The 141,492-nt window shown below is 49.8% G+C and overlaps 4 protein-coding genes and 1 non-coding gene across 5 annotated transcripts; 2 read left to right on the plus strand and 3 right to left on the minus strand.

Annotated features, from left to right (window-relative positions):
• Positions 1-650: 650 nt before the first annotated feature.
• On the plus strand, positions 651-26,869 carry PLBD2 (phospholipase B domain containing 2). Its single transcript, XM_063086289.1, has 12 exons — positions 651-943; positions 9,352-9,445; positions 13,001-13,159; positions 15,817-15,917; positions 16,136-16,350; positions 18,570-18,664; positions 21,817-21,977; positions 22,425-22,520; positions 22,775-22,846; positions 23,541-23,693; positions 24,568-24,730; positions 25,023-26,869. Exons 1-12 carry the CDS (start codon positions 681-683, stop codon positions 25,188-25,190), a joined length of 1,740 nt encoding a protein of 579 aa, XP_062942359.1. The 5' UTR covers positions 651-680; the 3' UTR covers positions 25,191-26,869.
• A 2,262-nt stretch (positions 26,870-29,131) lies between these two features.
• On the minus strand, positions 29,132-34,429 carry SDS (serine dehydratase). The gene is made up of 7 exons (XM_063088040.1): positions 34,277-34,429; positions 33,867-33,906; positions 33,478-33,617; positions 33,286-33,377; positions 32,280-32,507; positions 30,348-30,472; positions 29,132-29,340 (listed from the first exon to the last, which is right to left on the minus strand). Exons 1-7 carry the CDS (start codon positions 34,427-34,429, stop codon positions 29,132-29,134), a joined length of 987 nt encoding a protein of 328 aa, XP_062944110.1.
• A 4,249-nt stretch (positions 34,430-38,678) lies between these two features.
• On the minus strand, positions 38,679-38,783 carry LOC134371321 (U6 spliceosomal RNA). Its single transcript, XR_010022759.1, has one exon. It is a non-coding gene; the product is annotated as a U6 spliceosomal RNA (small nuclear RNA).
• A 14,653-nt stretch (positions 38,784-53,436) lies between these two features.
• SDSL (serine dehydratase like) lies at positions 53,437-69,010 on the plus strand. The gene is made up of 8 exons (XM_063087352.1): positions 53,437-53,481; positions 57,372-57,566; positions 57,755-57,794; positions 58,523-58,662; positions 61,875-61,963; positions 62,733-62,960; positions 66,770-66,894; positions 67,936-69,010. The coding sequence occupies exons 2-8, from the start codon at positions 57,393-57,395 to the stop codon at positions 68,127-68,129; spliced, it is 990 nt and encodes a 329-aa protein (XP_062943422.1). The 5' UTR covers positions 53,437-53,481; positions 57,372-57,392; the 3' UTR covers positions 68,130-69,010.
• Positions 69,011-87,542: 18,532 nt separating this feature from the next.
• Positions 87,543-95,921, minus strand: LHX5 (LIM homeobox 5). The gene is made up of 5 exons (XM_063088229.1): positions 95,749-95,921; positions 93,506-93,729; positions 92,524-92,801; positions 91,655-91,820; positions 87,543-87,910 (listed from the first exon to the last, which is right to left on the minus strand). Exons 1-5 carry the CDS (start codon positions 95,919-95,921, stop codon positions 87,543-87,545), a joined length of 1,209 nt encoding a protein of 402 aa, XP_062944299.1.
• Between the last annotated feature and the right edge of the window lie 45,571 nt (positions 95,922-141,492).

Below are 141,492 nucleotides of genomic sequence, written 5' to 3' on the forward strand. Positions count from 1 at the left end.
GGATTAAAAAAAAGAAAAAAAAGAAAAAAAGGGCATTTTGGAGACAATTGGAAAAATTGAGATAAAGACCTTGCATTAGATAATAATATTGAATAAATGGTAAATTCCCTGAGTGTTATAATGGTATTGTCATTACGTAGGATAATGTCTTTTCTCTTAGAAAATACATGCAGCAATATTTAGAGTTCACATGTCATATGTCTTCAATTAACTCTCAGCAAAATTATACCTGTATATATAGAGATAAATGTGACAAAATATTAGCAATTGATGGCGGTTATATGGGTATTTACTATTCTTGCAACTTTTCTCGAGGTTTGAAAATTTGCAAAGGGCTGGCCGGTTAGCTCAGCTGGTTAGAGAGTGGTGCTGATAACGTCAAGGTCCAGGGTTCCATCCATGTACCGGCCAAGCTGCCAAAAAAAAAAAAAAGAAAGAAAGAAAGAATGAAGAGAAGAATATTTGTAAACTAAAAATGTTGGAGGGAATGAGCTAAGCTGGGTTTGCGTGGGTGGAAAGGGGCACCTGGCCCAATTAGAGTGGGCCCCGCCCCTTACGTCGCACTCCGGGCCCCTCCCACCACGGAAAGACTCGACCCGAGCCCCGCCCCTGGCCCCGCCCCGCGGCTCGGCTCAGTGCTGTCACGTGATCCAGGCTGCGGGGAGCAGCTCCGCGCGGTCATGGTGGCCCCGATGTACCGCTCCCTCGGCGGCCGCCTCGTCCCCGCGCTGGTGCTGGCCCTGCTGATCGAGCTGTTCCTGAGCGGCATGGTGGGTGCGACACCGGCCCCGGGAAACCGCTGGGGGCAGGACGGGCCGGTCCCACCCGCCTCCCGCACCTCCTCGGTGCTCCTGGACGCCGCTGGCCAGCTGCGCTTGGTGGACGGCCGCCACCCTGATGCCGTGGCCTGGGCCAACTTCACCAACGCCATCCGCGAGACCGGGTAAGGGTTGGCCCGACCCCTCGCGGGGCCTGCCGGGAGAGGGGGCTGCGTGGGCGCCGGGCCTCGCCTGCCCCTGGAGTAGGTCTCTCCCCTGGTGACAGCTCCTGTCTCCATGGGGGGCCGTTTACCACCTCCGAGGCTGTAGTACAGCTGTCGGGACCAAGTCCCTGCTTGGGCAGGGACTAATGCAGCATCCTTCACCTCCTGGGGGCCAGTCCCTTGCCTTCAGCCAGTGATGACAGTGCTTCTGTCCCCGAGAGACCAGTTCTCCGCCACCGAGGCCGCAGTGCCTGCGTCTGGATCAGGTCCATGGCTGGTGGGTAGTACAGTAACTCTTGTCCCTACGGGGACCATCCCCTTCCCCAGACTTCAGTTCCCCACCCCGTGGAGGCCAGCCCCCTCTCCCTGGGCCTGAGGCATGGCAATAGCTCTCTGGGAGGCTCACTCTCACTTGCTTGGCGGTGGCTTACCCCATGGGTGCCAGTCCCCTGCCTCCTTCCAGAACCAGGACAGCAGGACTGGGCCTGGGTTCCAGGCCAGTCTGGAAGCAGAGAGGGTCCCTAAATTCACACAGACCCAGACAGTACTCTTGCTAGGGTTCTGCTTCTCCCTTCCCTTCTCTGTCCTCGTCCAGGGGGAAGTCCTCCGCCAGATGTTTAGTACAGAGCCAAGTGCTCCGTGCTTGGCAGTCATGATCACTGTCCTTATCGCCTGGTCCAGGCTGTCATTCTGATGTGTGACTCTCATCTAACTCCTCTCTGCCCATTTGGGCTCCAATTTCCCAATCTGTGGTGCAGATTTTGAAAATGTGCTCTAGGTGGGGGGTTGTGTGTGTGCCCATCATTCATTATCCTGGTGCTTGGCCTTAGGAGCATAGACCTGAGCAAGGTGGGGGGGTCTCTACTCAGTGGGAGAGACAGTGCCAGATGGGAATCCTGAGTCACTGAGCAGGGGGAGGATCCTCCTCAAAGCCTTGTCAGGAGGGCCCAGGCCCTGGATCCAGGCTGTGCTGGGTATCTTGGGGAACACTGTGTGCCCCCTACCCTATCCTGGGCATATCCCAGTGCTTAGACTACATGCCCCCCCCCCTTTCCCCAGCTGGCATGGCCTCTTCCCACTGCTGCTCCCATCCATTTTGCTGGCATGCATTGATTCCTGCAGGTGTTGGGGAGACACAGGACACCAGGGACACCCCCATTCTGGTGGAACTTGGGGGATATCAGATAGATAGGAAATTTGGGGAAGTGATTTGCTGCAGACACAGGAGCTGAGTGGGGCTCATCAGGAAAGGCTCCCAGGGAGAGGGGGCCACAGAGTCTGTGGAGGGAACCAGAGCTCTGTGGCTGGCCAGTGGTGGCTGTGACTCTGGGATCTGGTGACCCATTCTCTACTGACTCACACGTTTTTGGCTCTGCTTAGCAGAACCAATAGGACATGACAGATCTCTGCCTGGATGCCAGGCAGGGAAGGGGGCACAGAGGTGAGGCCCAGCATGGGGGGAAGGGGCTTAAGCTTCAGGAGGTCCCCACCGGGCTGTGTTGCTCTTGGTTTTGGTAAACATGGAAGCAAAGAAAGGGCTTCCTTGATTGTGCTGGATGGAAAGTTCTTCCAGGCTCAGCCCACTGCTCTGTGACCTTGGGCAAAGCCTTCACTTCTCAAGTGTTTTTTCACCTTAAGGTGGGGCCAAAAGGGTAATAGAAATTCAGAGGGATCATGGAAAGCACCTCTGTTTATCTACTAAAGGAAGAAACAAGTGAAAGAGAAAGGACCAGGTGTCCTTTACCTCCATTTTACAGTTGGGGAAACTGAGGGCTAAGCAGTGAATCCAGGTCTCTTTCACACTACTCACTATCCTCTCACCATTCCAACATCTTTTCTGTCCAGTCTCTCATTTCCTCCTCTTAGGCTTACATGCCTCTTTCCCTCTGAGTGTGCCAGCACTTGAGGCTAGGATGCAGGGAAAACCATATTCGGAGCCCCCATTTTAGGGGCAGGGAAACAGACCCTCAGAGACAACCTCTTGAGGGCACAGGGGTAAGATGAAAGAAAGACATCTGAGATGCCCTTGTCCCCAATCAGCAGCATCTCTAATCTGTGGGTGACTCTGTCTCATTTTTTTTGGAAAACGGAGGCCAGGAATTTAACTTTTGTTCACCTAGAGTTGGGATCCCTCATCCCAACTGGGGATTTAGCCACTGAGGATCCTAGGATTGTTGGGATAAATTCCCTCTTCCCCCATAATCCCTCCTCTTTCACTTGTCCTGTGTCAACAGCCCTGAGGACACAGCCTGCAAGCATTTTGGTGCTTGGAGATCAGAGGTGCCCCTCAGAGGTGGAGTCTGCTCCCTGGCTCTGCTTTTGGCCCTGGGGAGGCTGCGTCCCCCAACCTTCTTCTTCCTTCCCTAATCTGATCTCACCAACTGGCACTGTATCCATGAAGCTGCTTGAAGTCAGTCACCATCGGGTTGAGAGTGGAAGTGAATACAAGTGAGAGGAAGTAACAAATTGATACACCAGGAAGCATCCCACACCCACCAGCCAACAAGCGAAAACCCAGCCCAATAATATGGATAAATAAAGCCCAGTTGTTTCTTTGAAAAGTCATCACAAGGGATAAGTCTATACAAAGGAGAGAGGAGTGATAACCACAGAGAAGGGAGGCACCCCACACAATGGAGGGCATCCAGGACCACTGTACCACTGAAGTGTGGTGGTGACGAGGAGAGACTCGTGACCCCCCTGCCCAGCTCATGTCGATGGTTTGGGTTTTCCAAATGTGATCTCTCTCAAGAGGCCCCTTGATTAGACCTTTAGGTTGTCTTAGACGCATTAGCCTCTGACATAAAATCAGTGTGGCCCATAGATTTTCCAGAAAAAAAAAAGTGGGAAAGAAATCTGGTGCTGCCAACTTTTTATTTTTGCCAAGCAAGTGCATTAAAACAAAACAACAATATTTATCGACCTCTGTCCCTATTTATCTCATAAAAGATCAGCAATTTTAGACTCAAACAAGCAGAAAGGACATCATCTCTGAATAAAGAACAGTCTTTCATTAGTACATCTAGTTATGGAAACACTCTAAAATGTTTTTCTTTTGGCCAGCAACTGGGATAGTTTCTCAAAGCTGTCAGTCAGCACAGCAGCAAGGGTTGCAAGAGGCCATTTGCTGAAGTCCAAGCCTTCCCATTTTACAGATGGGGAAGCTGAGGCTGAAAGGGCAAGGCAGGGTAGAAGAAGGCAGAGTTTCAGGTTTATAATATCAGAGAGGTCTAGATTCAAGTCCCTGTCCGGGTAGTTACCACAGGTGACCTCAGCAGCTGCCTCATCTTAGCAATGGGGATGGTGCTGGCCTTGCAGGGTCGTGGGAGGAATCAGTTGAGTAGGGCTTAGGGCCGGAGGCAACAGATGGGATTCTCGGAGATTAATTAGGCTCGTGCGCTCCAGCACTGAAATCCAGCAGCTTAGAGCTGAACCTCGTGAATGGGAACCTCCCCCGAATGAGGTGTCCTGGAAAGGTGAATGTTGCTGGGCAAATGCCTCTGGGTTTTCTGAGGACTCAGACAACGTGAATAAAACCCATCTAAACGGAATCACCCCCATTGCCCTTTGGAATAAGGTGGCACACAAGGAAACACAAGTGACTCTCTCTTGAGCAAAGGTGGTGACTAACTCCTCATCTGCGGTACTGTGGCCTGGCCTGGGAGGTGGGGGCAGGGTTATCCTTCTGCCCAGCTTGAAAGAAGCCACACTGTACTTCTTTTTAACATTTTTGTAATTGTTATTAAAGTTTTAAATTTTTCATGGTAAAAATTGTAGCAGTTTAGAAGGGTGGGATGGTGTGGGTATTTTAATAATCTTTTTCTCTCTAGAGTAAAAGCCTTCACTCCTCCCTCCGTTCTTTCTTTCCAGACATAACCTCATTAGCTGTTTATTCCAGAATTTTCTGTGCATAAACAGGCCTAAACATACATGTATACATATGTATATGCATAACTATATATGTGTGTGTCATGCTTTAATAGGATTATCCTGCGTCCACCATTTGGCCTTCTCTATGCTTTCTCTCTTTTTAAGAAAAATTTTTTTGGAGGTGGCTGGCTGGTACAGGAATCCAAACCCTTGACCTTGGTATTGTCAATACTGCACTCTAACCAAATAAGGTAACCTGCCAACCTGCCAGCTCTCTCTCTCTTTTTTTTAATCTCTGACATCTTTTCTCATCAGTACATGGCAGTCCACCGAATGGTTCTAGAAACCCACTGCGTGTATGGATAGATTATTGTGTTGGGCCCCTAATGATGAATGTTTTGGGAGGCATCCACCTTTCCTCGGCTTTGGTAAAAAGTGCTGCTGTGAAGAAGCGCCTTTGTGTCCGTCTCTGCAGGGCTGTGAGCACCCTGTCACAGGCTGCCTGTCTCCAGGGCCTCTGCACCATGGCCTTGACCGAGCCTGCTCCCGCCTACATGGGGCAGATTTTTATTGGGTTGGTCTGGAGGAAGTTCCACTGGCCTCTTGGATATAACTGGGGCTTACATCTGGATAGCTCTTTTGGTTATTATGGTATGTGAGCGGTCTCCCTTGACCTCCTGCTGTCTTTTATCATGAGGCGTTCTGCACGTTAGGCCCTGTTATAATCTTCCTCCCACTACTAGACCTACTGGGTCTCCCCAAACTTTCCTCTCAGAATCGCAATGAGACAAATATTCAGTGGGAGTATAACATGTGTTATCTCCTGGCACGTGCCATAGCAACCCTCTGAAGTGGGAGTCACTGTGCCCATTTTACAGATGAGGAAACTGAGGCCCAGAGAAGGTAAACAATTTGCCCAAATATAAACAGCCAACGAGGGGTAGCCCCGGAGATTCAAACCAAATCCGAGGGACCCACAAGCCTGGACTCTTTGTCCTCCACTCCCCTTGAAATTTAAAATCTTTATTGCTCTCTCTTGTGTTTTTCTGTTCTTATTCATTTGATAAGAACTACACGCCCCTTCACCTCTAAAAACACCCCACAAAACTAAGTAAAATTAGAGGCTTAGAGCACATACTCTGGCATTGTTACCAGACCCACTCAGTTCCTGGCTGAAGCTCCCAGAATTTGATACCAGGCATATGGGTCTGGCTGCTTGCCCCTAGACAAAATTAAGCAAACCAAAAGTCAAAATGTTGGTGAAAATGGAAGTCAGCTTTTATTCAGGAATACTGGTGACCTGAGGAGAGATGTTGGGCCAACACATCTCTCTCTGGTAAACCTGAAGGAGAATGGCCAGGCTGAAGCCATCTCAAAGACTCAGGTTTACTGAGGGGTTTTTGACGAGGGGCCTGAGAGAATGGAATGTGGGAAATGAAAAGCAGGAGGGAGGGGCACAGAAGGTCTGTGTGAGCAGCAAGGGCTCCACGCAAGGTCTCAGGTGCAAAGTTGTGCCAAGACTGTCTGGTTTCTGCTCCCATCTTTGCTGTTATCTCAGGTTCCTGCTGGAGGGTGGAATCAGCATCGCTTTATTGATGTCTTCCTTGGTTTCCCAGGGTCTGGATAGTGCATTGAGCCTGCAGCTCCAGACTGGCTGGGAAACAACTTTACATTTGTGTGAATAATGTCATCTTGTCCCATAACCAAGTTTCACAATATCAAATAACCATGAGAAAAGAGAGAACTCAGAGAAATGCATGCCAAGAAAAGAACAGTATCTTTTTAAAATTTGCCTACAGCCCACATGGTTTTAGGTCCCAACGTGGCTTCAGTCCTGCTTACTCCAACAGAATCTTAGTTTCAGCTCTGCTGCTCACTAGCTGTGTGGCCTCAGGCAAGTGACCTCACCTCTCTGAGTCTCAGTTTACACATCTGTAAAGTGGGGAGAATAAAGCCCGTGTCATAGGGTCTTTGGAAGAATTTAGAGAGATGTGATGCACTTTGCGCAGTGCCTGGGGTTGCTGTTATCCGCCTTAGTGGGGCTTTGCTGCCAGTCCCTGCAACTCCATCCTCCTGGCTCCAGTGTTCTTTGCTTTAGAACATTCAGAACACAGGCTTCGTTCTTTTACTTTTCCATCTGGCAAAATCCTACTTAAACTTCAAAACCCAGAGTATCTGTCACCTCTTCTGAGAAGTCTTCCCAGATTTTACTCAGGTTGCAGAAGCAGTGAACCTCCTCAGGTCACCTCCTAGGCCTTTATTCCTTTTCTCATCATAGTAGTTACCTTGTTTTGTCACCTGTTTACATGCTAGTCCCCCTTCCCTTCCATGAGCTTTGTGAAGGCCAGGACTGAATGTCCGTTCATGTATATACTCAGTATCTGGCACCTAGTAGGTGCTCAAAAAGCTTTGCTTGCCAAAGGTATTGGGTGGTGGTATTTTTTTTTTTTTTTTTTTTTTTTTTGGCTGCTAGCTGGTATGGGAATCCGAACCCATGACCTTGGTGTTACAAGGCTGCACTCTAATGAACTGAGCTAACTGGCCAGCCTGGTGTGGGTATTTTAATAATCTTTTTCTCTCTAGAGTCTTCTCTAGGGCAGAGCTATGCCTGTCCTGGAGCTGTTCAGTGGCTTTTTAGCCACCTTCCCATGAGACAGTTCTGGCTGAGCCTGGTTCTCCCCCCTCATGTAGCCTCTCCAAGGTCTCTCTTGTGTCTTCCTATTGCCCTCATTTTCTTAATAGAAATTGCCTTAAAAAATGTTTTCCCCTAGTTATAGAAGTGACATGGGTGAATATTTTTATGCCCTTGGAGCAAGGATATAATCCAGAACCATAAAGGAAAATATTGATAGATTTGGCTGCACAAAAATGAAAACTTCTGTATGGCAAGAACAAATGCAAAAATCACTTAAAATACAAACATATATATATATATTTTTTTAAAGATGACCGGTAAGGGGATCTTAACTCTTGACTTGGTGTTGTTAGCACCACGCTCAGCCAGTGAGCGAACCAGCCATCCGTATATGGGATCCGAACCCGGGGCCTTGGTGTTATCAGCACCGCACTCTCCCGAGTGAGCCACGGGCCGGCCCCACAAACATATTTTTAATATTAGTGACAAGCAAAGGGCTAATATGTATATAGAGAATTTCACAAACCAATGTGAAAATATTAAAAAAAAAAAAAAATCCCAGTGGAGAGAAATGGGTAAAGGATGTGAACCAGAGAACTACAAACGACTAATAAAAGTAAGAAAATATGTGTAAATAAAGAATTAAAATTAATTAAAGCAGTATGATGGAACTTTTCAATTATCACCTTAGAGGAAATGAAAAAGATTGACAGGAATCATTTTGAGTGAGAGAGTGGGCAAACAGGAGTTAGTGCATGTTGACAGGCAGTATATACCCAGTTATAGTTCCAGGTCTGGCAGCATTGGCATTACCTGGCAGCTAGGTAGAAATGCAGCATCTTAGAACCCTGTCCCAGTCTTCCTGACCAGAACTTGCCTTCTAACAAGGTCTTCAGGTGGCCTGAGTATACATCGGAGTTTGAGAAGTCCTGCTTCTGAGGAGTGGGAGCCTGCCTGGGATTGGACCCTGCCTCTGCCCTTTGCTAACTCCATGACCTTCCAAGTGTATCAGCTAGTATTGGGCACCAGTGCTGTGTAACAAACCAGCCCAAACCCAGGGGCTTAAATCTCATGGATCCATGAGGTGCTGGGGCAGCTGTGCTTCATGCTGCAGATCTGCAGAACTGGTCTGCTCCATGTGTCTCTCATATTCTTGGGACCAATGGACTGAATGGGGCATGGCGACAGCAGAGGCACAAAAGGGCAAGTGGAAGCCTGGGAAGCCTCTTGAAGGCTAATCTTATAACTGGCACATGGGCACTTCCGCCCATGTTCCATTGGCCAAAGCAAGTCACGTGACCCAAACAAGCCCAGATCAAGGGCTAGGGAAGGACAGTTGGCCATTGGTGGAGGAATTGCAAAGTCACATAGCAAAAGGCTTGGGCAGGGAGTGGGGGTGGCAGTTACGTGATTCTGTGCTTTAACTTCCTCCTCTTCTATATGATGGGGACAGTAATGGGGCCTCCTTTGCAGGACTGCAGGATTGTCTTGAGGATTCAATGAGTCAATAGATATGAAAATGACTACGACATTGCCTGGCACAGAGGAAGCCCTCAATCAGTGTATTATTAGCTGGGAATATTGTGGGGTGATGGGATGTGGATTGGTACAGCTTTTTGGGGAAGGCTGTTTGTCAGTATCTATTAAAATTAAAAATATGTGTGACCTTTGACCAGAGCAGATCTTCTTTTAGGGATTTAGCCCGACAGTGCACAGAAACAGACCAGCAGACGTACATGTGAGCAGCTGTTAACCACTATGTTGTTTTCATGATTTAGAACTGGAGACAGCTGTGTGTCTAGCTGAGGGCCAGCTTTGCAAGTGCCCCTGCCGCTGACCAAGTGTACTCTCCTTCCTCCTCCAGGTGGGCCTTTCTGGAGCTGGGCACAGATGGCCGCTACAACGACAGCCTGCAGGCCTATGCAGCCGGCATGGTGGAGGCTGCCGTGTCCGAAGAGGTAGGGCCAAATGGGGGAACTGGAGCTCCCAGCCTGTCCCATCCCAAACATGATCCCCAGTGTGCTTTGGAGAGTTTTGGGGTATGTGCAGAGTGGACCCCACCCCCAACCCCTGTCCCCAGCCCTCTGTCTAGTTAGGGGAGAAAAGTTCACATGCATTCTTTTAAAAATTATACGAGATGCTATTTGATACATAGAAAAAAATACATAACATATTCTGAGTTATAGTGTGTAGTAATAAAATGAATATCTGAACTAAAACTTAGATTGTTACCAATACCATTGAAGTCCCCCATCCCCCTGTCTCTTCTACCCCCAGAGGCACCCATCCTCCTAAATGTGGTAGCTGTCATTTCCTTTCCGTTGTTGATCTATGTTGAGAAATAGTTCACACGCTATACAATTCACCATTTTAAAACATACAATTTAGTGGTTTTTAATATATTCATAAGATTGTGCAACCACTGTCACTATCTAATTCCAGAGCAATTTTATGACCCCAGAAAGAAACTCCATATCTGTTAGCGGTCACTCCCCAGTGCCCCTCCCCCCAGCACCCACTAATCTTTCTGTATCCATGGATTTGCTTATTCTGAAGTTTCATATAAATGGAATCACACAATGTGCACCCTTTTGTGACTGGCTTCTTTCCCTTGGCGTGATGTTTTCAATATTTATCCGTGTTCTAGTATGTATGAGCACTTTATTACTTTTATAGCTGAATAGTACTGCATTGTATGGATAGACCGCATTTTATTTATTCATTCAGCAGTGGTGGGCATTTGAGTTGTGTCCACTCCCTTACTTTTGTTAAACTAGTTTTACTACATGTGATGAATTCCTAAACAGCATATGATTTTGCTTTACTTGATTTTGAGCTTTATAAAAATGATCCTCAGACATTTAAGAAATCAGACAGTGTCAGTAGCGGGAGAGGCTGTGTCGTGAGGACTATCTCCCAGGATGTGGGTGGAGGTGTGAATTGGTGCACCCACTCTGGAAAATAATTTGGTATTAACTTGTAGAGTTGAAAACCCCACATGCACTTGGATCCAGCAGCCTTTTGGGCGTGTACCCTAGAGGTGACCCAGGGATGGTCATGAGGTGTTCAAAGCAGCTTCGAAGTGGGAGCACTCAAAATGCCCTCAGTAGGTGAATGGGTACCGAGATTGAGGTCCGGTCACACTGTGGAGTACACCAGAGCTGGGAAAATGAGCAAGTGGCCCTAATGAATCTGAGATGCATGATGATAAAGGAGAGAGCCCTATGCAGAGTGACACCCTTTGTAAACCTCACACTGCTTGTCTGGGCACCCAGTTGCAGTTTTAGATGGTCTCCCAGTGTTGCTTTTTGTTGCTTTGCCCCCCATGGATTTGTCACTTCACTTCCCCTGGGTAATGGAGATGCAAAGGATTACTCAAAGCCCATCTCTTCTGAGTAGTGAGAGACCCCGAAGTGGTTAATCTCCTGCTGGAACCCTCAAGCAAAAGGCATTCCTTCCTTGGGAAATTAACCCCAAATTGGGTTCTCTTCCTGCATTTATTTTCCAGACCAGGAAGTTACAGGAAGAAAACATAGGTGGGGTTATAGTTTAACAATATAGGCTGGTAACTTTCAGTGAGACAAGCCAGATGACATTCCAGTAAGGCAATTAAGTGTTCCTAGCAACAAAAGCTTGATCTTAGCAAACATTCCTTCTCGCTCCATCAATTTTCCAGTATCTACACATATCAATCAGTAACCTGTCCGTCCTTGAGCCAGCAACCTTGCTGTGTCACAAATCTTTATCTTACACTAGAGACTTTATAGCCTGAGGAAAACTTCCAGTCCTCTGCAAGGTCAGTATTTGAAACTGCAAGGATTTGGAAAGCCAGGCCCTGTGAAGTACATTTGCTTCATAGTATATTCCACATCCCAGGACCCTTAATGTCCAGGGAAGTGGTCAGACACTGGGCCTGGCCAGGGCTCTTTTGGGTTCTTGATGGTGAATGGGGCATGATTCCATCTCTCAAGGGGCTCACGGCCTGCTGGGGACACTGAGGTGGGGCCATGTGGCTTACACATGAGGAATCCCAGGCCCATGTGCTGGACACTTTGCCTACATTATCTTGCTGAGTCGCACACCAGCCCCCTGAGGGGGGCAGGGCCACCTGAACAGATGAGGATGCTCAGGCCCAGTAGGGGGAAGTTACCCAGGATCAAACAGCCAGTCAGCAGGGGAGTCAGCATTCGAACCCAGCTCTGCCCAACCCAAGTCTTGCTCCTAACTGGTTTGCTCTGCTGCCTCCCCCTCTGGCCTGAGGGCTTCTGTGAATGGTGATTGTGTCTTGTCCCTGGCTGTGTCCCCTGAGCCCAGCCAAGAGCCTGGTATAGGACAGGCACTGGGGAAATGCCATGGAAGACATGGAAGGCTGCGTGGAGGAGGTGGTATCTTAGTGGGTCCTTGAGAGAGGAACTGATCTGGATGTGTTTCAGTGAGATGGCTTTGGAGCAGCAGGGATCCCTAAACCATCAATCCCGGGGTAGTGGGTGCTGCCATAATTTCCTCACTGACTCGTGTGGCTTGGGAATATTTGCAGTGGGGTGGGAGGTATGGCCGAAGTTCACCTTTGCCAGGTGAGGTCAGCACTTTGGGAAATTACAAATCCACATCTTTATTTGGGTTCAAATAAATCTTGGCTCTTTGATTCACTACCGGGTGGCCTTGGGAAAGATATTCACCTACCTGTGTCTTGGTTTCCTCAGCTGTAAAGTGGGGCTGGTGGTAATAGCACCTTCCTTAGAGAGGGGTGGTGAGGTTTGAACATGTCAGTTCACATGAAGAGTGCTCAGGAATATTAGCTATGGGCAACTGACCACTCCTCTGTAGAGCAGCAAGATGTCTCCTCCTGCTGGAATGTCAGTTGGGTGTTTTTGTTATTCTGGGCCAGGTCAGGCTGATCTTGGCTGGGCTCGATGGTGCTTCTGCAGTTAGCTGGTAGGTCAGCCAGGGTGTTCATGTATCTGGGGGCCACCTCTCTGTCAGCTAGGGAGACAGGGATACCTGGGCTACATGGTCTTTTATTCTCCAGCAGGCACACCCGGGCTCATTCCCGCGGTATCTGGGCAGGAAGTGCTGAAGCCTGTTGAGGCTTGGTTGACACTGGCACAGGGTTCTCTTGCCCAGGTGAGTCAGCTGGGATATTTGCTGTTTTGTTCACTGCTATGTCCTTAGTGCTTAGAACAGACATAATAGCTGCTCCAAAAAACATCAGCTGACTGACTGGCAATACATGTGCAGAGGAGTCACAGAGGAGATGCGGGCTAGTCTAGACTTTGCATACGGAAGGCTTTCAGAGGAGGGGCTTCCAGAGGCATCAGGACCTGATGGGGGAAAGGAGCTGCAGAGGTGGCAAGGGCCTTCCAGGGAGAGGACCCAGCATGGGCAAAGGCCCAGAGGTGGCCTCACCAGGTACCCGTGCTCTTTGGAGACCTGGATGGGGAGCCAGTGGGGTCCTCGGGGACGAGAGCAGGCCAGTACCTGCCTCTGCCTCACCCAACTTGCCCACCCTGCAGCTCATCTACATGCACTGGATGAACACGGTGGTGAACTACTGCGGCCCCTTCGAGTATGAAGTCGGTTACTGTGAGAGGCTCAAGCACTTCCTGGAGGCCAACCTGGAGTGGATGCAGCAGGAGATGGAGTTGAACGAGGACTCCACATACTGGCACCAGGTAGGCCTGGCTGCTGTGCTCAGCGGGAGGGGCTAGGGTGGGGTGTGCTACAGAATATGCTCCTGCTGTGGCTGCCAGGCCTCCAGTGGGCTGACCACTCAGTCTCCTGCTGTTCTTGGCCAGCCCTTAGGGGTGGCCAGCTGCCACCCTGCCACCCTTCGTGTCCATCATTCTCTCCATCCCTCCTAGCTCGTCTGCCATTCACCTGTCTGTCCAGTCTCCACCTGTCTGTCCTTCCATCTGCCCACTTGATGGAGCTCCAGCCAGTTGTCCTAGCCTACCTGTCCAGCCCATTCTGCCTTCCTACTGTCAAAGAATAACTAAAAATACATAGTTAATTACTAGCACACTATTTTACTTGCATACAAGGGTGGGTGCTTGATAGATTGATTACCTGGCATGCAGGTGACAGCAGTATGAGAAGGAGGGAAAGGGGAAACTGAAAAACCTAGGAAGTTTGGGCACAGTGAATTTTGTTTTCCTTTCCTCGGGTGAGCTGCTGATTAGCCTGCAGCTAACAGAGAGGCCCAGGCAGGGTGCTCTGCCTTTGGGCTGCAGGCTAGCTCATCAATGAAAAAGTTGGTTTATTTACAGGTTCCCTGAAGAAACCTCATGCGTTTAACTGAGAAGTACACATGAAAGGCCATCTCTGTCAGTGCCTGTTAGCACACCTACCTAGCTCAGGCCAGGTTTGCACCATTTCCCTCAGTATGATTTGTCACTGTCCACCTGCCTGTTCTAACCCTCACTAGATAGAACAGACTCTTCTACTCACTTACCCACCTATCCATCCATCAGTCCATCCATCTGTCCATCCGTCCATCCACTCACCCATGCATGCATCCATGTACACATGTGTTCATCCCTCTATCCATGCACCCATCCATCCATCCATTCATCCGTCCATCCATCCATCCATGCACCCACCCACCACACCCACCCACTCCTCCATGCATCCATCCATCCAAGCATCCATCCATCCACCCACCCATCCATCCACCCACCCATCCACTAATCCACCCATCCATTCATTTACCCATGTATCCATTCATCCACCCACCTACCTATGCATGCATCTATTCATTCAGCCATCCATCCACTCACCTATCCATGCACCTGTCCCTCCGTCCATCCATCCATCCTCCATGCATCCAGCTTCTCTGCTCACCCATCTACTCACCCTCAAGTCTGTCCATCTTTCACTGTCTTCCTCTGTTGTACGCATCTATCACCTACTTTCCCATCTTAGCCCAGTTGTCAGTTCTTTCATCCACTGACTGTGTTGATACACCCAATATAGTTTCCTCTCCTTTGCCTACCTGTCTGTCCATTTACCCTTACAAACTTCCTCCCATCCACCTGCCCAGCCATGTGTCTGACCACCCCTTCTGCTCCATTTTGCCTGTCTTCCTCCTGGCCATCTAGACACTTATTGTATGTTCATTGGTTGTTCCATCACATCTGCTGTATCTTCTCATCTTAAATCTTGGTGGGGCTGCCCAGTGCTCTCGGGATGAAGCCCATGCTCCCCAGTGTGGCCTCAGCACCACCTCCACTCTCTCCCTCCCAGCTACATCCCCTCCTGACCTCCTTGCTCTCTCTGCTCCAGACTCCCTGGTCTCCTTCCAGTTTCTTGCACAAGATGAGTTACTTCCCGGGGCAGGGCTGTTGAACATGCTGGAAACTATGAGTGGAAACTATAGTGAGGTATTCAGAGTCTGTCCTTTGAACTGAACTCTGAGCTCCATGAAGACAAGGCAAGGACCACATCTGCTTTGTTCACTGATATATCCCCAGTGCTTAGCACAGTGTCTGGTACGTAGTAGCTGTTTTATAAATAAAGGTTTCTCGAATATTTATAGATAAAAGTATGAATCCATCTTGTCCTGTCCATCCACTCCAAGCACCTGACTGGACACCTGTTTCTCCCCGCCATCCATCTAGCCAATCGCTTCTCTCTCTGTCTTTCCTTCCACTTATCTTTGCAGCTACCCATTCATCTATCCGTCCTGCCTATCTGTCCACCCATCCATCCACCCATCCTTCTATTCGTCATCCATCCATCCATTCGTCCTTCCGTTTATCCATCCATCCATCCATCCACCCATCCATCCATCCATTCATCCATTTACCCATCATCCACCCATCCATCCATCCATCTTGCAGATAAGTGCCCAGTGTGTGTCTAGCACAGGCCGAAGCCCTGTGAGGGACATGGTAATGGTACTCCATGGTTGCAGGATGTTGAGGCAAAACAATGACAATGAGAAGTAAGATGTATGAGACAGGTGCCCGAGGCAGCAACACAGCCCGTGACTAAACTCAGAATAGGGAACAGTCAGCAATGGGCCAGGCCAAGCTGGGAGGCTTCCAGGAGGAGGTCGCTTTTCAGCTGGGCTCTTAAGTGGGGGTGATTTGGGGTCCACATAAGACGAGGACATAGAGGTAATTCACTGAAAGCAGGAAGGTGCTTGGCACAGAGGGGTGGGTGGTGGTAAGAGGGAGTTAGGACTGGCTGGAGCCTAGAGGGTGCACTTGGGCCTTTCCTGCTGTGTCTGGACCCCCAGGCCAGAGCCCCTCCCCTTGAAGAAGAGGTATGAACCTAGGGGAGAGGCCTCACCCTCCCTCTGCCCCTTGCCCTCTGCCCCCTCACCTAGGTGCGGCTGACCCTCCTGCAGCTGAAAGGCCTGGAGGACAGCTACGAAGGCCGTGTGTCCTTCCCAACTGGGAAGTTCACCATCAAGCCCTTGGGGTTCCTGTAAGTGCCACCCACAGAGTGGACAGGGTGGGGAAAAGGGCCATGCAACTCTTAGTCAGATAGACATGGGTTCCAGTACCAGCTCTGCCACTTGCTGGTCATATGGCCTTGGACCAGTCAGCTCACCTCTCAGAGCCACAGCTTTCTCCTCTGTGAAATGGGTATGTAACAGTACCCATGGCAGGTGTGGTAAGCCTCTGGGTCCTGGCCCTCCTCAGCCTGTTGCAGATCTCTGGGGACCTGGAAGACCTAGAGCCAGCCCTGAATAAGACCAAGACCAAGCCTTCCCTGGGCTCAGGCTCCTGTTCCGCCCTCATCAAGCTGCTGCCTAACCAGCATGACATCTTAGTTGCCCACAACACCTGGAACAACTACCAGAACATGCTACGTATCATCAAGAAGTACAGTTTCCACTTCCAGGAAGGCCCCCATGGTAGGTGGATGGAGGTGGGTATACAGGAGGGGGGTGGTACTAGGAGGTGTGGGTCTTGGTGACCCTGCCCCCTCAACCCCATACATATCATGGTCACCATAGGACCATTCCAAGAGTTCATCTTGTTTTTAACATGTTTATTTCCTTTCAGCTTTTATTTTTACAAGGTGTAACAGTTAGCTATTGCTACATAACAAGTCACCCCCAAATTTAAAACACCAAAAGCTTTAAACACCACCATGTATATTTTGTTCCCGCATTTATGGGTTGGCCGGGTGGTTTTTTGTTCTGGGCCAGGCATGGCTGATCTTGGCTAGTCTCACTGACGCATCTGCAGTCTGCCAGAGTGAGCTGGTTGACCTAGAATGGCCTCATTCACATGTCTGGGGTCAGCTGTCAGCCAGATGACAGGGATGCCTGAGCCACATTGTCGTTTATCCCCAAGAGGTGAGCCCAAGCCTGTTCATGTGCAGTCCAGATTCAAGAGGTGGGGGGAAGATATCCCACCATTTCATGGCAGGAATTGTAAAATCACATTGCAGATGTCACATTGGAGAAGGGCCTTAAAAAAGAAAAAAACAGGGCTGGCCCATGGCTCACTTGGGAGAGCATGGTTCTGATAACACCAAGACCACAGGTTCGGATCCCTTTATAGGGATGGCTGGTTGGCTCTCTTCAGAGAGCGTGGTGCTGACAACGTCAAGTCAAGGGTTAAGATCCCCTTACTGGTCATCTTTTTTAAGAAAAAAACAAGTCACGTTGCAAATGGTGCAAATAAAGGCATGGGAAGGATTACAGCCATTTTTGCAAACAACCAGCTACACAAGGAATGCATGATACATTCTTCCTGTCCAGTGTGAGAACTTCATGGCTAAGGCCCACGTCCCCCATAGTGCTCCTGCTCCATCCCAGGCTGTGTCAATCCTGGAAATACCCTGCCAAATGTTTGCAGTCCCTCCTTCTTGGCCAAACTTAAAAGCTCAATGATGCCAGGAGGTGGTAAGAAGGTGGGGAAGTGTGCATAACATCCTTGTTCACTGCTGATGGGAGGACAATTTGGCATGGGCCACCTTGAAGAGGAACCCAGGTGGCATCGAATGAAATTCAAAATCTGTCACTCCAGTGATCCAGCAATTCTCGGACTCAGATCTGTCCCTAGAGAAACATTTTAATTTCTGCACAGGGAGTGTGTACAGGGACATCCACTGCAACAGAGGTTTGGAAACAATGTAATGTAAATTAATTTAAATTTAAGTAAATAATATTCCCTAAGGATACACACATTTTATCTATCCATTCCTCAGCTGATGGACACTTGGGTTGTTTCTCCCTTTTGGCTTCTACACTAATCTCTATAATTTAAAGGAATTACTTAAGTAATAAATATTCAATGTAGAAAGTTAGAAAATATAGTAGATCACCAAGAAGGAATAAAATCACTTATAATCCACCCTGCCCTGTTACCCCCTCCGCGAAGAACACTGTTGATGTTGATTGTTTTCTCTTCCAGTTTCAGCTGTTAGTTCCGATTTTGCCATTTTATTCTTATTTATCTGTGGGTTATGGCTTCTTTGGCCTACCCCTGTGCAGATGCCCTCACCCCAACCCCAGCACCCCATGTCGCTGAAGCCCATCCCTTACAGGTGCAGGCCTGGCTGCATGTACTGCTCACCCACTCTTGTGCTAGAAGCTCCTTACCCTTGAGATCTCGTAAATGAAATCCTTACAGCCACCCTGTGTGGGGGTGAGAGAGTGTTATTCCCATTTTGCAGATGAGGAAACTCAGGCTCAGACAGGCTAAGTAACTTGGCACAAGCCACACAGTGAATGAAGAGCTGAGCCGGGATTCTACCCAGATCTCTTCCCTCCAGAGCTGGTGCTCTCTGACTTCTGGGTGTCACCTCTGGATTATTATCTTTTTTACAGTAAGTCTTTGCAATTAAAAAAAAAAAGTACCAGTAAACAAAATGTATATAAATAGATTTATAAAAATGTATATATTTACTATATATACATATGTTTTGCTACCAGTTTTTTACACACAGACCCTTATACATGTTAAATGACCTCATTTCTAAGTGACAGAAAGGGCAGTGTGGGGACTTCCTCTGAGGCTTGCTTGCTCTCCACCTTGAGACCCAAGTCTGGTTGGGGAGGAGTGCAGGGGCCCCCATATGGGCACATTTGACCAGCTCTCCCGGCTCGCTCTTCCCCCACAGGGGACCCCCCCATTCCTGGCAACAAGGTGGTCTTCTCATCCTACCCTGGCACCATCTTCTCCGGTGATGACTTCTATATCCTGGGCAGTGGGCTGGTGAGTTGCCTTCTCGTATCACCTTCCTCCTGGGGAATTTCCTCACTCAGCTCCTCGGGGCCCACAGGATATATTGGTTCAGCCAGCTGTGACCAGGCTGCACCTGCTACCCTGGGGCCCAGACTCGTCATTCCTGTGCTGTGGGACCCCATGAGGGCTTGGTAAAATGCAGCTCTAAACCCTGCAGCTGGCCCCGGCCTCTGCATCATCAGCCACGTCCTCTGACATGGTTGTGGGGACTTTTGGAAACATCCTAGACCTCAGGGACGTCATTTTGTTTTTTTGTATTCAGGATAAACCATCCTCCCCCCATGACCCTGTTCTCTCTCCTCCTGCCTTCCCTCTTGCTTTCCATATAATCTCTCTAACCCAGCCAGGTTGTCTGAATAGATGTTGTTTACAGTGTGTTGTTTTTATGGTTTAGAAATGTGTTCTTGGCACCCCTAGCCAAGGCAGCGAGCCCCTCGATTGCCAGGGCAACGCTGCAGAGCAGAAAAAACATCTCTTTAAAAAACACCCTCAATGCAGAGGACGCCAGTTCCCTGCAGGATGGGAGGGGACAGACTCTTCTGCTTATCTTTTCTATTACTTTTTCTGAGTGTGGAAAGAGGCAGGAGAGGGCCAGGTGATGGGGGAGGGGAGGGACAGCTGAACTGGTTTCATCTAGTACACGGAAAGGGTCAGGGCAGGAATCTTCCCTTCCATGGGGGTCCTTCATTGTTTTTGTGCCACAGACCCCTTCGTCAGTCTGGGAGGCTGGTGACCCCCTTTTCAGAATGTTTCTAAATGCATACACCAAACTAAATAGGGTTATAAAGGAAAGCAGTTATATTGAAATATGATTGTTAAAATATTATATAAGTAAACTTTTAATATATATGTGCTGCTTTATTAACACATTAAATAAGAAGATCTAGCAGTGGGTGTGATAACTACCATAATTTAAAAGCAGCAAAGAGCATAAAAGGTATTTTGAGACATGTGCAGCCCTGTGATATGGTGGAAAACATCTGTGATTTCTGTCAGTGACAGTCTCAGGTACTGCTGCTGCACCACAGCCTCATGCCTGTGTTAACAGTGGAAGGAAATGCTAAATTTCAGTTTGATGTTAGTGAAAGTAAGTATGTATCCAAGTACATAGACATAAGTTTATAGACTCCTGGAGTCCTCTTCGTGGTTAAGGACCCCTGTGCCTTAGCGGGAGAAAGCTGCCCTGAAGGCTTTTTGAGGCCGTGCTGGTCTGATCCTGGCAATGGCTTCTGACACTAAGAGAAACTTTGAAGTACAACAAAGGTACAAAGTCCCAGGAGTGGAAGGAGCTGTTCCTACATGGACATCATTATTGAAAGGCTTCCTTTATAGATGTCCTCTTTTAAAAAAAAAACACAAAGGCTGGCTGGTTAGCTCACTTGGTTAGAGCTCAGCCTTATGACCCCAAGGTCATGGCTTCAGATCCCATGCCGGCCAGTGGCAAAAAAAAAAAAAAAAATCACATTTATGGATACTGCTATCTTTAAGCTGTTTTGGGCTTCCTTGCATAAAAAAGGAAGAATCATGCAAACATCCTGCTGCCATGCATGGGAACAAGCACTGGTTTAAGAGTCAAAAGTTTGGGATAGAATTGTGGCCCTTCCATTTACCAGCCATGACCTTTGGCAATTCTCTTAGCTGCTTCTCGCCTCAGTTTACCTGTCAGTAAGAAGGGGACATCAGTACTTGTGCTGTGTTGTTCCCAGGAGGGCTACAAGAGCTAATTGAGATCATGGTTATGCAAACTCTTCCTAAAGTAGGAAACCCTAACTGGCTATGAGGGTGGTTGACATTGTTATTTTAAGCTAATGGTGCCTAGAACACATCTTTTTAAAATTAGAACAGTAATTCTCAGTCAGGTGTAGGGGGGTAGTCTGCATCCCTAAACGAATGTCTTGGTATTTCTGAGGCAAAGAGACTCACAGTATAGGGTATTTTATATTTAGAACCCCCCATATTCCTAATATGCACTGTCAAAAATCAAGTTTGACAAAATTGCCTTGGCTGTTGACATGAGTTTTGTTTTGTTTTTAACTAACAAGAACAGGACTTTATGAAATATGCAGAAGACAGGTGGGGGTTGCAGGAGGAAATGGAGAAGGGGGAGGGGTGGCTGTGGGCAGCAGTGGGCCTCCTGCCTACTCCAAGACTGGAAGGAGACAGGCTGAGGGCCTCCCTCTCCTGCTTCAAGGCCCCCCGGGCCTCAGACTGCTGGGTCTGCCGGGCCACTCAGCTGTCCCTGCAAAACTGCAGGCAAGGGGTTGGGAATGCGATGCTGTCTCTGTGGGCAAAGAGTGACCGACCTGGTGAGGGAGTCAGTCCATAGCAGCAGCACTTCGGGCTCCCTCAGGGGCTGTTCCCCCTAGCAAAGCTGGATGCATGACCCGCATCCCCCTCCCCACAACGTACCTCCAAGGAACTGGTGAGGAACGTGTACCTACTGTGAGAAACACCCTCACCTGTCCAAGGCCAAAGGATGGACACGGAGACTTTAATTACGGCCTTGCAAGGTTCGGGTATCTGACAGGCAGGTACATGGAAAAGGGCTGTAACAAGCAATTTATTTCCTAGTTTGCAAGTCCCTGCCCCCGCCTTGTCATTGGCTGAGAGTACTATGGGGTTCACAGTCTTCATGGATGAGGTCTAAAAGTACCCCAATTTACTACCCCCTTGTAGGAAATTTCTTTGTCTGAGGGCTCAGGACAAGCCCGCTTAAAAGGTCCACTGAAACCTTGTGAAAGGTGAAAGACTAGGGAATGAAGAGGGCAATAAAGGGCTCAATAAAGGGCTAGTAACTCATTACCATCTTAAGGACAACTTTACCCATTTGAAGTAAATAACAAAGGGCTGGTATCTCATTACCATCTGAAGGACAACTTTATCTATTCAGTGACACCCACCCCCCAGGAATGGGCTGGACCAGTCAGACAACTTTTGGGCTGGGCCTGAATTATTTCTGAAAATGAATCACTTAGATTATTTTCTTACACCTACCCCAGGATGTGAGTTTTAAAAAAAACCATTAAAGTACTCAAGTTCTGGGCTGTGATGGGCATCAAGTACCACCACTTGGTGGCAGCATACCTGGTTGGTAAGTCAGTGCCCTGTTGGCTGTCACACAGGTGACGCTGGAGACCACCATTGGCAACAATAATCCGGCCCTGTGGAAGTACGTGCAACCCAGGGGCTGCGTGCTGGAGTGGGTGCGCAACCTTGTGGCCAACCGCTTGGCCTTGGATGGGGCCAGCTGGGCGGATATCTTCAAGAGGTTCAACAGTGGCACGTGAGTGGGCTCCTGGTCCTGTGCCCCTCCTCCCCAGAGATGGACCAACGTCCCCCTTAACACTCAGATCTGGGGGACCTGATGGGGTGTCAGGGCCACACATCCCACATCCTCTGCAGAGCCCTCATGGATTCTCACTGGAGTTGGAGGCAGTCCTGTATGGGGAAACTGAGGTTCAGGGAAGGAAAGGATTTAACCCTCCCTCATAGGCTCTTCAGCCCACAGAGGGGCCCTTGGAGATAGGGTGGGAAGAGAACTTGGAATTCGAGGGCTCTGGAGACAGTGGAGAGGGCTGGTCAAGCTGCGGTATCAGGGTGACAGTTGAATGGTTGGACACTCGGGTCACCCAGTGCCTGTGATTCCCAGCTATGTGGGGCGCTGTGGGCAGGGAGAGGCTGGGGCAGTGGCCCCAGGCTCTCCTCAGTCCTCCCTCTTTGGGCACAGCAGGTATAACAACCAGTGGATGATCGTAGACTACAATGCATTCGTCCGTGGCAGGCCCAACCCTGGGAGCGGGGTGCTCACCATCCTGGAACAGATCCCGTGAGTACATGAGGAAAGGGGCAGGGTGCTCGAGGCAGAGGGAACTGCCTAGGCCAAGGCCTGGAGGCATGCAGGGACCATGTGGGAAGGGTGAAATCTACGGAAGATGAGACTGGAAAGAAGGCAGTCCCTGAAGGTTCAGGACTTAATCCATCCCCCAGGCAATGGGGAGACATTGAGGGTCCTTGAGCAGGGCAGTGCTCTTGAGAACGCTTTTTCTGACCATCTGTACCCATCTTTCCTCTCGGTCCCAGTGGCATGGTGGTGGTGGCTGACAAGACCTCAGAACTCTACCAGAAGACCTACTGGGCCAGCTACAACATACCGTATGCACCCTCTCCCCGCCCCGACCCGTCAGCCCTGGCGTCTGCCTTACCCCTTGCTCAGCTCTCCATGCGGGTGAAGGGTCCTTCCCCATCTGATATTTTTAAACCCCCAGAGCCAAAAAACTCACCAGACTGCCTTCTCTGGCCAGGAAAACCCTGACAGTTCTGTGGTGTGGTTGCTTGGCTTAGATCAGCATCCGTGTGACCTCCCAGTTCTTGTACCCGCAGCAGGGTGGTCGTGGTATGGGGTGGCCAAGCTCAGGTCCTGACCCCTGCCAGCTTGTCCATCTGGATCTGCCTTGACTGGGCTGCACAGCTACCACCTCCTGATGCTCACTCTTCTTTCCCTCAGTTATGTCATTTGATCCTTACAACCATTGTACGTGATAGCTACGGTTCTTGTTCCCATTTCACAGACAAGGAAACTGAGGCCCTGTGAGAGTGCCTGACTTTCCCAAAGTTCCCCTGATGGTGAGCGGTGAAGCCAGGATTTGAACCCATGTCTGTTGGACCCCAGAGCCCAATCTTGGCCACCCCACCAAGCCATTCCCAGCAGAAACAAAAGATTTTATTATTGCTATCCTGACCTGTAGTTGTTGGCGATCATGCTCTGGTGTGACCGCCCCTCCACCTCCCTGGCCAGGGCCGAGTGAGACTAGTGGGGGTTGTGGGTGACCATCCTTGTCCCTAGCAGGTCCTTTGAGAGTGTGTTCAATGCCAGTGGGTTGCAGGCCCTGGTGGCCCAGTATGGGGACTGGTTTTCCTACAACGGGAACCCCCGGGCCCAGATCTTCCGGCGGAACCAGTCGCTAGTGCATGACATCGACTCCATGGTCCGGTTGATAAGGTGGGTGCCGGTGGGGGGTCGAGGGGGAGTGGGACTGAACTCATGTAGAGCTTTCTTTTTTTTTAAAAAAAAGATGACTGGTAAGGGGATCTTAACCCTTGACTTGGTGGTGTCAGCACCACGCTCTCCCAAGTGAGCTAACCAGCCATCCCTATATAGGGATCCAAACCCGTGGCCTTGGTGTTATCAGCACCACACTCTCCCAAGTGAGCTACGGCCCATCCGTCATGTAGAGCTTTCTGTGTGCTATGTTGTGAAAACTCACTTACACCTCCCAGCCAGCCCCAGCGGGACAGCCAAGGGTGGTCAGAACATTTAACAGCCAGTACAGCGGTGGCTGCGCTTGCCATGGGTCCAGTTACTGTCCTCATGTTACAGGTGAGGATGCTGAGCATCTGTAGAGTGACCACCCTGCACTGGGCATTGTGCTCGGTATCAAGGAAACAGGCACAAAACTCGTTCCCCACTGTCCTCAGGGAGTGCCCTGTCCTGTGGGAGGTGCAGACACCCATCAAGTACTCACACTGATGCAGATGTGTAGCTCAGGCTGAGTCCTGACGAATGCTCTCAGGAAAAATGGGGTGGCTTGCCTGGCTTGGGATGGGGGGCATGGAGGACCTCCTGGAGGAAGGGGTGCCTGAGCAGAGACCTGAATGATGAGCATGGAACACTAGGAGAGGGGGTGATCCATTCATCTGTCCTTCCATTCATCCACACGTCCATCCATCCATATCCAGATAGAGGCCAGGAGGTGGGAGGGGCCCAGCAAGTTGAAAACTGGTGGCAGTCATGGGCCTTCCACCATGCAGAGTTGGGCCCCCTCCTTGGTTTTCCCTTTCCAGCGTGACTGATATTCCCTCTTTCCCCCATCCAGGTACAATGACTTCCTCCATGACCCCCTGTCACTGTGTGAAGCCTGCAATCCCCACCCCAATGGGGAGAATGCCATCTCGGCCCGCTCTGACCTCAACCCATCCAACGGCTCCTACCCCTTCCATGCCCTGCGCCAGCGCTCCCATGGGGGCATCGACATGAAGGTGCTGCTCCCCACCCCGGGGTCTGGACGCTGGGGGTGGGGGTTGGTCACTATCACCAGCCCTGGGGAGGTGAGGGAAGGCCAGGGTCATAGCAAATGGTAGGGCTGGAATCACAGAATTGGGCTATGGTTGGGGTCAAGGTTAAGGTGATGGTCTGATTTGGAGTCAGATTTAGAGAGGGGTCAGGTTCAGAACTGGGCTCTGGGGTCAGGGTTAGAGTGGGAGTCAGGGCCCCCTGGATTGGTGCAGGCTAGGGCCCTGGCTCAGCCGCCTGCTCTGCCCTCACCTCTAGGTGACCAGCATGTCACTGGCCAAGGCCCTGAGCCTGCTGGCAGCCAGTGGCCCCACATGGGACCAGGTTCTGCCATTCCAGTGGAGCACGTCACCCTTCAGCAGCCTGCTGCACATGGGCCATCCTGACCTCTGGAAGTTCTTGCCCATCGAGGTCTTGTGGGACTGAGCTCCATCCCTGCTCAGCTTCCTTCGTCCCTGCTGACCCCCAGCAGATCCACCCCTACCTAGTGCCACCCCAACTCCTGCCCCACCCCTGGCTGGGGGGCACTGTGCCCTGCTGTCCCCTGATCTGGGATCTGGGTCTGCTGGGTTCCTTCTCGTTTGGGCGGCCTCATCCCAGAGTGGGATGGGGCTTAGAACTGGTTCTTGCTGTCTCCCCCACAGTGCAGGAGCGCCTTGTGGGCTCCCTTTGCTTCTCTCTGCATCTCTTTCTCTCCTTCTCTCTCTCTTCTCTCTCCTTCTCTCTGTCTCTCTCCCACCTCTGGGGACCCCTCCTCATGCTACTTCCTCCTGAGGGATTGGGAGGGGTCCTGGGATCAGGCTCCGGGGTCCCCGGTGGGGCAGAATGAGCCTGTTCCAGTTACCACCTCCCAGCCCCACTCCCACTGGTGGCCCTGGAGCTGCTGAGGTTGCAGCCCTGGGACCTGGGTGTTTTCTCTGGTTGGTGTTGCTCATCCTGGCCCACAGCCCCAGCCCCTCTGCTTCCTCTGCTCCCCGGGTCTCCCTTTCTGGGCAGCTTCCTGGAGGACAGAAACTTGAAAACAAACACAAACCAAAGTTTCTGGCCACTTGTGGCTGGAAGGTCCTGAGTGTCCTTCTCTCCCTGGGGCAGGTGGGAGTGTCAGCCCCCCCACGCTCCTGCCTCATGCCCCCACCCCAACCTGGGCCTGCCCCTGGCCTCAGGGCAGTGCCCACAGAGCCTCTGCTGTAGGAGCCAAATGACAGGGTGCCCCACCATCAAACAAGAGAGGCTGTGGCCCCTGTACTGTGCTTCTTGGGGCTGCAGGGAAGGCTGGGTCGACACCTTTTCTCCTCTCAGGTTTGGTTCTGCACCATCCACTACATATCCTCCAGTCTGTACTTCTGTCTGTCCATCTATCCATTCACTTGTCTGCCAAGCACCCATTGTCCATCTGCAGTCATCCGTCCATCCATCCACCCATATCAACCTGTCCATCCACTTTTCATCCATCATCTATCCATGAATCCATCATCTGTCCATCCATCCACCCATACATTTATCCACCCATTCATCCATCTATCCATCTGCCCATCCATCCATCCAGATGTTTACTGAAAGCCTATTATATTCTGGGTCCTATTCTAGGGCTCTGTTAACCACCAAGACCTTCCTAAGTCCTACTGTGGGGCACAGACCAACACAAAACAGAGTCCTTCCCCATCTGATCTCACTTGCAGCGTACCTTGGAGACAGGACTCTCCCAGTGCTATGTGCTTGGCAGGTGGAGGGGTGGGGGGAAAGGGGGTAAGCACACAGCTCTGGAGTCAAAGACCTGGGTTCCAGTCCTATCTCTAACTCTTACTAGCTATGGTCTCAACCACTCTGGGCCTCTGTTACCTTATCTGTAAAGTGAGGTAATAACGTGAGCAGCACTTCCTGGGGATGTGATGAGGATTTACTGCAACGGGGGCTGTCACACAGCCCACATGGGGCCTCACACACTTAACATCGATTCAATTGCAAATATTTATTGAGCCTTTAGTACATACCAGGCACTGTTACGAGGTCCTGGGGATACCTTATAACAAAAGTTACCAAAAAATCCCTGCTCTTGTGAAGTTTACATTGGGGAGATAGTAAACAAAATAAATAAGTACACAGTGTGTAAGATGCTGGTAAATGCGCCGGAGGAAATAAAGCAGGGCTGGAGGCTAGGGTTGGGTTTGCTCTTTCTCCTCGCTAAAGCTTCACAATCCTTTCAATGACTTGGGGTTTTGAAAATGAACTTGCTGCTAGTACATTTCCCAGCCCCCTAGAGAATGTTTTCATACCCTGTGTCTCTTCTGATGCCCATGACAGCCCTGTTAGGTGGGAGAGGTGGGGATTTTCATGTGTTTTACAGATGAGGAAGCAGACTTGGGGAAGGGAAGTAATGTGCCCCAAGTCTCAAGATTGGGGCCCAGGCCTCCCTCCCCATCTCCTGACGATGCCTCAGGCCTTGGCAAATCAGGGTTCACACCTACTGTGTGCTATGCACTAAGCCTTCACAAGCACTCCTGAGGTTGGGGCTTCCATGAGGCCCATTTGACAGATGAGTAAGTAGGGGTGGGGTGGTGGTGGGTCTCCCAGGGTCACCAGTCTATTCCTTAGAATGATTCTGGCCCCTCTTTCTTCTTTCCGGGAAGTGGGGGTGGTCATGAAGTTAGGCAGACTCATGCAGACGGTCCCCCACTGGGACTTCCACTGACTTGGCACAAACAGGACCCACTTTTTCAGAGGCAGCCAGAAAGGCGGTGCCACTCAGCTCCTGCACTGGGAGTTTCCCACAATCCTCAGTTTCAAGATGGCAGCTGCAGACCCATCCACAACTTCTGCCCTGCTGTGAAGGACAAGGGTCTGGCCAGCTGGCCGGCCCCAGCACATGGTGACTCGGCTCCTCCTCTATCAGGCAGAGGTGTCTGCCTCGCTCCTTTTGGGGATTTTGTGCCTGGCTCAGGTGGGACAGTGGAAGCTGGAGGCAATCCTGTTCCCACAGGTTTTCCTGGACTGAACACTATTCAGTCCTACTCTGTCCTTCAGGAAATATTCTGGGGCCAAGGGGCTGACTTGATTTCCCATCTCTGCCAGACTTCCCTTGGTGTCTTAGCCCCAGGTTTTTAAAGGACATGTACTGCTCCTCCTGGGTGGAAATCAGTAGGTAGGCCTGTCTCCGTTGGGTTTTCCACTCCTCCTGAAATCTCACAGTCCTGCTGTTTGTCAGGGGATGGGGCTCTGCAAGCCCATGCAGGTCTGAATGGTAATCAAACTTCACTTTGAACTTGGAGTCCCAAAAAAGTACCCTGGGGGGCTGCTATATGTGGTGAGGGGATATTTTGAGTGGTGGTTGGTGCTGCGGAGGTAGGGGTGGGGTGGGTCCCTCCATGGCCTTGAGTCAGCCCCAGCAATCCCTCCTTTATCTGTGTTATACCCGGCCTTCAGCATATGCTTTCACTGGAAGAGGGTTCCATGTTTCCAGAGGGTTTGCATGACATTGACCTCAAGTCCACCCACCCGTTCTCCATCCCAGAGATGGGTGTCCAGTGTCATTTAAACACCCCCCAAAGTGGGAGACTCACTACTCTGCTCCTAGTGGTTCTGTGATAAAATCATTCTGACTTAGCAGGAAGGACTTCATTTCAGGATGAGGTTGGCTTTGTTTGGTTCTGCCTTCAGTGGAGGCAGCCTTTGTCCCACCCAGGTCCCTCTTGTTTAGCTCCCAGTCCCTCACCTGCGTCCTGTGATACAGGGAACCCTCGCCCCCCACCCCCCAACATGCGAGCCCAGCTGGACTTGGGCTTCTGGCCTCGCTGTGGGGCCCCAGGGTTCCCGGGTGCCAGGGTGGGTGGAGTCTGCTCACTGTCGAGTGTGGGGGCTGAGAGCAGGCATGTGGGGGTAGGTGGGGGGGAGGGAGGACAGCTGATGGAGAAATTCAAAGGATCTTTGTTTCATAAATACATATCTTTTCAGTGAAAAAGTTTGCACATTAGAAAAATGAGGAAGGGTGGTGTTGGGCTTTCTGGGAGGAAGGATGAGATGGTTCCTCAGCCCTGGACCACAGCCCCATCCATCTGCCCAGGGAGAAAGCCTGGGGTGGGGTCACCTCACTTGGAGGAGGCCCCTCCCCACTGCAATTCCGGTTCTTCCCACTCACCATGCTCTGAGAGCATGGTGTGTCACTTGTGGGTGGTTGCCACCCTGGCAGGGGTGGCTGTGGATGGTCACAGAGCAGTTCATCTCACAGCCTTGCTGGCTGCTGACCTTCCAGCCCCACCTCAGGGAGCTTCTGGCTTCTCGGCACAGCTGGCTCATGATGACACAGGCTCACAGCCAAACACCAGCCCCTCCCTGGTCTCCCAAGCAAGAGGGGACAAATGGGTGAGAGGGCCTCACTTGGGCAGCCCGTTCTCCATGCCCAGCTGTTCCTTGAGCTCCTGCAGCTGGGCCAGACTGATGTTGCTGCCCCCGCAGACGATGACCACGAGGGAGGGTAGGGGGGCCTGTAGCTTCCCCTCTCCTTGCAGCTTCTGGACCACATGGCTGTAGACGGTGGCCAGGGCTGCCCCACAGGCGGGCTCCACAAGGATCTTCTCGTCATCTGCCAGAGAAGGGGCATGCAAGCGTGGGTGCGCGGGGACTGCTCCGCCGTTGTCAGAGCTGGGAGTAACGAGCCGATCAGCTCTCAGCCTGGGATAGACTCACTCGGGTCCTGGACCAAACCTCCCATCGTCACCCTAGGTCAGACCTTCCAAGACTGAGCCAGAGCCTACGTTTCAGCCTGAGTGCTAACTCTGACAAAATGATTGTAATTGCCTGAGCACTGTGTTGAGAATTTTGAGGGATCATATGAACAAGAGTGTCACGGTTGGTTAGCCACTTGTCTGTGCATACAGGGGAATTAAGTGGCTGCATAAATGCTTTTTTTTGGCCATCCCTGTCCTAGGCCGAACCCAGGAAGAGTCCAACCTAGCTCCAAACCCACCTCTGAATCCAACTCTGAGCTCTATGCTTTCCTTTTTTACCTTGGCTACCAGGAAGCTCAGAACCAACATTTTAAATACTCAGCTATTATTCCCTACTGTCATAGTTACCAGGTTTGCTTCTTCTTCTTTTTTTTTTTTAAAAGATGACCAGTAAGGGGATCTTAACCCTTCACTTGGTGTTGTCAGCACCACACTCTCCCAAGTGAGCTAACTGGCCATCCCCACATAGGGATCTGAACCCGTGGCTTTAGTGTTAGCAGCACCACACTCTCCCAAATGAGCCACGGGCCAGCCTATTATCAGGTTTGCTTCTTCATTTGTGGCTTTGGCTTTTCTATTTTCACCTCTGCACTGTGTTATCTTTCATTAACGGGAGTTCTAGAAGGGATGAGAAACTGAACTGTGAAGAAAACTTGGGGTGGAGCTAGCAGGTTAGTTCAGTTGGTTAGAGAGCAGCCTTATAACCTGAAGGTTACAGGTTTAGATCCCTGTACTGGCCAGCTGCCATAAAGAAAAAAAAAGAAAGAAAATTTGGGGTGAATTGGATCCCTTGGCACAGCAAGTTAACCACCACTTAGTTCCTGAGCTAGCAGGTCGGGTCTAGAAAGGACTTGGCACGTACCCACAAACTTCTCAATCGCAGCCACAGCCTCCTGGTCTGAGATGACTTCAGAGAAGATGGGGTGTTCCTGAAACAGCCTCAGGGCCTGAGCCCCCACGGTCTTCACGCCTAGGGCCTTGGCAACACTGGGAGAGGTGGAGATAGAGAAGGGGATGAGGGAAACAGACAGTAGAGAGAGGAGGGAGGCAGAGATGGGGACAGGGAGGGAGAGAGAGAGAGAGGCGGACATGAGAGAGGGGGCAATGGGCCGGTGGGCAGGGGCCTGGGAGTGTCCTCTGTAGCTGTGAAGAACTGAAAAGCCCCCTGGGCTCCCCTAACAGAGTGAGGTCTTCCGATAAGGAACAGATAGTTTGATCGAGATAAATAGTATCATATTCTATTCAACGTTGAGTCAGGAGCAAATGCTTCAAAGGACCCTTGCTCCAGGTTGTATCCACCTGGTCAATGCTCCTAAGCTTAGCACTTCTCTGCCTGCCCACATTCTGCCCTGTCCTTCAAGGCTCAGGAATAAGGCCACCACCTCCAAGGAGTCCTCCACGGAGACCACTCAGTCCCATGGCCCTATGTGAAATTCTCAAATGGTACTCCCCCATAGTAATAAGCAGTTGAGTACTTCTTGAGAAAGTATTAGGTGCCAAGCACTTCACGAGCATTATTTAATTATCACAATAGTTTTTGCTGTTATTAATTGGCTCAAACAATAGTTTTTGCTGTTATTAATTGGCTCAAACAATAGTTTTTGCTGTTATTAATTGGATTTTACAGAAGGGAAACTGAGGCAGAGTGTGCAGTCAGTTGCCCAAGGTCACATGTCTGGGGAATGGTGGCCCTGGGCCTACAAGCAGGATCCATGTAACTATAGGAATGTCACTGGTAACCAATATGTTGACTCTCTCCCCAGTTCCGGGGGTGACCACTGGTCCTGTCCCTGTGAACATCCTGAGGGCCTGGACCACCTTGGCTCTCAGGTGACATGTGGCTCAACCATGACTTCTTCAGTCTCAGTGACTTGGAAGCAGAAGCTGCCACAGCAGCTCCAGAGTGCTGGGCTCAGGAAACCAGATGTTCTTACCCGGACTCAGTCTTCCTTATCTGTGGCAGAGACTGCTGTCTACCCCAATATCTATTCTAGCTGCACACATGGATGCTTGATATAAAACATTTCCCAGGCTCTCTTGCAGCTAGGTGTGGTCATGTGACTAAGCTTTGGCCAATGAGAAGTAAGTGGAAACACTATGTCTGTCTGTAAAGGTTGGGGCATAGCCTTTTTCCCTTTCTCTCTTCTTCCTGCCATATAGAGTTGGGTGTGATGGTTGGCATTCGAGCAGCCATGTTGGACCATAAAGCTTCATGCAAAGATGGTGGGCAACAAACTCAAGGAACCTGAGTGCCCAACTTCATGGAGTTGCCCCTGGACTGCCTGCCTCTAGACTTTTTCATATAAAAGAGAAATAAAGTTCAATCTTGTTTAAGTCACTGTTATTTTGGGCTCCTGTGTAATGTGGCCAAAACCTTAACCTAATTAAACACATCTATCAAAAGTTTGGGGCTGGGATATGAATTCTTTGGGAGAGCTATATTTATTCATCACTGTCTCCACAGGATTAGCCAGTGTCTCATACATATTAGGGGCTCCGTAAAATGGTTGGCAAATTAATGAGGTCTGTAAAGCCCTGCCACAGAGGAACTCAAGAAATGATTAATATTAGAGTCCTCATGAGAAGTGTGACATCCATGGTAAAGAGTCACACAAACTTGGGTTCAAGTCCCAGCCTTACCACTCACTGGCTGTGTGACTCTGGGCAAGTGACCAAGGCCTCAGTTTCCCCACCTGTAAAATGGGTCTGATATCAGGATCTGCCTCGCAGCCAGCACTGAGGGGGGCTCCCCAAGGCTCTCTGAACATCCAAAGGAGGCACCCCAGCAGCTTACCTGGTAATCTTGGGCAGGGAGACGAGCTTGCCTGCAGCCGTGGCAGCGTGGAAGCTGTGGGCACCGATGGTCTCCATGGCAATGATGGGCACATCCCCCCAGCCAACCTCCTGCAGCCCCTGGACTACTCCGCACAACAGCCCCCCGCCACCCACCGACAGTGCGATGGCTCCTGGCTTTGTGCTCAGTGTCTCCTTCAGTTCGTTCACAATGGAAGTGTGGCCTTCCCTGGAGGGTGGGGAGAGGGGTGGCAGGTCAAGGCTGGGGTTCCAGAGACATCAGGCAGGGGTCCCCAGAGACAACAGCTCAGGTCCTCACTTGCTGTCATCCCAGGTAGCTCACAGGCCTTGGGGCTAGTTCCCACCTCCTCTCCTCCACCTTCCAGCATCTGCATTTCTATCTAGAGGCTTTCTGTGCCCCTCGGAGCTGCCTACAAATGTGGCAACTGGTGGTGCCTGAAGAGGACTCCCCTGAGAGCAGCCCTCAGCGATGACTGTGGGAGTGGATGTACATACTCCCCTGCTCCCTTTCCCCCAGCTGGGAAAACTGGTGTGTGTTCTATGCTGGCTCCCCAGGTCCCCAAGGGACTGAGCTCCAGCTGCCCCAGCAGTCACCTGCCCTGAAATCTCCCTTGACTGGCTTCCTTCCTTCCCCACTTCCCCACTGAATTGCCTCCCAATAACTGCTTTCACTGGAATCTTTGTCCCAGGGTCTGCTTCCGGGGCTCCCAGTCTCTGACATCTGTGCATCTGTGTGCTTGTGTTTGCTCTTGGATGTGCTGTGTGCAGTGAGGGGGAATGGGCATTTGGTGCATGTGTGTGCACCACTGCTGTTGTGCATATGTCTGTGCTTCCACATGATGGTGTGGCCCCGGTGGGAGGGTCTGTGTGCACACGTGTATATCTGCTGTGCACGACGGTGGGACGATGTGCATTCTGGCAGATGCTGCCCAGTGGTGTAGGGGTTTGACTGCTATCCACACCAGGTGACCCTGAACTCCACGTACCAGATGAGGGGGTCATCAAAGGGGGAGATGTAGACCCAGCCTGGGTTGTTCTTCGCCAGGGCCTTGGCCAGCTCGAAGGCCTCATCCAACATCTGCGAGATCACAGGGAAGGCGGGAGGGGGTGAGGCACTGGGGGGGACCCAGTCCAGCCACCAAGTGCCCTCGTGGCCCTTGCCATGGGTTGGCACTCACCTCACCCACCACCTTGACCATAGCGCCTTCATTCTTGAGCCGCTCGATGGTTAGGGTAGGTGTGGTGCTGGGCACGACGATGGTGGCAGGGATGCCCAGTTTCCTGGCGGCGTATGCGGCTGCCATGCCTGCGTTGCCCGCTGCCAGGGGTGGGGGTGGAGAATGTGATGGTGTGGGAGGGTCTGGGAGCCCAGCCAGGACTGCTCACCCCCAACTTGGGGCTCTGGATCCCCTCCAATGGTGACCACCGGCCTCCCCCTGGAATTCCAAATTGGGACTGCTGCAAATGTTTGCAACAGCTCATTGCTGGGGAAATCAGGGTCCAGAGAGGTGGAGCACCTGGCCCCAGGACACACAGCAGAGGACAGGAGGGGAAGCACGTTACTTACCTGAGGAGCAGACGAAATGTTCACAGCCTTGCTCAGCCCACTATGGAGACAAGTTGTGGGGGGGGGGTCAGGCCCACCCCCAGTCTGCTGGGCTCTCCCCTCCCACTTCTTCTTCCTTCACATGGGATTTGGGCTGCGCTAGTCTCAGACTGCATCTTCCCTCTCCAAAAAGACTGGCTCAGGGAAGGGTGAAGGAAGGCAGGTGACAGATGGCTCTGGGATCTGTCCCAAAGGGACCCTTGTGGACAGGCAACCCTTAACCAGAAGAAGCCCTAATGGCGGATGCTGAAGTCTTGTGGGGAGTCAGCAGACCTGCTGGGCTCCTGTTATATCACACTACACTGGCCCTGCCCTGTTGAGGAAGGAGGATCAGCCACCCCCACCCAGATGATGTGGGCACTATCCTGTACCGTCTTGCAGAGGTGCCCGATGCCCCGGATCTTGAAGGAGCCAGAGGGCTGGGCACTGTCCATCTTGAGATAAACACTGGTGCCGGCCACTTTGGATAGAGCCATGCTGTCACGGATGGGGGTCTTCACGTGCAGGGGCTCTCTAGATGTCATTGCTGGGAGAAAGAAAGGAAACCCGGAGGGTCAGGAGAGCTGGCCTCAGTGCCAGCAGCCACCACCCAGTAGGCAGTGTGCCTGGGAGTAACCCCTTCTGCTATGAGTTAAATGTGTCCCCAAAAGTTCTTGTGTTGAAAACTTGACACCATTGTAACAGTGTTAAGAGGCTGTGAAATCTAATTATGTTATTTGAAATCTGGGGCCTTTGAGAGGTGATTGGATCATGAGGACTGTGCCCTTGTGAATGGACTGATCCATTCATGGAGTAATGGGTGTGGCTCTGATGGCTTTGGAAGGAGAGCCAGTGAGGAGGTTAGCTCTCTTTAGCTCTGGCCATTCTCTTGCCATGTGATACCCTGCATGGCTGTAGAGAGTCACCACCCAGAAAAAGGTCCTCACCAGATGTATTACCTGGACCTTGGACTTCCCAGTCCCTGAAACTGTTAATAAATTTTATTTCTTTATACATTACCCAATCAGGTATTCTGTTATAAGCAACAGAAATGGACTAATACACTTTCTTCCATTTCCCAGGTGGCAAGAAAGGGCTCAGATGGTATTGCATCCTGGAGACCAGGGTTCAGATCTCAACTGGGCCACCTCCTCCCCATATGACATCCAACGAGCAACCTTCCCTCAGCCTCAGTTCTCTCATCTGTGAAATGGGGCTAAGGATCACTCCCCCAATCCTACATTACCACCTCCTCCCCCATGCTGGGAGGCTATGGAACATCAGAAAAAACATTCAAACCATGCAGCTTTTGAAAAGCATGAAGTGGATGTGGACTTGCATGTGCTGATTCAGAAGGAACTGCAAGATGGTTAAGTGGATGAGGTAAGGGCAAGATATCAGTTAGAGTCTATGCAAAAAATGCAGACACACACATACAATCCACATGCTCACATGTGCACAGAACAGCTCAGGAAACACACACAAGCTGGTCAGGGTGGGGGCCACTGGGGAAAGCTGGCACTTGGTACACGACATTCTTCTTTGTACTGTTTGAGTGTTTTGCCATGTGCCTATATTACTTATTTAAATACATATGTTTTTTAAAAACTAACTGGGCTGGCTGGTTAGCTCAGTTGGTTAGAGCACAGTGTTATAACACCAAGGTCAAGAGTTCAGATCCCGGGCCGGCCCGTGGCTCACTCGGGAGAGTGCGGTGCTGATAACACCAAGGCCCCGGGTTCGGATCCCATATACGGATGGCCGGTTCGCTCACTGGCTGAGCGTGGTGCTGACAACACCAAGTCAAGGGTTAAGATCCCCTTACCGGTCATCTTTTAAGAAAAAAAAAAAAAAAAAAAGTTCAGATCCCTGTACTGGCCAGCCTCAAAAAAAATAAAACACACACACACACAAACCAAAAAAAACAACTAACCTTTGGAAAGTCCAGTATCCAGTTTGGAAAAGCTTTTTTATTATTATTATTTTTTATAATAATTATTACAGTATTTAATAATCACCTATAAAGTGATTAGCTTGTGCCAGGATATTAATTCATTTACTCCTCTTAGCAATCCTAGCAAATGGTGTTATTACCCCATTCTCCTGGTGAGGAAACAGGCTCCAGCTGTGTTTTCCAGGGGCACAACATGAGCTCTTCCCATCCCACATGCACCTCTCATGATGTGACATGGACATTTTTCTCAGTGAGAGGCGGGTATAGCTTCCTCCCCTTGAGTCCTGGGCTCCTGCAACTGCTGGTAAATGTTTAACGATCAACCCTCCGAGAGAAAAGAAAGCCCGGGTTCATAGTGTGTGTGGCTTCCATGATGGACACTCTCTCTCCAGGACCAATTTCAAACTACCAATGTGGAGCTGAGAAGAGCCAGCACAGCCCACTCTCACTGTGCCCAAGGCTAGGTCAGAAAAAGTGACAGACGTCTCCTGCCCTCCTCGCTGGGAAGCTCCCTCTCAGAACCCAGCCGCCACACTAGAAGGAAGCCCAGGCCAGTTGCACAGGCCACATGGAGGTGTTCCACCTGATGGCTACAGGGAGATCCTGGGTGGTGACCAGAGTCAACTGCCAGACCTGGGAGCAAGGAAGCCTTTGAGATGACTCTAGCCCAGCCACTGTCACACTGCAGCAATATGAGGGCCCCCAAGTGAGAACTGCCTTGCTGAGCCCAGTCAAGCCCAGAACCATGATAGATAATGGTAAAACGATTGCTGGTGTTTTAGGTCATGTTTTGGGGTCGTTTGCTACACGGCAATGGCAATGGGAATGTTAACTATCTCTTGCCCAAGGTCACACAGCTAGTGAGTGGGGGAGGCAGGACTTGAACTCAGGCAGTAGGCTCCAGAGCCCAGGCTTTCTCTGGGACCAATGGGTGTGGCTCGGGCCTCCCCTTCTGGATGGGCTTGTGGTGATTAAGAAGTTGAGCTGGCCCAGAGTCTGGCCACACCCATGTGTGCCCACTAGGCCTTTTCATTCCTCCCTCTCTCCTGCTGAGAGTCACAGGGGAGATTTGATTCTCCCCAACTTGGGCTGAGCCAGAAGAGATCAGCAGGAGGCTGAGGGGCCTATCTAGTTCCCCCCACTTTCACCATCCCTGAAGTCCAGGCAAGGATGGCTAGTCAGTTCCCCTCCCTACCCCCCAGCCATCCAATGACAACATCCAGCCCTTGACCTGGATGCTCCTGGCTCAGACATCCCAGCTCCTAGACTGGGCCAGATATCCCTCATTCAGAAGGAAAGTGAGGGATGGATATCCTGACCACCCCACGAGCTTCAGCACCCCACAAATATGGGCACCCCATGTCTGAGTAAACCAATATTCAGGGACTGGGAGGGGGGACTTAACCAGACACCACCTCTCCCCTAGATCTCTTGAATAAAAGTCAGAGATTGGGGGAACTCCAAAACAGGGACATCCCTGAATCTGTTTAACTTTCAGCTCCTGGAGGTTACCACTGATATGATTTGAATGTATCCCCAAAAAGCATGTGTTGGAAACTTAATACTCAGTGCAACAATGTTGGGAGTTGCTTAGTTGCTTGAATAGCTTAATGCTGATTATAAAAGGGCCTGAGGCTGAGAGTTCCATCTCTCCCTCTCTCTCCCCATCTCTTTGCCCTTCCACCATGGGGTGACCCAGCAAGAAAGCCCTGACCAGATATCTGCCACTTGATCGTGGACTTCCCAGCCTCCGAAACTTGAGCCAATACATTTCTGTTCATTATAAATTGCCCAATCTCAGGTATTCTGTTATGGCAGCAAGAATGAATTAAGACACGCCCAAACAATGGCATGCTGTTCTGACATTGAAGGGCCTGTGTGGATCCCCACGGCCTAGCCTCAGGGAGTCCTCTCAGTTGGGGGTGGGAGGAGGTGGCCATAAAGACCCCTTTCAGGTAGATTTGGGAAGCCCCTCCCACCACGTGTCACGAGTTACGCCTCCAGGTAAGGGGGCAGGGCTCCCCCTACAGGCAGCCGCGGCTCTCTGTAAAACGGGCATCTGTAAAACAGGCATCCGTTAAGCTCTGGCCCGGGTAACACAAGACTTCAAAAAGGAGGCTGTGCCAGGCGTGGAGAAAGGAGAGGACGCTGAAGCCCCTGTCTGCCCGCGCGACGCCTCGCAGTCAGAAATCACTCCCCCTCTCACTCAGCTCATAGTGAGCGCGCAGTAAATACTAACAATTACTGTATCTGGGCTGGACACTTTATGTGCACTATCTCATTTCATCTCCCAACAATCTTAGGAGGAACGTTCTACTATTATCCCCATTTTACAGATGAGGAAACTGAGGCACAAAGCTGGACGCTAACCCGGCCAGTCTGGCTCCAAAGCATAGGTTTTTATGCTCAGCTGACTTTCTATCTCCCCCTCTCCCGCTGGGAAACCCTCGGCTGGCCCCAGGTACTCCGGTCCTGGGGTGGGACTGAGGACGGGGCCACTCACCAGGCGATCCAACTGGGCGGCTGGACAGAGCGAGCCAGGGAGGAAGGGAGGGAGAGACAGGCTGGGTAGAAGGCCCACGGAGAGATGGAGGGAGGACAGCTAGACTCTCTTCTGAATTGTCGCAGGGGCTGCCCGGTCCTGGTCCCGGGCTTTATTCCCCTGGCTCCTCAGGGCAGCCAATGAGGCCCCAGGGCCGGCCCCGCCCCCGCCAGGCCCCGCCCCCAGACCCGAGGCCGCCAGGGGCTTCCAGGAGGGGAGGGGGAAGCCGGCTGCGCTTTCCTCTCTGGCAGCTTCCTCTTGTCTTTCTTTCTTCTTCTTCTTCTTCTTCTTTTTTTTTTTAAATATGGAACCCTTCACGAATTTGCGTATCATCCTTACGCAGGGGCCATGCTAATCTCTGCACCGTTCCAATTTTTAGTATATGTACTGCCCAGGCGAGCACTTCCTCTTGTCTTTCCACCCCGACCCCCTCCTCTCCACCTCTTTCCCATCATCATTTTCTGCACTTGCCAATGGGGACAACACCTACTTCCCAAGGACCATTATTAGGAGGATTGCATGAGGATCCTGTGAGTTGATGCACTTAAAGTCATTAGCATGTGATGGCACATAGTAGGTGCTCAAGTAACAGTAATAATAACGAAGCCAGAATGTCTAACAGCCACTGAGCTCTCAGCAAGTGCCAGACTACGTAGGAGGGGGGTACTGTTATTATCCACATCTTACAGAAAGGGAAGCTGAGGTCCAAGAGGTTGTCACTTGTCCAGGATCACACAGACAGTAGAGGGAGTAGATGGCATTGGAACCCAGGCTGTCTGCCTCCCTAACCTGCAATCCAAACACAGTTTTTCACTGTTTTCTTTATTACCTTCTCCTGTCATCCTTTTATGATTCTTTTGGCATAAGGATCAGGAGGGTAAGACCCAGGGGGCCAGGGTTCAAATCTTGGCCCTGTCATTTACTAGCTGTGCGGCCCTGGACAAATTGCTTTGCTTCCTGGAGCATCTGTTTGCTCATTCATAAAATGGGGATGATAATGGTATCTCCTCCCTAAGCTTAGATGAGTGTTGGGTAAGTGTTGGGTAAGTTGTCATCATCATCATCATCACCACCTTCATCATCACAGAATAGGAAGGTCTTGCATTAAAACTCTCCCTGCCCCACGCCAGGACTCCTCTCTTCTTGGGCTGTGTGCAGAGGTCTGTCTGTCCACAAGACACAAACACACACACACACACAAACAAACACACAGGCCCTGCTGGCTCTTTCCCAGGCCCCCTCAACAAAGCTTTCTTGTCAGGTTGGCTGGGACAAGAATATTAATGAGACAGAGGGAAGCTAGGGCACAAACAGCCTGCACAGCCATCCCCCTCTGTGGGACAAGCTGTCCCACCCTCTGACCTTCTGCAGTATTCCCAAGCCCCCACCCCAGTGAGACATCCACTGCATTGGGGACATGAGGTGGCAAAGCTGGGGCAATGTGGACATTGTGAAGCCGACATGTGGACAGAGCCGCCCTTGTGTGTATTTGAGTGATACAGCTGGCACTCATTGTCTGAGCACCTGCTAGTGCCCGATCCCATACCATGTGTTTCCCATGTGGGGTCTCACTTAAGTCCCAGACAACCAGGTGAGTGGGCATTTTGAGTCCCATGTTATAAGTGAAGGAACAGGCTCAGAGGTTGAGAAAAATGGCCCAAGACCACTGGGTGGCAGCCATGGAAGGCAAACTCAGGAATTCTGAGTCCCTTGTGGACACGGGACCAATGGAGAGGGTTGAGGTAGGGGTGGGCATCTGGCCAGTCTGGCCATGAGGTTATCCATGCAGTCAGGGAGATGGGACTGAAGGAAGACAGCTATTAACTGTCCTATAATACTGAATTATATAATGCTGTCCTATGCACAGTGTCATGCCTGGATGTTGGGGGGTGGGTGGTTTTGGAGCTGCAAGTGGTGGGATAAAGATTACTTATTCATTCTTTAGACCTCTAGATATTGTTCCATTTGTTTCAGGAAAAATGTATCAGTGTAGTGATTAGAAAAACACCAAATTAAGAAACCTGACCATATAAGAACCAAAAAGGGGGGAAAAGACAAAATACATATTACTGTCCTTGACATCCTGTCTGGGCATATCCTTTTTTAAATAACAACTCGATTGAGATATAATTCACATATCCTACAATTCGCCCATTTACAGAATGTCAATTTTAGAACTTTTTCATCACCCCCCAAAGAAAACCTGGACCTGTGAACAGTCACTCCTCATCTTCCCTATCCCGCCACCGTTGGCAGCCACCAGTCTGTTTTCTGACTCGATAGATTTGCCTGTTCTTTTGTCATTTCATAGAAAGGGAATCACATTTGGCCTTTTGTGTCTGGCTTCTTTCACTTGGCATAAAGTTTTCAGGGTTCACCCATGTTGCATCATGTACCAGTCTTACACTCCTTTTTATGACTGAATAATATTCCATCATTTGAATATACCACATTTCATTTATCCATTTATCAATTTATGGACATTTGCTGTCTGAGCATATCTTCATTTTAAAATATGTAAAAAAACATCTACACATGTGGGTACATGTGTAGTTCTATCACATGGATGGGCAGACCAAGACCTTAAGAGGGCAAGGGGCTTGCCCTAGGTGGCCCTGGGAAGAAAAGGAGAGATCCAGATAGAGTGGTGATATGATGGGGGCAGTTCTGATCCATATGTCAGCTGCTGGGGGGTCTCAGAGGAAGAGATGAACCTCAGAGGGATTAATTCAAGCTCTTGACTCCAGCATGCAAGGTGTGTCCATTTCCAGATAGCAAACAAGTGCTTTCCCGAGAGGCTGTGTAGCCTTGTGGCACACAGCATGGGCTGTGGAGTCAGACAGTCCCAAGTTCAAATCCAACTTTTACTATCCACTTGCTGTGTGACTTTGGACAAGTCCCTTAACCTCTCTGTGCTTCCGTTTCTCCAACTATTAGTACTTTCCACCTCTTAGATTTGTTATGAGGCTTTAATGACTTAATTAATATAAAGCTGTAAGAACAGTGTTCAGCACATAGAGGGCACTTAAGAGGTGATGACCATTTTTATTTACTCGTCCTCAAGAAGGCATTTGTGCCCCTAGCTCTGGGTGATGGAGCATAAGGGCGCTCTTCTCCCACTGAGTTCTCCTTTGAAAGGTTCTGGGAGGCAGGGGAGGAAAGTCCAAATTGCCTTCCTCCATTTAACAGATGGGCAAACTGAGACATGGCCCAACCTGAAACAAGAAGGTGCGGGCAAAGTCTGCAGTCCCAGGCAGAGGGGCATGAATCCTGGGCAAGTGCCTCTCTCATCTCCACCTCCTGGATCTGTTACATCTCACCTTCCTGGGACATGTCCCTGAGAATGGCCAGATCAATGTGTCCCTGGCTGCAGGAGGTGGGGATTCTGACGGTTGTTTTCACAGCTGGGGTGGAACTGGCAGCTCTTACCTCTGCTTGCGCTCCCTGGCAGGAGCAGCCAGCCCAGTCTCCCGATTAGTTAAGGTTTCTGGCTCCTGAGTCTATCAGACTTAGACTCAAACTGCTGCCCTGCTATGTGGCCTTGGAGTGGTCACCTAACTTCCTTTAGCCTCAGTTTCCTGCCCCGAGAGATGAGGACAATGATTGGGGATAGTGGCAGCCTAGTGCTGGCCACCAAGGAAGGGCTCACAGAACAGTAGCTGCTATTATTATTATTACCTTTGCTATTATTATTATCCATGACTTCCCATTCCTTCCAGTCCCCTTTCCCGAGTCCTTCCTCCACGCTCAGCTCCTCCTTCATGATTCCTCCCTGGCATCTGGGTTGGAGCCTCTCTGGGATTCTGCAGCCTGGCAACCCCTGTCTCTCCCCAGCTGGGCCATGAGCAGCCTGAGGACAGACTTGTACTTGACTCCATCCCTGGTGAACTTCTTGCTGCCATCTCATCCCTTCACTGGCAGCTCCGTCATTCAGTTTCTTAGGCCCCCAAACCTCTTGATGTCTCTTTATCTCTCACACACATTGTATCTGCTGCAGCAGCAAGGCCTCGTGGCCTTGACCTTCAAAACATCCAGAATCCAAACACTTCCCATCAACCTCCACTGCTACCACTCTTGTCCAAGCTGCCGGATCCTGTGGACCCTTGGAGGAGCCCCTTCATTGGTTTCCCTGCTCCCATCTTGGCTCCCTGGCAGCTCATTCCCCACACAGCAGCTGGAGGGATCCTGTTCAACCTGAGTCAGATCATGCTGCTGCTCTGCTCAGGATCCTCCCATGTCTCCCTCTTTATTTGGAATACAAGCTAAAGGCCTGAGTGTGGTCTCCAAGTCCTGCTTGACCTGGCCCCATTACCTCTCTTCCCTCCTCCCCACCACTCTCCCTTCCATCCACTCTGCTCCAGCCACACTGGCCTGCTTGCCGTTCCTCCTACATGCCAGGCACTCTCCTGCCTCAGGACCTTTGCACCTGCCCTCCACTGCCTGGCTTATTTTTGTCTCAGATATCCATGTATTTCACCCTCTTACCTCCTTTAAATATTTACTTAAGCATCACCTTTGCAGAGAGGACTTCCCTAGTCCCTCTATCTAAAATCACACAACCTGCTTTTGTTTTTTCTGTAGCACTTGACATCATATCATCCCTCATTTCTCTTGTTATTGCCTGTTCTCCACCCTCACCCCCACCCCACTAGATTGTGAGCTCCAGGAGGGTAGGGTTTCTGCCTGTTTTGTCCACTACTGAATTCTCAGTGCCTAGAACAGTGCCTGGCATATAGTAGGCGTTCAATAAACATTGGCCAACTCATTCCCAAATGAAACAAAGAAAAAGAAGAAGGAAAAAATACTGAGTGGTCATCTATTCTATGCAGGCATGGGGCTGGGGTCATCACAACAGCCCTGGGAGGGAATTCTGTAATGATCTCAACTGATCCATTGATGAGCCTGAAGAGAACTTGCTCAGAGTAGGGGCATATGGTCCTTCTTATCCAGAGGAAGAGCTGTGCCCAAGACACTGCTGTTAGCCCCTCATGCCTGACTGTAAGCCAGTGTCTGTTTCCAACCTTTGCTCAGCCTTCTTATTACCTGGTTTTCATGCATTCATTGCCCTAAATGCAAAAGTACCTTGTAAATATTCTAAAGACCCAAGAACTCATTAAGTCCCCTAGGATGGTTTCTATATCCCGAGACTGTCCTTTCTTTTGCCAGACCTGTCCTTTCTGCACATTCTCCACTTTTTCCAGCCCTTCTTCAAATAACCCTCCACACCAAATCCCTTACTCAAGGACAGTGGTTTTCAAAGTGTGGCAATCTTGCACCCCAGGGGGCATTGGGCAATGTCTGGAGACATTTTTGGTTGTCATGCCTGGGATGAAGGATACTATTGGCATCTACTGGGTGGAGGCCAGGGGTGCTGCTCAATATCCTGCAATGTGCAGAGCACCCCTCACAACAAAGAGTGATCTGGTTCCAAATATCAGTAGTGCTGAGGCTGAGAACTCTGCTCAAAAGTAATATGGAATGAGCACTGTGATACCTACACCTTGTTCTACTTTCTCTACTTCTATGAGTACGGCCAGGACTTAATCCCATGTGAGCAAAATGTATTTTATCTGAAAAGCTGTTGTTCCATATGCAACTGCTATTCAACCAAACCCCCCAGAGAAGTTAAATGATTTTTTTTTTTCTTGGTGAAATTAATCCAATCCAATCAGGCCTCCCTTGTTTTGGACTTAATGCATTTAACCTCTGTGGCTCTCACTGCAGGACTTGGCATTTAGCTCTCTTTATTTCATTCACCTGGCTTCAACCCATCACTTGATGAGGTTGAGACTTTGAGTAAACCATCTTTGTGTCATTTGATGGTGCTGTCTGTAGCGGTGCCTCCCAGCTTTGCGTCATTCCCAAATGTGACCAACAGCCTCTCTGTAGGCCCTTATGTCTAACACTGGCCATAACAGTCAAGGTCAGGATCCCATGGCCACACCAGGCCTCTCCCTGAGGTTATCATCACCCATCAATCAGCATGTGATGGGGGAAGCTGGCCAGGTCCAAATGCCCTAAGACGGATTTTGTCCAAAGCTCACTGAAAAATCAAGATATTTGCATCAGGATTAAGCCTCAGACCACAAACTCCCCGTGCAAAAATGAAAACTCCTTTATTTGTTTCATTTTTATTTCAAGCGGATACTTAGCGTGAGGCAACAAGGGGTTTCTCCTTCGACCAGGGGCTGTGATGACATTGTGGTGACATTCAGGGGACCAAGGCAGGGAGGGGGGCTCCAAACCCTTGACCTTATAACACCCTGCTCTAACCAACTGAGCTAACTGGCCTGCCCTTCTGTCCTAACGGGATCCCTCCCTCATTCCCAGCCATATGCTTCCTCATCCTATCACCTGGGGCCTGGGCAACCATTCCAGAGCAGGGGCACTGAGAATCTCACGGTTCTTCCTTCCAATTTTTGGTCTCTGCCATAGCTCTTTCTGTTTCTCTGAAGTCCAAGGCATTTGAACGTACAACCCAGCCCATTCCCTCTTCCTCTTATTCTGCTGTCAGCTCCATTTCCTGAAGCAAAGGGCATAGAGGAGCCTCACTGCTGCTGCTTTTAGGAACCCCCACCCTGTAGCTGTGGAGTGCTGGATGAAATTAAACCAATTGTTTAATTTGCAGGAAGCGGGCGGGTCTCTTGTGAAACCTCTGGTAGCTTGAAACTGTCCACTGTGGGAGTATTTATGCCATGGAAATCAGAAAATGCTACAAATCAGAACTCTTTGTTTCTTTCTTCCTTCTTCCTTCGTTTCTTTGTTTCTTTCATTCTCTCTCACTCTCTTCATTTTAATTAATAGTTAGTTATTTGGGGGAGCAGGTTTACCAGAATTCCATTGAAGCCGGGCCAAGTGGAAGAAAGGAAATACAAGGTGGGCTGGGGGCAGGGGGAGTGATGTTAATATTCCCAAAATATTATTCCACCTGATTATGCAGACAAATAACTATGGCAAAAGGGTAAAAAATTGTTTTTGGTGATTCCAGGATAGCTCCTGCTCATTGCTCCTTCTGTATCTAATGGTTATAGCCAATTCCTTTTCCAGTTTTTTCTCTGTCATCTGCTGGCTCCCCCTCATCTAGATCTGAGAAATGGGCTTGTTTCTCTCACTGTTTTAAAATACAGGACTTTTGCAAATTAAACTCTGTTTTAATGAGAATGAAAAAAAAGCCTCATTATTTAAACACTCTCTGAGAAGACTGCAAAACAAAGAATCCTCTTGTAAGAAGTATTGTTATTTCCCATCACTTTACAAGTTTCAGGGTGGGAACTAAAAAAACCCAACTTTTTATTTTAGAGTAGTTTTAGATTTCCTAACTAAAATAAAAAGATTTTTAAAAATTTATAAAATAACATTTTTATTTATAAAATTTATAAAGACAGTATAGAGAGTTCTCATATACCTACCCTACACCCACTTTCCCTTATCATTAATCTTACATTAGTTGGTACATTTGTCTCAATTATTGAACCAATATTGATACAGTATAACACCCTAAAACTCCATACTTTATTTAGATTTTCTTAGTTTTTCCCTAATATTCTTTTTTTCTGTCCCAGGATCCCATCCGGGATACCACATTACATTTAGTCGTCAAGTCTCCTTAGGCTCCTCTTGGCTATGACAGTTTCTCAGACTTCTCTTGTTTTTGATGACCTTGACTGTTTTGAACAGTACTGGTCAGGGATTTTGTAGCATGTCCCTCAACTCGGGTCTGTCTGATGTTTTTTCTCATGAGAAGACTGATTTATGGGATTTGGGGAGGAAGACCACAGAGGTGAAATGCCATTCTCATCACACCCTATCAAGGCACATCAACTGTCAACTGACTTTTAACCTTGTCACTGTTGCTTTTAACCTTGATCATCTGGCTGAGGTAGTGTTTGTCAGATTTCTCCACTGTAAAGTTATTCTTTCTTCGGGGTGTAGGAATTTTTTTAAACTTGCTGAGCATCTTTAAAAAAAAATTTTTTTTTAAATGGACACATTGTAGTTGTACGTATTTATGGTGTACAATTTGATGTTTCAATACACATATGTTGTATAATGATTATATCAGGGTATTTAGGATATTTTTCACCTCATGCATTATCATTTCTTTATGATGAGAACATTCAACAGCCTCTTTTCTAGCTATTTTGTAATATACAATACCTTACTATTAACCATTCTCATCCTACTGTGCAGTAGAACACCAGAACTTACTTCTCCTATCTAATTGTAACTTTGTATCCATTGACCAACCTTTCCCCATTCTCCCACCTCTCTCCCCAGTCTCTGCTGCGCTCTCTGCTTCTATGATATCAACTCTCTTTTCTTTTTCTTTCTTTCTTTTTTTCTTTTCTTTTCTTTTTGTTTTTGTGGCTGGCTGGAACAGGGATCTAAACCCTTGACTTTGGTGTTATCAGTGTTACCAGCACCACACTCTGCCAAGTGAACTAGCCGGCCAGCCTTCTTTTTCTTTTTATATTCCACGTATGAGTGACATCATGCAGTATTTGTCTTTCTGTGTCTGGCTTATTTCACTAAACATGATGTCCTCCAGGTCCATCAGTGTTGTTGTGGATGACAGTATTTCATTATTTTTTATGGCTGAATTGTAGTCCATTGTGAATATAGACCACATTTTCTTTATCCTTTCAACCATTGTTGGGCACGTGGGTTGATTCCAGATCCTGGCTATTGTGAATAGTGCTGCAGTAAACATGGGGGTGCAGATAGCTCTTCAACATACTGATTTCCTTTCCTTTGAATGTATACCCAGTAGTAGGATTGCTGGGTCATGCGGTAGTTCTATTTTTAAGTTTCTGAGGATTCTCTGTAGTATTTTCTACAGTGGCTGTCCTAATTTACAATCTTGTGGGATTTTTTTAAAAGTTGTGTTCATCTGTGTTCCACACAAATCCACCGTTTATTTTGGGTATTTACTCTCCTTGTTTGGTAATTGTCTTTCTGCCTGAATGTCACTTAGATCTGTCTGTATTAGGGTGGGGAAATCATTACATAAAGCCAAAGGATTTACTAACACTTGTCTCTCCCCTAGTGACAATGACACCTCTCACTTTGGGTCCACACTGTCTCCTAGACAGATTCTCTAGACTGTGCTGTCCAATATGATAGCCACTGGTCACCTATGGCTATTTAAATCTAAATTAATCAAAATTAAATAAAATGTAAAGTTTAGCTCCTCAGTCACACTAACCATATCGTAAGAGCCCAGTAGACACAGATAGTGAGTGGCTACCATATTGGGCAGTGCAAATTATAGAACATTTCCATCATGGGTCCCTGCCTGCCTTCTTGCCTCTCTCCCCTATCCCCACCTCCCCTAGTTACCCCGGGATAAGCAGTATTATCAGCTTTGTTCTCCATGAGCCTACAGGCATCATACACAATCACAGCTTGGTATATTGCACATTTTTGATCTTTGTAAAAAAAAAAAATGTCATCACACACTGTTATTTCTTTTCCTTTTCTCACTTATAATGCACATGAACATCTCTTTGGGTCAATAGATTTAGATCTAATTTAATCCTTATAATGGCTGCATAAAATTCCACAGTGAAGTTTTATTATGACTTATTCTACCATTCCGGATTCAAGAACATACGAGCTTCCAGTTTTTTTTCCAAGTTCACTATTTCTATTTATTTATTTTTAAAGTTTATTTTATTTTATTATTTTAATTGACACATAATGATTATTCATATTTATGGGGGACAGCATGATATTTTGATACATGTATACAATGTGCAATGATCAAATCAGGGTAATTCGTAATCCCAACATCTCAAACATTTGCCCTTTATTTGTGCTGGGAGCATTCAAAATCCTCTCTTTAGCTATTTAAAATTATACAATAAATTGTTGTTAACTATAGCTCCCCTGCAGTGGTATAGAACACTAGAACTTATTCCTCCTATCTAGCTGTAATTCTGTATCCAGTTGTATTAGTCCATTTTTGTGCTGCTATAACAGAATTACCTGAGACTGGGTAATTTATAAAGAACAGAGGTTTATTTGGCTTACGATTCTGGGACAGCCACATCTAGCGCAGGCCTCAGGCTGCTTCTTCTCATGGTGGAAAGTGGCAGGCAGCCGGCAGGTACAAACAGATCACATGGTGAGAGGAAGCAAGAGAGACAGAGAAGGGAGGTGCCAGGGTCTTTTCAAACAACCAGCTCTTGCAGGAACTAATAGAGCGAGAACTCACTCATTAATCCCCCCTCCCCCAGGGAGAACATTAATCCATTCATGAGGGATCTATCCCCATGCTCAAACAGCTCCCAACACTGCCACACTGGGGATAAGATTTCCACATGAGTTTTGGGGGGACAAGTCCAAACTCTATCCCCAGTTGACCAACCTTTCCCCTCCCCCACTCCTGCCACCCTTCCCAGTCTATCATAATCACAACTCTACTCTCTACTTCTATGAGTTGAATTTTTTTAGCTTCCACATATGAGTGAGAACGTGTGGTATTTATTTTTCCGTGCCTGACTTATTTTGCTTAACATAATGTCCTCCGGCCTCTCTATATTGCCCCTAGTGACAGGATTTTATTCTTTTTTATGACTGAATAATATTCCATTGTTTATATATATATATAAAACACATTTTATTTATCCAATCATGTGTTGATGGACATTTGGGTTGGTTTCATATCTTGACTATTGTGAATAGTGCTGAAATAAACATGGGAATGTAGCTGTCTTTTTGACATACTGATTTCCTTTCCTTTGGATATGCACCCAATAGTGGGATTGCTGGAGCATGTGGTAATTTTATTTTATGCCTACCCTCTGATACTTTTTTTTTTTTTTTTTTTTTACAGAGAATAAGTTCCCAAATTAAAATTTCTTGGCCAAAGATACAGGTATTTATCAAATTGTGATAGATATTGACAGATCTATTTCCCAAAAGGTGGTGGCAATATGTGAGCCATATGAGGGTGCCTATTTTCCTTCATACTCATCAGCACTAGCTGTTATTGCTTTCTCGCTTTAAACATTTTTTTGCCAACCTAATAGTCAAAAAACAGCATTTTATTGCTGCTCTAATTTGCATTTTCCTGTTGGTGAGTCTCTAAGGCTTTATTGCATCAATTTACTGACATCAACTGTAAGTCCCTTGAGGGCCAGAAATGTATCTTGTCTCCATTTTTCCCATCATAGAGCCTAGATTTTGGTAGTCTGGGGTAATGTTTGCTAAATACATAAACGTATGGTTTAATTTTGAAAGTTGGTTCATAAGGACCAGAATTTTCTTTGGCCCTGAGGGCAGAAATCAAATTGTCCCCCTCTTTTTTTTCTGTGGGCCTCAGTTTTCCCATCCAGGAAAAAGATGGACTAGATGGCCCCCTTGGATTCTTTCAGCTCAGACCTTGTGGCTATGAACTTGTAAGTCTTTTGGGAAAAGAGCATCCAAATTCAATGTGATTTAGGGTTACTTGAAAGTTGGTCCTGTGGCCTATTAGCTGGACAACCTAGGGCAAGTCACTTAACCTTCCTGTGCCTTCGCTTCTCCCTTGATAACCGATTCCCTTCCTTTTCAGGGGCAAGAGGGGAGAGGGAGAGTTCCTCTGTACAAGGGTCTCAAACTCAAATACTTACAGGGCACCAAGCAAGGGTCTGTTAGGTCCTGGGGACTCAATAGAGAGGAGTAAGGACAGTGATAAATGTAGAGCCGTGCCCCTCTGCAGAGGACAGTGCAGCTCAGCTCCAGCCAGTGGGAAAGTGGCCCCTCAGTTTGAGACCCTTTCTGGTCTGGAATGATTTATCATCTTGGCAAGGGGTGAAGAGCCTGAGAACATGGCTAAGATGCTATATTGTACTGGGTGTTGGAAGACCTGGGTCCAAATCCCAGCTAGGTTTTTATTCACTAGCTGTGCTGGTTGCTTGATTGCCCAAGCCCCCTTCTCCCATCATTTAATGGAATTAGCCTCCATGGCTTGGAAGCATATGACGTAGAGTCCAACGTTAAACCCGTGAATCACAGGTGTCAGAGGCTCTGTCCCTCCCCTCCACGCAATTCTCTTGCCTTGGGAACAGGAAGGTCAGCTGGAGGTGAGGATGGTGAAATGAAGCTTAATGAATAACCCACGGGACTGGCCAGGGTGGGTGTTTGGCAGCCCAACATGTCAGGGACAGGGGCTGGCTGACAAATATGGCTGGCAGGGGGAGAGGGGGTGGTCAGTGACCTGGCCTCACCTCTCCAGCCTCCTCTGCTCTCTGATGGAGCCACCTTGGCTCCCCCACCCCATCCTCTTTCCCACCCAAGCCCGGAGCTCTAGAGCTGGGCCCCACCGGGTCTGTGAGACCTGGCTCTGCGACCTTGGGAAAGTGACTTGGCCTCTCTCAGCCTTTTTCCACAATGTAGGGTTCATTATAATGCTTACTTTTCCAGGGAGTGGTAAGCATTCTGTGATATGATGACGTCGTGTTCCCAAACTTCAGACATCATGTGCCACCTTTGCAATTATTGAGGTATTATTGTGTCATCTCTTTCACACATTTTTTTTTTTTTTTTTTTTTTTTGGTGGCTGGCCGGTATTGGGATCTGAACCCTTGACCTTGGTGTTACAACAATGCGCTCTAACCAATTGTGCTACCCCGCCAGCACACACCTCTTTTATAATAGTAATAATAACAGTACAGCAAACACAGGGCACTAGCTACTGTTCTAAGTGCTTCACATACATGAACTCATTTGACCCTCATGTCAACTCTTCTAGGCAAGTAGTATTTATTTATTTATTTTTAAAGATGACTGGTAAGGGGATCTTAACCCTTGACTTGGTGTTGTCAGCACCACGCTCTCCTAAGTGAGCTAACCAGCCATCCCTATATAGGGATCTGAACCCATGGCCTTGGTGTTATCAGCACCACACTCTCCCAAGTGAGCCACAGGCCAGCCCTAGAGAAGTAGTATTTAATCCCTATCTTTTTCTTCTTTTTTTGCAGCTGGCCAGTATGAGGATCCAAACCCTTGACCTTGGTGTTATAACACTGCTCCCTAACTGAGCTAACTGGCCAGCCCCTGTTTTATGTAACTGTAGGCCCCATCTTACAGTTTAGGAAATAAGGAACAGAGAGGTTCAGTGACTTACCCAAGGCCTCACAGCTAGGAAGTGGCAGACCTAGTGTGTGCAGCAGAGCCTGGTTCCAGGGTCTGTGGTCTAACTAATAGGTATACTGACTCTCCACACCAGAAACCCCTCATGCTATTACTGTTACTACTACTACTTAGCATTTTTCTTTAAAGAGACTCCAGTTTTAAACTTTGATACCTGCCCTAGTTTTTTCCTAATTATGAAATATTATGGATACAATATTATACTATTGTATTATATTATAATATCATAATACTATAATATCATAGTATTATAATATTATTTCATAATATTCATGAAGTTTATAGGTTTGGTATTATATATATACACACATATACACACACATATATATATACACACATATACACACACATATATATATACACACATATACCTCCATATGCATACATACATGTACATGCATTTCCTGATGCACACAGAAATAAATGCCCAGCTATTAAAAGACCTTTGGGATATGCTGGTCAGCACGAAAGAGCTGACATACAGTAGGCATGCAGTAAATGCAGCTGTTGTACTTCTTGTCTAAGCTTGAGCTGTGAGCTAAGGCTCTGCCTCTTCCAGGAAGCCCCCCCTCATCCCATCCTACCCCTAGCTGTCCTATGGTGACCTTCTGCCCTCTGGCCTCCTAGTGGATGTTAGAGTTGTCACTGGATTGGATTCCTTCCCCTCCCCTCCAAGCCAGAGTCCCCGTCAAGGATCACTGCCAAGGAGCTCAACTTGACCCCAAGTGGCTGGGAGATGACCATCAAACCTGAGGAGGGCACACATAGTCCAAGAAGGACACAGAACATCTGGATGCCAGGTCCTTCCTGAACCTCAGCCCCTATTTTACAAATAGGGAACCTGAGACTGAGAGTTGGGCATGACTGGCTCAGGTTCACCCAATGAGATGGTGGCACAGACGAGGCGTGAATCTGATTATGTCATTCACCTGCTCCCTAGTGCCCTGGGTAAGGTCCAGACTCTGGATTGGCCCAGGCATCCCTGTGGACTCTGGCCCCTGCCATTTTGCCTGCTCCAAACCTGACCACTCCTGCCTTTTCTGTTGCACCCCAATGGATAATTCTCCATCCCTGGAAAACACCACGTTTCCAATTCCAGATTTTTGTACTCCACGTGCTTGATTCCTGGCTCAGCTCACATTTCCCCTCCTCCAGGAAGCCTTCTCAGCCCCCCAGGGCCAGGTGAGGTACCTGCTCTGGGCTCTCACAGCCCTGCCCCACTTCCCAGCTGCCAAAATCTGATAGCATTGATTTTAATTGCTCTTTAATGGCCTTGAGGGCTTTGCAAAGGCAGGGGAGGTGCTATCTTGTTTGAGGCTAAAGGTCACAGGGACTGGCACATAGTAGGTATCCAATAGATATTTATTTATTGAATGAATGAATGATCAGTCATTCATTTGAACAATAAAAAATTGTTTGGGTTTCTATGCTAGTTGTAAAAAATCAGAGATGGAGAGGTGCTTCAGAAAAAAAAAGTGCCTTTCTCATATGACAGAGGATAATTGTTTCCTTGTCCTTGTTTTCCCATCTCAGATCTAAGCTGACCCCAATAGTGGTTTGGGAGAAGGGGCTTAGTATCCCAGATGAGCACTTGACCTAGAGTAGAAAGATTTGGAGATATCTGTATCACAAAAGAGATGGTCGGTGGTGAAAGGTAAAGGGTGTCTCTGCTCCTTGCTGGCTGGGTGCCTTGGCCGAGTGAGTTCCCCTCTCTGATCCTCAGTTTCCTCACTTGTCAAATGGGACGAGGTAATGAGTCATGAGCAGCGCAGGGGGAGGCAGTGAAGAATGCTCTCATCCCCTGTCCTCTTCCCCGAGCCTTAGAGTCGGGAACTGTCCCTTTAACACGGGAGGAGGATCTGAGGTCACAGGAGTCTGCCGGAAGCTGGGCAGAGCTGGTGTCCTGGCAGACTGGTGGGCAGCAAGCCAGGGCTAAGCTGGTCTGAGAACTGTCGGGCAGAGAGGTAATGGGTCTGGGGCCCAGCCAGGACCACTTGGGCCTGCTGGGGGTGTATGTGTGAATGTGAGTACTCGGTAGTCTGGGGGGCTCTGGGGCAATGTCCAGGCTGAGTGGATGGAAGTGAGAGATGTAAACTCTCCCAGCAACATCGGTTCAACCTAGGGTGCCCTGCATAAGAAGGCAGGGTGCAGGGACCCTGTCCTGCTGGCCAGCGGGGCAGCACCAGGCATTCTGCCAGGCAAGGGCTGACCTGAGGTTTCCAGCCCTGGCACCAGAGATTTGGTTATGCAGTGCCATCCAGGTGGCCTCTGGGGAAAGGTCAAGGGACAAGGGAGGTAGAAAGGGTAGGTGGCCCTTAATCCAACTCACAAACAGGGCAGTGAGGTCCAGCGAGGAAAAGTGACTCAGCCAGGGTCACACATGGCCGTGGCATGGGCCCAAGTGCCATGCTTCTCCCTGTAATTGTTCCATGGTAGGGAAGACCCAGAGCTTCCACATCAGCCCCAGTGGCTACTATGCTGGGCAAGGCCCCAGCTCAGCCCCAGTTCTCAGTCTGGGAGGCTTGTGCTGATGGATTCTGGGCTTGATAAGGCTGTTGGCAACTTGAAGCTTGTTAATTTAACTGATGCCTGCTGTCCTTGGGGCTTGTTCATTTAACTGATGCCTGCTGTCCTCTTGTAGGGGTTGGTATAACTGAGAGGGCTGGGGAAACCTGGGACTGAGCCAAAAGCATTTGGCTCGTAAAGGCAACTTGCAGTTAAGTAGTAAATGCCTACACTTTTAATAATAATGCTAATGCTAATGCTAATATAATGGAGAAGCTACAGCATAGTGGTTAAGAACACAGACACAAAAGCACACTGCCTGGGTTTGAATTTTGGCTGTGCCATTTCTAGCTGTGGGAACATGGATAAGTTACTAAATCTCTCTGGACCTTAGTTTCCTTGTCTTTAAAATGAAGTTAATAATAGGACCTATTTCAGAGTTGTTGTGAGGATTATATGAGTTAATATGTAGGTGCTTGGCACAGTGCCTGGCTCACAGTAAGTCCACACACCACTAGCTGTTATTGTAATGTGTCAGTCATAGAGTCAGTGCCTTTGCTACATGGCCCACTTAATCCTCTCACAATCCTGGGATGCACAAGCTCTTCTCCCAGTTTGCTGTGTGGCTATTTTGTTCTTATTTTTAAGGTCTTAGTTTTAATGGTCACCTCCTCTAAGAGACCTTTCCTGATTCCACACCCAAAGTAGATCCCCTTGTTTTTCTCTTTAAGACTCTCTATGTGTGTCTTTCCCTCTTAGCACTTTTCTCCATTTCTGATTATTTTGTTTGTCTATACAGTTACTTGTTGAATGTTGATCTCCTCATCAGACTGTAAGCTGGCTGCAAGGTAGATGTCTGTCTTGTTCACAGTGGTATCCCAGTTCCTAGGTCAGGGATTATGCCTTGTAGGAGTCTATAAACATGATAGAGTAAGGGCGAACATGTCAGCATTAATTAGAAGCCTCCAATGAGATAACATTCTCAGAGGACTCAGCCAATGTCTGGCACATAACAGGGATTCAGCAAATGGTAGCTGCTATTATTATTAATCCACACCACAACTTGTGAGTTGGTGACTGTAATTATCTCCATTTTATAGAAGAGGAAACAGGAACAGAGAGGTTGAGACACTTGTTTGGGTCACACAGCCAGGAAGTAAGAGCTGGTTTCTAACTTTGGTCTTTGGTTGACCCCAAAGCCCATGCTCTTCTGCTCCAAGGTTGAGGTGAGGCCCAGGCTGGTGTATGATGGATTTTGGGACTAGTGGTGACTCAAGGCCCCCTTTCCCTCAATGCCCAGCCTGAGAGATACCCTAAACAGGACTGGGTGGAAGTGGCTCAGGAATTGTTCTGCCTGGGGAGTCCCAGGACCATCCCAAAAAGGGCATGGGGTTAAACCCAGGGGCAGGAAACCCGGACCTCTCTGTTCTGGGAACCCCAGCCCTCACTACAGGGCAGACACAAAGTTTAGGTCAGTGGGTGCGTGGGGGAGGTTGCAGCGCTCCTCCTAGTGGCCAACAGTGGAACTGCGGGGGGCCGGATCAACGCTTTTCTGCCCCAGAGAGAAACGAGCGAGGGCCTGTGTTGCCTCCTTTTCTTCCTCTCGTTCTTTCTCCCTCTCCCTTCCTGCTTCCCTTCTTCTCATCCTTACCCACTGGCCCGTTCACTCCCTCATTCACCTCTCCTTGGCTCAAAACCTCCCAACGCAAGTACGATTAGAGTAACGACCGAACAGCTCGTCGTGGGCTAGAACGACCTGCCACGCGTCCCCCCACCTCTCCTTCGTCCCCGGCCACCCCAGGCCTTCTGTCCGCACCGGCAGCACCCCAAGTCCACTTCTCCCTCGAGGCGGTTCCACTCGCTGTCGCCTCTCCGGGAATGCTTTTCCCGCTGTCTCCGTTCTTTTCCTTCATCTCAAAGTTCCACTTTTGAGAGCTCACAGATCAAAGGGAGTTAAAAGCCCTCCCGACTAGTCATCAAAACGCACGGGTCCGATTTGCATCCCAATTCAAACTGTTGAAAATCTCAAACCACCACCTACCACAAAACCAACCATTGATCACATTTAATGAAATGATTGGAGATTTGAACAATTGCCAGATATTTGATGATATCAATAATTATTAATATTTTTAGGTGTGATAATGGTATTGTGATTACATTTGTTAAAATTGGCATCATTTACTTTATGTAAAAATTAATTTTTATACTGTTGTGAAACCATGTGCTACAGTTAAAAAATAAAGTGTTCTTCACCTTGAGAGATCATGCTGAAATATACACAAATGAAATAATAAACTAGGGTGGCGATAGCTGATAATATTGTATTGTATATTTCAAGATAGCCAGAAAAGAGGATCTTGAATGTTATAACCACAAAGAAATGATAAGTGTTTAAGTAACAGATATGTTAACGATTCTGATTGGATCATTACACAGTATATGCATGTAGTGAAACAACAAACTGTACCTGTAAACATGTACAATGAGAAAAAAATTGAGCTGGCCGGTTAGCTCAGTTGGTTAAAGCATGGTGTTATAACACCAAGGTCAAGGGTTTGGATCCCTCTACCAGCCAACAACCACCAAAAAAAAAAAAAAAAAAAAAAAAAAAAAAATCCACAAAGTCAGGGGCAAAAAAAGAATATATGAGGAAAATATAATGATACTAAAGGGGAAAAATAACACAGGAGTGGGAGTGGACACTTGATATGGTTGAAGCAAGAGACACCACGAAGTGACAATTGCTGAAGCCAAATGATGGCTACACAGGGGGTCATTACACAGTTCTCAATAACTTAGCTGTTTACATTTCTCATAATGAAAGCTTTAAAAAATTTCACTCCTGAGAGGTGTCTTTCCCGACTGCCCTTGCTAAAATAACGCCCTTCTCCAAGTCACTCCTATTTGAAATTCTGATTCTGTCTCTTTGACTAGAATGTGAGCTCTAGCAAAGAGGGAGGCCTCCTCTACTTGTTTGTTCCTGAGCCCCCAAACCTGAAACTGCCTGGCACATAGTAGCTGCTCAATAAACACTTTTTGGATTGAATGAGTGAATTCTCCCACTGTCTCATTCATTCCTCACCATGTATTAGTCACATTCTACATACCTAGCATTGTGGGCAGGCACAATTACAGAACAAAAGGGCCCCCAGTCCAAACCTCCTTGCCCAGACAGGGAAACTGAGGCCCAGAGAGGGGCAGATACTTACCTGGAGTCTCAGAGCTCGGCGAGTGAACAGGGCTAAAGGTGCTAAGCTGAGGGCCATCTCTGCCTTCCCCCCCCGTCCTGATTAAGGGGACTCTTGACTGGAGCTGCCTGGGCTATGACCTTCATGTCCTCCTGCAGTCTCTTTACGTGGTTGCTGAGATGGAGGGCTCTCTGGCGGGGTGTGCCAAGGGCGAGCACTTCCACGTGGTCACGCCTCTGCTGGAGAGCTGGGCACTGTCCCAGGTGGCGGGCACAACTGTCTTCCTTAAATATGAGAATGTGCAGCCAGCCGGCTCCTTCAAGATCCGGGGCATCGGGCATTTCTGCCAGGAGGTGAGGATGTGTGGGCATGAGGGGAGAAGTGAGGTTGTGCAGGAGGGGGGTGGGTGAGGGGAGGACTGTGAGCAGGACGAGGGGCGAGGAGTGTTGGGAGTGGGATGGGGAGAGTCTAACTCTATCCCGCATGGGTCTCCATGACACCTGTGTGGGTTAACCCCCAACCCCATTCCTTCTCTTCCCAGATGGCCAAGAGGGGCTGCAGACACCTGGTGTGCTCCTCAGGTGATCCCACCCTTTTCTGCTTTCTGGGGATCCTCAGGGCTAGGGGTGGGGGAGGAGGAGTTGGCTGGAGCAGCAGTAGATGTCCAGATGTCTAGGGCTTGACTTCCTCTTAAAAGTCTAGCCTCAACAAGGTCACAGTCTGAGATGGTCACCTCATATGTCCTCTTCTAGCCCTCTTCTTATAATTCAGGACTCATGATGGTAGCAAGTGACAGAAACCTAACTTACACAGGTTTAAGATACAGTCTCTAAGAACTAAAATTTCTTGGGATAAGTGGCTTTCAGGCACAGCTGGATCCAGGAGCTCTCCAGTCTATCTCTTCTGCTCTTGGCTTTTCTTTCCTCTTTATTAGCTTTATTTTCATATAGGCCTCATGGTAGCAAGATGGCCACTAGGAGTCCCAGGCTTGCATCCCACCATCCTACCAACCCTAGTGAAAAGGGAGTATCTTTTCCTAATGACTCTTCTCAATCCTTGAATTGGTCTTTTGGGCCCAGCTTGGGTTGAGTATTCATCCCTGAACCAATCATGGGTCAGGGGATTGAGTTCTCTGATTGGCTCAATCTAGATCATGTGTCCACCTCTGGAGCTAGAGGGAGGAGTCAATGGTGGGGCTTACGGGTGTGGGGGAGGAGTGACTTCCAAAGGGAAATGGAGGGGAAGGGGAAAGGTATGTCCACAGGCAGGTACAACTCTGTGCACTGTGTCCCTTCTGCTGCCTCTGCAGGGGGCAATGCAGGTGTCGCTGCTGCTTATGCTGCTCGGAAGCTGGGCATCCCCGCCACTGTCGTGCTCCCTGAGGGCACCTCCCTGCAGGTGGTGAAGAGGCTGCAGGGAGAGGGGGCCGAGGTTCAGCTGAGTGGAAAGGTAAGGACCCCAGAAGGGAGAGATGATCTGGAGTGGGCTGTTCCCCCCTCGCCCCACCCCATCCCAAGAGATTCTGTCTCCTTTTCCTTTTGATGAACTGTGGCTGGGACCCAGTCTTCTCTCTGGATGGCTGAGCAGAGGGCTGGGAATGTGAGGTATATTGAGGGCTACTGGCCTCTGCCCACCCTGAGAAGACCCCCACCCCCCGCACGCATGAACCAAGAGAAGCAGGAAGCTGGCGATTAGCTGGAGAGTGCCTGTTATCTACATTGTCACTAGCACTTGGTCTTACCCACTTTTTACGTTTGTACCACGTGATAAGACAAAGGGTAAAGACGATGGCAGCGTCATTTTTCATTCTGAGACCACCCCAACGTGAAAGACGCCCACTGATAAAGACATCACCAGTTCACTTTGTTGCCAAAGAAATAGAGGAACAGACACAAAAATGTTTCTTCTCTACTGGGAAGAAGGGGGAAAATCATTCAAATAATGGAAAACAGGTTTTAGGCAGAGATTTTTTTTTTTTTTTTTTTTTTGGCAGCTAGGCCATTATGGGGATCTGAACCCATGGCCTTGGTGTTATAAGGCTATACTCTAAGCAACTGAGCTAACCAGCCAGCCTGGAAAACAGATTTTAAAAACCTCTCAAAATAAAAACTAAAAGCCATGCCATGGTAAACAAAAGCTGGTTTCCAAATACTTAGTGTATACAGTTTCTCTCCTTTTTTCCTTCCTTCCTTCCTCCATCCCTCCCTTCCTTTTTTCTTCCTTCTTTCCTTCTGTTTATTCATCTATCCACCCACCCCTCCCTTGATCACTCTTTCTCTCTCACTCTCCCCCTTTCTTCTTTTCATCCATCCATCCATCCATCCACCCATCCAACAGATGTTCATTCACTGAGCACACACTCTGTGCTTGCACCATGTCAGACAGTGCCAGGGATACAGAGATAGTAAGTTATGGTCTTTACTCTCATGAAGCTCAGAGTATTGTGGGGAGACACACAGGTTGACGGCAGCAAAGGGTGGTGTTGCGATGGGAGAAGCACAGAGCACCAGGGAAGACGGAGAAGGCGTGCCGTTTTATCAGCCATTGCTGCTAGCTGATGCTGCGTGCCACACAGTCCCCAAATGCCAGTGGCTTATGGAGACATTGTTCCTTGTGCTCGTGGGCCTGTGTGTGGGCTAGGGTGGTTCTGCTTTAGTCTATGGGCAGGATTAAGGTCTGCAGAAGTGCTCCTCATCTTCTTTGACCAGTGGCCACCTGGGGCACATTCTTCTCAAGACCAATGGCAAGAGGGGCGAGAGGAAGCATGTGATGCCTCATAGGAACTTGGCTCACAACTGTTCCACTGTCACTTCTGCCACACACCATTGGCCAAAGCAAGTCACATGGCTGAGACCAGCATCCATGGTGTGGGGAAAGGTGCTGCACCCCCCAGTGGGAAGAACAGCAAAGCCACGTGGCAAAGGCATGGACATGTGATTCCAACAGGGGGGCGGGTGGTGAAGAATCGGGTAGTGGTCCACATTCCCAGTGGGCTGTGCCTCAGACTCAGGGAGGGGATCCAGGAAAGGCTCCTGAGAAGGGTCCCCAGAATTGGGTCTTGAAAGAGAAATATGAGTCCTCCCAGTGGAGAAAAGGGAGAGAGGGATGGTGAGCAGAGGAGGGGTGCAGGCAAAGGCCAAGCAGAGGAGTGAGCATGGTGCATTCCGGCTGAGGCCCAGCATCCAAAGGAGGGACGTTGCACAGAGAAGCTCAAGACGGGGACAGTTGCCTGATCAGGCTGGGCGGCTTGTAGGGAAGGCTGACTTGTGTTTCAACCTGAGGGCAATGGGGAGCCATCAAAGGATTTTGAGCAGGGGGGGGACTCCGCCTGCTCTGGGGCAATAGATGTGAGGTGGGCGGGACAGGAGGCAGGCAGCCAGGGAGGAGGCTGCTTGTGGACCTCCAAGTGAGAGATGTCAAGGGCTGTCCAGTTTTGAATCTAGTTTTTGTTTCAATAACTCTAGAGAATGAGGGCTCATCTCTTTAGCTAGAGGGGAAATTCCTTGTGGGCAGAGACCATTTCTTTGGCTTCTCCTGCTCGAGTCCCCCTGCACAGGACTGGACACAGAGTGGGTGCTGCAGATCTCAGAGGATGGACAAAGGCTATTTCCGGCCCCCCTGTGACCCTGTGCCCCTCACTTGGGAGAGGAGGCTGTTTACCACTTAGCTTCTGCATCTGGCTTCTGCTGAGGTCAGCCGGTGTGGAGCCCCTCTGAAGTGCTATCTTAGTTTGGGTTCCCCCAGAAGCAGGTCCTGAGACAGGATTGGGGTACATGTAGTCTACTTGGTAGGTGGCTGCAGGAAGCATTGGTAGGGAGTGTGGAAATGAGGCAGAGAAGGGAAGAAAGCCCCCAAACTGTATGTGAATGATCAGCTCACCTCTGTGTGCAACTAGGGTTCAATCCCCATGGGAACCCCCTGGGAGACCATGTAGATCACACCCCAGAGTTGTGTCGCTAAGGGTGGGAAGACACAGTATTTACTCACCAACTCCCATCCTTTACAGGTGGAGGGTCATTCTTGGGGTGTCCACTCCTTGATGCTTGTAGTTCACCTTGCGCACTGCCTGGCAAAGCCCTGTGGCCAGGGAACGCCCTGCAGGTGACCTCTGGGTGGGCTGCTGGACATGGATCTCTGGCACAGATGGCAACCCAGTGAGAAAAGAAAAGCCACCCCTGCTATGACTGGCTTGGGCTGGCCTTATGGCGCCATCTCTCTGGCTGCTTGAACTCCACTGGCTGGTCACCAGCTGGGCGAATGCTGGTTGTCGTGCACACAGTCTGTAGTGACTGAGTTGCTATTTGGGGCTTGTTTTGAGGGGCATCTCCCTTACTAGTTGGTTAGAAGTGAGCACCATGTAGCTGGCCTTGGTGTTGAGTCTGTTCTTGGCATCCCAGGCTGGTCCGCCCTCACTCTCCCATAGCATGGTAGCAGGACGGGTCCCGTAGGGACTGTGGAAAGCACACAGCATCCATTTGTCCACCCAGAGTCTTCTGTCCTTGTCCCAGAAGGCCACTGTGTGCACACCAAGCCTGGACTCATCCTTGGGGTTCTTCCTAGCCTGCTGGATCCTGGGGCCATCAAGGAGACCTCAGGCCCCTGTTCCAGCCTCTGTAGCAATCTGACTCCTGGGTCTTCTGAGGGCCTTGGCTTCTCTTTAGGTCTGGGATGAGGCCAATCTGAAAGCACAAGAGTTGGCTAAGAGGGACAGCTGGGTGAACGTCCCCCCGTTTGACCACCCCCTGATATGGTAAGCCTGGTGCCCCCACCCCCAGGGAGCTCAGAGCTGGGAGACTCTCACTGAGTCAGGGTTTTCCCATTGGACAGAGAGGAAACTGAGGCCCAGAGGAGAGAAGAGGCTTCAGAGACAGACCTGAGTTCAGACCCCACTTCTGTCACTTGTGAATTGTGCGACTTTGCACAAAGCCCCTCATTGCCCTGTGACTCAGTTTCCACATATATAAAATGGAAATGATAATACCTACTGAGTCCCCTTTATTGAGTATACACTTTGGGGCCAGGCACCAGGCTAAAGGATTCTCCTGCACTACTCTGTCTATCCTCCTCAAAGCCCTAGAGGTGAATGTTATTATACCCATTTTATAGGTGAGGAAACTGAGGCACAGAGGAGTCAAGCAACTCGCCCAATGATTACACAGCTAGTAAGTGGCAGAGACACGGGGTATCAGTCCCAGAACTTGAGTAGGATGGGTTCCAAGTGATATGCTGGTCCTCTCGCAGTCACATACGCTAACGTTGCCTCTTTCCAAAGTTGTGAGGGTTCAATGGGATAATGCCCAAGGAAGTGCCCGGGAGGTTGCTGGGCAGGGGGAGTGGATGAGCAAGTAAATGAAGAGAATGATGGAAGCTGAGCGAACTAAGTGCTGCAGGGTCTCCCCTCCCCTTGCTGTGGATGGGGAGGGGAGTGACGATGAGGGGGTTTATAGATATGTGGGGGTGGGAGCCCATCCCTGGTGATTCCCCACTCACCCTGCTCTTCTCTCCCGCCCTCTCCCCAGGGACGGCCATGCCAGCCTGGTGTGGGAGCTGAAGGCAGCGCTGGGGACACCACCAGGTGCCCTGGTACTGGCAGTGGGGGGCGGGGGGCTTCTGGCTGGGGTGGTAGCCGGCCTCGTGGAAGTGGGCTGGCAGCATGTGCCCATTGTCGCCATGGAGACCCGCGGGGCACACTGTTTCAATGCGGCCATCGAGGCAGGCAGGCTGATCACACTGCCGGGCATCACCAGGTAGCTACGGGCTGGAGACATTTGTTGGGGGGCTGGAAGGTGGGGAGATCGCTGCCATAGGGCCTCCAGGTCCCTGCCATAGGGGGCAGGGGACACCCAAAAGGGTCTCCTTGGCCCTGGGACTCTAGCCACAGTATTGCGTAAGTTACAAGGTGGTGCTGAAAAAGCAGATGAAGAATATGATTTGTTTAAACCTCATTCATTAATAAAACAGCTTTTATTGCTTTGTATCCTTACAAAAGCAATTTAAGTGTGTTGCAGATGGCTTAGAAAATGTAGACAAGCAATAAGCCATAAGAAACAAAATGTCACCCTTAATTCCACCACCCAAAGATCAACATTGCTCAGACTGGGCTGTATCTTTCCCAATCTTTGTTTTTCCCCTTGTGCATAGTTACATACAAGTGAAAATGTGCCTGGCACATAGTAGGTGCTCAATAAGTGTTCGTTAAATGAATGAATGAATTGATTACATATTTTTAAAAGTTGGGATTTATACAGTTTTGTAACCTCTATTTTTCTAGTTCATATTAAATCACAAACATAGTTTCATTTTTTTTTTTTTTTTGCAGCTGGTCATTAGAGAGCTTTTTTCTCACTGCATTTTGTAACTGATTTCAGTCCAATTGAGGAAAAGTTCTAAACAAATAAATGGGGTGGTGCAGCCTCCAGGACTGGCCTTGTCTTCCCTCCTTCGGTGGTAACAGTGCCAATGTTATCAGTGATACAGGGATACTGTACCGTATCGGTTTCTTAGGGTTGCCATAAGAAGTTGCCACAAATTGGGTGGCTTCAAACAACAGAAATTTATTCTTTCACAGTCCTGGAAGGTACAAGTTCAAAATGAAGGTGTTGGCAGGGCCATATGCCCTATGAAGGCTCTAGGGGAGGACACTTCCTAGTCCCTTCCAGCTTCTGGTGGCTGCTGGCGCTCCTTGGACCTCCTTGGCGCTCCTTGGCTGTGGCTGCCTCGCTCCAGTCTCTGCCTCTGTCTTCACATGGTCTTCTCTGTGTGTCTGTCTGCATATAAGGACACCAGTCATTGGATTTAGGGCCCACTTCAACCCAGTGTGACCTCATCTTAATTATATCTGCGAAGACCCTGTTTCCAAATACGGTCACATTCTGAGGTTCTGGGTAGGCATGAAGTTTGGGCGGGGGCCCAGAAATCCACCCACTGCTCGTACCATCACCGCCCGTATTTTATTAAACATTGATTGGATGCTGGGACTTAGGATATAAAGGTGTGTTACAGCAATTTGTTGGAAATCAAGACAGCCTTTTAAGCACAAGTTTCTAAGTGGCCAGTTAGAAAAACAAAATTGAGTCCTGGCCTCCCGAGCGTTTCACCTGGAGGCAGGACCTCCTTGTCTTTCTGGTGCCATGTCCACACTTTCTGGGCCCACACCCACCTCCAATGTTGCTGCGATGCTTGGCCTGGAAATTCTTTACGCTGTCTAGCCCTGAGCTTTTGTAGACCCTGTCACTGCCACCTGCAATGCCAGCCCTGCTCGCCCCGAAGACACCCTCTGAGGCCCTGCTTGGCAGTCGTGTCCCATCTGTGAGGACCCTCAGGGCCTCCCGTGTGTGTCTCTCACTCTTCGGCTGTGAAAGACGTTCTGGGTGGCTGGTGTGGGCCCTGGCTGGGGTGGAGGAGCTTGAGAGCAGGGACTGGCTTATTTAGCTCCAAGTCCCAGGCACCTATCCTGGAGCCTGGCATGGCAGACACACCAAGTGAAGTTGATGGATTTGCCGTTTGTGTAAATGACTCCACGGTCCATCCAGGTGCTCTGGCCGGACACCCCTCATTGAGTTCTGTCCATTCTCCCTCAAGAACCCAGCTTCCTTCCAGCCTGGTCCCCACCCCCTGGTGCACCCTCGTGCCCCTGGACGGATGGGACAGCCCTTCCCCAGCCCCTGTGCCAGCCTTGTTGCCCTTTTTGGGGATAACATCTTTACTGAGTTGTATTTTATATACCACACAGTTTGCCCACTTGAAGTGTACAATTCAATGGTTTTTAGTTTATTCACAGAGTTGTGCAACTATCACTACAATTAATTTTAGAACATTTTCATCATCCCCCAAAGAAACCCTCTACCCCTTAGCCATCACTCCCCACCACCCTACCCACCTAAGTCCCTCATCCCTCTCAGCCCTTGGCAGTTACTAATCTGCTTTCTGTCTCTTGGATTCGCCTGTTCTGGACATTTTCACGTGAAAGGAGTCATACAATATGTGTGCTTTTGTGCCTGGCTTCTTTTACTTCACATGTTGTTTTCAAGGTTCATTTATGTTGTAGCCTGTGTCAATGTTCATTCTTTCTCATGGCCAAATACCATCCCATCATATGGATAAACCACATTTTGTTTACCCACTCAGCAGTTGATGAACATATGGGCTGTTTCTCCTTTTTTTGCTGTTGTGAATAGTGTTGCTATGCACACTTGTGTACAAGTTTTTGCATGGAGGTAGGTAGTCATTTCTCTTGGGGTATATCCTTTGTTCTCCCCCCGGCATCCAGCCTGTCCTCTCTCCGTTGCTCATGTACAAGACTCTTTATTCTCTGCTTAAACCCATCGTGCCTCCCCCAAACTCTCAGGCCAAATCCAGACCCCTCCACAATCCAGCCCAGCCACTGGCCTGTCTTCCAGTTCCTTTAATGGACGATGCTCTTTCCTCCCTCTGAGTTTTGCATCGGCTGTTTCCTCTGCCTGGAGCACTCTTTTCCCCTGTCCTGCTCTTCTTTTGGCTGATTTCTCCTCGTCTCTCACATCCCAACTTATAAGTCACCAGAGAGAGATCCTCCCCACAGCCCTCTTGTTGGGGAGATCCCCCTCTGAATGTCCTTCATATCAACTTACTACACTGGGCATTTATTTACTTGTTCCTGTGTTTGTTTACTTATTGCCATCTCCCCTACCAGTCCGTCCTCTTAATAATCGCAGCAGGAATGATAACCACAACTAACACTTCTCTAGAACTTACTAAGTGTCAGCCTGTGTTCTAAGCACCTTAAATGTTTTAACTCACTTAATCCCCATGACAACCTCATGAGCTCCATTTTTCAGATAAAGAACTGAGGCTCGGAGAGGTGAAGTGACTTTCCCAAGGTTACATAGCTAGTGCAGAACCGGGGTTCACAACCAGGCAGGCTGGCTCCAGAGTCTGTGCTCTGGGCCACTTAGGGGTCATAGGCTCTCCCAAAGGCTCTCTGGGGCCTGACTCACACTGCCCAGCTCACAGCAGGTACCAGCAAGTAGGTGATCCCAAGCACAGAGTTAAAGATCATGAACTCTGGAGCCAGACTGCCTGAATTTGAATCCACATTCTGCTACTGACTAGCTGTGTGTCCTTGAGCTAGTTTCTTAATCTCTCTGAGCTTCAGTTCCTTACCCAGTACAATGAAGCTAATAATAACTCAAAGCGTGAGGAATAAAACAGGAAATTCGTACATCTGGCACGTTGTGCACATTTAATACATATTAGCTATAGTATAGACACCATAAATAGTTATTAATGAAGAAAATGAGATAAATCTCTTTCTGTGCTTGGGTTTCTAGGGTCTGTGCAAGAAATAGCACAATCAGGGTTGCAGAGTCAGAGAGACTCATGCACATTTATCAGTCATTCATCGGACACAATTTTTGATCACCTTCTCATTGCCTCACAACGCTCAGCTCCAGCCCATTGCAGGATGGGAGGGGGCAGCCTGGGGCTGGGGACACTGGGTCCGTGTGGGGAATAGACTGGATCCTCCAGCTCTTCCCTGCACCCTGCTTTCTCTGACCCACCCTGCCCCATCCTGCAGCGTGGCCAAGAGCCTGGGTGCCAAGACGGTGGCCGCGCGGGCCCTGGCGTGCATGCAGGAGTGTGAGATCCTCTCCGAGGTGGTGGAGGACAGTGAGGCTGTGAGTGCCATGCAGCGGTTCTTAGGTGAGTGAACCTTGTCCCCCTACCTGGGCTCGGAGACCTACGAAGTCCCTGGATCTTCTAGCAAGAGCATGTTCTCTCACGTCTGTATCCTTAGCCCCTAGCACTGGGCTGGGTGTGCAGTAATTATGCAGTAAATGCATGTGGAGCCCTGGAGGGGGGTGGGGTAAGGAAGGAGCGTACCACACTGTCCCTCACCTCCAGATACTTGTAGGTTCTCCAGACACTTGCCCTTCTCATTGGCTGCCCCTCCCTGGCTCTGCTCCCTGTTGGTTTCATGTGACTGAGGGCTACTCAGTCATGGCACCTCTTCCAGGAAGCTTCCCCCAATCTCCCACCCCCACCCCGCTTGGGTCGAGAACCTCTTATGTACCAGCCCCTCTGTTCATAACCACCTGGTTCTTGTCCATCGACATCTCTAGACTGTGGGCTCCGTGAGGCCGGGGGCTTTCACTGTCATGTTCCCAGGGCCTACGTAGCACAGGGCCTGGCAGGGAGTGAGCGCTCAATAAATATTTGTTGAATGAACAGATGAATGTATGAGTGAGTGGAAAGGTGAATAATAGATAGACGTATAGTGAATGGATGGAGGGATAGATTGACAGTAAAGGATTGATGAATGATATAGACATGGGTGGATGGGTGGATGGATGGATGGGTGGATGGACACATTGATTAACAGACATATTGATGGATGGGCAGACAATCAAATGATGGAGGGATGGCTTATGGATGAATGGATGGGTGGATGGGTGGATGGATGGATACGTGGATTGATGGATGCACTGATGGATAGACAGACAGACAGTTTAATGATGGATAGAGGAATGGATGGATGGATAGATAGAAGGTGGATGGGTGGAGGGCTAGATGGTCAGGTTGATGGATGGAGGGAGGGGAAGACAAATGATGGATTGCCAGAGGAACAGACGCATGGCTGGCTGGCTGGGTAGATGGCTACATGGATCTGCAACAGCCAGAGCCCACTGAGCACTGACCAGTTCTTCCTCGCTCTCTCTCCCCCACCTCCCCCAATATGGACAGATGATGAGCGTATGTTAGTGGAGCCTGCCTGCGGGGCAGCCTTGGCCGCCATCTACTCAGGCCTCCTGGGGAGGCTCCAGACTGAGGGCCGCCTGCGCCCTCCCCTGACGTCAGTCGTGGTCATCGTGTGTGGAGGCAACAACATTGACAGCCAACAGCTGCAGGCTCTGAAAATCCAGTTGGGCCAGAACTGAGGGGTCCTGGCCTGGGAGGGCTGGCCGGGCCCTGGATACCCCTGAGAGGCCCATGAACACCCTTGTGGCTGGCTGAGCGGGACCTCTGTGCTGGTGGATGACAGTGGAAACTTCCCTGTGCTTCTGCACTGGCCACCTCCTGCAGGAAGCCCTCCTGAAATGCAGCCCCTGCAGCCCCAGCTAACAAACCCTTTCTGAGTTGACTTTGTCACTCCCACAGGTTCTGTCTTTTCATCTCCATGAGCTCACAGGAAGCACAGAACAGTCCTGAAGGCAGTTCTTGACAAAGTGACTCCAAGTCACACAGCATGGGCAACAAAGCCAAGGCTTGCGACTCAGGTGTCTAAAGGAATCCAGCTATGCTGAGCTCCTAAAAGGGCTTCCCTTACCTGGAGGAGCAGCTCAGGTAGACAGGTCAGGAAGGATAGGGCCTGTCACTTCTCAGGCCTGGGTGGGCGAGGACAATATTCCCAGTCTCCATCAAGTGCTTGTTATGTACCAGAAACTCTTCTAAGAACTTTCTACTCATTGTCTTCTTTAATGTTCATTTAGACACTGTGAAGTGGAAACCATCGTCACCGTCCCTGCTTTATAGATGAGGAAACTGAGGCACACAAAGTTTACAGAACTTGTCTGAGGTCACACAGGTGGGATGTGGCCCAACTAGGTTCAAATTCTGTGATTTTCTTTCACTTTTTTTTTTATTGTGGTAAAATATATACCACGTAAGATTTGCCATTTTAACTATTTTTAAACATAAAACTCCGTGGAATTAATTACACTCACAATGCTGTGTGACCATCACCTCTATTTCCAAAACTTTTTCATCATCCTGAACATAAACTCTGTACCTAGTAAGCAATAATTTCCCATTATTTCTTCCTCCCCAGTTTCTGGTAATCTCTAACCTATTTCTGTCTCTGAAATTTTTTTTAAAATTTATTTTTTCTTAATTGACCCATGATAATTGTATATATTTATGGAGCACAATGTGATATTTGGTTATATTTATATAGTGTGCAGTGACCCTATCAGGGTGATTAGCATATCCATCACCTCAAACATTTGTCACATCTTTGTGTTGGGAATGTTCAACATCCTCTCAACTAGCTGCTTGAAGTTACACAGTGATTTGCTGTTGACTGTAGTCTCCCTCCCGTGCTGTAGGACACAAGACCTGTTCTTCCTATCTAGCTACAATTTAGTATCCACTGACCACCTTCTTCCTCTCCCCTCCTCCCCGCTCCCCTTACCAGTCTCTAATAACCACTATTCTGCTCTCTACTTCTAAGAGATAAAACTTTTTATCTTCCACGTATGAGTAAGAACATGCAGTGTTTCTAATTTTTAATATCATGCTATATTGCTTGATCTCAACTCTCAGTGTGGGGTAGGTGGTGGTGGAATACTGGGGAAGGGGGTAGGGCTCCCCCAGGTTAGTCTGGACACTCCTGTGGGTCACAGGGAGAGGCAGGTACTGGGCCTGGAATTGGGCACCTCCAGCCCCTGGGAAGTCAGTTTCTCAGGAAACGGATGGAAAAATTAGGCTCCTGTAGAGCCACAAGAGGGCGGCAAAGAGTCTCCTGTGGGGAAGGCTGGCTCAGGGCAGGAGAGACGCTTCCCTGGGGTACTCTTTGATTCTGTCCCTTGTGGGGCCCTCACCCCAGCTGGGGGTACTGAGGTCGCAGAGATGACTGTGGCCCACAGGGTCTTGGCATGGAGGAGACTTTTCCAGCCTCTCACTGCCCAGGCAAGAAACAAAGGTCGGAGAGTGTGGGGTCCACCCACCGTAGCCCATGGCAGAGCCCAGCTCGTGGCCCCCACCCAGGCCCCCTCTCCGGCCTCATGCCAGCTGTGTGACCTGTGGCAAGTGCCCTCCCCTCTCTAGGCCTCAGGCTGCACCTCAGTGCTGTAGGAGGCCCCCTTGCCGCTTCTCACCTCCTTTCCTTTGCACAGGCTGTCCCCTCCACCAGGCACCTCCTTCTTTTCTCAAGAGCAGGACTTGAGAGCTGCTGTGCTCTCCCTCTGTGTCCCTGTGGCCTCGGTTGGTCTCATTCTCTCTTCAACCCCAGACATAGCCTTCGGCTGCCAGGGACTACCCCTCCGGAAGCCACCAGGACCCAGGCCTATCTCCCTGGAGTCACTTGTTCTGAGTTCCCCAGAGCTGGACTCAGCCAGACCCGAACCTGAACTCTGCTCCTACTTACTGGGCTGGTGACCTTTAGCAAAAAGAGCAGTGCCTCAGTGTTCTCATCTGTAAAACGGGTTGTTTGAGGATTGTTTCTGTGGACCCGACATATGTAGTCTTTCAATAAATGTTCTTTTTTACTTTCTGTTTATTGAAACATAATTTATTGTACATATCTGTGTGGGGAACAGCATTGAAAAGGTTCCTTCTTACTATCTCCTGAGCTTTCCTTCCCCAACAACGAGGGGTGGGAAGAAACTAGGATTTATTCATGTATTGAGCAGCTACAGTGTGCTGTGGGCTTTATCAGTCATTTCATTTAATCCCACAATAATCCACATGGTAGATATGATTAGCTTCCTCCTTTTGCACGTGGGGAAGCCGAGGCATGAAGCAGTCGAGCCACTTAGCCCAAGTCACACAGCTGTACGGGAACTCCGATATGTAAAACTCCGAGGCTCATGCACTTAATCACTACTGCTATCACACCTCTTTCCTTTGCTCAAGCCGTGTGCCCTGCCTGCCATGCCCTCTACGCGTCTGAGTCATATGCATTCTTCAAAGCCAGTGTGTGTGCCGCCTCCTCCCTGAAACCTCCCAGGATTGCTTTGGCCAGCGGTGATCTTCTCCGACCCCATGCTCATCCGGGTGACTGGAGAAACTCCCTCGGTTCCAGGTGCTCTGTCTCCCAGTCGAGTCCTCACCACAGTCTTGAGCTGTTGCTGCCCTCCTGGGAGACTCGTCAGGTGCTGTTTGCTTCTCTCCCCATCTCAATGAGCTGGATAGAAGCCGAGGGGGCTGTTGACCCTGTGCAGGTAACAGGTGTCAGTTGGCTCGGTTTAGCCTTTCCTGGTTGACACCGAGGAACGTGAGAGCAGGCAGGAGGCGCAGGGGGAGAAGTGGGGGATGTAGGAGCGGTGGAAGCCAAAGCCATGGCTGTCGTGACTTGATGTAGCACGGACAGGCTCTGCAGACAGAGATGCTTACAAATCTGCCTCTGCCTTGGTGGCCCTCTGAGTTGGGAAAATGGAGAGCCACCAGGGAGGGTCCTGGGAACAGGGTCTTCTCTGTGTTTGTCCAGGGCTGTGTAGAGAATGCTGCCAACTAGGCTGCCACCTGTGTGCACCTGTCTGCAATACGCCCAGCCTCCAACCCCAGCTGCGGTCCCTTTCCTGGGGCTGGGGCCCCTTTGGTTCCCTGAGGCTCCCTCTGTCCTCTCACCAGGCTGACCCTAACACCTCCACATCTAGGGTCCTGACCTCCATCTGCTCCTTCCAGCCTTAAAGCCAAGTGACAGAGAGGCTTGGAATCCAGTCTTTCACTGGCAAAGGGGTTGTTCTCACCCCAGAGCTGGGGCATGGGGAGCGGGATCGCCGCTGCTGCTACCCGCTCCCAGCCTGGGCAAGAGCCCAGTCCAGGGCAGAGCAAATGTTCTGCATCTGCAGAGAATGGTCTGACTCTCACATGGGGGATCTAACGGTTCAGGCTGACTTTGTGTCTTAGTCTGCTTAGGCTGCTATAACAAAATGCCAACAACTGTGTGGCTCATAAACAACAGAAAATTATTCTTTACAGTTCTGGAGGCTGGGAAGTCCAAGGTCAAGGTGCCAGCAGACTTAGTGTCTGGTGAGGACCCATTTGCTCACAGACAGCCATCTTATCACTTTAGCCTCTCATGGTAGAAAGGAGTCTTTTGGGCCTTTTAAAAAAACCCAACTTTAAAAATTTTAATGGATGCATTGCAATTATACACACTTAGGGTACACTCTGATGTTTTGATACATATATATGTTGTGTAATAATCAGGTCAGGGTAGTTAATGTATCAACCACTTCATGCATTTATCATTTCTTTGTGGCGAAAACATTCAAAAGCTATTATGTAATATATAAAACTCTTCCCTAGCTATTATGTAATATATAAAACTTCACTGTTAACCATAGCACCCTACTGTGCAATAGAACACCAGAACTTATCCCTTCTATCTAATTGTAATGTTGTACCCCATTCATCAGTCTCTCTCTGTTTTCCCTCCCCCCATCCCTCCCTTCCCCGGTCTCTGGCAACAACTGCCCTACTCTGTCTTGGACCTGTTTTATGAGGGCACTAATTCCTTCCTAAGGGCTCCACACTCATGACCTAATCACTCCCAAAGGCTTTCCTCCTAATACCATCACACTGGAAGTTAGGATTTAAATATATGAACTTCTGGGGGAACATAAAGTCAGGCTTTATATCCCAAGTTGTTTGTGAATGGTCATGTGTGCACCTGTGTACTTGTATATTTGTATGTGTATGTTTTTGTGTCCACATGAATGCACAAATGCTTGTGTGTTTATCAGGAAATATACAGAGGTCTCTGTGATTTTCCTGAGTGGGTACTACCTCACATTTTTGCATGTGGAACTTATGGTCTAATCACTAGCCAGACATCCAACTTACATGTCTGCAGTGTGTCTGTAGTGAAACAGGCTTGGAGCTAGACATTAAGGAGTGATGGGGATTGGAGCCAACTGGAGAGCTCGTGTGCTGTGGAAAGGACATAGCCACTACTTAGCTCCAGATAATTTCAGGCCCAACATAACACAGCTGCCAATTTCATATTGTTTGCTCAAATTCAAAGCTGTCTGGGCAACACTGTGTGCTCTGTTTGCTCACATATTCATATAAAGGCTCTGGCAGGTCCTGTAGGGAAGTCACTTCTCTGATTCCGGGTCGGGCACATGTGACCCTGACCTGAGCCAACCTGAGACTTGCGTTTTCCCGGGCCACAGTGATTGACTCAAGCTGTCTCATAAGAGTGGCTCTCAGGACTTTAGCTGGGAAAGGGGAGACACTCACAGATTGTTCATTTCTGCAAGCTGGTACATTCCCCTTTATTCGTAAGCTGAGCTTTCTTTCATTTGAGACTGAAAGGATCCTGACTGATGGTGTAGAAACTTAATATATGTCTCTTGAATGAATTCTCTTGCTTTGAGCTGCCTGGGTTTGAGCCTTATCTGGGGTTGGCTCTCAGCAAAATCAGGGCAGTCCTCTCTTTGGGTGCACTTTTTATTCTTGTTCTCAGGAAGCTGGGAGTTTGCTGCCTGTCCTTAAGGGAAAAGCAAAAAAAACCTCAATGTGATATTGCCAACAAGCTAGGGGCAGTATTTAATGATGATAAGAGGGTGTATTAAGTCATGTAGGATAGGAGTCTCTTTTGGAAGTGACTTGTGTAAGTAGTGGCTAGGGCTGGGGGAACCCAGGGACACCACCAACATTTAAACTCAAACCCTTTAGGAATACAGCTTTTTAATTTCCCATCCACCTTAGAGGCTTAGAGTCAGCATTACTTTGACTTGGAGCTTCCTGGAGGCCTGGCAGGGATGTTTGCTGATGGTGAAAGGCATGGTAAGGTCCAAAGAGGGGCAGCTGCTCACTTCAGGGCACCCAGTGTGGGGGCCAAGGATCTTTCCACTGGCAGCGTGCTTTGTTCTCATAAGGGTGTAGAGCCCATTTATTGGGGACTTCAATGTCCAGCTCCTCCAGGGCTTTCTGGGTCAGACTGGGCACCTACTGTCCCATACAGGGGAGTTTGGGGGATCCATCCCAGACCTGCATACCTGGTTCCATTACTTTGTGTTCCTGGTTCATTTTGGAATAAATGAATGAGTGAATGAGAGAGTATATCAGGTTAAGTTCAGTTTTGCAATTCAGGAAACACTATATAAGTGGCTTAAACAAAACGGAAGTTTGTTTCTCTTTGACTTCAAAGCTTGAAGTTAGGAGGTCCAGAGCTGGTGTGTCCCAGTGGTGTCAGGGACCCAAGCTCCTTTGTTCTAGTTGTTCAGCCATGAATGGCTTTCATTTCCATGGTTACCTCAGGGTCCCAGATGGATGCTGGAGAGGTAGCCATTAAATCCTCATTCCAGGCAGCAGGAAGGAGGACTAGATGAAGAAAGGCACATTCCTTCTCTTTAAAGACACCTCCTGTAATTGAGACAGACAGACAGACAGACACACACACACACACACACACACACACACACACACACACACACACACACACACACACACACACACACAACTTCTGCTCATAGCCCATTGGTCAGAACTTAGTCACATGCCATAGCTAGCTGCAAGGAAAGCTGGGAAATGTATTCTTTATAACAGGCAGCCATGTGCCAAGCTAGAATCAGAGGTTCTTTTATAGAGGACAAAGAATAGAGTGGATATTGAGGATGACAATAGTCTTTGCCATGCAGAGTAAATGTGTAAGGGTACAGGTTAAGCTGCTATAACAAAGACTGTCTATCTCCTGCCTCTCTCCCTGTGCCTCCTCCCTGTGCCTCCTCCCTGCTCTTGGTGTTCCTTGAGTGTCAATCAGGAAGGGCTAAACTGAGCTAACTGATGTGTTATTTCAGGGCAGATAGGTAGCTCTGCTCCACCAGGTCACACAAAGTCCCAGGTTCCTTTTATCCTATTGCTCCACCATCCCTTATAATACTGTCCTCATCCACATGGTCAAAATTGGTTCATAATCACCAAGACTGCAGTAAGGGGAAAGAGAAAGTGGAGGACAAGTTGTTTCCTTTTAAGGGAATCACCTGGATGTGGTACACTCCCCTTTTGCTCACAGCCCATTGGCTAAGACTTAACCACATGGCATACCTAGCTGCAAGAGAGTGTGGGAAATGTAGTCTCTAGTTAGGCAGACCCCCAGCTGAAGCTTGGGGTCCAATTTCTAAAGAGGAGACTTGGGACATGAGGGTTATTACCAGTCTTCACTACAATGAAGAACAAAGAAGTGTATGAGTGGCTGTAGATGAGAGGGTGGGAAGGACTTTAGCTGGGCTGAAGTCTGTCTGCTCTGGGGTAAGGTACTCAGAGGTCCTGATCCACATTTACCTCTGCTTGACTGGTGACCCTGGGAAGGGCCCTGGAGGCTTAAACAAAGTCATATGGTTTGCATGGAGAGGCAACAAGTTTAGAGAAACATCAAGAAAGGAGAATGAACACAACTCAGTGATTGATTTAGGGGGTGGGGCAGGGTGAGTTTGGCCACCAGTTTTCTGGCTTGGCCATCTGTCTGAGATGGGGGATCCAAGAAGAGGGAGTATTTGGAAGGGGGCATGAAGAGCTCAAAGATCCATCCATTCATTCATTTATTTAGCAAATATTTATTAAGCACCTACTCCATGTCAGGCATTTTCTAGGTGCTGGGGATACAGCAAAAGCCCTGGACCCATGGAGCTTACATTTTAACAGAAATAGACAAATCCCCAAATAAAAATATACTATGTCAGGAACTGATAGATGCCTGAGGAAAGATGAGGCAGGATAAGGAGAGAGAGAATGACAGGGAAGCAATGGGGGGCTATTTTATTGTGTTGGAATATTTTAAAGCAACCCTAAGCATCATACTGTTTTAATCATAAACTGTATCAATATGAATCTCTAAGAGATAAGGGAGAAATTTTAATGTAAGCACAATACCATTATCACACCCACCTCAAATAACAAGTAATTCCTTAATATTATCTAATACACAATCCATTCAATTTTTCTCAGGTGGTCTAAAAAAGTGTCTTGTTAGGATTAGTTCATTAGAATCAGGATCCAAGGGCTGGCCCGTGGCTCACTTGGGAGAGTGCGGTGCTGATAACACCAAGGCCCCGGGTTCGGATCCCATATACGGATGGCCGGTTCGCTCACTGGCTGAGCGTGGTGCTGACAACACCAAATCAAGGGTTAAGATCCCCTTACCGGTCATCTTTAAAAAAAAAAAAAAAAAAAAAAGAATCAGGATCCAAGCAGCCTTCATCTTGCATTGGGTTGATCTGTTTCTTAAGTCTTTTCATTGATTATAGTTAGTTGAGAGAGGGTGGTCAAAGAAGGTCTCTTTGAAAAGGTTAAACTTGACCTGAGGTTTGAAAAAAATAAAGAGGCAAACCATGTGGGGCATGCAGGGGAAGAGGAGAGGGAACAGCATGTACAAAGGTCCTGGGGTAGGAATGTGTGAGGAGGCCAGCGTGGCTGCAGGGGAGGGGGGTGGGAATAGTAGAAGATGGACAGAAAGACACAGGGTATGTGTGGGTGGGAGGAAGGTGCACCAGACCATGGAAAGCCTTGTAGGCTGTGATCAGAACTTTGGTTTTTCCTCTGAGCATGAAGGAGAGCCCTGGGATTGTTGAGCATGAGACCACATCCCCCTGCCTGCCTCCCTCAGCCCTGTCCCCAGCCTTGATTTCCATCTCTTGTCCTGAGTGAACTTTGCCTCTGCAGTGGACAGTACTGATGCCCCCACACTGACACAGATCCCCTTAACCAGGTGGGTGTAGCCATCCTCCTGTTACTAGGGGTGTGGGCTGCTAACAGCTCAAGGGGTACCCTGTCCAGAGAATTGCCAGTGGTAGCCGTCCTGTGCAGAGATGCATGGGGGTTATGCCTTCCTGGGGCAGCTCACAGCCCATGACTGGCTGATACAGGTATACAAAAAGCAGACCTCTTTGTCTCAAGGTGGGGCAACCCTGTGGTGCCATTCATGGTCCAGACTCCACCTGAGCCTGCGTCTCAGCCTGGCTTCCTCTCCTGCCTCCACTCTATTTCTCTCACTCCCCTTCCACTGCCAGCCCTCCCTTAATAAATCACATGCCAAGAATCTCCATCTCAGGCTCTGCTAACCTAAATGGACCCTCTCCCACCACTCCCGTCCCATTGGCTTCTCCCTTCCCCAGTGTTTATACTTTTTAAACTCCACCAAAAATGTCACAGTCAGGTTTCTCTCATTGCTTCCAAACTCCCTGATAAATTCCACTGGCTGGGCAACCCCAGGAGAGGTTTTCTGGAGCAAGGAACCCCATAAATCACCCCGCTGCCACTCCGGCGTGGGCAATATCTTATGTAAAAAGGTGTTTCCTGGGAGCGCCATGGGCAGGAGAATCCTATTACAAGCCGCCCCATTAATTATAAAGAGTCAAGTCAACCCTTTCCTGCAATTTTTTATCTTAAGTCTGAAAACTGATTACCTTCACCAATCCTTCCCCTTCCAAAAAGATCTAAAAAAATAAAATAAATGTTTGAAGAACAAATACCAAAGTTTCTCCTTTTAGGGGAGAACCAGCAAAGACAGGGAGAGAGAAAAGTAAGTGGGAAAGGGCCTTATTTCTTCCATTTACGGTAAGAGCGATCGAGTACTTAGTCTGTGCATGGTGTACTTCCTTGAGTCCTCAGCGCTTGGAGGTGGGTTCCGTGATTGATCTCATATTACAGATGAGGGAGACTGAGACTCACCTGAGACTACATGGTTTCGCCTATTCTTCTGAGATGGTGAGATGGGCAGAAAATGGACCAGGCTGCATGTTTAAAGACCTGGGTTCAAATCCCATCTCTGATTCTTACTAGCTAGGACCTTGAGCAGGCAAATTAACCTTTCTGAGTCTCAGTTTCCTTTTCTGAATAATGGGAAATAAAAGTGTCCCTGGAAAACTTCAAGGGAGAAGATCTACAATAATGTACACAAAAGACACCAGCCAGGCACATCCCTTGCCTGGGGGGATGAGCAGACTGCCCCCTCGTCTTCCTGCTCCCAGTCTTGAGGCTGTCCCTCCCTGTACCCCCAATCTGTGTGCCAGCCAGCAGGCAGTCAGAGCCATCTTAAACAACTCTCAGGCAGATCTGTGCGTTCTCCCACCTTCCTGTTTAAACCACTTCTCCTGCTCCTACATGGCTCTGGCTGCATTTAGGATAAAGGGTCCTCACCTTGGCCTGCAGGGTTGTGTATATCATCTGGCCTCTGCTGACCTTTCAGACCTCAACCCTCTTTCTCTCTCCCCAGCCTCCTTGAATTGCAGCTGCACCAGCCTTTCTCTTCCTAGAACTCACCAAGCTTGTTCCTACCTCAGGGCCATCGTCTGTGATGTTTCCTTTGCCTGGTGCCCCCTTCCCCCAGATCACAGCAAAGGTGACAACTTCTCCTATTCAGGCCTTGGCTCAAAGTCACCTCCTCGGGGGGGCCCCCCTGGCCTGCAGTCTGCCTCTTGGGGCTGAGTCTAGGGGAGAGGTGAGAGGCACTTGCCTTGGGAGCAAAACACAATGGGTGCCGAAACCTCAGTACTCAAATAACATTGTCATGAAATATTTTGAAATCGAATCGAGGGGCTGGCTGGTTAGCTCAGTTGGTTAGAACATGGTGCTGATAACACCAAGGTCCTGGTTTTGATCCCTGTACAGGCCAGTTGCCAAAAATAAATAAATAAATAAATAAATAAATAAACTGAATTGAACTGAATGCAAAAACTTCATGATGAATAAAATAGTGACATTCTACATGAAGTCATGATCTCACCTGGCACTTACACGACTCACATCTGTCATCTCACGCCCATCCCAGACCAGTTAGAGCTTGTCTGTATTTAAAATGTTGCTCTTCTGTTTATGATGGATTATTTTGCATTCATTTTGATTTTTCAAGATATTATATTAAGATACTATTTATCTTGATCCCTGAGTCTTTGCTGCCCCTCCCTTAAATTTTGCACCTAAGGCAAGTGACCTGCTGGCCTCACTCTAGCCCAGCCTGGCTAAGTGCCCACCTGACACGCAGTTGCTCTTGATCTCACCCCCCTCTTTTCCTACCACTGTTTGAAGTTATTGCTCATTTTCTCTCTTGGTAACTGTCTGTCTCCCTCAGCAGAATAACAGCTCCATGAGGGCTAGGACAGAATCCATTCCGTTCACATCTGCAACCCAGAGCCCAGTGCATTCTAGGCTTTCAACAAATACACGCTGAATGACTGAATGGACAAATGAAAAGAAGGTTCGGGAAGTCAGGTAGAGGTCTGCACGACTTGGTTCCAAGGTCCTTAGTCCACTTCCCACTCCCATTTTTCAGATGAGTCTGTGGTCCAGAGAGGGTGAGTAACCTTGTCACAATCACACAGCACAATCATGGCAAAGCCTGTCCCAGACTGAAAATCCCGTGGGACTGTGTGGTTGCCATAGAGAGGGCTCTGGTGACCTGGAGTGGGCCGGGTAAGTGATATTCTTAAAATATCATCCGAACCATATTGCCACCTTGAGTTTTGTCAGATCCATGCATCATCTTTACTATCACTTTATTCATATTTTTCTTGAAGTCTTCAATGCTATTTAGGAGGAAAAATACTATCTCCTTTCTAAATGGAGAAACAGCATCACTTCCCAGAATTAGATAATAGGCGTGGAAATAGATACAATGACCAACAAAACAATGTCATTACATTGTAAGTAGCTTCTGTTGCACCAAGTCTCCAAGCCTGAGCCTACAGTCTGTTTGATAAGCAAGTGTTAGAGGTCATTTAAGACATGCGGACACCATACAGAGACTCTCCTTAAAACAATTAGAAGGGCTGAAAGAAAACTGAAAAGAGAGTGACTTTCCCTCTGGGTATCAGCACCCCTGAAATTGCCTGGTTCCTCCAGGGCTGCCTGTCCCACACTTCATGAAACCCTGTCAGCATCACCTGATGATACTGATTTTGATTTCAGGGACCCCCCAAAAATCATGCAAGGCAAACTCTTTCTCTGGCAATATCTGCAGTCAGCAGCTAAAGCCAGCTAACCCCCAACTGACACTAACACAGGCTCCCCAAGATTCTCTCACAGGCATGGGGCTTTATTTTTTAGCTGGGTTTGGGTATTCTTTAGGCCCCTGAATATACAAAAACTGTATTTCTTTTTTTTTTTTTTCATCTTTTTAATGAGGTGAAACATAACATAAAATTAATCATTTTAAAACTAACAATTCATTCAGGGCCAGCCTGTGGCTCACTCGGGAGAGCGTGGTGCTGATAATACCAAGGCCATGGGTTCGAATCCTATATAGGGGTGGCCGGTTAGCTCACTTGGGAGAGCGTGGTGCTGACAACACCAAGCCAAGGGTTAAGATCCCCTTACTGGTCATCTTAAAAAAAATAAATAAATAAAAATAAAACAAACAATTCAGAGGCATTTAGCACATTCACAATGCTGTGCAACCACTTCCTCTATCCAGTTCCAGAGCATTTTCATCACCCCAAAAAGAAACCCTGCGCCTATTAAGCAGTTACTCTCCATTCCCCACCTTCTAGGCCTTGGCAACTACCAGTCTGCTGTCTGTCTCTATGGATCTGCCTATTCTGGACATTTCATGTAAATGGAAGCATACACTATGTGGTCTTCTTGACTGACTTCTTTCACTAACTGCACATTTTTCAAGGTTCCTCCACATTGTGGCATGTGTCAATACTTAATTCTTTTTTAAGGCTGAATTGTATTCCATTGTATGGACGTACCGCATTTTGTCTGTCTATCCATCCGTTGATGGTGCATTTCCTTTTAAGCGGATTTTCAAATTGTTCTCCATTAGGCCTTGGCCTCCTGCTATGTGCCCGACCCAGTTTTATCTTATAGTCCCTATAATTTTCCGTTAGGCAACATGGATAATCTTGAAGTTTCTTCTGGAAAATAATAAACTGCATTTTTGTCCAAATAGGCTGTGAAGTTAGTCCTTGTTTTTTTAAAAAAATGTTTTAAGTATGTCTTCAAAGAAGAAGATAAAATAGATAACAATAACTACAGCATCCACTAAATGGCTATTGCTATTATTAGTATATTATTATTATTTTATTCAGTGTTTATTACTCAAAGTCCTGCTCCGTATCAGGCACTGTGTTTAGCTAGTGACACATGTAGTTTTATTTTATTTATTTATTTATTTATTTATTTATTTTAATTTTAATTTTATTTTCTCGATATACATTGTGGCTGATTATTGCTCCCCATCACCAAAACCTCCCTCCCTTCTCCCTCCCTCCCTCCCCCCCAACAATGTCCTTTCTGTTTGCTTGTCGTATCAAATTCAAGTAATTGTGGTTGTTATATCTTCTCCCCCCCCCCTGGTTTTGTGTGTGTGTGTGTGTGTGTGTGTGTGTGTGTGTGAATTTATATATTAATTTTTAGCTCCCACCAATAAGTGAGAACAGACACATGTAGTTTTAGATAGATACTATTATGCCCTTTTTATAGATGGCAAAGTTGAAGCTCAGAGAGGTTGAGTACCAACTCAGGTCACACAGTTCCTGATCTCAAGTTGCACACAGCCTGGGGATGGGGACACAAACACAACATGGGTTAAGGTGTTTCAATGGAGAAGGACATGGACAGAGTGGTGCAGGTGCCCAGGAAGATGTCACTTGCTTGACCTGGTACTTTATCTCCACTTAGTTTGACCATACAGTTGGGGTCCCAGCTATTTCTGAGCAAAGAGAATTTACACCATAAGGTTATCCTCCAATGAGAAAGAGATCATTGAGAATCTGGGTGTGATTTCTAAGGCAATGCTTCAAAACTGAACATGCACACAAATCACCCAGGGATCGTGCAGATTGTGTTTCTGAAGATCTGAAGTGGGACCTGAAATGCTACATTTCTAACCAGCTCCCAGGTGAGGCTGCCGCTGCTGGTGGTCCATGGACTGCACTTTGAGTAGCGGGGGACTAGCAGATCTGAATTCTGATCCCAACTCTGCTGTAAACTCTCTGCCAGACTTTAGACAACTCTCTTGCCCCCTTTGAGCCTCAATTTATTTCCCTGGTCAGTGGGGGCATTGTCGTCCACTGGAACATTCTCTGAAGAATAAAAAGCAAGAGCAGTGTTGTCACTTTCTGTGTGCTTGCCAGAAAGCCACAGGCACCTGCCGGGGTGAGGGACTTCCCCCCTAACCCCCCAGAAACCCATTGGCAGGTGCTGGAGGCTGGGGGCAGGTGGGAATAATTCTGGGCCCTGGCACAAAAATCAGAAGGAGGAGGCCAGAGGTGGTGCCCTGGAGAAGCGGCTGGAGAGGTTTCCGTTCATCACAGAAATGGCCCATTTGCAATGATCGGTTGCCCAGGTGTTAATAACGCTAATGGCATAGGAAGGGTAAACTTGGTCACTTGGCTGAACAGAAGAAATATGCAGAGAAGTGCTTGGGTTTCCATAAATCAGCTGTGTGCAGCGCTACGAGGGAGGCAGGACTTAAAATTCCGGTCAGGAGATGGGTATTCTCATAATCTGAGCTGGAAAGGTAATTTATTCTGTTTATATCTTTTTACTGCACGACAAGGCTTGGGAGCAGGAGCCCTCCACAGCTATTCTGCATTTTAAATATTAGTCCTAAACACAGTGGGTCAGACCTTGTGCTCTGTGGGGTGTTCATTCTAGGACAGGAGAACAGGGACAGGGACAGGAGAAGAACTTGCTTGATGGGGGTTGGAGTACATGTGGTTTAACTGGCCAGCACTGGTCAGAATTACAACCTAGGGGCAGCGGGGACAGGCGATGTCCCCTTTTTCCAGTGCTGGAGGGCATGGCCAGAGGCTGGCTATCCTCCTTACCAGAATGCCTTGGAATATTTTTTTCCTCTCAGAAATATTTTATTTTTAAATGATAATAAATACAGGTGATGAAGAGATAGAAGATGAATAGATACATTAATGGAGGAGAAAAGGGGCGAGGGCTGCAGGGAGGGAGAGAAAGAAACAATGGCAAATATAGAGAAGCCAGAAGTCTTTGTGTCTTTTGACCTTGGCAATTTCTGTTATGCCCTTTGCTCTTCTGGAGAAGAGCTTTGTTTAACCCAGGAAGGTGTTTTAAACAAAATCCAGTGAGGTTGCTACCGGTAAGAATAAACATTCATTAGACCCTCTCTTAAAGAATTCCTTTTTTATGGCAGCTGGATTTCTTTCATCCATCCATCCATCCATCCATCCATCCATCCATCCATCCATCCATCCATCCACATAGTTAGTAGACATCTGTGCTGGGCTCCGTCTGGGGTCCAGAGGCAATGTGGACCCAGGAAGCAGAAATTCTTGATTCAAAACCTGGTTTTGCCACTCTCCGACTGTGAGACCCTGGGCAGCTCATGTCACCTTGTGGGCCTCGGTCTCCTCATCTGCAAAGTGGGAACAACAATGCTCATCTTAAAGGAGAATTGTGAGGATTGAATAAGATGCTGTATGAGGGATCCAGAGACAGGCAGAATTTTATCTGGCAGTCATCCTGCAAGTTTAGGAGGCATGGAATCTCTTGGGGAGCTTGACGAATGTGAAATATCCTGGGCCCTACCTCAGACAGCAATTTTAGGTGTAGGTGGTGACCTTGGGATATGTATTTTTAGCAAGCACCCACCTGTGATCATACTTTGAGAAAATGATTGTGGGTTCTGAGGAAAAAAGTCCCTTCCCAACTCCCTGCCTTCCTCACTTAGCCTTTCTTAAGAAATGTCTCCCTAACTATGCAGTACCACAACTGCATACCCAGTACCACGACTGTGATACCTGCAGGGGCACTGTGCTAGGGTGGGGTCAGGGTGAATTTATCCTCCCAGAGCCGCTGGGCCCAGGAGGCACTTGTGGAGTTGAAATGAGCTCACAGGAGTGGGGGTGGATGTGGGCTGAGTCAGTCCCTCTCTCCCCTTTTGTTGCCCTTTAAGGAAGCTAGTTTGTGTGTGTGTGTGTGTGTGTGTGTGTGTGTGTGTGGTGTTTGTGAGAGGGGGATAGAGATTGAACCTGGGACCTCTGTTTCCTGAACCTTGGTCTCAGGTTGAGTCACTTCTCTCAAATTCTCACCACACCCTGTGGATGAAATGATGTCAGGGTCAAATATTCCCTGACCTAAGGGTGGGCTTTTCCCCCTCCCACTTCTCCCAGACTGAAGCTGTGGGCATTCGTAGGGCAGGTATGTGTTCTGTGTATATGTGTGTGCACATGTGTGTAAAGATGTGGCGTGTGGGTTTGTGTGTCCACAGGGATTTGATGTAGGTGTCTACATACGTGTACACAAGCCTATGGGTGTATAGGTGATCATGTGTATGCATGTGCATGTACATGTACTTCTGTGCGCACACGTATACAGATGTATCAGCACACACCTGTTTGTACATGTATGTGTGTCTCAGTGCATGTGCAGACGTGTGTCCATGTGGCTGGTATGTGTTTCCATGTGCCTGCATGTCCTGTTGACATGTGTCTGTATATGCTTGTGTTTCTGTTTGTGCATGTGTGTTTGCATGTCTGTCTGGTGTGTGTGTGTGTGTGTGCACATGCATGTGTGTGCCTGTACCTGGAAAGAGGGGCAGAGGGGTAGTTCTATGCTGTGGTTCCACTCCGCTCCACCCACTGATGGAACTGACATCTCTGGGCCCAAATGTCCTATCTAGGTAGGCGGCTGGGGGTGCCTCGACACCACGGGGCCTGAGCAGTAGGTGACTTGGCATACCTATGGGAGGTCCTCCTATAGCTTTCATCTTCCCTTTCCCTTCCTCCTTCCTCGTCTCCCTCCTCCTCCTCCTCTCCCCCTCTCCCTCATCTCCTTCCCCTCCTCTTCCTCTCTTTCTCCCCTCTTTCTTTCATTTCCTCCTTCCTCCTCCCTCCTTCTCCCCTGCCTCTATCACTGGTCACAAGGCTGTTTGCAGGGGAATGAGGAATGTGTCCTACCCTCCTCTTGGCTTCACTTCCCAAGTCTCACTCTGGTGACAGTTCTAAGCGAGCCCATCTGCCAAAACCACATGTGCCCAGAAAGTGTCTCTGCTGGGCCCCACCCTGCAAATTCTCTCTTGGCTGCTAGAAGCCATTACAGTCAAGGCCCACAGAGGAGTAAAAACCTAACCAATATGTGGGCTTGAATTCCAGCTCTGTCATTCCCCAGCTGTGTGACCTTGGGCAAGTCCCTCGACCTCTGTGAGCATCCTGATGGGACAAATAATACCTCCCCTGATACAAATCCAAAGATTTAGCTACAAGGATATTTATTGCTGTGTGGTTTAAAGTGGTGAAAAATTGGAAACGAGCCCAAAGTCCAACAATAGAATTGGTTAAAAAGAAAACAAAACCCCCAAAAGGATGGCTCACTCACTGGCGTGAACTGTAAGCAGTGACTACTTAAGTAGCTCTGTCTACGAAGATCAGTTTGTAAGTCTGAACGATGCTGCTGAGCGAACCGCAGTGGGTGACCACATGGTATGCACAGGGTATGATCTCTAACTTCAACATGAAAAAAGTCTGGAAGAAAACGCATTAACTACATTACCGTAGTGCTTGAGATCCTCGATGATGACATTTTCTTCCTTTTGTTTATCCGAAATGTCTAACTTTTCCTCAATGAGCAAGCAGCATTTGTCTGATAAAGACAAATGTGCTGTAAGGAAAGAAAAGAAAAAGCCAAGCCACCCTGCATCACTCCTGTGAGGTTCACATAAAGAAGGATGGATGAAGAGGGCTCCTAGCACGTGCCATTCTGTGGTGTCTGTTCTGCCCAGCTCCTGTCCCCCACCGCTCCCCTGCTGCTGCTGCTGCAATGGTCCAGCTCCCCCACCTAAGCTTGGGTGAAAAGGTATCCAAATGCAGGACACTCTTCCATTTGTTTTTATCTCCCTCATCTGCTTTTCTAATCCAACTGTCTGAGTTGGAAGGATATATAAGAAGCACTCCTTCCAACCCCCACCGTTGCATGTAGGGAAACTGAGGCAAAGAGGGAGAGGAACTTATCTTTATGTAGTGGCCTCAGGCCTCCTAAATCTCATCCAGCACTCTTTCTGTCGTGCCTTTACCTAATGACACAAGCATGCTCTACCTAAGAATAGCAGAGCCCAGCAGCCTTGCTCTTCGTGGGGGCACCTTTCTCCTAATATAGCCTTGCAGATAAGCGGCACCAGTTCGCCAGCCTGTTCATTAAAATTTTTTTTTGACCACCTAGAATTACATGGGGACATAGTAGTGAAGCTAGAATTCTTTTGACATACTGGAGACAAATCACACATCACTCATTCATCGAACATTCTGAAGGCCTACTATGTGCTAGGCAGGCTTGTTTAGATCATGGTATTACATAAAACATGGCGAGAGACTGTGCCTGGTGTACAGTAGCTGTCAAAAAACGGCACCCACTTTCATTAACCTGGTAGTCATCAAAAGATCCCCCCCTTTGGATGAGGAGAACCTTTATACCCCCCCAAGTCTGCTTTATGTCAGCAACGAGAACTAGAGAAAAGAAGAGTTTCATTCACTCTGAATGACTGTCAAGGTAGGGACAAAAAAGAAAACCACACAGCACTGAGGGAAAAAAAGGATTTTTTTTATTAATCTTTCTTTTTTTAGAAAAGTTGATTTTTTTCATTTTTTTTTTTGTATTTTTTTTAGGTAAACCTCTTTCTGCCTCCCCTCCCTCACTCCGCCCACCCTCCTCTTAAAAATATAAAAATGTCCATCCCCAGATAACTAGAGTACAATAAATAAACAGTAAACACAAAAACATACTTTATTTGTTTCTTCTTTATACAAAATAAGGAAACTAGAAGCGTTCAACTTCCAAAAAAGTATAATATTGTACATCCTGACGGCCCAGCCTCCAGGCCCCGGGCAGGGAGGGTGGTCTGTGGGTCACAGCCCAGCAACCTTGGCGCTTCGCCCAGAGGGAGAAAAGGGTGGGCGGGTGTCGGAGTCCAGCCCTCACCCTCGGGCTCAAAATAAATGTCAAAGTAAGGAAGAGGGGGAGCTTGCCCCGGGCTGGCCCAGCCCTGACTGCCCCGCTTCCTAGAAAAGCCGACCTTGAGCCTCGAGATGGGCCACCAGGGGGCGCCAACTTGCAGGTGGATTTGTCTTCCTCCCCGCGACGCCCCCACTCGCGCGCTCTCTCTCCGTCTTCTCTCTCTCTCTGCCTGACACTCTCCCCATCTCTCTCTTCCTCATCTTGCTCCTCTTCCTCTCACTCCCTTTCAATCTCTCTCTTTTTCTTATCACCTTTTTTTACAGATGGGGAAAACAGAGTGAGAAATTAGATTATAAAATGACACTGGGATTGCAGCGAGGGGGAAAATACCCGGTCTCCGCGCCGTAGCCTCAACCCTCTCTGAGCCCAAAGAGGTGACGGGCGGGTGTGGGGTCGGAGGAAGTCTAGAGCGTGCCTGAAACCTCCTGACCCTCCCGGGTATTGACTTTGGTCCCAAGAAATGGAGAGCGCTGGCGATGAGCCGGGGTTCCCGGAGAGCCCATAGGGTGGAGATGGGGGCCGGCCGCCCTCCGTGCCCAGCCGAGGAGCAGCTGCCGGTTGAGTGCGGACCCGAGAGAGAACCCCTGAGGGAGACCCACTTTTCCCGCTGCGTCCTTATTGGTCGTTTTGGTTTCTGGAGGCTGCTTCCCGGTGGCGCCCCGGGGACGAGCGCGGGGGGGCACCCCGGCCCTGCGTCCTTACCACACGGCAGCCTCGTTGAGCTCGGGGTTGGGGTGCGACAGGGGTCCGCTGTAGCCGCTGGTGCCGCTCATGGGGAAGGGCGGGCTGGGCCCGCCGCTGAACACCTCTCCGGGCATGGGGTGCAGCGCGCCCGGCAGGCCCGGCTCGGGGCTCGGCGTGTCCGGGTGCGAGATCATGTCGGTGAACCTGGGGTTGTCGGCGGCGTGCGGGCCGGCGAGCGGCGGCTCCAGCGCGCCCAGCGGCGTCGAGCCGGGCCCCGAGGCAGCCAGGAAGCTCGAGTCGGCTGGGGACTGCGCCTGCGAGGGCGGGCCGTGCGCGAAGAAGTCATAGTTGCCTCCCGGCGCGTAGTAGTCGCCTTGGTAGTCTGCGGGAGGGGAAGGCGGAGAGAGACAGGGAGCGATGAGAGTCGGGGAGGACCAGCGCCGGACGGACGCGGTTAGGGGCACAGACGCCCGGGCAGGCCACACGGAGGGCGTTAAAGGGGGACAGCGCGACACTGACCCGATGTGAGACCGACACACGGAGGCCTGCGGAGACCAAGGGAGAGGGTGGCCTGAGACCCTCGAGATGGCGGAGGACGCAGGGCCACGGGAAAGGCTGGAGAGGGAGACAATGAGAGGTCGGAGAGGGCGAGAGACTGTGAGAGCCACGGAGACAGTGACGGACACAGGCAGTGAGAGAGGTCTAGACTTGAAAGTCACAGGTCCCCTGACACACAGAGATGGAGAGAGACAGCGTAGAGTTAGCAACAACGGGGGACGGACATCGGCAGGGACGCGGAGCGGAAGGCGGCGAAGAGGAGACGCCGCAGGGAGTCACCAGACTCGGAGAGATCAGAAAAGAGACCCAGAGAAGCCAAGTCCAGGCGGAGACACAAAAGTCCGAGGTCGGAGGTCGAGTAAGACAGACAGTCCCGGAGAATCAGAAAGAAAGACAGATGAGGCAGCCGCCTTGGAGACACGCGAGAAAGCCCCGGGGGAGGGCGGCGAGGGGCTCAGGAGCGACACGGGAGATGGAGAGAGACCCGTGCTCCCAGAAACCACGAGACAGCGTAGCGGGATGAGGCAGAGGAACGGCCAGAGACGCGCAGGCTGAGGCCCAGCAAGAGCGGGGCGGGGGTGACCCGGGCGGCGGCCGGAGCCCGGAGGGGCTGGCGGGCTGGGCCGGAGGCGCGGAACCCGGACGCACGGCGCGCCGGCTGGTCTCGGCGCCCTCTCCTCCGCCTCTGCGCCCCGCCGACTGGCACAGTCCTTTGCGGTCCCCCCTCTCCCCGAGTACGTCCCCGCGTCCGTCCCGGCGAGTGCCGGGCTTCCACCGTTTGTACCGGCCTCGCCTGGCCTGCAGCGGAGAAAGCTGAGCCCCCACGACTTTAGAGAGGGGGAGGAGGACGCGAACATTCGCGGGGTCACGCCCAGAGCTCCGCGTGCCACTCGGGGTAGAGGCTCAGTCCTCAGGTCTCACCACGCGTGGGTTTGCTTCAACGCTTCAAATGTCTCTGAAGCATTTGGGGTCACTGAGCCCTTGAGAAGCTGGAGATAGCTACCGGCTCTCTTGCAAGAAAAAAGCACAGTTGTGCATTTCGCCCACAAATTCTGGGGGTGCAGGGACTCTAGTACAAGCCCACCCTGCCTCAACGAATTGCTTCTACATCAACCCTCTCCCTTCCTCCAAGCCCTTAGGGACATTCTGCTTTCCCCCTACGCAGGTAGGCCCCTGAAGGATTGGGGTGTGGGACCCCACGAAAGGAGCACCGTGTAGCCCGCACCGTTGACAACAACCCGCTTTGCACGGCGGGAAAACCAGCGCGTTCTGAAAGAAACCAGAATCCCTTCTGCAAACCCACTCCTCCTGCCAAGTCCTGGGGTCTCAGTCACGGGATGAGTTCCCGATGTCGCCCGCGACTCCCTTCTCTCTCTAAACCCTGAGATCTGTCCAAATGGGGGGTGTCTGGAGGCGCGGCTTGGAGGCAGTTTAGGCAACAACTAAGACGGTCGCCAATTACTGTTTAAAACCACGAATTCTATTTTCCTCAGAAAGTGAAGGGGAATGTTGGGAGCAGCGAATTTGGGGCCCCCAAAGGAAGGGGATGGGGGACCGCCGCGGCCCGCAGCGAGCCGGCAAACCAACGAAGGCCGCGCGGCCCGGGCGCTGTGCGCGCCGCCTCCGCCCATATGGCGGCCGGGCCGGAGGTAATTGGAACAAACGCCGTCTGAAAAGGGCACAAAAGCCGCAGCTGGGGCTTTGTCCGCGCTCCCACGGGGAGCCGCCGGCCCCGCCGCCCGGCCCCTTTCTCGCCCGCTGCCGGCCGCCACCGCCGGGATCTCCCAGCGCGGATTAGGCGGGGCTGCCTCGCTCCGGGCTGGGAGTCCTGCCACCGCCTCCCACTCCATTCCGGGGAAAGAGGGGGGCCCCGGTGTCCAGCCCCCCACTCCATCCAGCCGGAGCGCAGGGAGAGGAGGCGGCGGGATTGGTGGGGGCGCACTGGTCCTCGGGGAAACCTTGGTTAATCAACCAGGCGGGGTAAAATTCCGGGCCGGTACCGCCCCCACCACCTCGCTGCTCTGAGCAGAGATTTTGTGCGGAAGGAGGTAAAGTAAGGTGAAGAAAGTCTGGCAGTGAACACCTCGGAGGACACGCCCACCACACCGGCAGTCCAGGGCTGTGCGGCTGCAGCTCCCGAAACTGGGTCCTGCTACCCCAGGACCTCTCCCAGGAAAAAAGCCTCGCATTTTGCCCACAGTTTCCAGGAGACCTGGCCGGGTCTCAAGATGTAACCTCTTAGGCCTCAAGTGTCCAGGATGTGCCAGGCAGGTATGGGGTTCTCTTACCTGCCCCACCTCCCGGTCCGTGCATTGCCATCGAACCCACTTTTCTAGGAGAAGTGTCTGTCCTCAACCTGGGCTACTAGCTCTGAGCAGGCATACGGGAACAGAGCAACTCAGAAGTGCAGATACCTCTCAGGCAAAGGCACTCCTGGATGCTCCCCAAATTGAGAGGCTCTGGGACAGAGAGGATGGTGCTTTCTGGGGTCCACAGATCTGGGAAGGTAGGACACTAAGCCAGTGCTGCAGTGCGCGGGAGCAAGGAGCTCAAAAAATTAGGGTGGGGGAGTTGTTATGGTAGTGGGGGAGTTGGGATGGTCACCGATCCAGTGTGCGGGAAATGAGGGGGAGGGAGAGAAAGAAGGGAGGAGGAGAGGACAAGGGTTGAACCAAACGGAAAGCTCACCGCTGGCCTGAGCCTGGTAACAACTTCAGGATTCCCTGTTTGCAAACTTGGGCTCCTGTCTTTCTGCAGCCCCCAAGACGGAGAGTGGACATCTGGGGTTGGTCCAACCCCTACACACACAGTTTCGATGAACCCCGTGCAAATCTGGGGCTGGAGGATGGGCCAGAGTCCTGCCTAGAGCACCTGCTGACATTTGGGCTAACAGTGCTAGATGCTGTGCGCACAGTCCCTGCCGCGGAACAGGGGTTGCTGCCTTCGAAGCTAGTGAGCAGGGGCCCTGAAGTGGATCCAGACCCCCATCCCTTCCCCCAGCGCTGCCCTCCAGTGCTTGGAATCGGCTTCATGCCAAATACACCAGGCGCAAGGGCAAGGGCAGCAGCAAGCCTGTGTGTCCGTGGGGGCACGGTGCGCAAGGATTTGCCAGTGCAAGCTTTAGTATGACCGAGGGAGTGTGCGAGTCTGTGGGTCTCTCCTTCTGGGTTTATCTCAGTGAGCGTACCTGGGGGGTGGTGGTGGAATGTACCTGTCTGTGATCGTGTGTCTAGATGTGTGTCCCTGAGGTCTCTGAACGCAAGTGTGTGTGAGAGTGCGCCCACGGGTCCTGCGTGGGTGAGGATGTGTGTGTCACTGTGTATTCCCTGTGCGTTTATGTGTGTAGCACTCACACAGGTGAGTGAGTCCCTGTGTTAAGCAGGTATCTGTGGGTGAATGTGCGCCGCGTCCATGAGTCCATGATTGTGTATGTCTGTGTGACCTGGAGGGAGAAACGGAGGGGATCCCCCGGCGGCGGCCGAAAGCGCGTGGGCCGGACCCTGCGCCTTCCGCCTCCAGAACGGCGCGGGCCGAGGTGCGGAGCAGCGCGTCCATGGGTGCCCCTTACCTCCGTAGTATGTGTAAGGGGTGGACCCCAACATCTCAGACTCGTCCAAGCGGCCGCCCAGCGGACGCATGCGCCGCGGACTCCGGAAGAAGGCGTGTCTCCGGGCGCCCAGAGCGCTCAGCTGTTTCATCCGGCGTTCTTTGGACCGTCGGTTCTGAAACCACACCTGGGACAGAGGAGGGGGCTGTGAGCTCGGGGTCGGACCTCCCTCCCCCGGGCCGCCCCCGCTGGGTCCTAGCGCCTCTCCCGCACCAGAAGTCCCCTGAGGAGGGGGCCGGGCAGGATTAGTCCGGGAGGGGTGGAGAGGGGCCTCGGAGAACCAGCCAAGGGTGAAGGATTTCGCGGACCCGTGGGGCGACTCATAAAGACTGGGGTTTCCTGGTCCTCGGCTGGCCCGCGGCCTGACGGCTTCATAAAGGCCTCCCGCCCGGCATGGCTCTCGCCTCGGCCCCTCGGCTCCCGAGCCGGGCTCTGGCCGTTTGTCTGTCTGCCCGCGCATCGGCGCAGGGAGGGGGTATGTGAAGAACGTCGCCTCTTTCTCTGCTCAGAGATGGGAGGAAGGGCGGGGTTCTGGACCCCGGAGAGGCTTAAAACCCTTCCTTGAACAGGTCGGGGGTGCAATTCGGAGAGGTGAAGTGACCCGCTCAAAATCACACCGCCAGGAGGACAGCAGGGCTAGATTGAATCTTTTGGCTCAAAGTCCCCTACCTCAGGCAGGTGCCCAGCTGTCCCCGACCTCGAGCTCACCGTCTGCCCCTAGACCAGAACCCGACGCGCTCTTAGCCAAGGGGGCTGGATAGGAGGTTCCCCCGAGGCTCCAGGCTCCCGGACGCAGCGGGATGGGGAAGGGTGACCCTGCCGGGCCGCACCTGGATGACGCGCATGTTGAGGCCAGTCTCCTGCGCCAGCTGCTCGCGGATGTGGCGCGTGGGCTTGGGCGTTGCGGCGAAGGCAGCCTTGAGCGTCTCCAGCTGCTTGGCTTTAATGGTGGTGCGCGGGCCGCGCCGCTTGGTGCCCGAGTTCTGCTCCTCGTTCTCGTTATTGGCCGTCTCCTTGTCCGACGAGGTCGAGTTGTCCGTCTCCTTGGGGTCATCCTGCAATGGGTCCTGAAGGTCCGGGGACAAACTTCGGTCCGTACAGGATGACACTGCGAGCGGACGAATCGGGAAGGGGACAGCGGCGTCAGCGGCGGCCCAGCGCCTCTCCAATCCAGTGACCGGTTCCAGCCGGCCCAGGCTACCTCCGGCCGCGCTGGGTTCCCTCCCAAACCTGCGACAGCCCCTCCCCCAAGGACCCGGCGCCCGCCCACTCTCTTCAGGGGGGGCTGGGCCTTTGGAAGGGCCTTTCTTAAGCCCTCTCAGCACATCTCAGCGATTGCCTGGGTAAGGGGGGCACACCCTCCAGGAACCCCGCCTTCCTGGAGAGGGGACAGAGGGAGCTACAGATGTCCCCAGGCCTCGGATCTTCCTCTCCCTTCTCCCCTTCCTCCAGGCCCTAATTAGTGTCCTTCCAGTGCACCTAGAAATTACGAGGAGCTCAAATGACACAGAAGGGTGAATTGTGTTTCCGAATTAGGGGAGGACGACAACTTGGAAAAGTCTCCTGAATTGAAGGAGGGCAGGCAGGAGCTGTCAGCTCCCGTTTCCCCTGTAGGACTGGCTCCAAACGCTGTCCCTCTTCCCCAGCCTCTAACCCCCTGGCTTTGCCCTAGGACTGCTTGCTGGGTGAGCCTGAGTGATCAGCTCCAAGCTGGGCACAGACCACACACAGGGAGCAGAGTGGAGAGTGCCAGGCTGGGACGGCAGGAGGGTACTAGGGCCCAAGGCTAGAGAGGGGCCGAGGCCTCTATACCTGAGTTGAGGCTGCCCTCCTTGAGGCTGGACGAGCTCAGGTAGTCGTCTTTGCACACGAACTTGTTCTCGTCGATGACGTACAGCTCCTCGCCGGTGGACAGCTGCTTGTTGCATACCATGCAGGTGAAACAGTTGAGGTGGAAGACTTTGCTGCGGGCCTTGCGCACCAGGTCGCTGGGCGAGATGCCTTGCGCACAGCCTGCACACTTGGTGCCGAAGCGCCTGCGGACACAAGGTGTCCTTCATTGCGGGGTGGGTCTGGTGTCCAGTCTTCTCCAGCCCCAGACCTCTTCCCATCTGCCCTGGCTTCCAAGAGGCCCCCATTTCCACAGGAACCCCAATCCTGCTCTACCTGGCCAGAGCAGGGGAAGTGGGACAAATATCCTGGGCTGTTATTGGGACTGGGACTGGCCATCCCTCCATCGGGTTTATTCAGACTCCACCAGGCTGTGAAAGGGTGAGCAGTAGGTGCAACCTTCAGCCAGGCGGAGGGCTCAGAGAGTCCCAAGATGCCTCCCACTCCCCCACATCCCTGCCAGACCTGCCTGGGCTGCTCCAGGCAAATTCGGTTTTGGAGTCCATGAAGGATTTAAAGCCAGGCAGGCTGGGTTTGGACCACTTCTTGACCTTGCCTCCTGGATTCTTTTTAGGCTGTTGGGGCCCAAGTAGGGCCAATCTGCCTGGCCAGCTGGTCCCCGCAATGAGGTGGGGAGCCCCTCCCTGGGGCTGAACTTGAGCAGGAAGGAGGGAACCCTTCCCTCACTGGTTTCCAGAGCCAACTGGGAGGCTTTCCAACCTTCACTCCGGGACCTGCTGGAACTGGTCAGGGCCTGTGAGCAGCAGGGCCTCAGAGGGGTGGACTCTGGAAAGCAGGGACTGAGTTTCAGCACCCCTAAATCTCTGGCACTGGCAGGCAGTGGGAGAATGTGAATAGAAGGCAATCCTAAACCCTGCCTGGCCAGGACACGGGATCTCTCAATCTCCTCTTTCCCGCGTTCCTGATCTAATTCCTTTTCTTTTTTCCTTGAGCTCAGGGAGAAAGCCAGCTTCCCCCAAAGGGTAGTGTAGACCCCCAAGGGGAGGGGTGAGGTGAAGGTTGGGGAGTGGGGAAGGGCCCAGGACTCTGGGGACCCCACATCTACTCACACCCACATCTCTAAACAGGGGGAATTTGGGTGACATTGATGTAGTGAGGGCATTAGAAGCCATAAGTCACTTTTGGTCTTATCCGGCAGCGTAATTGGCCATATGCACCTTATCAAAAATCATTAGGCGCTTTGCAAGCACCGCCACATTAGGGGCGTCGGGCCTCCGGGGCCGGGGAGTTTACACGTGTAAAGGCGCGGCTGACATTTTCTCCTATTCAAATTCCCTAGTGTCGAGCCGCTGGGGCCGGCGGGCTGCCTTTCTCCGCGGCGTTAAGCACGCCCCCCTCCCCTCCTCGCCTGGAATCCGCACTCACAAAGCCGGCGCTGGGCTCCGGGTGGAAGCAGGCAGCGCTAAGCGGCCGAAAAGCCGATGGGCAAAGGCGGTTCCTCAGCATTTTCCAGCTGGGGAGACTGAGGCCCAGAAAGGTGATCTGCCCTGGCCCACCTGAGGGCCCGCCCGGGCTGGGGAGAGGGGAGAGGTGACACAGCCCAGGCTAGACCTGGGAGGTCCTGATTCTCAGCTTCGGTTTCGTTTGTGCTTTTCAACATGGGCGAAAATGTTAAAGGGGCTGGGGGGTGAGGAGGGGGATGTTCCCTCCCACCTTCACCAGGGGAGATCTTCCTGGCTGGGCCCCCTCTGGAGCTGAGAAGTTTCTGTTTGTCCGGGAGGGCAGCCTCTGGGCTCACGAATTCTGCCTGGAGGGAAAAGCCTCCAGCCACCCCTAACTCTGGCAAAAATCCTTCCTCTCTCGCAACGGCCTTGAAGCTTCTGTCCAGGGGATGCAGCCGCCGGGAAGGGGCAGAGATGGGTGGAGAGCAAGTTTATCAGGGCTTCCTCCCCGTGCCCCACCACCGCTCCGAGCTGGCCTGGAGGAGCGAACGTGAGGCATCGAAGCAGCGTCCTTCTTCCTCCGCCCGGGCTGGGGCCCTTTCCTGGACCCAGGACAGGAGGAGAGCAAAGTGCTGCCCCAATCCCCATCTAAGCCTGTGGGCCCTGGAGCTGGGATGGGTTTCGTGGTCTCCCCTTCCCCAGCACCCCAGTGGAGCGCGCGCGGGGCAGGCGCGCAGGCAGCAGGGCGGTGCGGCCTCTTACCTGAAGAAGTCATTTTTGCAGTAGAGCTTGCCCTCGCGCGAGAAGCACTTCTCCGAGAGGTTGGTTTTGCACTCGCAGCACTGCACACATTTAATGTGCCACGCGCGGTCCAGCACGTTCAGCAGAAAGCGGTCGAGGATGGGCCGCTCGCAGCCGGCACAGTGCACCATCATAGCCCCGAGCCCCGGCGGCTCCGGCCGCCTCACCCTCCCCTTGGGCCCCTGGCCCTCGGGCCTCTCGGCCCCGACCCTGCGCTCCGCCTCTTGCCTCGGCCGCCACACGGGCGAGTCCGGTCCGGACCAAGACTCAGCCGGTCAAGTCCTTGGGCGATCGCTGGCCTGGAGCTGGGCTGCCCAGAGCGGAGTGGGAGGTGGTGGCGTTCACAACCTCATGCCACGGGCCGCGCGCGCCGGCGCTTGTTCCGGGCTCCCCCAGGTGTCTCGGGTGGCTGTTGGCCTCGGCGCTGCGGAGCGGCTTTCCCCGGTGGCGGAGGCGCCGGCACTTTCCCCCACTTTCAAGCAGTCCCGATCCTCATCTTTGTCTGGCCGCCGCCTAATTCGCGCATCCTTATTCAGATTTGGTGACGTGGCGCGGCACGTAGGGGGCCCGGCGGCCAATGGGCGCGCCGTGGTCATGGCAACCTCTTAAATTTATAGCATATCTAAATTGGCTACAGCGTTGCGGTCCGCACAGAGCAAAAAAAACAAGGCATCAGTATTGTTGAGTATTAGCTTGTACCTGGTTCGGAGGCTAAGTAAGTATTTACCTTCCAGTTTGGGGCTGGGGGGCGGGGGCCGCGCGATCCGAAAATGCGTCTCTCTTCCTCTCTCTCCTCACAAATATTTGGGGCCAGGGTTCCAAGGCCTAGTCGGGGAAGGACCCCCGCCCCCTTCGCCATCCCTGGAACTTGGAGAAGTTGCCCAAGGCCCGGAGCGCGCTCTATGTCCGCCTCCTCCTCCCCAGCCCAACGCGCCCATACTGGACTCCCCCACACTCGCGCCCCTGGGATCAGCGCCCTGGAGCTGCGTCAGCGCGGTTCTCTGGCTCCCCGAGCGCGCCGGGCTCCTTTTGTCACACACCGGGCTGGGGCCCAGCCGGGCCTTTCTCATGGAGAGAGAGTGGAGGCCGCGCGGCTTTGGTAGCTTTCCCCGCCTAGCAGCGGGGCCCGTGCCCAGGCCCAGGTTGGGGCCAGTGGTGTCATCTGGCCTGGTCCAGAACTTCGGAATTTCAGGCCTGAGCTCGCCGCTCAAGGGGCTCTGGAGGAGATGTGGAGAGAGGAAGGGAGATCCAGAGTGGACGGGTCTTCCCGCAGACAGCTCAGAGGTGGCGCAAGCCAAGTCTCTTCTTTCCTCGCCGCACCTTCCAGATCCTGGGTCAGCCAGTCGGGGCACCGTGGTGAATGGCAGGGGACGCTAGCGTCTGTGTGGGCGCTGTTTGCACTCACGCGGCGTGCGGGCTGTGTGTGCAAGTTCAGCCCCTCACAGAGCGAAGGAGGAGAGGCGCACATGTGTTTCGGGCTCCGGAGGGCGCCGAGGGTGGTGGGAACTTGTGTATGTGTGTGTGGTGGTGGTGGGGATCTGAGGGGGATAAGAAGGGACCAGGCCTCCTTTCCCTTGGGGCCAACCCGGCCAGGCCACTGGCCACCGGGCGCTCCAAAATGCGGAGGCCGGAAATGCGCGGCTGGCGGGGATATTTGCTTGGCTCCTGGAAAGAGGGACGAGGGGTCCTGGCCCCAAGCGCAGGAGCTAGAGGAGTGTTTGTGCTAAGGCTTGGTTGTGAACGTGTATTTACTGAGTTTGCTAGTACACATTCGCTGTTTGAGAATTGCATTTTTGCATCTGCTTCTGGTGTGTTAGTAATGAATCGTGTGTGAATGCATTTTGGCATGTGTATTTTTTCTGTACAGATTTACGTGTTTATAATTGTGTGTGGCCCTGCTAACGTTTGTGTGTATTGATGTGTTTATTTTTATTTATGTTGATCTGTGTCTATGTGTGTATGGTTACTTGAGACCGCACGAATGTGAGAGTGTTTGTTTGCATCTGTAAGTGTGCACTTGTGTAAGATTGTGGTGTGTGCTAACATTGATGTGAAGGTGTCCTTTAAAAAAATCTGTATGTGTGTGTTTCTGTGTAGGTGAGCGTGTGCATGCCTGAGACCCAGTGTGTATGTGACTGGGCTGGGTTGTGTATGATTGTGAGTGCAGAAGTTTGTAGATCTGTGTTTGTGTGCCCGTCACTATGTGTGTGCCCGTGTGTGTGTGTGCCCGTGTGTGTGTGTGTGTGTGTGTGTGTGGACAGCAGTATTTTCATTTATTCGACTTCTGTAGGTTTTGGGGGGTATGTATGTGTGTGTACTCCTAGCAGCACTTACCTTCATGGATTGAAGAGGAGCAGGATTTGTAGGTGTTTGTTTTGGGATACAGAGATGCCCACTGGTTCCCCTGTTCCTCTTAAGGTCTAGCACTGTTCCCCATATTCTCTAGGGGAGGTGGTCTCGCTGGAGACAGGGAACTGATGGGTGCTGGTCACTGGGTGGAGCACTGACCCATTAGGTGGGCCTCTGGGAAAGGAGTCCCCAACCTGGGCAGCTTCTGCCTGTTGGTGCTGTTACCTGATCCTCCAGCTTGTCTACACAGCATAGTAGTGACGCCAGTTAAATCCGGGCTTAGGCAGAAACAAGCAGGATAGATCTGGCTTGGCCTCCCAGGACTGGGCCAGAGAGGCTCCCAGAGCTCCAAATGAAACTGCCGTTTCTGGCCACACCTGGCCCTGCCCATCTGGGGAATGGACGATCCTTGAGCTCTGGAGGGCAGAGATGGAAAGAAATAAGAACTGAGAGGAGAGAGGTGCCCAGGCTCCCGCTGGAGGCAAATTGCGCCGCCTTCTCGGTCTTTGTCTCACTGGGGTTTTTCTGTCTCTCCTGAGTTCTCGTCACATCTCTGTTTTCCTGTCTCCATTTCTCTCTTATGCTTGGCATCTGTTCTTTTTCTGTTTCCATTTCCCTCTGCTTCACCCTCACTTTCTTTCTCTCTCTGTCTCTCTCTCTTTTTCTTTTCCTCTTCCCGACTCTCTGCTGGGGCGTCCGAATCCAGCATTCAGCTTAACACTGTGTCGAACACTCCTCACTGTGCGGCGCACAGCTTTTGGGATGCGGGGAGAAGAATCGCAGCCCCCCCCCCTACACCCCACAGTCATTAAAAGCCTCCGTCTGACCACCTTCTCTGCTCCAGATGAGGCACACCAAGCCCACTCTCCTTCAGCCCCCCCACAAGGTATTAAAAGAGCCAGGTCTAGTGTGTCTTCCTAGTCTGGGCTCTGCTTACCTGCCACTGCTCCATCTGACTCTCAAATCCACCTACCCTCATCCGGATGTGCTTAAATGCCAATGCAATGCACAGCCAGGTCCCAGCCATCGTGATGCCAGGCCAGGGAGGTTGCGAGAACAGGGAAAAATATCAGAGAGCAGGCCTGGGTGTCCTCGAGCCATGGGGATGTAGGTGGGTAAGCCGGGGCTGAATCCCTAGTTGTAGGAGATGAGGGCTCTGCTTCCAGATGAAGCCCCTGGTCTAACCTTCCACCTCTTGTAGTGGAACTTACCCATCCTGCCCATGTTGCAGCCCTCTGGACTTTCCCCGGGAGCCTCACCCTCAGTACAGCCCAGCCCCAGATCCAGACCCCCTCGGCCCAAGCGGACTGCCCGAAGCCTGCTCGGCCTTTTCCAGCTTACCACCTTCCGGGGTACACAGCATCCGAAACGCCAGCAGACCAACTATTAGATGCATTATCGTGCCCTAACAGCTCTAACAGATGGCGACCAGGCAGCAAAAATCCCCTCCTATATGTAACTAATAAACCGCTTGTGTCTTAACAGGGTAATGCATGCAGACGCAGTCACTTATACAAGATGTTGATGGAATTTACTATATAAAAATCTTCCTCCTAGAGTAAAGAGTATCAACATTACAACTCGACAGACGACAGACGGCGGCGGGATAAGTAAAACAGACAAAAGACAAACAAGATAATAATCTGTTTCCAATCACTTAAGCCCTGTAGAGTTAGTAATATGCGGTTTGCCTATTCCCCCTTGAGTTCGGTAATTAATTACCGGCGAGGAGGGGCACACCCGCCCTGGGTGCGAGTTTTGAGGCTCGCTGAGCTGGGGCGTGGGGGTTGCCTTTCTCGATTTCTCCAGCCCCGGACACGCGGCGACGGCTGGAATAAGGGTTCTTTCGGGCTTTTGGAGCTGACCTTCCCGCAGGTTGAAGAGGACATTTCAGTTGCACCTCCCTACGCCTCATCGGAAAGTCTCGTGTCTGGGGGATTCTGCAGCCGAGCAGGAATACGGGACTTCTCTGGCGGCGTCTCTCTCTTCGACCCTCTTACGGCACCCCCTCCCTTTGAGTGGCCACGGCCACGAGTGGTCTGCTTTCCCGGAGAGCGCGCGCGCTGGGGGCCGCGGTGGCTCGGAGAACCCTGGAGGCGCGCCCCTGGCCCTTTTCTCCGGGTGGTATCTTGGGCGACGCAGCCGGTCCTCTCCTGACTTCGATCATTACCTTCCCCCGACCCCCCGCAACACGCATCCTCCGCTCCCCCGCCCCCCGAGAGCCAGCGCGGCTTTAACATTAAACAAACGCAGCGAGCGCCTAGGAGCTGCGCTCTCGGCCGGTCTGCGCGGCGGCGGCGGCGTTACAAATTGTAAATTTAAATTGCTCGCCGGATTCATTACCTCCCCTCTTTGATTTCAGCCAGCCGTGAAAAATTATACTGGTGTACCACTGAGAAACTGTTTTGCCGCAAAGAGCCCGCGCCTAATCACTGCTTTTCTCCCTCCGACAAAAGTGTAATTATTTTGTTTGGGGTGTAAATATAGGCCGCGCCGCGCACACACACTCAGCGTCCCGCCGCGCCGCCGCGCACCGCCCACCGCCCAGAGGGATCGGCCCCGCGAGTGGGAGCGCGCGTGGAGGCTGAGCCCCGCCGCACGGAGACTGGAGGAAAGCGGCCGGCTTGGAGAGCTTCGGCGATACCCAGCGGGCCGTGCTGGCAGGCCGGGTCCCCAGTCCCTGTCCTCTGGAGTTCGGGTTTGCCCAAGGACCGCGCACCCTGTGCGCCCAGGCGGTCAGGGCTGGACGCCGGAGGAGTGTGATGGATGAGTCAGGACGCGGGTCAGGCCTAGGCATGGGAGAGTGTCCCGACCTGGGCGGAACCCTGGGAGGCGAGGGCGGTGCGGCTGATGTGCCCTACTCACGCTGGGCCGTGGGCTGCTTGCTTTCCAGAACATCTCTGCGGGGCGCAGGGCCTTCCTGTCAGTTGAATCGTGCACGGCTTAATTAACGGTCTCGTTAACTGGGCAGGCCCGACCCGGGACGCTTAATCAAAAAGGCAGGGAATCCCTCCCCTTCCCTCCCTCCCTCCCTTCCTTCCTTCCCGCCCTCCCTCCCTACTATCCCTTCCTTCCTCCCTCCCAGGGAGAGCTGCAGGGGACAGGAATTAAATCAGCAATGGCACCCTTCCCTGAGTTTACCCTCTCCTCAATCCTCCTCCACCCCCAGAGCAGGGAAGGGGAGCTCGGAGTCTGAGTCCAACCTCAGTCCGATCTCTGGGCTGGAACTTTAAGAAGACCGTGGGGCTGGAGCGAGCAGGAGTTGGGCAACACCATCTGAGTCAGGCTTATGGGGTCGCAGCGTCAGAGTCCAGGCTCGTGGAAGTCTGCTGGGGGCAGGCCCTGCATCCCCGGGTTGGAGCAAGTGAGCAGGGCGGGTCTGAGGTCCAGCCCCAAAGCGAGTGTGTGTGCTCGTGAGGGCTGGCCAGCTCAGATCCAGCTAGCAAGGGGTGGGGCAGGGCAAAGGGTCGCTTTTCTCCTTCCTACTCGCTCCCTCCCTGGAATGCATCCCGCAGAGGTCCTACCCCTCGGGCTGTGGCCAGCTTCAGGCAGGCTCCATCCCGCTGTTGGGTGCTCATCACCGGGACAGAACTGAGGCTCTAGTCACTAGGAGGGCACAGTCTAGGGTTGATCCCTGGGACACAGGGGGAAAACAGGTACAAGCCAGTCCCCCAACTTGTGAGGGAACACTGACATTTTTGTTTAGGAGGGAATGCCCCATGCTTGGCACAGAGCGGCCCAGGTACCCTGGCCAACTGCCGCATGAAGAAGCTCTGATTCCAGGCAGCCAGCTGCCCCGGGCAAGCCAGGGGTCCAAGCTGAGCATGGCTAGTATTTTCCTCGCTCTCTCCCCGGACATTGAGGCTTGGTATTTGAGGGCCGAGCTGGGGCATGCTGGGCTGTGGTCACAGCCCCTGTCGTCCCACACTAAGTGTATCTGACTGTAGAGGCCATCCACCAAGCTGTTCCAAGAAGACGCCTGTAGCCCCACTTCAACTCTGGCCCAGAGAGCTTTCCAGGGAACCCTCAACTGCAAAATTATGCTCCGTCTGACCAGCTAATCTGCGTCTTGCTCCCCCTTTCTTTTCTCTAGGTATTTTTTCCATCTGGGTAGCACTCTTCTCCCTCTCTCCCCCCTGCTCTCTCTATCCATTCTCTTCCACCTCTCTCCGCCCCTCCATATCCCACCTCCTTTTTGTTAGCCTAATATGGGTTCCTTTAGAATTCAGCCGACTTTGGCAGCCCGCGGCTGTGTGTGTGTGCGCGCGCGCCCGCGCGTGTGTGTATTTCTCGGTTGCTAATGATTGTGTGTTGATAGAGTAATGCAGTGGCCTCATTAGCCTTTGTTTAGAAGGTGTTAAAAGGGAAATCTGCATCGGAAAGCGGCGGTTTACACAGCAGCCGGGCTGAACGCCGCGCGCCGGGAGCGGGTCGGGTGGGGGGACTCCCCCGCGTCCCCCCCGCCAGGCGCCCGTAGCAGCGGACTCCGGGAGGAGGGAGGGGGCCAGGGAAGGCGACTCCCAGCTCTTCCCTCCCAAGGCGAGTATGTTTACCCTGCTGCGCGCCCTTCTGCTCTGCGGGGACCCCAGCAGGGAACGCGCTTTCTCTAAAACTCCTCTGAGCTGCTCAACAGTGCGCGGTGGCCTTTCTCCCCCAGGTTTCTTGGGGAGGAGGAAGGGGAGGACAGATGCTGCTTCGAAAAAAATTCCAGGGATTTTTTTGAGGGGGAGGGGGAGAGGTATCTTATTTTAGAGGCTATACAAATTAGTTCGCAGCAGCTGGGGGTCTCCTGGCCGGCTGGTTGGTGGCGGTCCCCCTGCGCCCGGGATGCTCATGTGTGGATCCCAAGCTTTAGAAGAATCTGTGACGAGTTCTCCTTCTTTCCTCCGAACACATTCACAGAGCACCCCGGGAAGAGCCTTTCCTGAGTGGGAGGTTCATTCTTAAACTTACTTCGCCAGTTTACCCCCCCCCCCCAGGGCTCCACTTCGGGAACGAATTCCGTGAGGACCGAACTGTAGCTCGGCTGGCCTCCTGCTCTAAAGCTTGGCGGAAGCGCATGACTGTTGACCGCGGGCTGGAGGGTGCGCGCGCGCGTGTGAAGGATTTGGAGAGCGAGCTTTGCGCGGGGCATTTTCCACCTCCTGGGGGAAGCGAGGTTTCAGGCAGCACAGAACGTGAGAAGGAATCCCTTTTATCCTGGATCCTATGAAAGGACCCAGAAAAAAAATTATTTTGAGCCGTCTCTGTGGGTGAAGCTTGTTGAGCCGGACGCTTTTCCTGGGAAAAGGGAGGAAAAAAAAAAAAAAAGAAAAAGAAAAGCCGCGGAAAAGTGTGCGCGCGGGTGGGTGGGGGCGGCGGCGGTGTACAGGCTCCGGTCGTAACACAATTCGTCGCTTTTTGGCGTGTACGCGGTTGCGTCGGAAGAAACGCTTTCTCATCTTTCTGGCTTCCCTCTCTGAGTGTCGGATTTCTCTCTCTTGGATTTGACGCTGCGGTTCTTGGGGGGAAGCTCAGCTGCTCTGGGCGACCTAACGTGTCCACAGCCCCGGACACGCACCCGCGAAGCGTTCGACACCGCCGCTTTTTTTTTTTTTTTTTTTTTGGTTGAAGGCGAGGCATTGTCTGGGGACAGATCGCGGGCGGCTGGGGCCTCGGGCAGTAAAACGAATTTCAAACCCAATCTGAACTCACCACAGCGACGCCCCCGGCCCCAACACCCACCCAAACGCGGTGTAGACAGAAGCGAGGTTCCGCGTGGAAAGCCACACCGGCCGCTGAGAAGCGGTGGGATGGGATCAGGACCGAGTTCGGAGGACGCGGGGAGAGGACAGAAAAACCTCTATCACTCTTCTCTTGTCTCTCTCTGTTTCTCTCCCGGGCAGGTTTGTCGGAGAAGGCAGGGCCGCGCCAGCTGTAGGTGCCTGACTGTGCACGGGCACAGGAGTTTGGACCAGGACAAAGGCAGGAGCTGTCCGCAGTGCTGAATCTGCCGCGCCGCCGCGGGGGCAAAAGGGGTCCCGTCACCAGCCCTCTCCTCATTAACACCCTCCTGTCTCTTCTTCACTCTGTAACTCCTGCCTTCACCTGCATTTATTTCATCTTTTTTTTTTTTTTTTTTTTTGCCTCTCCTTGGAACCCGCGTCCTCTACACAGGTATATGTATATATCAAAGAACAAAATGATTGATTAAAAACGGTGTCTTCTCCTTTCTTTCCGAATAAACGATGTAAGAAAGGTTTATTTTAACTGTATTCTAAAACAGACACAAATAGCTATTTTAACTTCCAAAGAAGTGGAAATTTATGTTTTAAAACAATGTAACAAAACCATAACGAATGACGTGAATCTGCCCTCTGATTTATTCTGAAGAAGACTCAAGGGGGTTAGGAATTTTAGTTTCCGAAATATCATATCCGTGGCATCTTACTTCTTGGGTGAAAAAATATAAGAGCTAGGGAGGATTGGTCATCCAACATGAAGGTGAACAGACTGAGGCACCTGCCTGCATGAAGAAAGATAGCTTGTGAGGGTCAACACGATGGACATTATGTTCGCTTAACCCTTTGATGCAGAGATGAAATCTGCAAGGATAACAATCTTCAGGAATAAAAGAGGGAAATGGTTCCTTTTGAAAGTTTGGGTACAAAAGGGTTAACCTGGTGCTTCATTTTCTAAATGTTTGCAGTGTTATCTACACTCCTGGCATGGTGTATAACCAAGCATCCATTCCTCTACTCAAATTTGTATGCAGCACTTGTCAAAATAAGTTTGTACAGGGGAGAAAAAAACAAAACAAAGCAAAACAAAGCAAAACAAAACACATACTCTCTCTCCAGAGGGGCACCTATTTTAGTACACATAGATCTGTACATACTCCCTCTGGCATCTCATAGATATACTGCCTCCCAGAGAGCCCAGATTTCCCAGGGACACCTTTTCATTTTGTCTTCTCAGCACCCTCCAAGCCTCCTCACTGCAGGGGTATCAGCTAGCCCAGTGTTAGCATTGCCAATACGTATGGAGAGGGGTCCCTGTGAATTCAATGAGATACGATCACTTGGGCTCCCCACCTGGACATTGTAGAGCTAATTTGCCCATAAAGGCAGAGGGACCAGAATTCTCAAACTGGAATGATTTGCATAGGCGGATGCATCTTTGGGTGGGGGCAGTGGCACTCTAGTTCCCCCAGACCCTGACTTTTATTTTCTCATTCAGACACCCTGGGATCTTTAATTAACACCAACTGTGGTACTTCTTTTGGACCATGCACCTTTCAACCTCTCAGAATGGAGAATCTCATGGTGCCAGGAGAGCAGCCCTGACCTTGAGTGGGTGAAGGAGAAATAAAAAAAAAATCCATTTATTGGGTGACCATTATGTATATTTGATTTCTTGATCCTCACTGCAACTCTAAAAAGTAGTAGATGTTTATTATGGTTCCATTTTACAGATGAGGAAACTAAGGCTCAGAGATGTTCATTAAGTTGCTTACAATTATGCAGTGAAGGCCTGTGATTCTAATCCAGATCTCATTGGCTTTGGAGTCTGCTTGCTCTAATACCCCATGCTTTCCCTAGGAGCCACACTGACGATGACACTGGGGATACACCAGTGTTTACAACACTATTCTTTTGTTTTTGTTTGTTGGCAGCTGGATGGTACAAGGATTGAACCCTGAACCTTGGTATTATCAGCGCCACCCTCTAACCAACTGAGCTAACCAGCCACAACACTAATTTTTTTGTGTGCACAGTCCCTTTGGATTCCCAGTCTATTATAGCTTGCTGTCTGAACTTGGAAGTTGGTTTAAGTTCTAACTTTGAAAGCAAGAAATAAGAGTGGAGAGGACAGAGGAACACTGTTCATATAGGTTGGGGGGGTGTTTCATAGAATGGGACCAACTTAATGTGAAAATCTCTTAGACCCACACCTAGGAATCATCCTTGATTCCCCCGTTCTCTCCTGCCTCACATCCAATCCATCAGCAAGTTCATTTAGCTCTGCCTCCAAAATATATTCCATCCCACCTTCTCATCTTCTCCTCCATTATCACCCTGGTCCAAGCCACCACCATCTCATCTGTTTTATAGCAGTCACCTCCTGACCGGACTCCCTCTTTCTTCTATCCTTGCCCTCCTCTGCAATCTATTCTCCACACTATAACTAAAGTTATGCTTTAAAATCATAAATCAGATCTTGTCATTCTGCTTTTAACCCACCAACACTCCCCATTACACTTAGAATAAAATCCATACTCCTCACCCTGCTCTGCAGAGCCCTTTGTGACTGGCTCTGGCTCACGTCTCCTAACATGCTCTCCCTTCATATTTCTGCACCAGTCACACTGGCTGCTCTGCTGTGCCTCACACTGACCTAGTTCTCTCACCTCCAGACCTTTGCACTTGGCTTGACCTTCTTCCCTTAGATTCTTACATGTTTGGCTCCCACTTGTCACTTAGGTCTCAGCTCAAATGTTAACTCCCCAAAGAAGTCTTTCCTGGCTACCTTATCTAAAAGTGCTCCTTTCCCAGACACCATCCAATCCACTTCTCTCTTTTCTTTGTAGCCCTTATCAATATTTAGAATTATCCTATTTATATGTTTAGGTGAATATTGTCTGTGTTTCTTAATAAAATATCAGTTCCATGAGGGCATAGAGACTGTGTTTTTCTTGTTCACCATTGAATCCCCAATGCCCGGCTCAGTACCTGGAACATAGTTGTTCAATACATATTTGTTGACTGAATGAATAATGAATGAATACAAAGGCACAAGAGAGCCGCAGGAGTGAGTGGGAATGGGTGGGCAAAGTTGAGAAGGCACTGAGCTTTATTTGACCATCTTCTGGGGTCTGCACATGGAGCAGTTTTCTGGGTGGGTTCACAGCTTGGAAAGAGGAAAAAAGAAAAGCTTGCCCAAGGATCCCATAAGAGTGCAGTCATTGGATGGATTCTATAGACTAGGTATGGGATCAAATTGGTAGATAAACAGATCTATGGCCTTAGAAACGATTTTTATTTGTTCTTGATGGGTCTGAAACCTTCACTTGGTTACAAACAAAAGGATGATGATAGAAAACAGAGCAAACCAGGAAGACATCTAAGTTACACAATTTTCCGGAAAAGTTTAGCCTGTCCCTTTTGTGGGGAGGTAATACAGTATTGTGTTAACAGTTCAGAGTCTGGAGCCCAATTCCCCTAAATTGGAATCTGGCTTCATTACTCACCAGCTGTGTGATATAGGGTGTGTCACTTAGCCTCTTTGTGCCTCAGTTTCTGTATCTGTGGAATGGGGATAAAAGTGTATATGTGTCTTATTGATCGGCCATGAGGGATTGTTTTGGTCTGTTTTATTTGTGTCAGAGCCTTGGATATGAGACAAAAAGGGGACCAGAGTATGTTAGGGAATGGGGTGGGAGGTGATGATGCAAAGAGCCTGAAATGCAAAAGGGAAAAGATGGGACTCACCTTTTAAGATCTCATTTTTTCTTATCTGTTGAGATAGAGAGCTGGCTTACAGTCCTAGCTCCAATGCTGACCAGCTTAGTCATGGCAGGTGGAAATGCTCAGCTTTCCTGAATCTCAGTCTCCTCTTCTGTCAAATGGGGCAATGAGTGTGCCTGTTTCATAGGGTTGCTGGGAGCATTTGGGTAGATGATGTTTGGGAAACTGGAAAGCACCCTGCATGTTAGCTGGTGTTACTGGGTCTTGTTTGGGGCCTACTTTCATTACTCTTTACAAGGAGAAGTGTATCTTTGAGCAGATGAAAGTGAGTGAATCCCTTTTGTTGGACCCCGGAATAGATAGAGAAGGAAGGTGAGGGTTATCATCTTGGAAAGAGGGGTAGAAAGCTATGTGCTTGGAGCCATTAAAGGGCCTTCCAATATCCAGTCCCAGTCCCAGGGCTGGGGCTGGCCCAGCTTCCCAGAGGTTCTTCTGGGCCACTGTGGTCACTGTCACCTCGCAAGGGAGTGACATTATAGAAGCAATCTATAAAGGTGTCTCCATTCCATGCCTCCTGCCCTTTATCCTTGAACAAAACACAATAAAATACTGAACTCCTACTCTGGGACAAAGCTTGTGCTGGATCTGGGGGAAAGGTAAATTAGACATAGACAAAGTGTCCTCTTTCATTTGCTCATTTGGTAAACATATATTGGACACCTACTTTGTGCCAGGGACTGTACTACAGGCTGCAGGTGCCACTGTGAATAATCACCCCCCTGCCCCCCTGCCAAGCTGCTCACAGCCTAGCAGGGGAGACCCACACATCAATATGAATTTCCATACAACATTTACACATTGCTATGGATATCAGAGGAGGAAGAGCTGTGGACTGCTGGGCTGTTTATTCATTTATTCACTTATTCATTCACCAAAAAGTGTATCAAGCTGGGTGCCTTTGGCTTAGTTACTTAATCTCTCTGAGGCTTGTTGTTCTCATTTGCAAACCAGGAAAAATTTTCTTTTAGAGATAAAGGAAACTAATAACATCATGGAGTTGTTCTGAGGATTAAATGAGATGAAAAATGTAAACTGCTTAGCACAGTGTCTGGCACAAGGTGAGTGCCCAATTAACAATGGCTGCTATTAATTATTAGTGATGAAATATTAAGTAATAACAATAACATTGTGGATTTGTCAAATAATTGTTTGGAATGGATGCATGAAAGTGCCTTGTCTAAAAAGCAATCAATAAATATTTACAGAATGGAATCATGCCCTTATGAAGAAAAATAGGAAGGGGTGGTTCTTCAGCATGAAAGAGGAGGGTGTAAGAGACGCCTGAGCCAGATCCTTGGGGCTACTGATGTGATCCATTGGGGACCAAAAAAATCCTTTATTCCCCTAGAGCCAGCAGGTATCTCTGCCCGCCTGCCCTCTTCTCTTTCCCCTTCACCCCCCATTGTTTACCTGTGTGTCTGTTTCCCCTCTGTGCCCTCCTTTTCAGGGAAGCTCCCTTTACATCAGTGGTGATTTTGTCTCTCAAGAGACATTTGGCAATGTCTGGAGACGTATTTGGTTGGCACAACTGGAGGATGGAGGGTAGAGGGTGCCACTGGCATCTAGTAGGTAGAGGCCAGGAGTGCTGCTAAATATTCTACAATGAACAGGAGAGTGCCCCTTCCCCAAATCAAACCAATAGCACTAAAGACCTCACTGGGAAGGGGGTGGTGTTGCACCAAACCTGACCCTGTCCACTCCCTCCTGAGTCAATGGGGAGCCCTGGCTGGTCAGAGATCCAGGGCCAATTGCTGCAGGGGCTTTTCCAGAGGGCTATTCTAGTGGGAAAATGTTTGCAAAAACCTCTCAGAGCCTTTTTGTCTTTATCCTTCTTTCCGGGAGGCTGTAGCATTTTTGAGTCCTCATGAAACCAGACCTCTGTTTTCAAGGGTGCTTTTGGGCCCTTCTCTGGAGGGAACTGACCCAGGGAACTGACAGCACATAGCTGTCAGTCTGGCCAAGTCCCCCTGTGGAGTCTGCAGGTGGGATGGTGGCAGAGGTGACTGGATGGCCTGGAACCAGATGCTTGTGGGGTCTGAGGGACACCAGAAGTCCTTCTAGCCTAAAAGATGTCCCAGTCTGGCCACCATTGGTGTCACCTCTCAGGGGCCTTTTGGAAAGTCACAGCAGCAACACAACCTATCTGGAGATTTCATGTACTGGGCACTGTGCAAAGCACTTCAAGTATATCATTGGGGTAGGTGCTGTTATTCCGCCCACTTCACAGATGAGGAAACTGAGGTGCAGAGAGGTTGAGCAACTCTTCCAGAATTTTACAACCGGTAATTTGCAAAGCCAAGATGAAATCCAGAGCTGTCTGATGGTGACTTGCTAGTACCTTCTTCCAACAGGGATGCTTTTATTTGATTAACCTCAAGTTGTCTAACTCTGCCACTTCCTTGCTGTGTGAGCTTGGTGGAATTACTCTACCTCTCTGGGTGTGAGTCTGTAAAGTGGAGGTGATGGATCAGCAACCCAGACTTGGCATGGGCTTGACTGGGGTGTGTTTATTTGGACTGATCATTTTCCTCTGTAGACAGTGGTGGCCCTTCTGGGCTCTGATTCCAACAATATTTGAAGAGGAGAGGGGAGATTAAGCAGCAGAGTCCCCCACCCTCTCCCACACCCTTTACTTGACAGAGGAGTGATTGCTTTAAGTAAATTCTGATTGCCCAGATCTCAAGCTTTTCTTTCCATTGTTACTCCCACCTTACAGATGTCTGAGGCCTGGAGCAGGTGACTGCCTTGGTATTACCCATGTGGGGATAGAAATTCAGGGGCCCAAAGAGCAATCTGGGGCTGTGGGCATTATTCGGTCAATGTCTTCTTCCCCTCCTTCAAAGATTTCTCCTTTCCACCTCATCAAAGAATCAAAATGAGTCAGCAGATATTTATTGAGCCTCAAGGCACTTTGTGAGAAATTGGGAAGCAGGAAGATGAATCAGACCCAGTTCTTGCCCCAGGAGTTCAATGGGAAAAACTAAATATGAAACCAGGAAAAGATACAAAATGCTCCAAGGAAGGAAGAGTTTGCAGTTACCAGGCTCATTGGTGTAGATAAATAGAGTGACCGCTGACTGTACATGCTCCCTGCAGACATCGAAAAGTGAGGGGAGAAGAGGAATTTTGGCTTCTGCTCCAATGAAAAGGCACAGACCTGGTACTTTCTGGCTGTGACACTATGGGCAAGTCACTTTACCCTCTTTACTCTTTGCAGCTTTTCTAATCTGAGACTGTCAGTGGCCTCCGAGGAAAACTTTACTGAGGGTAGGCAGAAAGAAGAGCAGCCGGTATTGGCAACAAGACACACTCAGCATTAGGAGGCCTGGTTCTGCCTTTAGGGTTACTGCGTGGCCTTGAGAAAGTTACAAAGCCTCTCTGTTCCATCCCTCAATCTGTGAATTGGGAGTTGTGTTTCTCCAGCCCAACTTACATTGGCCAGAGCTTCCTGCAGGACTAGGTTAGAGCTATCGGAGGTGTCATGATTCATATTTGGCAGATGTACAGTTCTGTTTCCTTCTGAGGGCAAACTGATCATGACAAGCCACTTGGAGACCAGCTCTTCTCACAGGATGGGGAGCCACAGAGGGAGTCATAGGGAGAGCTTGGTGGAGTTGGCTCATGGGAATTCAGGGCTGATCTCCATCGCTTTCCTCACCTGGGGCTTGACCAAGGAGATATGAAAATCTCACCAATAAATAAATAGATGTTCCCTGAGGCCAGGCTTATGTGTACAAATCTGGAGAGAGAACTCAGTGATGGGTTAACCAACAAAACATCTATTAGGAGAAAAATATATGTCAGGCCTTGAGCGTGGCTTGGTTGGATGCAGAGATGATGGAGATTCATGTATTCAAGGACCTCATAGTTTAAGGAGAGACCATCCAAGGCTTGGCTCCTGAATGTCAGCTCCGTCTACACAACTGTCCATGGAACAGATTCCTGGGGGGCTCAGACCCCTCAAACTAGGTGTGATCAATGCTGAGTCAATTTGATGAGATTTGACACACACACACACACACACACACACACACACACACCTGTGAAGCCATCACCGCAACACCCAACACCCCCAGAACTCACCACATGTCCCTTTGTAATCCCTTCTTTCTTCTCCCCTCCCTACCTACACCCCTAGGCAACCACTGATCTACTTTCTACTATAGATTAATTTGCATTTCCTAAAATTTTATATAAATGGAATCATATGGTATATATTCTTTCATGTCTGGCTTCTTTTGTTTGCCATAAGGGGGGATTGGTTTTGAGCTGTACTGTGAGGGATTGGGGAGCAGAGGGCATTCCAGGGAGAAGTGAGTAGTGTGAATGAAATTCAAAGGCAGAAAAATGCAAGGTAACTAGGCCAGTCTGGATCAAGGGCCATTCATTCATTCAACAAATGTTTGTTGAGCTCCAACTATGCACAAGGCACTGTGCTAAGGCCTGGGCTAGAATAGTGTGTGTGTGTGTGTGTGTGTGTGTGTGTGTATGGGGGGGTGTCTTCTGTTTCTTTCCCTGTACCCACTCTCCACCCTTCTCCACCTGTGCCTGGGAGGCTGACCTATCTGGACAGCACCAGTGGGCTCTCTTTCCTCTGACTTCTGGTTGGGTTTGGCCAATGGGGATCCATGGTAAGAGGTCAGAGGGAGGGGTGGCCACAGCACCTGCTGAGCAACCCTATTTACTGCCTGACATGTAACCATTCCAGTGACTTCTCTGGGTATATCATCCAAAGCTCAGGCTTGCCTCTTGAAAGCTTGGCATAAAGCACCAGAAAATGGCCTGGGGGAGATGGGTTGTTATCTGGAGCCCTCTCCAATTAGTATTCCAGGGTGATGACTGTGTGAGCATCTGGGAGTCTCCTCTGGTGACACTCAGATATGCGTGGCCCCTCAGGAAGATCTTTGTGTAACCTCCAGACCTGACCCACCCTGAGGTCTTCCCACAGAGGAAATGCATCGTCAGGGTTTCTGTGAACTGAGGTCCTAGTTCCACCCACAGGAACAATGGCCAAATGGGCAGAGATTTTCTAACTTACCCCCAGTCCTATTTTGATCCTTACACTTCTTTCAATGACACAGCTAGGACTTGATGCTGAAAAAATCTTGAATTGAAAACTACAGTCTCTTATTCTCTTTTGCAAAACTATGTGCTTGATTGGTTGAGCTGGTCTGAGGTTTGTTACTAAGATGATCCCACAGGGTCTATGACCCTCTAGGTGAACCTAGCAAACATGAACACAGATTTGCTTTTCTTTTTTGGAACCAGACTATATGCATCTTGAAGACAGGTCCTTTCATCTTACACTTGTTCACTTCTCATTACTCAGTAATGTCTCTCTGGACCATAAAGAAACTTGTTTTCATTTTTTTGGGCATGGTTTGGTATGGGTGGTGGGCACTGTCCCATAAAAGGCTCTGCCTTTGAATAGGGTTGCTTCTTAAATACTTTTCTCCCTGATTAAGGAACAAATCCAAGCTCAGGGTGGGTTCCAATCCAGAGCAGGCTTCCTTTCATTAAATCTGGTCCTCCCTTGGTGGAAGTGAAACCTAGAAATGGGGATTGTTGAAGGGCTTGGGGAGGTGTGGCCTGCAGACCTGGAGGTTTTTGAGTTTGAGGGGTTACTCTTTGACAGAGGGATTAGGTCTATTCAGAGGGGCCTTGAGGGTTGAAAAAGAAAGTTTGGATGGAAGCTATGTGGATGGAAGCTATGGGCAGGCAGATTTAGTAATCATGAGAGGTCAATGTTCAACAGTTAGGGCTGTTGAAAAAGGGGATGGGCTCCATCACTGGGGGCATTCCAACAGTGACTGGGTCCCAAACACCCATAGACTGGATGCATCAGAATCCCCAAGGCACTTGCTGAAAACCCAGATTCATTCATTCATGGATGCATTGATGTTTATGGAGCACCTACTATGTGTCAGGCACTGGCTTAGGCAGTGAGGCCACTGTGGTGACGAGACAGATGGGATCCTGGATTTCATATAGCTCCTGTTCTGCTTGGGGGACAGAAAATAGAGGAGCCACAGATAAGATCACTTTGTGTTAGCATAAGGGCTCTGAAGTTAATCAACTCAGGCAACAAGAGGGTGAATGACAGGGGCTAGGGGACCTGCTTTAGATTTAGGTCCCAGTAGATGACATTTCAGCTGAGACGAGAATGACACCAATGAGCCAGCCAGGGGATGATCCAGGGAGAGAGTGCTGCTTTTAGAGGAAACACTTGCTGATTGACAGAAGGGGAATGTGTTGGAGGACTTGGGGCCTGTAGGACAATGTGGGGGGTCTGGATTTTGTCTATCTGCAGTGGAGTCATCAGAACCCTCAGGAGGTGGTGGAGCCAGAGAATCCACGTTTTAAATCCATTATCCTGGCAATTCTGATGTGCATCCAGTTTCGAGAATCTCCAGACAAGGGGACCTTCAAGGCAGCTTCTCACGCCAGCTCTTTCTCTTCCTCACTCCCCTTCCCCACAGCAGCCCACGGTTTCTAGAATGAGGAGAGGAGAAAGCCAGAGGGAGTCTGGGATATTTTCCCTCTGTTTTCGCCCCCACTCCTTGCCCCTGCTGTTCTAGAGAGTTTGGATGCTGTTGCCATCTTGATCAGAAGTTCCGTGATGGAGATAGCAGAGGGTTAAACTGGGTGTGCAGTCCTGAGCATGGGACCCTGTGTGACTGCATGGATTGCACAGCCATGAAGCCAGTCATGGAGGGAGAAGAGAAAAGAAGGGACGAGATGGGAATAGAAGAAGAAAAGACGTGAGAGAGAGAGAGAGAGAGAGAGGGGAGCAGGGGGCAGCAAAAGGGGGAAGAAAAAGAGGAAACCTGGGACTGGAAACCCATGGAGTGACCTCGGCTAATTACTGTGCATGGAGGGCTTCCTGCTACCAGGTGTGGGGACAAGTCCTTGACTTACTTTGCCCCAATTCATCCTCCTAACACCACCCAAGGCAGGTGCTATTAGGATTCCACTCAACAGAGGAGGAAATTGAGGCCTGGAGAAGTGAGGTCACAATCCCAAGGTCACACAGCTAGGAGGGGCAGACCTGCAATTTGAATACAGGTTCTCAGACCTGAAACCCTTGCTCCCAGCCTCTATTCTAGTCCTAAATTCTCCAAAGCCAGACTGGCACAGTGGGAGCCAAAGTCCTGGGCTTGTTTTAGCAGCGTCACTGGGACACCTTGGGTACGTTGAGTTCTGGCTGCTATGATCTTGTGCTTGGACAAAGGCAGTGGCCTTCACACCGGCCTTCCTGCTGCCAACCTTGCCCCTTCCAGGCTATATTTACAAATCAGCAGTGATTTTTTTTTTACATAAAATTTGCCACTTAAATAATTTTAAGTGTACAGTTCAGTGGTATTAAGTACATTTACAATGTTGTGCAACCATCACTGTATAGTTCCAAAATGTCATCACCCCCAACAGAAACTCTGTTCCCCTTAAGCAATAACGCCCCATTACCCCCTCCCCCCAGCCCCTGGTAACCTCTAATCTATGTCCTATCTCTATGGATTTACCTGTTCTGGATATGTCAAATACGTTGAGACCATATAGTATTTGTCTTTTTGTGTCTGTCTTCTTTCACTTAACATATTGTTTTTGACGCTCATTCACGTGGTTGCATGGATCAAACTTTGTTCCTTTTTATGGCTGGATAATATTCCATGGTATGGCTAGACTGTACCTGTTGATCCACTCATTTGCTGATGAACATTTTAGTTGTTTCCACCTTTTGGCTATTGTGAATGGTGCTGTGATGAACATTTATGTTCAATTATCTGTGTGAGTCTCTGTTTTCTATTCTTTTGGACATAGATGGAGGAGCGCTGATTTTTTCAACCTAAGTCAGATCAGGTTAATTCCCTCTGGTGGCTTCCACCACACTTGAATAAAATCCGAGTTGCTCACATTCCTGGGCTCCTCCCTGCCCAACTCCGCTCTTCCTTCTTCCTCTCCTCTTGCTCCTGCTGCTCCAGCCACACCGGCCTCTTTGCTGCACTCACAGCACTGCGTGCTCCTACCCCAGGGACTTTGCATAGGCTGCTCCTCTGCCTTCAAACCCTCTGGCCCCAGATACCCATGGGCCTCAGCCTCTTGCTTCATGTGGGCCTCTGTTCAAATGTCACCTTCCTAGAGAAGTCCTCCCTGACATCCTTGTCTAAAACAGCACCCCCATCTCATACCCATGATGCCACGTCCCCTTGCCCGGAGCTCTATTCCTCCTGGCACTCATTACCATCTGAAAATCTGTCGTTTATGTATTTGTTTCTCTGTGTATTATCCATCTCACCTACTAGAATGTCAGTGTCAGGTGAGTCCCTGTACCTCCAGGCCTCACCCAATGCCTAGCACAAGGAACCAACTCATTAAATATTAGAATAAACCACTTAAATTTGCTAATGCTTGACCATTTATGGCCTTTAAAAATGTCAGTTTCAAGTGGTTCAGCCTAATCTTGAATGAAAGGATGAATGAATGAATGAATGAGTGAATGAATGAATGAACCAGTGCATTTCTTCTTTCTGAGTCTCTGCCTTCTCGTCTATAAGGTGGGGACAGCAATCGCTGATGGGAGCCGTGAGGAAGATGGAACGTCAGGCCCAGGGCGGGGATTTGGAGGCCAGCCCCCCAGCCTGGCTTTGGCTGCCCCTCTGCCAGAAGAGGGAGGCGGCTGGGCGGCTGGGAGGCCCTGCGGCTGGAGATATGGGCGTGATGAATGGATCGGGGAATAGGTCCTAGGAGGAGCGGGAAGGGATGGGAATGACACTATTTAGCTGAGGAATGACCTCCTGACACTCTTCAAATAAATGCAGGCTTGTTATAGAGATGGGGAGGCAGCTGCTGCCATCACCACCGCCTCTATGCTGATACAAGAGAACAAAACAGACCCGTGTGTGTGTGTGTGTGTGAGTCTGTGTGCATGTGAGAGCATGTGTCTGTCTGTGTGTATTCACCTGTGTGTGTGCATGCATGTGTCTATGTGTGTCTCTGTCTCCTTTGTGTATCTGTGTCTCTGCGTGTCTGTTTTTTGTGTGTGTGTGCATGTGTGTCTGTGTGTGTGAATGTCTTTGTGTGTCTGCCTTTATGTGTATGTGTGATCGTGTCTGTCTTTATGTGTTTGTTTATCTGTGTTTGTCTGTCTTTGTGTGTATTTCTGTCTATATTCAGAAGTGCCTGAATGTGTCTGTACTTGTGGTGTCTGTCTTTGTGTGTGTCTGTATTTGTACGTCTGTCTGTATTTGTGTGCATGTGTCTGTCTTTTGTGTGCATGCGTGTGAGAGCTGCCTGGATCCATGAAGAAAGCATCTCTGCACCTTCCAAGCTATTCATTTTCCATTTAAATTTTAACCAATTAAAACTTCACTGGCTGAGCACCTACTATGTGCCAGGCGCTGCACTCAGAGAATGAACAAAAAACAGAATACCTGGTGGTAAAGAGCTTGCAGCACCCTTGCATTAAGATGAGCAGGTAAAGGGTGTACTGATAACGACGGTAATTGACCACTAACTGGGTGTCTCAAGTGCTTTTTGTGGATGTTTAAAAATCTCATTTCCACTCTTGAGAAGTGAGTACTATCACTGTTCTCACTTTGCTTATGGAGAAGCTGAGTGACACATACCCATAGACAAATACACACAGAGAGGGGAAGTCACTTGCCCAAGGTCACACAGCAAGTTGGTGGTGAGATGGAGGATTGGTCAAACCTAGGAAGCTGGACTCTGGAACTCACGTTCTTTTTCACCTACACTTTAGATCTTTATTGATTGACAGTAAGAATAACCATTTGGGAGAATTAATTTTTTTCCTGAATTTCTAAACATCTGATTTTGAAGGGCAGTTAAAAAGTACCCAAACCCACCCCAAAACCAGCCCATAATGTCACGCACAACTGCACCGAGGACTGCATGGGCACCCACTGCTCACAGACAAGAGGAATGGGTGCTGTAGGGCTGAGAAGACCCCGGCTTACCACTGCCCGGGCAGCATTCCTAATGGGTGGTATTCGGGAAGAGCGCCAGGTGGGACATGTTGAGGTGCCCCCTGGGAAGCAGGGCCAGTCCTGACCAAGTGCTTAGGCCAAGGGGATTTAATCAACTGGATGCAGAAGCTCATAGGAGGTGAGCAAAGGGCCTTGTCTCTCACAATGTGGTCTGAGGACAAACTGAATCTGTGTCACTTGGGATACAGGTTAAAGATGCAGATTCCTGGGCCCACTCTAGATCTACAGAAGCACCATCTTTGGAGGTGGAGCCCAGGAAACTGCATCTTTAACAAAGGCTTTAGGTGATTCTTATACTTGCTTGTATTTCAAAACCACATACGTTTGGGTTGTTAGGAGAACCTGGGGGAGATTAGGTAGTGCCAGATCACAGATGGCCGTGAATATTATGCTACATTTGGACTTTGTTCTGAAGGCCATAGGGAACCATCAAAGGTGTTTGAGCAAGGGAGGAACTGGTTAATTTGTCTGGTGGCACAGTGAAGGCTGGTTGGAAGAAAATAGGACAGCAGGCAGGGAGAACTAATATAGGACATGTGTGCAGTAACCCACGTAAGAAATGGTAGGGCCTGAATTTGGTAAGGGAAGTCTGGGGAGGGGACAGAAAATCATTAAGCAGCTCATTTGTAGCAATGGAAAAGTTGTGCAATGTCCTTCCTTATGTGGAGGCCAATGCTAGGGGGCAAATGTTTTGATCTTCCAATGTAGGACTCTCTTCCATGTTTAAATCTATCTGTTGAATTTCACCAAATCAGAGGAGACTTCCTGCAAGAGGTGATGCCATCCCCATACTTCAGTGAGGGGCAATCCTCAAAAATATCAGAAAAGAAAAGGGATTGAAGGAGAAATGATCCAATGTTCAAAGCTGTTTCCTCCTAAGGAGCTTTCTGCATCCAGGGCATTGCTGACTTCTCCACTGATAGTTTCAGGGACCCCTCCTGAGTGTGTGTCTTCTATCGAGACATGGAGAAAGTTGATTAGTGTGGGCGGCAGCCAGGACTGGCATTTCTAATTAACACGCAGGCAGGGAGAATGCCTCTTCTTCCAGAGTCTGTATTCAGCTGATTGAATATCAGGGCTGGGGCTAAACTATGAATTGTGTGTCAAAAATAAAGCCTGTGCTCTCTTCTTGTTAAAGGAACAGTGCCCCTTTCCAGTCCTCTGTGTCCCCACCAGCCTGCCTGGGCAGAGAGAAGTACCAGTGCCTGGAGACCCCTGGAGCTGGGTGTGGGGATGGGGGCTCCGGGCAAGGATGAGAGAGGAGAGGCATTTGTGAGGTGAGAGAGACCGGGCTTGGGTGGAGAAACAGCGGAGGAAGACGGAGGAGAACCCCAGATGAGTTTCAGGAGCTACCAGGTTTAGGAGAAGGAAGAGAAACGGGCCATAAAAAGAGAAAGGCGGCTTCCTGTGGCAGGGGAGAGAGAGAGGGGGGCGAGCAAACACAGGTTCATTAATCTGTAGTTCGTCTGCCTTTTCTGTTAGGAGGATGAACTTGATGAGTTAATTAAGTCGCAGTCTGTAAAACCAGTTTATTTGCATAGCAAACTCCTGGGCCAGTGTGCTGTGAGTTGAGTGTGTACGAGCAGACAATTCGGGGGAAATTACAGCCTCATTAATATGCTAATCTGGTTGCAGGCCTGGAACGGAGTTTTGGGTTGGTGGTGCTTGGGGGTGGTGGGTGTTTGGTTGCTTAGCAACCCTTTTCTCCAGGTAACCCTTCTCTGGCTTGCCCTTGATATCCCCAAAGGATTGCAATGTGGAAGAGGAGGTAAGCGGGGAAAGCATTCTGTTGTCACAGAACAGTGGGCAAAATAAAAGGCAAACACACACACACACACATGCACGCGCACAGCCACATTATGTGGGTGTCTTTACAGACAGGCGCGGGGAGGGGCGGGGAGGCTTTGTGGGTGCAGTTGACAAACACCAAAAGGCAAGAGCACTGTGTGCGGTGTTTGTGGAAATAGACACAGGGAGGTAACACCCTCCTACACACACACACTCACACGCACCCTTGTGTGTGCACACAAACACAATTGGCACATGGGTTTTGTTTAACAAATAAACCCACACAATGAGATGCTCAGTCTATGTAACAGTACATACTCTACGTAATTCCCTCATCGTGCATGCGTGCACACCCACGGAACACTTTCAGAGTGTGTGGAGTCTTTACCAATAACGCAATAGATGCAAATACACTAAATACAGTGTGATGTTCAGATTATGTAGACGATAAATCATATTCCACTGTAAAATGCCCCCATGAACACATACACAATGCACAGAGCTTGTGCAAATAGGCCCTGGTGAAAATGACAGGTGTGCATATGTGGACACACAGACACACACATGCCCCATATATGACACTGATGCAAGTAGACATAGGGTATAGTATCCGTGGGCATATACACAGAGTGTGGGAATGTGTCCAGGAATCACGAGGCTCAATTCAACATGCACACTGAGGCAGGCAGCACAGAGCACACGCTTTTAGGGTCCCATCCCTTTTCTCTCTCCCTTGTCCCTTCTCACCTGAACTAAGCCTACTTTCTAACTTGCAACACCCCTGAGGCCTCCCTGGATTCCCAGGCATAGTGACTTTTCCCCCTCCCTGTCCCTTCCTCACCCCCCTGGTTGCAGCAATATCTTCTCTGGCTCATGCGTATCTGACAGGTAGTTTCAAAGACAGCCAAGCTTCCCCAGAAAGAGCAAAGTATGTAACTCAAGGGTGATAATGCCTTACCCTGCATAAAAAAAAAGAGTACTATGCCCAGACAGTCTTAGAAATGTTAAGAAGCAGATAACTCTTGTATTATATGAGTTGTACCAGAAAAAAAAAAAAAAAAGAAAAGAAAAAGAAAAAGAAAAAAGAAAAGCTGCCCAGTTTACAACTTTGACAGCAAGCCTAGACACAAGAATACAGGAAAAGAATCACCAGTAACTGGAGAAATGCATATGAAAACTTAATGATTTACTATTGTATTGCTAATTGGTAGAAATCAGAAAGTTGGGGACATCAAGAGCTGTTGAGGATGTGGGGAGATGGAAGTCCTAATGTGTGCTGGTGGGAGTATTGGCTGAGGTGCTAGTCTGAGGAGTGGTGAGTCAGTATTTTATGATATCAAATATTTGCATGCATCCTGCCCCAGAAATTCAGTTCTTGGGTGTGAACCCCAGAGAAACTATCTCACAGGTATGTAAGGAAACACGCAGGAGGTTGTTGGTTGCAGCATTGCTTATGCTGGCAAACTGAGGCCAACTGACTGTTCATCATGAGGCAGATGGATAAAGAAAAGGAATACATGTACAATCACACAGTGGCAGAAAGACCAAACTGGGGCTACCCATAGCAACATAGATGGCCATGAAAATATTGTAAGAGAAAAAGTGAGAAACAGAGTAAGATGTGTGAAACCATGTCATGTATGTAAATTACAAACAGTACTACAGTCTATACACAGTTGAGTGGACCCGCACCCTGCGGGACACATGTACTACTCGCCAGTAACAAGGAACCAAGTGCTGCTCCTGGAAACAGTGTTCTCAAAAGAATCATGGTAAGTGAAACAAGCCAGATGCAAAGAGTACAGAGGGAAGGATTCCATTTATATGAAAGTTGAGGATAGGCAAAATAATCTATAGGGATGGAAAACAGATCAGTGGTTGTCTGGGTCTAAGGGCAGGGGCTGTGGAGTTGGCTCCAAAGAGATCCAAGGAAGCCTTTTTCCAAGGTGTTGTAAACGTTCTACATCTTGATTGTGGAGGTTACTATTTACTTAAAACAGGTGCATCATTTTATTGAATATACATTAGCCTCAAAATTCATTTAAAAGAGTATTTTACTGTAAATAGTAATACATAAAATAATGCTAAAAAAATTTAATGACTGTACATGCAGTATATATCTCTATTATCTGTCATCTATTTATCTATTGTCTGTCTATGTATCAGACATACATAAGAGTAAGTGCCCGTAGTGGGAATGAAAGTGAAATTGTGAATGGGGAATTGTGGTAGATTGGATCGTTGATCATCGTTCCCCATTCTTCACTCCCTCCTTGTTATAGAATTCCATTTCTCCACCTTTGCCATGTCTTCAATGTGAGTGGGAAGGGGGGTCCTTCCCTGCCTCTTGACTTTGGACTTGGCCAGTTGGCTTTTGCCCGGTGGAATGTTAAAGGGTGTGATACGGCAGAGTCTATAAATGTGTGTCTGGGGTTTGCCTTGCTTTCTTGCACTTTTATGACCCTCCATGATAAGCTCATGCCTCAGGCAGCCACTGTCCCTTTAGTCCGGGCCCTGGGAGCAGCCCATCAGGAAGCCTGCAGCCACGCTGAACCAGCTAGGCCCAGCTCGGATCAGCCAAACCATAGCCAACCTGCAGATGCACATGTGTGACAAACACATGTTTGTGGTTGTAAGCCTCTGGGATTTTGAGGTTGTTGTTATACAGCATTATCACAGTAACAGCTGACTAATACAGGGATAAAGGGAAACATCATAGGGAAATAAGATGCAAAAGGGGAGCCTTGCCTGAATACATGACGATAGCATATGCTATGGATTGAGAATAACCAATTTCACTTCAATATCTAGGGTTACAAAGAAAGTAACCCACTCACTCAAAAACTCCCTGCATATCTGCAGGGCACCTTCATTTCTTGGCAGAGCAGCAGGGCCAAGATTCTGTCTTTTCTCATTTGAAACTAGGGGAATCTTACCTTCTTTCTTACACCCTGGGGTGTCTAATCTTAGTGGTTGGGGAGGAATTTACCCATATCTCTGATCTCCCTTACTGTGGCTCTGCAGCTTCTCAAACACTATGCTCCTTCACACCCTCAGGGCCTTTGCCCAAACTGTTCCTTCTGCCTGATATACCCTTCCCAAGGCTACACCCTATTTACCCTTCAAGACTCAGCTCAAATAGGCACCCAGAAAATGCTTGTTACAGTAACTTCCTGCATGTGCCGTGCATGCCCTGTGCTAAGTGCTTCACATACATCATTTCACTTTATCTTCATAAGAGCCTCACGAGATAGGTAGATTGCTGTCCCCATTTTACAGATGAGAAACAGAGGCTTAGAGAGTTTAGGTAACTTGCCCCTTGGTCACACAGCTAGCAAGCAATGGAAAATTGTAAGTCTGATGCCAAAATCTAGGTCCTAAATCAAAGGACTTTGCTCCTAGATGTCTTTTAGGATTTCCCCCTCCATTGGGTATCTGCTCTGCTGAGATATTGCAGGAATCAGGGAGATTGTTCTATGATGAAAACCTCAATGTACTTGAACCTGAAAACATCACCTTGGGGAAGGGTTTCGTCCCTTAAGAAATTATAAATATTTCATTTTCCCTCTTCTCTCCCGCCTTGGCAGCCCTGAGATGGAGTTATCGACGGGGGGTCTGCTGATGGACAGATTGGCGGGGCTCCGTATTGATGAGTTGATAGATTGTTGGCTTTTTTTTTTTTTTTCATTCTCTGAAAAAAGGAAGTCTTGACAGCTGTTTTCTCTGTTGTGGGAGGTGGGGTGGGGGCTGCTGCAGAAGGTGATAGAAAGGGAGACCTGGGTCAGGGGTGGCACCTGTCAGACAATGCTGTCAGCTCGACCTTGAACACTGATCCTGAATCTGACCACCTCCCACCCTCTCCACTGCTGCCCCAGCAGCCAGAGGCACTGTTTTAAAAAGCCAGATCCTGCCGCTGCTCTGCCTCACACCCTCAGATCACCCCATCACAGCTGAAGCCCAAAGTCCCACCATGGCCTCAGCGCTCTCGGTCCTCCTGCCCTATCTCTGTCCTCTCCCTACTCTGCTCTAGCCACAGTCTATGGCTTCCTTGCTGTTCCTTACACTCTCCAAGTGTGGCACCATCTCTGGGTGTTTGCACCTGCCATTCCCTCTGCTGCAATGCTTTTCCTGCTGATGCTCACCTGGCTCATGTCCTAATTTCCTTCAGGTCTCTGTTCAAATGGCCCCTGCACAGAAAACGTCCCTTCTTCTCTGGCTCCTCCTTCAGCTTTATTTTTCTCCATGGCGCTTATCACCTTGTGATGTTATTCATATAGTTATCTATTTATTTATTGATGGTTTCTCTCCTTAGAATGAAAGCTCTAGGAAACCATGAGGGCAGGGACTTTGGTTGACTTGCTCATGGTTGTATTTTTATGACCTTGAACAGGGTCAGCAAACTACAGCCTGTTTTTGTAAATAAAGTTGACGGCAGGGTTTGCAAATCTGAAAATATCTACTATGTAGCCCTTTACAGAAAAAGTTTGCTGACCTGACTTAGAATGCTGCCTGACACAAAGCAGGTGTTCAGAATTCACTTGTGGAATGAAAGAATGAATCAAAATGAGATTTAGTCTGTTTTAAAGATCAGCCATGTGCAATCTCTACCCTTTGGGGAAATGGATCCTTATGTCCTTTTCCCAGAGGACTTCCATGTTCACCAGAACTCTCTTGATTGCATGTAACAGGAAATCCAAATTGATTGACTTGAGCCAGAAAAGGAAATTTGTTAGCTCATGAATGAAAAGTTGAAGGTAGACTACATCAGGTACAGTTGGATCCAGGGGCTCATGCTCCCAGGTTCAAGGCCAAAGAAAGGAAAGTCTCTACTTTCCCTGGGAGTATGATGTTGGATAAATTGGTTACTTCTTAAAGCCTCAGTTTTCTCATCTGTAAAATGGGAGAAATAGTGGTTCCTACCTGATAAGGTAGCTGCAAGGGTGAAATGAGTCAATCCAAGTGTGGTAGGCTGAATAAAAAATGTCCACTTGCTAATCCTAGGGACCTGTGAATATATGACCTTACATGGAAAAAGGGATTTTACAGATGGGATTAAATTAAGGATCCTGAGATGGGGACATTATCCTGGATTATCTTGGTATGAGAGAGAGGAAGGAGGGTCAGAGTCAGAGAAGGAGATGTGACAAAGAAAGCAGAGGTTAGAAGGAGAGAAGAGGCTGGCCAGTTAGCTCAGCTGGTTAGAGCTCAGTTTTATAACACCAAGGTCATGGGTTTGGATCCCCATACTGCCAACTACCAAAAAAAAAAAAAAAAGAAAGAAAAAAGGTGGGGAGAGAAGATGCTACACTGCTGGCTTTGAAGAAAGAGGAAGGGGCTACAAGCCAGGGAATGCAGGCAGCCTCTAGAAGCTGGAAAAGGCAAGGAAATGGTTTCTTCTCAACAACCTCCAGAACGAATACAGCCCTGCCAACACCTTGAGTTTAGTCCAGTGAGACTTCTGACCTACAGAATTGCAAGATAAGTTGTGTGTGGTTTTAAGCCACCAGGTTTGTGGTGATTCATTACAGCAGTGACAGCAGACTCATACACCAGATAAGCACCTATCACTGTGCCTGGCATGTAGTGAGCCCCCAGGAGATGCGGGCGTCTATGATTTTTGGTTAGATATTACTATTCACCCCACCTCTGCCATTCAGAATCAGCCCAGCTATCTCAGATGGAGCCCTCAGGGTAATTCCCAGTTCCTGAAACTGAGTGACATCCCTGGCCGGTGCCAGGATTGGGGTTGGCTTCTCAATAAGGAGACTTATCTGGGATCTACAGCTGACCCAGATCTGCACGGGGTCTAAAAGCCACCACCTGACTCCCTGGCCAGTGGCATTTCCTCTGACCAAGCAACTCCATCACCCCTCTTCCCTCCCTCCTGTGCTGTCCCCTTTTTGTCCCCTCCCTACCAAGCTATTTTTAAACCACTCCCCTTCCCACTCCCTATTGATCTTCAGCCTGTTACTCCCCAAAAGCACTCTGTGGCAGGGGCCCAATAAATTTGCCAGGTCTTTTGTCACCATCTGTCCCTTTGCTCATGGAGGCCAACAGCAGGGTCCCAGGCCAGCAAAGGTGTAACCTCCAGCTCCTCCAAGCCAAAGCTTTCAGTGGCTCTCTGCTTTCCGATGGTAGAATGTATTCTCACTTCATTGTGCAGGGGCCATCCTTCCATCATGACACTGAAGGCCAGTCCCTAGAAATGGCATATGGAGACAGGTGTCATTGTGCTTATGGGGTCGGAGCAGTGGACAGCTTCTGCTCAGAGCCGCTCAAGCCTTAGCAGGGGAGGGGACGGCCAGCAAGGTCTCCCAGAACAGGATGTTGGTTACATACAAGCTTATTTTATTTATTTTATGCTCACTCACGTGGCACTTATTTTGTGCTGGGCACCACATTTTAAGTGTTGCCCACATAGTTACTTAATTTTCTTATTTTTTAAATTGACAAATAAAAATTATATATATTTATCGTGTACAACATAATGTTTTGAAATATGGATACATTGCAGAATGGCTTGATCAAGCTAATTAATAAGTCATTTAATTTTCATAGCACTCCTGTGAAGTCAGTGTGATTATTCTCTCTCCATTTTTAGATGGGGAAATGAAGGCACAGAGAGGTTAGGTAACTTGCCCCAGGTCACACAGCTAGTCAGGGGGGCAGCTGGGACTTGAACCCAGGCAGGCTGTGTGTTTAGCCAATACACTCTGTGCCTCTCCATCAATGAGACCAAGAATTATCATTGCTTTTCCTGAGGTGTGATACTCTACTTCTATTTGTCCTCCTGCCTTCCTCCTTTCCCCTCCTGTTTGCCCTGCCTTGTCCCTCCTGCGTGGGTTTCTATAACCCCCCAGACTGAGGCCAGCTGCCCAGAACTGGCTTTCCAAACTTGTCCCTGGCACAGTCAATGTCATTTTAAGACCTGCCATTGACTGGCTTACCTTCACAATGACCCCGGGAGGGAGGAGCTGTTATCAACATCTCCATGTCACAAATGAAGAAACTGAGGCTCAGAGAGGTTCTCACTGCTTGCTCAAGCTAGGAAGTGGCTGAGTCCAGACTTGATCACCAGTGTACTGGCTCTGAAGTCTGGACCCGGGCTGTAGTGTCCCCCTGCAGTTGGGGATGGTCACTGTATTAATTTCCTAGGGCTCCTGTAGCAAAGTACCACAAACTGGGTGGCTGAGAACAACAAACATTTATTGTCTCAGTTCTGGAGGCCAGAAGTCCAGGGCAGTGCTCCGTCTGAAACCTGCCACCTCCAACTCCTGGTGGTGGCTGGCAATCTTTGGTGTTCCTTAGCTTGTAGCTGCCCCAGTCTGATCTGTCTTCACATGATGTCCTTGCCGTGTCCCTTCACATCGTCTTCCTCTGTGAGGGTCTGTATGTGTCTGAATTTCCTCTTTTTATAAGGACACCAATCATTGATTGGGCCCACCCTAAAAAACCCTCATTTTAACTTGATTATCTCTGTAAAGATCCTATTTCCAAAAAAGTTCACATTCTGAGGTTCTACCGGTTAGGACTTCAACATATCTTTTTCGGGGGACACACTTTTCAATTCATAACAGTGAAAATGTCATGAGATGCCTGGGGGGGGCAACCTTGCCAAGCGCCCCTCACCCCCAGGATCTGCCCTTCCCTGGGAAGGGATCGGTGGCGTTTTAATCACTGGGGTTTTGAATACCTCCCCCCCCCCCCCGTGAGACTGCAAGCTCTGTGAGGGCAGGGAGTGTGTCTTCCCAGCACGTAGTACAGTGCCCGGCATTCAGCAGGTGCTCAATAAACACTTGAGTGAGTGAGAGAAGATGTGAGTAATGTGCCACCTCCCAAAGCTGGCCATTGCGGCTTTTCAGTTCTTCAGCCTCCTGTGGTCAAAAGGCAAACTGATTTGCTAGGAGCCTCGAACCCATGGTTGAGCTATTAGCATTTCAGCATCATAGGAACCCCGCCCAGCTGTTAGCCCAGCAATGGCGAAATTATTAAACTCCATTATGAATTGAATTTTAATCTCCTGTAAATAGTCCTGCCATTATAGTGTCATAAGAAGCAATTAGGACCCCCTCCCTTCCTTCTTCCAGCTACAGAGATGTTCTGATCTCCCCAGCTGAGCCAAGGAGGATGCAGGCAGGGGTGGGGACTGATGCCTGAGGAATTGACCAGTTTGGGCAGAGCAGCACCCCCCCCTCACCCCCAGCTAGTCACTTGGGGAGGAGCCTCAGGGCAGGGACTAGAGGGCCCCGTGAGGGTGAGGGGTCTAATGAAAGGAGAGTTGCCTTTTGGTATGAAGATGAAGCTTCTAAGTCAGTGTTTCTTAGGGATCCATGCCGGGGCTTTGGAAGGAGCTGACCCAACATCACATGCGGTACTTCAGGTGGGTGTGCAAGGTGTGGCTGTTCTCTCCAGAGCTGCCTCAACAGCCCCAGACCAAGCCACCTTCCAGCAGACCTCAACCTCCTCTCTCTTCCCCTCCAACCTCCTCTCTGCATGGCAGCCAGGGATAGCTCCCACCCACAGAAGCTAAAGGTTGGCAGAGAGGGAAACTGAGGCAGAGTCATCCTGCACCTTTGCACAGAGTCCTGAACACTTGGGTAAGTCAGGAGAAGCACCACTTCCCTTTTCTGGTTCTCTCTTGTTCAAACTCATCTCCCCAAAGCCTCCACCTCCCTCTACTGAGCAAGAAGGGACAGAGGGGTCTCTGCAGGGCTGAGGCTGGGGCTGGAGCAGCAGCAAACTGGGCCCTCGAATGTGAAGAGGAGGCAAGACTGTTGGCCACGAATTCAGGAGGTTTGATCTCAGTTCCCTCTCTGACTGGTTGGTGACCTCAGGCTTTCCTTGCTCTGGGCTTCAGTTAACCCATCTGCAAATAGGAAGGCTGTTTAAATGCCTGTAAGGTGGAGGGGGAGGGAGTTACTGTTGCTGAATCCTCCCTGCAAGAACAAAGCAGAACTACCTTTTATTTCCTGGTGTGTTAGAGGTCCAGGAGTGACAGGGAGAGCCCTACCCCCGCAAAGAGACTGCGGGGGCCTTCCCATCCACAGAAAGGAGGAACATTCCTCCTTCATGGAACCACCTTGATTTGCATCCCAAAGCTCAGCCCTCCCTGGATAGGGCTGGGCAGAGGTGAAGGGGTTAATAAACCCGACTGGCCACCTGTCCCCAGGGGCCTCCACCTCCAGGTGGGGCTGCCCTGACAAGCAGAATGACTTTAGAGGGCTCCATCTGGTCTCCAATGGGCCTTGCCTGCAGGACTTAGAGTGACTGACAGGTCACAGCAGGCCTGGCCAAGGGACGGCAACAGAGGAGGTTCTGGCTGTGGGGTGGGGACTGGGGGGTGGGGGCGGTAGGGGGAGTTTTGAGCACGCTCAGGGCTGGCCAGGATTATCTTTTGGAAAAGACATTTTGGGCTGGAGCTGGAGAATCTAAAAGTGGACTTTCAGAACTGAATCTTGGAACACACTTCTCAAGGCCTCTTGATCATTCATTCATTCAACAAACATATATTGAGCACCTCCTATGTGCCAGGTACTGTGTGAGGCACTCGAAATGCGTCAGGGCACAAGAGAGACAAAAATCCCAACACTCTAGTGACCCTTCTTGTGGATTACATGTGGTTTTCTGTGGCTTCTTTCTGTCATTATGTTTTCTCATTGCTATATAATATTCCATTATGTGAATGAACCATATTTGATTGATTCTACTGTTGATGTGCATTTGGTTAGTTTCCAGTGTCAGGCTCTTTGTCTTCCTGCCCACATGCCCACCTCCCACCCTCACCCCCATGCCTCCCAAAACTCTCTGAGGACAGAGATTGGCCAATTAAGTTACTCACTGGCCAGAGTAGAGGAATGGGACCTCCTTTAGGCAGAATAGTGTTGTCCGCTTGCTGCAGTCCCCTCTGCTTGCCGTTGTTCTGCACTCTCCAAAGTCACTCATTTGCTTTTCCTACCTGGCATCTGAGGTTGCAAGGGGCCTCAGCAGGGGCGGGAGACTTCCAGGCTGAGGGTTGCCCCCTGTCCCTGACATGCATCCATGGTGCCCTGCTTAGAGCCCAGCCCCAGAGCAGGTCCATGGTGTAGGCTCACATGGAGCTCCCCAAGGCCCATCCCTCCCAACATGGGTGCCCCCAGAGGAGGAAGGGAAGGGGGATCTAAACAATGGAAAAGGGGGCGGGGCGCGGGGCAGAGCTCTGTAATTATAGAGGAAGAGGCAGTGATAAAACGATAATGGGCACGTTGTGACCCAGCTAAGCAGTTCTGGCGCTGCGAAGTAACTCTAGGATGTGTGATGTAGGGCAAAGGGCCACTGCCCCATGCTGCAGCTGAAACAGGGCTTTCACAAACAAGACGTAAATTGGATGCAAACATCTAATTAACCTTCTCCCTCAGTTCCCTCTGCAGAGGGGGAGGCAGCCCTCCCAGGGCTCCCAGAGGCAGTCTTCCCTCCGGGATGGATTTGGGGGAAGGGAGGAGGAGGGAGGCAGAAGAGAGGAGAGGAAGAGAGGCATTTCCTTTCTTTCTTTCTCTCCTTCCTTCCTTCCTTCTCTCTCTCTCTTTCTTTTCTTTCTCTCTACAGGCTCCCCACGGGGTAGGGCCTGAGCTGAGCCTTCAGCAGGGCTGGTTTTCTCAGAGGCTTCAGGCTTGATTTGAGATCCACATTCCTGTTTTTAATGGGCCTCAACACACTTGGCAAACCCACATTATTCACCAGGGCCAGGTATGTAGCCCTAGAATCAGGGAAAATGTAGAGTTTTGGGGGTTGTGTTTTCTTTTCTCTTTGGTAGGAATGCAGTGCTGCAAAGCCAGCTTCCTGTGGAGATTCTCCAGACCTCCGAGTTCTTTGGGATGCCAAGCATCGGGACCATCAGACATGGCAGGTGCAAGTGTGTGTTTGGAGCTACTCCCAAGGGGGGGGGGAGGGTCAAGGCCTGAGGGTTGTGTGATCTTAGGACCTTCCCTCTCCTCACAGCAGTTCATTCGTTCACTCAACAAATATTTATTGAGCACCTATTGTGTACCAGGCACTGCTTTAGGCACTGGGAATAGAGTAGTGAACAAAATGGACGTCCCCAACATGAACAAACACACTCCCAAATCAAAGCTCCGTCCTCTTGGGGCTTTGGAGTGTGTGTGAGTAGTGGGCTGGGTGACAGGCAATAAAGGAGGTGATCACATGGTGTCTGGGAGCTTGACACTAGGTTCTTCTGTTTCTTCAATTTCTTCATTCTCAATTTCTCTTCTTTGTCTTTAATTTTTTAATACTGACATATAGGAAACTTGAAAAAAATGGCACAAAACTCCCGTATAATCTTTACTCCTAAGTACTTCAGCATGTTTCCTAAAAATGAAGACATTCCCTTCTGTAAACACAGCACAGTGATCAAAAACAGGAGAATAACACTGATACAACATGATGATTTAATCTGCAGACCTTATTCAGATCTCCCCATATGTCTCGGTAATATCCTTCATAGGAAAGTGAATTCCTGGATCTCATGGTGCATGCAGTTGTATACACCTTTAGACTCCTTTATTCTGGAACCAGTTCCTCAGGCTTCAGGTTTCATGACATTGATGTTTTTGAAGCATCCAGGCCAGTTGTTCTGCAAGACGTCCTTCAGTCTGTTTGTCTGATGCCTCTTTATGATTTGATTCAGGGGGTGCTTTTTGGCAGGAATCCTACATAGGGTGGTGCTGTGTTCTTTTCAGTGCCTCCTATCCAGAGGCACATGATGTCGACCACGATGCAGCCTGCTGGGTTTTCCCGCTACACACTTACTATTTTTTCTTCTGTAATTAAAAATTACATGGTGGGGAGATGCTTTGAGATGATGTAGATATCCAGTTACTCCTCAAACTTTGACTCACTAGCTTTAGTGTAGTTTGATGATTCTTGCCTGAATCAGTGATGGTGATAATGTTCCCTAAATGCTGGTTTTCTAACTCTAATCTTCCTTCTACATTTATTAAAATGTTGGCTTTCTACTGTAAAGAAGAGAATTCCTTATTCATTCATTCATTCATTCATCTCAGCATAGTTCTATGATTCAATGAGCAATAACATTTTACTATGACTATGGGGCTCAGCTTGTCCTAGATTTGACCAATGGGAGCCCCTTCAGGCTGGCTCCAGTGCCCTTTATGACATGTGCCTGGCATTCTTTGAGCACCTCTTTACTGTCTTGCACAGGCGGGATGTTTCAGGTCCTCCTTGTGCTGCCCCTGCCCCAGCCACATAATCAGCCATTTCTTTTCTTTCTTTTTTTTTTTAAAAGATGACCAGTAAGGGGATCTTAACCCTTGACTTGGTGTTGTCAGCACCATGCTCAGCCAGTGAGCAACCGGCCATCCTTATATGGGATCCGAACCCATGGCCTTGGTGTTATCAGCACCACACTCTCCCGAGTGAGCCACGGGCCGGCCCTAATCAGCCATTTCTCCAAGGAGTCCTGGTTCCTCTTAGTGGGGAATGGTATGTAGAAGCCATAATCTGGGTTTCAGGTGTGCTCACAGCTACGGGGTGTCACTGCATGTGGGCCCTTTTGGCACACTTAGCTGGGTGCCTCAGTTTCTTCATGTTAAATGGGGAAAAATCATCCCTACCTCCTAGATGGCATAAAAATTAAATGAGCCAGTAGCTGAAATGTGCTTAGAACCCTACCTGATGCATGATAATGCTATACACATGTTTGTTAGATAAATAAGATATACATACAGTGTGTTAGGTAGTGATAAGTACTCCAGAGAAAAAGAAACTGTGGGGGTGTTGCAATATGATATAGGATGGTCAAGGAAGGCCTTACACAGAAAATGACATTTGAGCAGAGACCTGGGAAAGTCAAGGGGTAAGTCATGCCCCTATCTGAAGGAAGCAGGCAGGGGGAACAGAAAATGCAAAGGCTGGGAGGCAGGAACACATCTAGCCTGAAGATAGATGTCAGCTCCCTAGATTCCAGCAAAACCAAATTTCTAAATGGAGGCACCATATTTTTTCTGGTAGGGGAGTGATGTGGGGGAGCCTGAAACTGAAAACCTGGCTCTGGGACCATTGGGAGCACGTAGCATCACAGATCAAAGGACCATGCCTGGGACTGTGCTAAGCATTCCCCATGGATTTTCTTGCTTAGTTCCCATAACACCCTTCAGAGGTAGACACTACCATTAGCTCCATTTTACAGATGAGAAATCGGAGACTCAGGCTGCATGGCTTAACGTGGCTGGGATGCAGCTAGTGAGTGGGGTGGGGCAGGATTGGAAAGCCCGTCTATCTGACTCCAAAGACTTTGCCAGAAGTGTCAAACAGGCATGTGCTCCTTCCCATATCTGCTCTGTCACTGCCTTGCCATAAGATCATTGACGATGAGGGCCTCAGTTTCCCCATGTGTCAAAATATCAGTACCTCCTTCCCTGGGAGGTGCCAATTCGACTGAAATCCAAGTCAAAGGCCAGGCGTGCAGGGCTGGGGCATCTCCCTCTGAGAGGCATTGGTGGGCTCCCTGCATGGCTTCCTGCAGCTGCCCCTCCCCCACACCCCTTCCTCTTTTTCACCCCATCTTCCCCAGGGGCAGCCAGCCAGCAAAAAGAGTCCCTCGACAGCAATGATGAAGATGGATGTGTGATTGATTCAGCCCCCCTTCCCTCTGCCCTTCTGGTAGAAAATTAAAAGACCATTTGTTAAGGGGCGAAAGTCCTCAGGTGCATCCTGAGGCTGGACAATTTGTCTCCGTGAAAAGGGTGCTATTATGAGAGAGGCTGGATGCAGGCGGAGGGCGGGCCGAGGGGCGGCTGGGGAGGGGGGAGGCCCTGAGGAGCGGAGGGGCTCGGGCAGGGGTGGGGGGAGGCTGAGACAATGGGGGGGAAATAATAAATACACCGGAGCGTGCCAGCCGCGGGGCTGCTGGCTGGAGAGGCCTGGGCGGCAGGGGAGGGGCTGCTCCGGGCTGGGTGAGCTCATGTGCTGGGGCCTCTGAAGCCAATTCCTTTTTCATGACCCTTGTCTGGGACCAGAAGGGTGTCACTCAGGAGCTGTGCCGCCCTCCATTAAGGGGGGTTTGTAAATGACCCTCTTTAAGGAGCGAGTTTCTCTTTATAGACCTCGGTGCAGAGAGGGGAGGGAGGAGAAGGGCCCTGAGTGAGCCCCCTGTGCCCTCTTGGGGGTCATTAAGTGATTAGAAAGAAGGGGCCAGTTTTCCAGCCACCATTCAGATGAGGGGATACATTTGTCACCGGCGCTATTATTTATTGTTTTTTAAAAGGTTGCAGTAGGCTCCTCCTGCTGTCCGCTGGCTCCCTTTGTGTGCCTTCTGGGGCTGCCTCCTCTAGCATCCCAAAGGCAAGGTGCCCCACCCTGACCTCGCTGCCCGTTCTCAGCCTCCCTGTCCACCCCAATGACATGCCTGTCCTGTCCCTCTCTCGGGCCCTTTGTGATGACTTATTGTCCTCCTGGGGTCCTCTTCCTGCCCTACCTCAGCCCCACGTGCAAGTTAAGAAGGTGAACCTCATGGTGAGGTCCCTGCCCCACCAGCCTGCCCCCTGGCACCCTCTCTTGCTGTAGGGTATTTGTCAACTTCTTCATCTTCTCCACCAGCACTTGAATTTCTTTTTATTTTTGGCAGCCTGTGGGTACAGGGACCTGAACCCTTGACCTTGATGTTATCAGCACCACACTCTACCGAGTGAGCTAAGCAGCTAGCCACTGCACTTGAGTTTCTTGACCATAGCAGTTGTGGCTTGTTCATTGCTCTATCCCTGATGCCCAGAACAGTGCCTGGCGCCCAGCAGGCATCCGATGGCAGTGTGTTTGTAAGCATCTCGAGAAAGATCTCATTTGCTTCTTCTGGACATCAGAAAACAGCATCTCCATTGGATGGGTGGGAAGACCGAGGCTTGGAGATGTTGCAGAGCTGTGTGGATTGTTGGGGCAGAGCTGGGATTTGACACTGGGTCTTGACACTCAGGAGGGAGAAAAAGACAATTGAAGGAAAGAAGGTCCATCTAGCCCTATGATTCTAGAAAGCTCTTTGCTTTTGGAAAGAGAAATCAGTAGGCCAGAGGAACTACTCCATTTTCTCATCCAAAGAGATAAAACAAAGTGACCTTTAAAAAATACTTACTTGTAAAATTTCCTCTCTTGTTTAACACCCAACTCCCTGCCCTGGCCCACAGGATGGGCTGCTGTCTGCCGCCTGCTGCTAGCCCTTCTGACTTGACCTCCTTTCTTGCTCCCTTCTTTTGGTTCTCCCAGTGGCAAGCTCTCTCCAGCCTCATCCCCTTGCCTGGAAGGTCCTCTCCCTTTTTGACCAGCCCCGTGTTCCCTGATTTGCCTACAAATCACCTGGGCGAGTTTTTAAAGATTAACCCTTGAGCCTCATTCTAGACCAATGGAAGTAGATTCTCCAGGGTTGGGACCCAGGCATGTGCATTTCTAAAAGCTCTCCAGGTGATTTGGAAGCCCTGGGAGGATTGAGAAGCTTTGGCCCAGCCAAGTCGTACTTCTGTCTCCACCTGAGCTCAAAGGTCATTTCCTGACCCCTCCCCCGGCTGGGTCAGGTCACCTTGAATAGCCTGCTCAGTCCCCCCAACTCACTTCTTGGTAATCACACGCATATTTGATTCACACGTGTCTTCGACATTTGCCTGCAAAGGGCAGGGACCCGCTGTTTGATTCACAGATGAATCTTCAGTGCCAGCACATCATATATTAGGTGCTCAGCACGATTTTATTGAGTGAAGGAGTAAACCTTGAGAGAAATGAGTGGCATTGAACCAAGGCCTTGGAACAGAATCGAAAAGGGGCTTTTGTGAGCTTCACTGACGTGCCCTTTTCTGCTCGGAGGCTGGGGTGTGGCTGTTTATGTTGAGATACCTAAATATGGCCTGGCCTTCCAGGTCCTTCCCAGGTGCCCCTCTGGACCTGTCTCCCCTCTGCCCCCTGCCGCTCCCCTGCCTCCCCATCCCTGTCCCTGACATCATTCTCACCTCCAGGCCTTTGCCTCAGCTGCTCCCCATACCAGAGTACAGGGTGGGGACTGCCCTGCAGCGCCCAGTAAAGAACCTTCCGTGCAGTAGATGTCAATGGATTTCTGCTGAATGAATAAATAAGAGTTGGAATAGAAATCTTGGAAGCATGTGCAGTTTAGAAAAGCATATTCAATATTATAATGTCATTTTATGTTTTGAAAGTGAAGGAGAAAAACATAAGCAACAAAGTGGAAAAATTAACATCATTGGTGCAAGAGTCAGACTGTACAGGTTCAAATCCTGGCTCTACCATGTACGTGCTGTTATCATAGGTCAGTTACTTAACTTCTCTGTGCCACAAGTTTCTCATCATAACACAGAGGTACCTGCCTTATATGATTATTATTACTATAAAATACTATGGATATTATATATAATATTATAATACATTGCGATTCTGGTATCATTATTAAATGAATTAATATGTATAAAGCTCATTGTACAGTGGCTGCCACATATGTGTGCTCAATAAACATTATCTGTAATTTTTCTTATTTGTAATATAAGCTGAAGTTCATTGACATCTTCTGAGCTCCCAGGGAGGACCTTGCCTTGTATGACTGATCCTCAATCTTGGGGGAGGGCACCCTGGGGTAGGGAAGATGGGGATCAGATCCTGATTCCTCCCTGTGGAGAGTCTTAGGTTTATCAACAGGGCTATGGGTGAAAAAGGGCTTCCTCACAGCCCCTCTCTGAGGACCAGGCCTGGCTCCATCCCAGATCTGGCTCCTCCTCTGACCTCCTGGCCAGCGTGGGGGATGGGCGGGTGTACTAGAGCCTGAGGAAGGGACTGCCTGTCCTCAGGGAAATGAGAAAAGTCAGCACCTGAGAGGGAACTTTGTGCAAAGCTAAGTGTGTTTAATACAAAGCATTGTCCCTTATTCTGAGATTTTTGTCCTTCTCGCTTTTTTTTAGTGCTAAAATGTCTATTCTATTATAAAATTATGATGATGGGAGCCAGTAGGTTTTTTTTTTTCTTTTTTAAACATTTTCAATCTTGGTGAGATGAAGGGTTGACAACTTTATAATGGCCCTTCATTTTTTCTGGTGAGGGGCAGGGGAAGAATTTACTAGTGTGTAAAATCCAAGTGGATCACTGATAGTGTGATTCATTTATTCAACTTAGTCCATATCTCCACACAATAGGCAGAGCGATCTATAAACACAGGCATGAGACCCTGTTGCTCCCCTGCCGAAAGCCTTTCCATCTCTCTTCAACTAAAACTCAGTTTGTGGCCCTGGGCTAGCTGTCTCACCATTGGCTGTGACTACACTGGCCTTCTCCAAACACACCAAGCACACTCCTACCATTGGACCTTTGCACCTCCTGCTCCCTCTGCCTGGCATGCCCTTCCCCCAGAAAACAGCATGCCTCCTCTTTCCTTCTTCCAGGTCTCAGCTGTCAGCCTGAGAGAGGCTTTTGCTGACCACTGTATAGAAAATAGCCCCTGCCCCACCTTCCTGCTCGCTTTTGATCACAGCACCCTGGTTTCTCCCCCAGCACTGAAATGATCAAACACATTTGTTTACTTGCTTACTGTCTGTCTCCCACTAAAATGTCACTTCCCGAGGGCAGAGACTTTGTGTGTCTCGTTTGCCACCTTTTGTCTGACTTCCGAACACCCCAAGCTCTCAGCGCTGGGTTGGGTAGATAACAGCTGCTCAAGACATTGCAGCCAGAAGACAATACTGCGAAGTCCCGAGGTTGGTTTCTGAGGTCTTCCTCTGAAACGACTCTGGAGTGGGGGCAAAAGGGAGCAGGATGGTGTGTCCAACCCAAATGCGCCCCTCATGTATTGTCAGATGAGCTGGAGCCCCTCCTCAGTGCCAGCTCCTGGGTAGGCATCAGTGGTGTGTGTCTTTGTAAACGAGACAGTCAGGTGGGGTGGACACACAAGTGGCTGGTTAGTGCACAGCCTCAGAGTTCTAGGAGCAGGACGTGGGATGTGCTGGGCTGGACCAAAGCTTGTTTACCCTCAGATCCATTCTCTGTCCTCTTGCTTGGGGCTGTGCCATGGGGGGAGTGCCACAGGCTGTGCCCAGGCTCTAGGGTCAGCTAGGTTTGGCCAATGGGAAGCCCCCTCAGGGGTTGAGGTGGGAGGAAGGGAGGGCCAGGGTACTTCTCCCCTCCTCTCTACTATGGTGGTCTCTCTGGTTGCTGCTGCATTTCCTCTGTCCCTCCAGCTCCTTCTAGTGAGCCCCCAGCTGTGGTCCTAGTTTCTTTTGAGGTTCTGGTAGTACCACTGCCTTCCTCTGTGCCTTAGGCTAGGGTAGAAACAGCTTCCTGCTCTTGCTAGTGTCTGGGTGTCTCCTCACTGTCCCCTGTTGGGCTCTCAGCTTACTCAGCACCAGAGTAACCAATTCCCTGCATTCATTCCCTGAAAATACCTGAAGTGGCACCCGTGCCCTCACTGGACCCTGACCAACACACATACCCGGGAGCCCAGTATACCTGGTGGAAACCTGGAGAGGCTTCATGGAGGAATCTGTGCATAAGCTGAGACCTGCTGAACCTTTGGCATCCAGATTTCCCGTACGGATCACTCCTGACCTCAACTCCGCCACGTCATGTAACAATCCCTGTCATCATGTAACAATCCCTCTCATCAGGTTTCTCAACCTTGGCACTACTGATCATACTGTGCTGTGGGGGGCTGTCCTGCACAGAGAAAGATGTCGAGCAGCATTGCTGGCCTCTACTCAGAGATGATGCCAGCAGCACACTGTGTCCCCCCACCCCCAGCTGTGACAACCAAAATATCTCCAGACATTGCCAAATGTCCTCTGTGGGCCAAATTGCCCCAGTTGAGAACAACTTCCCACTATCTATGTAGAACATCGCATGGTTCTGGATTCTACACCCAAGAGTCAGCTGGGCAACTTTTAAACATGCTGATGGCTATGACTTCCCTGCATAGATTGTATGAGAATCTCTAGGGAGAAGCCCTGGGCACTGGCGGGTTCTCCAGGTGATTCTGATGCGTGATCTGGGTTGTGAGGCACTGGGCTAGCCCAGTGAGATGCCACTTCTACCTTGATCGTTTCCTGATTCATAGAGAAGGAAACTGAGGCTCAGATAGCCCAAGTGCTGCAATCAGAGTCTCGTGTCAAGCGATGGAAGCAGCACGAAGACCCAGGTATTGCTGAAATGCCTTTGTTAAACCAAATAGCAAATCTAAAGAAAAAATTCACCCCAAACAGACACATGCATAAATGTGCACCAAAGCAAAATAGCAACTACTGCTTTGCAAGTATTACCAACCCTTCTTACTACAGAAGACAGGGACCCCAAGGGGAACTTTCTTTCCCCTGGCTCTGTCTCCATTTCTCAACCCATTTTATGCTCCGGAATAGCATCTGTGTCCTGCTTTCTCTCCTGGGGCCCTCTCAGAGTGCCAGTGGTCTGGAGGCATTGCCAGCCTGCACATCTGTGATGCTAATGGCACTGGGATGGTCGGAGATCCCCCATCTCCTCAGGTCCTGGCATCAGTGAGACATCCCCGGGCAAGGACTCCTACTCCACCTTCCTCTCAGTGGGGTTTAAGTCAGGGCTTCTTAGCGGAGCTGAGGTTTCCTAGCTTAAGTCAAATGCTGGGGTTCCTGTTTCTTTGCAGTAGGCATTTTTATATTCTCAGGGCACAGGAGTCCTGTCCTATTAACCTAAATCAGTTAACAAGGTTATTTTTGCTTCTTTAAATGGTTCTTCATCACTCACTTCTTCTGAAAGTCTTCTTGGGTCATTTTAGACCAAGAGCTGGCCAGCTACCTGTTTCTGTAAATAACGTTTTATTGCACGCAGCCAGGTCCAGTTGTTTACATTTTGTGTATGGCTGCTTTTGAGCTACCAGGACAGAAATAAATAATTGCAACAGAGACTGTATAGCCTGCAGAGCCTAAAATATGTGCCCTCTCTTCTTTCACAGAAAAATAGGCCCCTGTTTTAAGCTGGCAACTTCAGGTGCACAGAAGGTTTCCATCCGGGAATTTTGGGTATTGGTCCCAGCTCGATCAACTCCCTGGGAAGCTTTGGGCAAGTCACACTCTTTTAGGCTCCGTTTGCTTCTCTGTGAATGAAGAGTATATATTCTTTTGGTTCTATCTCCAAGTTGTAACTCACATCAAGTATTTCTTGTCACCCCTACTGCCACTACCCGGGTCCAAGCTACCATCTTCTCTCACCTGTCCTAAGGCAACAGCCTGCTCACTGGGCTCCTGGCTTCCTCCCTTGGCCCCCATAGTTCTTCCCACCACACTGCCGGGGGCGTCTTTTTGTAAATGGTCAATCAGATCATGACAATCCCAGCTCAAACCCTCCACATCCCACCTTCTTCCAGCAGCTTCCAAGGCCTGGCCTTGTTGACTCCGCTGCCTCCCTGCCCTTGTCTCCTACCACACTCCTGCTCTCTGTGTGCCAGCCACACAGGTCCTGTGGCTGCCACTTGGACCCAGGAGCCCATTCCCACCTCAGGGCCTTTGCACTTGCTGTTCCCCCTGCCAGGATTGCTTTCCCCATCCACACGTCTCACACCTGCACGTCATCCAGGTCTCTGGTCAGATGTTGCCTGCCTCCCCACCACCTTGCAAAATATTCATGTTATTTAGTGATTTGTTTCCTTGTTTATTGCCTGTCTCCTCTGACTAGATTGTAAACTCGATGAGGGTTAGTGACTGTGTCTGTCCAGAAAGATCACCACCAAGTCCTCAGGATGATGAACAGTGCCTGGGTGTGCATGTGCTCAAGAAATACTTGTGGGAATGAGTGAATGAATGAATACTTGTGAGGTACCTCAAAAAGTTCATGGAAGAATAGAATTAAAAGATAATACAAATCTTTTCATGAACTTTTTGCAGTATCCTTGTATTTTATCACAAGGGTTGAAAGGAAGATGTAGGTAATGCCCCCAAAATATCTAGCACTCTACTTGGCATGTAGTGGAGGGTAAGTCTCTGTAGTAATATGTCTCAGGGAGACAGAGCGCTTATCTGGCCCCACAGCTGTCTCCACGGATAGGCTCCTTCCTCCTCTCCCCTCAGCTTTAAAGGGGGCCTGGAGGATCTGTAAGGCCTCCTCTGCTTTCTTCTCTCTTTGGATCTCTGCTTCCTGGAGGTACGGCCAGTGGGTCTCCCATCCCTGTCTCTCTCCTTCCTCCCCTGTCAGGTGTTTTGCTCATCTTGGGTCTTAATTGAGATGGCAAATTCCAGGGACAGGGCTTGCAGCCAACTCTGCCAGCTTCCCCTGCCAGGAGCTGGAGAAAGAAAACAAAACCCCAGCAACGTGGCGAGCAAACCCCTCTCCATCCAGCAGGAAAGAAGCCTCATGTCTGGCCCATTTGGTCCACCCCATGGTGGGAGTCCAGGCTGGCCAAAGCCATGAGTCCAGCTCCTTCCTCTCTGCTCCCAGCCAAGAAGCACCTGATGTCCCTTTGCCGCCCTCACTGCCGCCGTGCCAAGCAAAGGGGGCAGTTTTCTGCTAAATGGAGACCAGGTGGTTCCTAAGGCAATTAGAGCCCCCTGAGCTGGCACTGGGCATTGGTGTGTGGGAGTGCTCGCTTCCCGGTTCTCTCTTCCCTGGCTTTATTTGTTTGCTTTGGATTAGAAAGTCTTGTGCAAAACTGAGCCTTGTTTCTATTCTGTTTCCACTCCCCGAGGCTGGGAAAGACCTGACATTTGCAGTTTCCCTGTGAAGTTGAGGCAGCCCCACACTCAAGCAGCTCATCTGTAAAATGGGGGACTAAATCCTGCCTTCATGTGGTCATAGTGAATATATTTTGTAAAGGTTGCTTCTTTTACAAATATGTCTGAGTCTCTTATGCAACTGAGACCTAGTGATAGAACATACCAGGTGGAGGGAACGGTAGATGCAAAGATCTTGAACTAAGAACAAAGTGTTCTGAGGTTTGGGGGATGTAACCCAAACCCATGGATTTTATGATGGGAGATTGCGAATGTGAAATTGGGAAGAAATGAAAGGTTAAAGAGGATAAAACCCCTCTTAAGATTCAAGAACAATTTAAAGGCACTTTGTTGGGGTTC

Source organism: Cynocephalus volans, chromosome 2, assembly GCF_027409185.1.
Source record: "Cynocephalus volans isolate mCynVol1 chromosome 2, mCynVol1.pri, whole genome shotgun sequence".
NCBI lineage: Eukaryota > Metazoa > Chordata > Mammalia > Dermoptera > Cynocephalidae > Cynocephalus > Cynocephalus volans.

Bases quoted from the DNA above. Each gene is read 5' to 3' on its own strand.
- SDSL (XM_063087352.1), top strand. From the start codon at position 57,393: ATGGAGGGCTCTCTGGCGGGGTGTGCCAAGGGCGAGCACTTCCACGTG. The intron at 57,795-58,522 runs GTGATCCCACCC...CTGCCTCTGCAG, and splicing joins ACACCTGGTGTGCTCCTCAG to GGGGCAATGCAGGTGTCGCT. The intron at 66,895-67,935 runs GTGAGTGAACCT...CAATATGGACAG, and splicing joins TGCCATGCAGCGGTTCTTAG to ATGATGAGCGTATGTTAGTG.
- LHX5 (XM_063088229.1), bottom strand. From the start codon at position 95,921: ATGATGGTGCACTGTGCCGGCTGCGAGCGGCCCATCCTCGACCGCTTT. The intron at 93,730-95,748 runs GTAAGAGGCCGC...TTGTGTCCGCAG, and splicing joins TGCAAAAATGACTTCTTCAG to GCGCTTCGGCACCAAGTGTG. The intron at 87,911-91,654 runs GTAAGGGGCACC...CCCCTCCCGCAG, and splicing joins CCCTTACACATACTACGGAG to ACTACCAAGGCGACTACTAC.
- SDS (XM_063088040.1), bottom strand. From the start codon at position 34,429: ATGACATCTAGAGAGCCCCTGCACGTGAAGACCCCCATCCGTGACAGC. The intron at 33,618-33,866 runs GTAAGTAACGTG...CACCCCTGGCAG, and splicing joins ACATTTCGTCTGCTCCTCAG to CGGGCAACGCAGGCATGGCA. The intron at 30,473-32,279 runs GTAAGCTGCTGG...CACCTCTCCCAG, and splicing joins TCCCTGCCCAAGATTACCAG to TGTTGCCAAGGCCCTAGGCG.
- PLBD2 (XM_063086289.1), top strand. From the start codon at position 681: ATGGTGGCCCCGATGTACCGCTCCCTCGGCGGCCGCCTCGTCCCCGCG. The intron at 16,351-18,569 runs GTAGGTGGATGG...CTTCCCCCACAG, and splicing joins CTTCCAGGAAGGCCCCCATG to GGGACCCCCCCATTCCTGGC. The intron at 18,665-21,816 runs GTGAGTTGCCTT...GCTGTCACACAG, and splicing joins ATATCCTGGGCAGTGGGCTG to GTGACGCTGGAGACCACCAT.